Source organism: Megalops cyprinoides, chromosome 14, assembly GCF_013368585.1.
Source record: "Megalops cyprinoides isolate fMegCyp1 chromosome 14, fMegCyp1.pri, whole genome shotgun sequence".
NCBI lineage: Eukaryota > Metazoa > Chordata > Actinopteri > Elopiformes > Megalopidae > Megalops > Megalops cyprinoides.
The window spans coordinates 5928097-6049992 of NC_050596.1; the positions used below are offsets into that span (position 1 = coordinate 5928097).

Sequence of the window (121896 nt, forward strand, 5' to 3'; positions counted from 1 at the left end):
GAATGTGACACTCAGCTGTGACGCAGCATACTAACACATTTCTTTGTCACAGCAAAGCAACTGCGGCAAAAGTAAAGGACACAGACCTGGATTCAAACATTTTTTTTTTTACCTTTTTTTATATATTTATAACCGTTGCTTAATCTGTGATAACCCTTTGCATGTAGCAAGAATTTAGTGTTCATATCTCTGTTAATTCATCTTGGAACTAACCTGTCACGGGAAACCACACTCCACCACCACCTCCGGTGTCATTCACTTATTGCGCCACATGCCTTCTTGCCTCAAAGATTTGAAATAAAACACCAGATGACTGCCTCACAGCAGAGAACATTCACAGAGATCACTTTAAATCACTTTAAGATGCATTACACTCTGTCATCATTCTTTTTTTCTCATAGTGCATGACAAGGATACGTTCTTCAGTGTGTTAAACACTGAAAAACACGCTGAAAAAAAAATGTAATGGTTTGGTTGTAATGGTTTAATGCACTCGTTAGCTTTACCTGCTAGTTTGATCCTTGCCTCGCCAACCTTTGGAACTTTGTCATGCAGTACTTCTAATATTGTTGACTCTGTATGGTTTTTCGCTTGTGTTGTATTGTACCTCACTTGTAAGTCGCTTTGGAGAAAAGCATCTCCCAAATGATAAATGTAAATGTAAACTACTTGTCTCTGTGAAGCGTGATGTTTCCTCTAATCAAACAGATGCTCTCGTAGCGCTCAAAGGTAACTATTATTTCTGCCTTTCTCCCCTTTTTAACTGTTGTATCACTTCATTACAAAAGTATCTCTACACCTGTTCAGGAGGGTGGAAACATGATAAACACAATACTCTACCGTATGCATTCATATGCAACCAACGGCTGTTTTTACACTACCAGTCCCACAATGCCCCACAGCAGGGCAAATGCTAGTGCAGCCCTCACTGACCTCGCCTGAGCAACACAGAATCAGGAGTGCCTAATGAGTTGTTAGAATCTTTAATGAGCAGAGTGACGAGGGGACCCTAGCTGACATAATCCCTCCAACCCCCCACAGAACAAAGTCAACTGAAAGAGGCTTTTGTCTAAATATGGCCTACCACACCAGCTGCACACTCCTTGTGTATATATCCTTCTCTGACTCTTTCTCCATGTTTCTCATTGTCATTACATTGCATTATGGTCATTTGGCAGGGTAAACACTGTTATCTAGAGTGACACAATGCATCTAATAAAAGTTTCTGAAAAAGTTGACATTCAAAAAAAGTTGCATAAACAGGACACCACTAACCACATATGAAGAAGTGCCAGTGCAAAACATAGTGCTGAGACCACAAATGTGTCCCTAGATGGCCATGTAAGTCCAAATCAATATGTGCAACTAAAGAACTGTATCATTACAAATATTATGCTAACTCATACTACATGCATGCAAGTAAACCTCCACAAAGCCATTTGCATACCACTCTGAAATACACTTCTATATACAGTACCATTCAAAAGCTTGGACATGCCTTTTTCTTTATTTTTACTATTTTTCCCATTTTAGAATAATAGTAAAGACATCAAAACTATGAATTATCACAAATGGTGATATCACCAAACAGTGTTAAAAAATGAAAACTATCTTTCATTTTAGATTCTTCAAAATGGCCAAAAAATGTAACTTTAATTTTATTTTTAAATTTAAATGCTTTTTGGAAAGAGATTCATACAAAGGCATCAATTTTACTGTTTATATTTGTCTAAGAAGCACATTTCTAGCATTTAAGCAAAAGCTTTTAGATCAAAACGTCTCCGAATGCATGTTTGCATTGCATGCTTGCAAACTATAAAATAAAATTATATAAAAAAATGTAATCTAATGGTTTATCACACTCATTAGCGTTATCTGCTAGTTTGTACCTTGCCTGGCCAACCATTGAAACCTGTTCAAGCAGTGCTTCTAATATTGTTGACTCTGTATGGTTTTTTTGCTTGTGTTGTATCGTACCTCATTTGTAAGTCACTTGCCAAATGAAAAAGTTTCCCATTATCGTAATCAGGTGTGTCCAGCCTACTGTATATAACACACAAGAGACAAAAGATCACACTTGGGTTGGGGGATTGAGGTTTGGCCTGAAGAGGTGGGTCTTCATTCCCATTCTCTGTCACTTTCCCTAACTCCTCAGGATGTAGGCCTCAGCATGTCTCCATATAGGTGAGCTCTGTATATGTTGCTGCAGATCACTCTGGCAGATGTGACATACTTGCTACTTATATGAGCTGTGTTTGGCATCATTAATTACACCACATCTGAACTTAAGTTTCTCTACTGATGGCATCTGAACAGCACAATGGCTTTTGTGCAATGCCACTACTTATGTGTCAAGTCAGTGCCAGCACCTGCCATTTTGAAAGAGAAACGGTGCAATAACAGTAGCATTAAGTAAGTGTCTTTGCACTCACAGTCCCCCTGAACTATGTCTCTGTAGTGCATGGTTTCTGAAGTCTCTCACTGTTTGCATCGTCCTCATAAGCATACTGGGGCAACGAGGATCACACCTTTCGCTTTTATTTTGGCACCTGTTTTGCTTCTGTGTTTTTGTAAAACATTCCACTAATTTCACGCAGCCCCCAGCTCTCTTCCACACTGCTTCTTCACTGAGTGAGCGCTTCATCGCCATTTTATGACCTATTTGCTATCCTCGTTTGAACCTTGGGCATCCGTGAAATCTCGTTGGTGAACATGATACCCGCGACCAATGCATTCTCTATCCCTGTTCAACCAGCGCTGGACACATCTGATGCAAACTGCTTGTTTTGCTCACATGTGGTACGTCCACCACTCTGTGAACCGCGAGCTGTTTTTTTCCACCTGCATTTTTGCACGTTATTTCAGCAAGGGAGACCGTTTTTGCAATGCATCGCACTGTTGCTGTGAATGCAGGCAGAAAGCCAATTTGTTTGTGTTTTGTTATCCTCATGGTCATGGCGATTGAGCAAGGCGTTCTCAACCCTGCAGTGCAATACACTGATAAACTAAGTCACCTTGGTTTACTGCGCTTGGCTACGGCACACAGCACTTTGCTGTGAATTCCCTGTTCAGGTTTCTTATGTCTCACTGCTATCTACATAACTTACACAAGGATCAGGGACAACACTAAATAACAGATGTGTCACCTCATTTAGCAGCTCCCTGGGCACCATTTGCTCATTAGAGGACACGTTGTTGATTCATGACAGTGTATGACAATGAATAAATAATGGCACAGTGAGATGGGTTCCCAGGGGCCTTGAAGATGTCTGTAAAATGTGAATGTGTTCACTGTAGTTTTTTTCCTCATGCTGAATTATTGAATTTCATTGTCCATGTGCTGTGACTGCAACAGAGAAGAAAAGGTGGTATTTGTGCTGCAGTGACCCACTGAAAACCAAATCTTTGTATACAAACCATTGCCTTTAAACATCATGTTGAGGAATTAGAACACCTGCTGTACAGTGAAATGCATTAAATTTACCAATTGCATTTTTTCCTGTTGTTTTCTTTTCATTAAGTAACGATTCACTCAAAGGATTAGGGGATAGTTCCAGGAAATGGATTCATAAATGGAAGCAAAATAAAATGCATTGCAGTGTTTGTTCTACTTTTTACCTGTGACATGCTGAAAGATGACTGGCTGTCTTCTTGTGCCATCTGTAATTAGGAGTTTTATCAGAGTGGCACATGTTTGGAACGTTCGTGTTCGGCCAGGGGGCCGGATTAGGGACGGGAGTCACCAGAGGGCAGAGCGTGAATGGCTGTGCTGGACAGCTTGCCCGTGGCTTTAAAAGCTTACCTTGCAAGACCTCTCTGCCGGCCTGCTCTTGTTGTCTGTGTCATCCCCCTCTCTCTGTGTGCATGCCTCCTGAGTCCTCACAGGAGAGGTCAGAAATCAGACACCTCCCACACAGTTCGGGCGTGCTCTGTTTGTCTCTCTCCCTCCCTCTCTCTATCTCTCTCTCTCTCTCCCCCTCTCTCTCTCTCTCTATCTCCCTTGCCCCCCCTCTCTCTCTCTATCCCCCTCTCCCTCTCTCTCTCCCCCCCCCCCTCTCTCTCTCTCCCCCCCCCCCTCTCTCTCTCTCTCTCTGTCCCTTTTTGCAGGCAAATTTGGTTTCTCTGTGCATGCTGGCTCCTTCGCAGCCTGCCTCCCAGGACGCATCGCTCAGTCCTAATTAAACGCTGACAGATCAGTAGATCCCTCCATGGAGGAGAGCTGTGCTCACGTCTGACCTGGAATTGGAGGCTGAGCTATTCGGCATGGCCTAACTGGCAGAACGCCTCACCTGAGAAAACACGCCTGCTCGTCCTCCGTCTCCATGAACCAGCACTGCCCTGTCCAATCTTCCAAAAATACATTTAAATTTACATATGAATACTTCTTATGAGAGAAACCTGCAGACTGTTACCCTACAGGCAAGTACTAACATTTCCTCTGAGAAACTAGCACAGAGAGGGCAGCATTCTCTGGGCGGCAGTGTAGCATAGTGGCTAAGGAGCAGGACTTGTAACTGAAAGGTTGCTGGTTCAATCCCTGCTGGGACACTATTGCTGTACCCTTGGGCAAAGTGCTTAACCCACAATTGCCTCAGTAAATATCCAGGTGATTAAATGGATAACATTATAAAGTACTGTAACCTATGTAAGTTCCTTTGGATAAAAGTGTCTGCCAAATGAATAAATGTTCTGCATGATTTAAGTGAAAGCATCTTTTCAAAGAACATATCGTGAATTTTAGTTAACCTCATCACACTATTGCAAGTCAAGAAGATGAAGGTATGTGTTAATTATTTTTCCTATGTTTGGTGTTTCCTATGTTTCATCACCCAATGAACTCATGAACAGCACAGCACTGTAGTCCATAGTAAATGATATGTCAGTGTAGTAGTCTGTGTTCTGCTCCCATGGGTGGCTTCAGCTTCATCAGTGAAAAGTGCAAATGGGGGGAGACAGATAACAGCATGGTCTGGGCACACAGCCACAACACAGTCTGTTAGAGCTGACCGGCTACTGGTCACACTGCAGTTCCCACCCTAACACACGCTGTCTGTTAGAGGTGACCATCTATCAGCCTCACCGGTGCCCAGCCAAAGCACTACCATTGAAAATCAGATGAGAAGCAGTCAGGTAGCACGTGATAAAGCATGGAGTCAGTCGTTCTGCAGATTAAGAGCGTGATAGACATAAGAGCCATTCCTCATTGAAATGAGACACAGGATGTATATAAATAGGCGGCAGCATACGCTTTACAAATTAAAACTATAGTTTGAGAATTACGCCCTTGTGTGGCCTCGTTGCCTCTGCGTGTTCTGCCTTGCATGAGGTAACAGCTCATACACTAGTGTTGGGCTGTGCATTAGGATCAGACTGACCTACCCCTGATCTGCTCCGAGCATTGTACATATTCCAGCAGCAAGCCCAGCATTTTCAGCACTGCACTTTTAATGAGTTCTTGAAATGGCCACCAGATGGAGCTGTTGGAAGAGAGAGCTCTGTTTGTTTGGAATGGAAGCACCTAGTACAGATCCTGCCCAGTGGGCAGATATGTAGAATAGAATGCTTGGTTCTCAGTTAAGAAAAGGTTGGCCTATTTCAGGTTGGCCAACTACTTCTTAAATTAGATATTTATTAATCGTTCAGCATTGGGGTGCAGCTTACCCATGAGCTTTCTGAGATACAGTCGAAGCACCTAGTTATAAAAAATATCCCAGAACGTTTCTGGGTTTTTCGCCCTGCCTTTATCCAGAGATATTTGTAACTGTCAGGACAATAACAAACACCTTATGAAAATAATAATAATAATAATAATAATAATAATAATAACAATAATAATAATAATAATAATAACAGGGGGCAGAATTCCAAGCATTAACAGGAAGAGCCTTTCCAGACAAAGATCTCTTGATGTGATCATGAGGACAGGCTACGTCAGTACAATGCATTTCAACATGTGTAATACCACGTTTAATGTAAATATCATGTTCTCAGTTGATTTATTAATTTTAAATAACCTGGAAGAAGTCCATAAATATTTGAAGACACGCATGGCAAAATGCTTACTAGAGCACTAATAGTACGTTGTATGTCTTATTGCTAACGTCTTTGTAAAAAGTTTACATTCATGGCTTTCTGTCTCTGCTTAAAGCTTCGTCGTCGTATGAATTCATAAATGAAATCTAAAATTGGTGCGCAGGACATCCTTGTAGATTGTAGAGAGTGACGTAAGACTATATGAAACACGATGAACAATTTTCGATGTGGTAAAAATGATTGTACGGCTGTTTGATCACATGACGTGCCCATACTTAAAAAATAAATTAATTAAACTTTTCAAATAGGGATAACTACATCGTGGAAATGGGAAAAAGCGACAGCCTCCATCCGCTGTGGACTCATTTGAAAAAGGGGGAGCAGTCAGTCTTGCGCTGAGAAATGACCTGATTTATCCCTGTAAAATTGAACTGCATTTCATTTTGTCACGTTTATAGCCCGCGACTAGTTCCCCAGCTGGTGGCCGGGCGCTAGGAGCTTCGAGGGCCCTGTTTTGAAAGATGAGCTGGAACCCGTCCTTCGAATATTTATGGGCGCGCTGTGAGCATGGCCGCGGCATCGGTGATTATTTGAGTTATGCGTGTCTTTGGCTTGTGATGCTCTTCTACCCTAAGTGCAAAGTGCTACAATGCCCTCTGCACAGAAGACGTCGGTCTGCACCAGCAGAAAAAAACCTGCCGAGATGTTGGCAGCGTTTTTCTTTCTCACATCTGTTTTAAATAAAGTTATAACAATAGTTTGAAGTTGCGTTAATGCTACATGTATGGAGGCCGTCCAATCCCATCAACTCCTGTCTCATGGAGAATCAAAGGGATTCCGACGCCCATTACACTAGAGACATTGGATCAGCATGTGCGAACGACAAGGTCATTATTCTTAAGCATCGTTTCATTTTTAATGTATTATTTTTGTAAACTGAGACTACAGTTAAATCCGCAAATAATATCGAACTTATGGGATATTTTATGAGAAAATTTCAGTCCAGTTTTTACAGAACAAATTTTTATAAAATTAATCGGGGAACTAATGACCAGAGGGCTTGTCTCATGAGACTCTGTACACACAGAGACATGTGGAACCATCAAAAGCTTGTTGTTCACAAACAGATTTTCTGGCCTCATATCCAGACGGGCAGAGAGGAAATCCAGCACAGAGATACCAAAGATTCTCCTGACATTGACCAGATAGTCAGCTAAGTGCACTTCACTTTAATAATTCTCTAGGCCTATGTGCTATTGTTGAGGCTAATAGTGTTCTGATTTGTTGACTCATTATGAACATTCTTGAAGGTGCGTGGTCTAGAACAGAACATCTCTTGTCATCGAACAAATACCGAAAGCCTCAGATCCTCCTGATATCAACCCAAGCCCCTTAGATTTAGGACGTAAGGGACACATGAGCTGAATATCTGGTCATCTATAGCAATGTACTGCTGTCTGCTGGAGAGAGAAATGGTTTACCTGGCATGACTGCACCTCTGAGGCTGGAGGCATGTCCCTGCCATCCCCACGCTGTGACCATGCCTGTGGTCTGACCAACTGGGCCTGGTGGAATTGGCAGTGAGTGAATGTTGTGGTTGTGAAGTGTATGTTCATCTCACTGGGTGAAGAGCACTAATTGGAGCCACACCTGAGGGTGTATGTGGTGTATGTCCCTCTGATATCCCTGTGTGCTGATTTTGCATTACAAGAGGTGGGGATCACCCTGCCCCAATGGGAAACAGTCACTGGGACGCACCACCCCTGAGAACCACAACCCTGCCCCTGGCTGTGGGCCCTTCTTCTCTATCCATCCCCTTCACCACCCTCCATCAATTGCAACAAATGCGACCAGGGGTTTGAAGAGACAGTGTATAGAGCTGTTGGACACATGACTTAAAAGCAATATCAGGTCAAATCATCTGAACAATATGATGATTCTGCTGATTACAGTATTTTCTGCTCTAAATATATGGTTTAGTTTTCAGTTGGTTCTAGATTGGTCTAGATTGAAGGCATATCATTTCAGATCTATTTAATTCTGCATGACAGCATGCATCATATTTGCAATATAATAACCCCAGGTTGTTCTTTGATAATCTTATGCTTGAAACAGCTGGACGCTGTCTTTAGCAACAGCACATTTGTGCTGAAGAAGCGCCTCTGATTCGGCTGCATATTTCAGATGGTTGCTCTTGAAAAGCATTTGAAGCTGGTGGTGGGCAAACCCGATCCGATACACTGACAGAGTGTGTAAATGTTGACACAACCTTGATGACTTCCACACATGTTGCTCTAGACAGGCGAAACCCGAAACCTGGGGGGGGGGGGGGGGGGGGGGTCGATCAGCAGAAATGACCACAACAGCCACTGTCCACTGCTGAATAATGTAGAATATACTGCCATTTCTTGTGCCCCGCATAAACATCATTGTTACTCTGCCTCCTCATCTTATTAGCCTGACTCATGCTCCATTAGTCCATACAGCCTCTGTAGGAGTAATGTAGCCACAGACCTATGTGGGTCTGCCTGCGTCAGTGATGGGTGCTGTTGCAATGCAAGTGTTCCCAGCGGTTCACTGAGGACACACCTGATGCGCTTCCCTTCTGAAACTGAAATAATGAAGTCATGATGAGGCTGCCCTCACATGACTTTTAATGTCTTGCTTAATACCATGAACTAGGCAACAGTTTCAGTGTACAAACTGCAATACAAAATGGAAAATGCAAGATATGATATATTTTAATACAGTTTTTCTTCCTCTCTGAAAGAAGAAGTTTCATTGCTATGACTTATGCCATCAGATTTATGGTTTGAATAGTGACTCACTGTACATTGTGTGTAATTATGTTATTCACATTTACATACTGGTATCTGCAAAGGGGAATGTGTGGATGTATGTGAACAGGAAAGTGGCACTGTGTTCCTCAACGCTCTGGAGAGACATGCTGCCTCCTTGAAATAACCACCTTGGTCTGTGGCTCTCACAGCTGCCCTGGGTGTAGCAGAGCCCCCTGCAGGAGGAAAGGTGTCCTAAATGTGTGAGACAAATGTGGCTAGGAGCTCCCTCAGAGCAGCGATCTAAAGTGCTTCATACAAGAAATTCATTTTCCAGCATTCTTCAGCTTGTCTGTATGAGGCAGTGAGATGCTTATGCACAGGTAGTTGTAATGAGCAGGACCTATTTCCTCCTCACTTCATGGCACATGAGTCCTGTCTGCATAATATTTGTAGCATGCAAACAAGCCATTTTGATGTGTTCGTCTTACTGTGAATATGATGTACATTTACATTTATTCATTTGGCAGATGCTTTTATCCAAAGCGACTCACATAGGTTACAGTTCTTTACAATGTTATCCATTTATACACCTGGATATTTACTGGGGCAATTGTGGGTTAAGTACCTTGCCCAAGAGTACAGCAGCAGTGTCCAGTGAACCAGTAACCTTTCGGTTAAGAGTCCTGCTCCTTAACCACTATGCTACACTGCTGCTCATTGTACGCTTGGATTCAATATTGCTGCATTTGGTTTGCCCTTGCATAATATTATGCATAATATTATGGGTTTGGTGGTTATAGTAACTGATGAAAAAAAGTGTAGCAAAACACTTTTTGCAATATTTCATACAAAGTTCTTTACAAGCTGCAATGCAACAATGATCCAGGCCAGAATGATTCCCCAGTGTAGGAAAATTGATGAACATTTTTCATGAAGTGTGCTACATAAGAACTCCTTAACACTGTCATAAGAACTGCATAACACCGTAATAAGCACTGAACAAAACTATGAACTTTTATACCATTTGACACAGACTTTTATGCTTTGTCACTGTTAATGTCAAATATGAAATTAGAATAACATACTACATAAGAATGTCATGGTAGAATAATCTATGAAGTGGGTTATGACATACTACAACATATGACAATCTATGTCATATCTATTGTCATAAATTTTTTATGAACGCTTAAGTAGTGCTTATGGAGCCTTTATGTAATTCTTATGTGGGACTCCTTATAGCAAATGTTACAGAGAATTGTAATTCAGAATAGTTGACTTTGTCAAAACTATACCCTCAGATCATGTTGTATGTTTGTAAATTTGTCTTGGCTTCATCTTTTTTATTTGAAACTGTATGCATGTCAAAGATCAAATGTAACCCATTTAATGAAAACATATGTGAGAATATCCCCTTTCAGATTTTTAGGAAAACAGCCGCTGAACAAAATAGCACTTTTAAATTTTAATACATAAAAGCAGTCTGAAGACAAACTTGAATAGTGTTACAACTGAAAGAAATAGTATTTATTTAATTTATATTTCACGTATTTCTGGTTTGTATTTTGCTATAACTGATACTTTCACAAGGGTTTAATTGTGATCTGAGGTTTTGTGAATTCAAAACCAGCTCCCTGGGAAAGGTAATTTGATACTACGTTTTTTATACATGCCCAGCAGTATTGAGGAGGTTTGACTTAACCTTACCACCCCGTATTATTATTTCAGAAATGTGGATTTGCAGACCACCTGAGGAATCCATTGGCAGTGATAAATTCGCCATTCCAAAGTGTAAATATCATCCGTCCATGAAACAGAGCAAAATATTTGCAGCAGTGATATAACTTTTGTCCAACAGCCATTTCGAACGATCATTTGCTGTCTATTTAAAGAGGAACTCTTACCAAAAAGGTGCTTGTGCGGATACATTTTCCCGGGAAACGAGATAAAGCTGAAATTCCCAAGAAAGTTTCGTGCTACGGATTGATTGTATCTTAGCGCAGTATCTTTCTCTGTATCAGAAGACCTGCGGAGCCGGAATGGAGTCCCGGCATTACCCGGCAGGCAGGGTTCGTCCTCAGGACAGCGAGCCGTCACTCACACTGTCTCCTCTGTAACAAGCAATGACACTTCTGCCACGCGATTGATGCAAGTACAAGACAGTGTAATGAAAACATTCAGCAAACAAAATGTGACGTTATTTCAGGAAGGAAATAAATAAAATACGATTTTACTACAGTACGGTTGTCTGATTGACTATAACGGAACTGGGGCGGGTGAAAAAAGATTGATGGCGTCACACTCTCCCTCCCAGACTGATTCCAACAGCCAACAAATCCTACCACCAGAGAGATTGTTTCCTTAAAAATAGCTAGCATTAAACCAGGTGAGTCAGCGGTCGAAAAAAGAATGTCAATGTGACAATGTGGGTGGGAATGCAATCAGAAAATTCCAAATTTCAAATGATTGAAAACATTACAGCACAACTGCAACCAGCGACCAGTGGGGAAAATTCCTTATTTCCACGACTTCCCATTATTGTAAAAACTACTAAATAAAATAAATGAAATACGACAAATAATAATGTTACCGTTTTCACAAGGTTTGTTGCGGATGTTATTTTACATGTGAAATCGGTGTTATTTTCTTGGGATTTCTTGGGATACAGAATAGCTGTAGGGTGATGTGTAACTCAGATTCTACGTGACGCGCTCGGGGCTTCCTCCAATTACGACTGTGGCTGGGCGTGTTCCATGCGGTCGGATTCAGCGATTGGTCCATCTTCCGGGTGATTATGCTTTGAAACGTGCATTTGCGGACAGTTGCAGGTGTGGCTGTAATTATCTCGCTGCTGCATCGTTGCCATGACCAGAACTGCTCCTTTTATTTCGGCGCGACGAGCGGCGTCCTCTTGCAACTGAGAAGAGGAGGATGAGGAAGAGAGAAACAGCTGCGCAGGGTCACAGAAGCTGTAAGACGGTACTTAACCCACAATTGCCTCAGTAAATATCCAGCTGTATAAATGGATAACATTGTAAAGAACTGTAACCTATGTAAGTCGCTTTGGATAAAAGCGTCTGCCAAATGAATAAATGTAAATGTAAAATGTTTCCGTGCCCGAGGAGACGGATGCTACGGCAGGGCGACTTGCTGGAAGAACTGGAGCACGCACGGCCCTCAGAGCGGCTCGGAGTGTGCCGTTCCCTTATGATCAGCACCCGGCTGGCTCACCCACACTGGTTTCCTTTAATAGAATTCATCAGAGCGGAGATCAAAGAGTGACGTCACACAATGTGTCTCGAGTGCCCCTAAGATGAATTAGGCTATTTATATTTAATAACAGCCCCCCACCCCCCCGGCAGCTAAGTATACCTCACCCAGTCCCCTACTCCCTCGGTTGCAGGAGGATTTGTAAGGAAGGGCTGTTTGTCACGTGGGCGAGCGCACAGGCTCTTTTCTGCCAGCACAGGGGTAAACAGGCATCTATATCCTGCTAGCCCATTCCCCAGGTTCAGGCTCAGCTCGGCCTGTTTCTAGTAGACTCGACTGTTCCAAATGAGCTTTTCACATTTATCATGAACAAAAGAGGCCAAGTATAACACGTTGCCTGTTTGTGCATTTTCTTAAAATAAAAATAGCTGATTATTTTCTCACTGCCTCCACCATAGGTAGGTCAATGCTATTTGTGACGTTAAGGTAAATGTAAGATCTGAAAAGAGATTTTCCTCTGGACAATTTTGTCTTGCTGGTGTTAGATTATGCTTATATATATATATATATATATATATATATATATATATATATTTCGAGGAGAGCTGAGCAGAGGTTCATTCTCAGAAACAGTCTGGCCCTCTCCCAAAATAAGAAACAGGGTGCAGACAGCATCCTGCAACTACCACACATGCACGGGAACATAAAGCAGAGAAGACTCGCACAGCCTCACTCAGCTTGACATCCTTCAGACTGCACTGCCTGCACAGCCACTATCACCTACTGCAGTCACCTGGCCCAAATCCGCCTGCATCCAGTCCTGCTCCCGCACCGGCCTCTGGGACACTTCACCGACTGTAATCAGACTTCCACGGTAACTTATAAGAAAACAAAACTGAGAGAAGTGAAAACAGAAAGAAGTTTAAGGTGCGGTTCTTGTTTAATTTCTGATCATGTTGTTCAGGCTAAAGCAACGGTTGATATGCGATACAGAAGTGATGTCATGTTCAGTTGGAGCGCAGCGTTTGCTGTTTTCACCAGCACTGGTGGTTGCTATGCGATACATATGTAGCGGTGACCCATAACTATGAAAACCTGTTCACACCTGACTGAGTCTTTCCGGCTGTTGTGCACATGCTGGTGTAATGTTTTTGTAGGATGTTTTTGTAGCACAGATACACAGATTATCTTGCCACTGCATTCCGAATTCTTAGTGTTGATCAGGTTAACTGTGACACACACAGGGAATCTGTGGAGGACGTGATCATAGCGTGTGTTTTTTTCTGAGTTTTCAGACTTCATCAATCCCTCCCTTTGATTACTATACGTGCCTCCAGCCTATAACTACAAACAGATTAATCAAGCGGTATGTCTGCACTGTGGTCCTGATCCCCCCAGCTGTCTCACTGAAGGAGGGCGTGCTAGGGTTCGAGTGGGTTCCAGCAGACAGGCACCTCTGTTCCAGGTTGAGCTCCTGGCACAGAGCAGGCCCAGGCCTGCATCCTCACTGTGTCTACTCCAGCAGTAATCGCCACCTCACTGTCTGAGTCTAATTACCATCCAAACTCGCCCAGGCTCACATCTCTGAGCTCTGACTTTGAATAGATAACAAGGTAGGGTTGTGTATTTATAAAATTAGATGGTTTAGAGAGGGGAGCCCTGATTGAAATATAAGTACCCCTGAACACGGTGTGTTTTGGTTTCTTGGCGACAGATGCACTTGGCGGGCGACAGTGTGTCTCAGACATGCTTTCTTTAAAGACATGCAGGTTTTTTTCATCTTTTACACTAAGGAGTGTAAAGTTACTGACAGCACAGTGGTAGATATTAGCATGTTATCATCTATATTTTCAGCAGAATGAACACTCTCAAAGTAGACAAAATCTACTTCAGTCTGCCCATTGGAAAACATGGCAGACACTAATCTTATTACAAGGAAAACTGGAGGCAGTTGTATACTTTCCTCCTGTTGAAGCTTTTGTCAGTCCGTTGACTTGCTGAGAGTACAGGTCGTGTCAGGATTGTTAATTGAAGTTAGTAAATTTACCACCAGAGGGAGCTAGAGAGTGTTTCTATAGAGTTTTTGAGTATGAAGGTTACACTTGGTGAAACGTATTTACTTTAAACAAAAAAGGCAAAATTTCACAACCACTCAAAGTATGACAAATAAAGCTGGTTCTGATTCAAAACTGCATTAGCATCACAAGTGGATACATCAAGCAGACCATACCAAATAATGATCCTCACACTAACAAATACATTTCCAGTAAGATGAGATGTAGGCTAGGAGCAATTTGAGACATAAATCTGAGTCCCCTTCATGTCTGTGTACTACAGAGCATGTTACACTATAAACAGACATTTAATACAGGGGTGCCATTATTTATAGACTGTGGCTTTAAATAGGTGCTTATGGCTACTTCAGTCTAATTGTGGAAGCTGTGAGATGTGGAAGTTGTCTTTTTTGCAATACTGAGATATTATACTTGCAAGCTAAGGTGTCTGTATCTTGAAGGAGCACTCCACCCAAACCTGTTATGTGATGAGCTATTTCTTAATGAAAAAAAAACCCAATATCCTCCTCCAGTTTTGAAGCAACAGATGTCATCATAATTATGTAACTGAGAATCAATTGTACATTACATCCACCAGCATCAGGTTGTTACTTGGCAGTTGATCAATTTTATTGAGCCAAAAAAAATGTTATTGGTTATGGGTACCATGCATAAAGCATTAGAACTCCTCTCTAGACAGCTTTATGTACCTGGGCATGCCTTTGTCTGGATTGGAAACATAAAAAACATAATTGATGATTTCTGAGACAAGGAACGTTTTCTGTGTGGTTATTATTATACCAATATATACTACCAGAGGTTCAGATAATTTCCTCATATCACCATAAATAAGTATAAATTTGTGAAGCCAAGTAACTTTTAAATACATTTGATAATTGAATTGAAGTCTGAGTTGTGACAGACAATAGATTGTGCCAGCTAAGTGAATTGTGTTACAGTGGAGTGTAATGAATGAGTGAAGTCATGGCCCCTGGCACTACAGGCGTAACAAAACCCTTTATCCCAAAAAGCAAGCGCCCCGCTCTAGCGCAGTCTACACAAACCTGCTGCATGACAAGATAGGACTTTTCCCTCGCCTCAAAGCTTCGTCGTGCAACTGTTGCAGTTCTGCCGCAGACGTTGGCAGCCCCCACAGCCAGGAAGCGCTTAAAGCTGTCACCTCTGCGGATTCTGTCCCCGTCAGCCGGGATTTAGCCAAACCCCCATTCAGCGAATGTGAAAGGAGCTCAGGCCAGCAGACGGGCTCCGGCGGGGAAGTGAAAGCATGACAAAAGCATGAGGTAAAGCAGCGTAGGAATGTTAAAGACTGGGGAAACTACCGACAGGCCCACAGACAAAACGCTCAGTCGGCTCTAACCTCTTACTGCGGGTTTAGGGCGTATGAGCAGGGGATGGGGAGCGCGAGGATGAATACTTGCAGCCGTCTCCCTTTACCATATATTTGGCTATGCGTTTGTTTCGCTATTTATGTATTTATTCGTTCATATTGTCGTATGACGTTGTTACGGTGATGGTGATAGTATGTCGATGACTATGACACTGATTCTACTTAAATATATAGCTATATCGCTATTTCTTTCTATGTATAAACGTCCCCGTTCTATTTTTGAGTGACAGCAATTATCGTTATTTCAAAGGAAAAATACAATCATTTGATGCCACACAAGTTATCTGTGATGTGTAAACAAAAACGTAATGCATATACCGGTAATAATAATACCATAAACACGGTTTAAAATTCCTGTTGAACCAGTTTCATGTCTGTGAACTGCTTCATTTCGGTAAGGATACATTGTAACTTCAGTGCCACTTAAAGCCACGTTGAATGACATAGTAGGCCTATATTACATACATTAAGCGGAAATATATTCCTAAATTCAGGGTTTTCTAGATATTTCTATATTGCGCTGCCACTTGTTGCCGTTGACAACCACACGAGAAACTGGCGTTTCACTGACTCCGTGCGGTCACATGTATGAATCAATGCCATTCCAGATCCGGAAAAAATGCATGGACCGCCTCTCCGGGTTTTCGCGAGATCTCTTTTTTAAATGCACCTCAACTTGGAAGCGCTGGAAAAACAGCACCGATAGACAACTGATGATCAGAGGACCAGCGAAGATCCAAGTCTGAAGGAAGGCTGCGTTACTCTCGAGCTGTGTGTGATCATAACCGCAAGGGAGTGAAAGGATGGAGGACTGCAAGCTGTATTTGGGAATTTTGGATTGAGGGGGACGAGAACCTGAACGACTGTCTTCTCGGATCTGATTATTTTTGGAGGGGGATTTATTTTTACGTGCAAAATGCCATTTGCCAAAAGGATCGTTGAACCTCAGTTACTGTGCAGGCATGCGATTCCGAATGACGAGGGCTTGCTTTTTGAGGATCTGTGCTCAATCAACAATGTGGCTCTTTCTCGGACGCTGCGGCAGCTCTCCGACCTGGCCAAGCACGCCTGTTCCCTGTTTCAGGAGCTGGAAAACGAGATCATCTCTACGAACCAGCGGGTTTGGGTACTGCAAAACAAAATTGGCAGAATTCAGCAGACCGCCAGCGGACTAGATCCGAAACAGGAGGCAGTGCGTGAGTACCCTTTTTTGCAGAATAGCCTACGTCGTTTCTGACCAGTTCGTTAAATCCAGTAGGGACACCAGTTTCACGGGTGATATGGTTCAGTGATTTGAAGAAATTTCAGTCACCCTTGAAGAGCGTTTTTGGGTTAGCCCTTGCCACTGAAAGACATTATGAGTCACACGTCTGAATTTGTCTTCCTGCACAATATGTTCGATCACAATTACCTAGTCACTATGTCACCCAGAGCCCTGTTGTACGATATCGTACTAACTCAGCATCTAAAAATACGGCGATAAAATATGGTGGTGCATTACAGTAGCTGTATTTGGAACGAACCGAGAGGGGAGCAGAGGGGCGTGTAGTCTGCATGTGCGGCGACGAAGGCACCGGTGTCTTCATTAGCATCACTCAGTGGTTATCAATATGGGCAAGCCAGCTATCGCTGCAGGTGAAGGTATCGGCTGAGCACTACGTATTTTTCGACCTCATCTGAATTGAAGGCGATATCAGTCAACGGATGTCGCCGTTTTTATAACTGAGATGGCGCAACATACTTAGTCAAAAACACAGATTATTGTTATTATTATCATTATTATTATTATTGTTGTTGTGCTCCATTTGGCGTTGTATATTGTCATATAAATATCGCTTATATTTATAAAAAGGAAGGAAGTTTTAAAATGGTTAATAAAATGTAGGTCTCATTCATTCATAGTTTGATCAAAGGAAACGGGCTGTCTGTATGACACGGAAACGGGCTATCTGCACATTTCTTACAGGCCAGTCCTGAAATTTGGATATGGTCATACCTGTGCGACCCTCCCAGATAGTTGGCCAACAAAAGCTGGTTGACACACGATGACGCTGTTGAAAAAAGGGCATAGTGCCGAGAAACACTCACCGCTTTAATTACGCGCTTTCCGAAACCTACCTAAACAAGTAGCCCCCCCCCCCCCCCCCCCCCAAAAAAAAGTCTAAAATGGTGTGTTCGTTGAATGAATGTCGTTCAAGTATAAAACGACTTGAAAAGCACAATTAAACTATTGAGGTCGTTTAAAAAATACTGGAGATTTTGTATATGTGATTGTTTTGACGACACTAAATGGAAATGTATGGAGTGTAGACAGCCATTTCACCACGACTGAGAATTACCATGCAGCGACGTTGAACTGGGTTTGACTGCAGAGCAAAACCATTCTGGGGAAAAAGGGAAACCTTCCACAATTCATATTTGCCAAACACTGCTGTTATAGCTGGGCATAGTCTGACATTAAATAGATAATACTGCAATGGAAAACCCACTGTACTAGGTGCCAGAGAGAAGGAAAACAGGCACCATCTTTAAAAGTGATTTCAAGCATCCACCCTTCTCTCCCTTTCCTCCTCACACACAGAGTAATCATGTCGGTGTATGCAAGCCCTGGCTTTTTTCTCGTGAAAAAAAATGATGTTGTAGCGTGCCTGTGTTTCTTCCGACCTTGGTGTTGTGGAGACCAGAGCTTGTGCAGGTCTCGGTGTGCTGCGAGGCGCGGGATCCACTGCAGTCTGGGCTGAGCTGCTCTGGAATATGCAGCAGCAGTGCGTGGCAGCCAGTGAGGAAAAGGTGATGAATGGATTTGGAGGGAGCGTTTTTATTTTCTAAATGAAATTGAGAGGAAGCTTCAAGATTAAGCGAGCACTCGGGAGATGTAATTCAAGGGGGTGGCCCTAGTGGTTATGACATAACACTTTTACTGATTTGAGCACATAAATATTACACTGTCCAACATCTGGGCTGTGGGCCCATGCGCATGTCTGATATAATCAACCTAAAATATTCTGCCATGCCGTTCGGCCTACTACATGTTTAAATAAGCTCTTTGGTTATTATGGATTATTTGCATCTTATATAACTGTTTTCTACAAATGCACTTAATTATCTTCTCTTCTGTCCAGCTCAGATACAGTCTGGGGAGGGGTGAGCAATGATTGGGCCAATCAGTAAACCCCGCCTCAGTGGCTGTTAGCTATCCTGTGGTTTCCATTGGCTGCCTGCCTCCCTGACATGGCTCATTGGCTGTTTTTCTTCTTGCCTCCCGCTGCTTCTAATTGGGCGTGTCTTGCCATCGACTGTGCATCTCCTTGAAGTCTCTCTCTTGATGTGTTTATCCCCAACTGCACAACTTTTAATCAGCTGTGTCTCACACTGTCCCGACTGGCTGTGTCTCACCACTGGCTGTGTATCTCTCTCTTCTGATTGGCTGTGTCTCCCCACTGGCTGTGTGTCTCAGTCTCTCCTGATTGGCTGTGTCTCCCCACTGCCTGTGTGTCTCACTCTCTCCTGATTGACTGTTTCTCACCACTGGCTGAGTGTCTCACTCTTCTCATTGGCTGTGTCTCCCCAATGGCTGTGTGTCTCCCTGTCTCTTGAGTTGCTCTGTCTCCCCCAATAGCTCCCCACATTGCAGAGCCCCAGATAAAAGGGTCAGGATGGGGGATGAGTTTGTTCCTCCCCGGGCAGATAGGCAGGTAGGTGGGCCAGTCCCATGGAGCTCTCTGCAGGAGGTCCAGGGGAAGGGATCAGAGACTGATAAACAGTCTTCCTTCAGAAACAGTAACCCACTATTTGTAGGTGTTTTCAAATGGAATATGCCCTTCACTTGTCCCAAAATTGACATGTCTTCATCTTTCTCTGAGAGGGTCTAAGTGATCCCCAGTGATCTCAAAATGCCAATGGAGGGACAGCTCTCCTTCCCTTATTGGTCAGCGCTGTGATTTTTTTAAAAGGTGAGCCAGGTGAAGACATGCCCTAAGGGTCAGACTCTGCTATTTGTTGCACCAATAGTAAGAGGAGGGATGAGAGCAGATATCGTCAGAAGCAGATCCTTAGGGTTCTGCTGAACTTTTGAGAGGTCACTGTGACTTCATCAGCATTGTAAAGAGTCACCTCTCCCTCCATTGTCATATTAGGTGACAAGATGGGCAAGTTTCAGGTTACATTACTCTCTTGCACTTGCATATTTAGCCACATCTGCACTGTTGGTCGAAGGATGATATTCAGTGGTTTAGGATGCTTGATAGCAGGGAGAATGTACACCATTTCATCTATAATAAATACTTTTTTTGTTGTTTTTGTTATTGCCTATTTATTGAAAAGAAACATACACATAAACCAGGCAGAAGACATCTATAAATGGTTAGTGCACATTACAAGATGCATATAAGGAGCAGTGGCTGTGCCATTGTTGCACATTTATAAATATTATTTATACCCTCAAAACTGGGTAATGGATGGATTTTAAGTGTTTTTTTTTTTTGCTTCACGTTTAACATCTAATTACTACATAGAATGAATTACTGCTGTTTCAAAATTAAGCAGTGAAATACAGTGAAATCACAGACTGAAAGCATATTCATTCATCCAGTGTGGCTCCTGAACAAAATCATCTGAAAAGTCGCTATGGAAATTATCCAGTCATCTGGTGGTTTGAATTCAGCAAAGATTCAGATCCCCTTTCAGGCAAATTCCTTTGTAAAGGCCCTTAATCTTTTAATTGTTCCTAATTGGTTCTTTCCATTATGAATAGTTTTTTAAGGGGTACCTAGAAAACAGCACAGAAATCTGAATGATAATTGCTGTAAATGTGTCTTTGGGGACCTCCCTGTATGTGCAGGGTCGGGGGCTGGGTGTCTTCTTTACGATGGGGTAGCAGGTCATCCTGAAGATGACGGTCACTGAGCCAGAGAGAGCTATTGACTTCCTGCTGAGAAACGCTTTGATGGGGCAGGATTAGAGCTGGTCAAGTTTCCATCTGAAAGGCTGGAGACAGGCAGGGGTGGCACATGTGTTCAGGCAAACCTATGGTTTTAATTCCCTCTCCACATCTTTATTTTAAGGGTTACGTTCTCATGCAGCAGGCCAGACTGCTCATGATCTGTAAACAAGGGAGTAAAATGTGTGCCTGTATGAATGAGGAAAATAGCAGCCACAGTCAGAATGGGTTTGTGAAAGTGGTCGATTCAGATTGAAACGCCTCCCCACCCCCAGACTCTCCCATTCTTGCTATGTCCCACTGTAATGCTGTAGTAGCCCACTTGATTTACAACCGCTCGCTTCCCGAGGGGGATCTGTTTATATTCTGAGTCTCACTCATGCCAGGCAGGACGCTGACATAATTAGGTCAGACATGGACTACTGAGTTACCCAGTCTCCCTGCACCGACGGAAAGAAGGCACGACATCTTTGATGGTCTCACTGCAGTTGTATTGTATGAAAGCCTTGTTGAGCTTCCTTTACCACAAGCAAGACAACCCGTGTCTTCACTGAGCATTTGCAAAGCAGTTACTTATGCATTATGGGTAAATAACCTACATCCATGATGACATGTTGCCGTGGTTCCTTCCCTGTGATGGCGTCACTGGCACGCTCTCCTGATTTTGATTGTCTCTCGCTTGATATGGTTCCAAACACTCTTTTCAGTGTTGTCTTTCCCTCAATTGATACTAATCTTTCGAAGTCTAAAGCAAGTCCCAGAACGTGGAACCTGGAATAGCCAATAAAAAGGTGAAGGAAGTCAGCCTATGTGGGATGGAATATCTGGGGCTTTCAAATGACTAGGAGGCAGTCAGGTGAAGTGTAGTCTTTTTTATTACCATCACAGTGAGAGTGTGGCAAGCAATCCAAAATCAAGAGATGCCAGCTCGAGCCCCCATGCCGGGTCATTGGCTCACAAAGAAGGTCGTGGCTTAATTCCTCCCCAGTTTTATGCTGTTTAAAAGCCGCTGTATAAATCTTAGCAAAGCCAAGTGTCCTCCAAGCATTGTGAACATTCACTCCCAACCCAGCGTCAGACTTTCTTCATTAAAACAACATCAATTATTCATGTCTCTTGGAGAGAATGGAGGCTGTTGCCGCTGCTTCTCTTCTGAAGCATTCTGTGTTCTGATTGGATGTCGCACAGGAAAAACAGTGTGTTCCATTTATCTGCGATTGGTGGAGATGCGTAACGTTTGCTCAAACCAGCCCCAGATGTATTTAAACTGGGATCTGTTTCAGTAAAATCAAACACATGAAAACATTTCTTAATTTAGCATTTCATTTTACATTTAGCTTAACTTGAAATTGAGTAAATTCACTCATTAAATGTACTTGTTTGACTAATTGTGAAAATTATTTTATCTGATGGCAGTAAGCTGATGAATCCGCGTACATTGTTTTAAATAACGGATGACATATACCATGTCTGCTGTTCTGTTTAGGCCTTAAAACTTTAACAACCATGCCTGCCCGAAACGTAAGGCAGCCGTGGGTACTCCTTAAATGGAAATGAGTGCATCTCTGCCCCTCGTTCACCCTCCCGCAGCTGAGGGGTTCCCTGGATCCTGTCCTGCATCTCTCTCTCGATGTTTAGACTGATTCCTTCCTCTGACACGCTTTTACCCACCAGACCAGACCACCACTTGACCCGCTACACCCCACGGGGTCAGATGCTTGTATCAGTTTATTTTGGTAAGGCATGTACCCCTGGTTTGTGCTAATGAATCCGTAACCTTTTTGGCAAGGGGAGAAGCTAGAGTTACCCCCCCAGCCCCCCCGCATCCACTGATTGCTTAAGAAAAAAAAACATTTTGGAGGGTGTAACCCCCTTGCGCTTCTGACTCTGACCACACATGACTGGCAGTGTTCCACATGCCAGTTCCTGGCAGGCCGGGGTCAGAGGGGACGTGGGAGAAAGATGCAGAGTTTACAAGGCACACAAAGTCAAACGGGTTCTGAGTTTGAAAGCATAACCAATGCCTGTTCACTCTCAACCTGACATTGCAACATTTTTTTGTGCCTCCTGGCTCAGGGAAGATGTGTCCCTTACCTGCTGCAGTCGCTTTTGTTGACTGTCCTTTCTTGATCGCGTAAGATGTGGCGTTCTGGAGGCTGAAAGCATCGCTGCAGGCACCCCTCATTGCATGGCTCAGAATTGCATGGCTCAAATAATGCAGCCTCCACACCTCTGCAGCATCATCTCTCACCATACCACAGCCCTGCTTGTATGTGAACAGAGGTGTGTGAAGAACAGAGGATGGGTGTGTGTGGGGGGTGTCTGGTGTCTGGTGTCTGTAAGGAATGGGGCGTGGGGGGGGGTAACTCTAGCTTCTAGCAGTGTGCCAACTGTTAGAAGCTAGTTGGCCATGCCGAGCGTTTCCCTAACGATTGCATCCCAAAACGAGCGCTATTTACAGAGATGCGGTGAGCTTTGGAATCACGCCGTAATTAGTTCCTGGTCGTAGCCTATAAGCAGAGCAGCGCTGGCAGTGCCTGACCCCACCACGCCCAGCCTGCAAGAGAGTTCCTCACCACTGCTGCAACAGTGTTCTGGGCAGATCTGGAGAAATAGGACCTTTTCTCCTCATCACACACTATGCGTCTGTGTGCTGTACCCTGTATGCGTGTCTGAAAATCATTCCGCAAAAAAAAGCGAAATAAATATGCTTTAAAGCTCTCCAGGTCTTTGGTATGACTTCCCGGGATATATGACCCCAGGAGTCTTCGGAGAGCAAGGGGACCTCATTAGTTTGAAATAAAGTTTCAGCATGCCTGGTGAAAGACAGATGAGGTGGGATGAGAGTGGTGGAGCCATCGACAGTGTTTCAGGGCTGTATGGGGGAGACTTGGCCCGGTGTCATATTCCAGCATAGTGGCAGCGGTGTGTCTGTAACCATATGGATGGTGGGGGAGGAAGCACATTCTATACACAAAAGAGAGGAGCCCCTTTCTCTTTGCAGTTGACTGCTGCACATTTATAGCATCAAAGCTGGCAAAACAGGTCCATCAAAGTGCATGATGGGAGAGCTGGATCACATTGGATCATTCATGATGGGAGAGCTGGATCACACTGGATCATCATCATTTCTGTATTTATATTCAGCGTCCCTAGTGTGTTGCTGCATGTTAACACCTTTTAGTCATTCTCAAACTGGCCTCTCCTCCCCTTTTAACCTCAGCCTTCACGCTGTATAACGTGATCCTGAAGGCGTATAGGACAAGCAGGCGCTAATGGCGGAGGCCCTGTCCCTGGGAAGGTGGTCATTGGTGTCCCTTATTGTGGAGGCTACTGTAGAGTTCAGTGGCGCTGATAGTTATTGTACAGAACACATAAGCGCAGATATCCCAGACGCGGCATGTCAGAGTGGCTTGTGTCCCACAGACACAATCACATTTCAATAAAGACAGGAAATCCAGGCCCTAAAAAAGAGGGCTATGGAGGTAAAACAGAGGGGATATATGACTGAATTGCAATACTTGAATTCTCTGTGCTGCCTTGGTAGAAGGTCACAGGAGGTTTGTTTGCTGTCCGAGTTGCTAATACAGCTCTGGGTCTTCTGTTTTAGACCAGGCCCGCAAATCACTTGTAGCTTCAACAATGCCAGAGACAGAACATTAGTGTGAAGCACACAGAGCTGAATGTCTGGACCATATATAAAATATCTGTGGTAGTGTACTGTACCTGAGTGTTCAAGTGACTTTTGACTCCATGCACTGATTAGCTGGCCTCCCAAAGAGATTAGTGGACTGCCAACGGTCCTCTTTAATTAGGGGAGGTCCCCTAGCACATCTTAGGTTTCACAGAAATCTAATTAAGAGGAAATAATTGATATATATTTTGTATTACAGAGCAGGTATAAAGACTTGGTTCCTAAGCCTTTTGTTAAAATCACCCCTCTGAAAGTGTGATACTTTTCATCTGAGAACCCTTGGTTATGCAGGAGAGAAAATCAGACAGTGTAGATATTATTTCTCCAAGCTTAAAAAATAAGACATTTATACTAAATTTATGTGCTTTTAGGAACAATAAAGTAACAAAAAAGTTTACCTGCAAATAACTCACCTTCATCAGAGTTCTTAACTGAGCTTTGTGAGTAAATGCACAGTTTTACAAATGCATGACAGATATGTTGCAGTGGAGAACGGTATCCGCTAAGCAATAATGTTAAGTAATGTAACACCTCTGTTGTGCATGTGGATATACATTCATGGTATGTTTTCCATTCGCTTTTCCCAGTTCCTGGGAACTAGTGATGGAATGATGTTCAAAAGAAGCAAAGCTTGTTCACAGTTAACATTACATTTTAGAGTGACTTTATATTTTGTTGATTGCAGTCCTAAAATGATGACCACATTGATTTAATCATATCCTATTTGTGTCTGCACCTTTTTCCACCATAATGTTCATCCCATTCGTGTTACATCTCTCTTTAGAACCTCCATCCTCTAAAAGTGAAATTCATGTTTTTTAATTCACTCCTTAAGGCTGCTTTGTTACTTGATGTTGTTGCCTGGAATAAGCTTGGTAAATGCATCTCTCAAATACAACAATGATTATGTTTTTACTGTGGAATAATGAATAATTTATAGTAAGTCAAATTAATTCAGCGGTACTGTTATTAAACTGTTTTGTATGTAACTCAAGATTCTAAATGCATAATGTATAAAGTGCATTTAATTTTGAAATTCTAAATGCCTTTTTCTGAGGGTCATGCATGCCTTTGTTTGCATGGACTTTGTGATTTAAATGAAATGGAAATGGAATTTTGCCAGATTCTCACTCTCTCTTTGCTGTGATTTAAATTTTTACAAACTGCTTGTAACCACTTTTTTAAAAAAAATTGCTGCCAATAAATTCTTCTTGAGAGAGATAAAGAAGATCACTGCCTTTCCATGCATTTCTCGGCTAATGTGTTAATCAGAGAATGTTTTTTTTTTTTTTCATTCTCTCACAAATTTGTCACGCAACGCTGAGGATAAACCAGGGTTGGAGGTTAAGGTCTCCAACCTCATGGTGCTGTCTCATGGTAACAGCAGCCAGAGGATACACGGCCAAACTTTTTGCGCGTTTCCACAACACTGGGTTTTCCATCCCATCGGAAATGGCCATCAGTGTACAACTCCATGTCCTGGGAGTCTCGTTTCCCCCTCCTCTCTCCTTTTGGGTGCTGGTGGTGCTGTAGGTGGAGGAGGAGGAGAGAAAGTGTTGCTGGTCATCCTGTTGTGATGCACTTATCAGAGGAGGCTTCTCTGTCACTGTGCAGGGCTTCCTCTGGAGTGATGGGTGCTCTCCTTCCAGCAGTATGCTGGTGTGTAGGGAATAGGAGCAGGAGTCAAGTAAATTCTCTGTGTGACACACACACAGAGATCCATAACTGTGTGTGTGTGAGTTCAGGCTTGTGTATTTGTGTGTATGTGTGTGCCTGTATGTATGCTTGTGCATGTGTTTTTCTGTATGTGTGTGTATGTGTGAGCACATGTTTGTATGTGCTTTTGTGTGTGTGTGTCATGTGTGCATTCATGTATGTATAATCTCGCTCAGTAATATATCAATCAGATGAACTTCTGGTTCATTTATTTGAATTTGGTTGTTCCCTATTGTCTACTCTTGGGGTCACAGAGGCTGTGTTCTGTTGGGATTTAATGCTTGTTCTAAATAGATGCATATTCTTGATCAAATGAGCACTTGTAGTGAATAAACATTTAGCTTCAATGTTTGTTATTTGTCTGGTTGAGGAATACTAGGTCCTTTTCCACCTCCATTCTCCAGCATGCATGTCCAACCAACAATGTGTCCAGTACTTGCATCCATTAATTGTCATTGTTTGAAGTTTGGTGGACTGGGGGGGGGGGGTTGTCCTGTGTCATGGATTGTCATGTGTACATGGCTTTCTGTTCATTTGTTAAAAAGGTAACCTTTTTAATACGTTTGAATAGCAAATATCCTATAGTGCAATATGCTACTGTCATTGTTTAACTGTTGTTTGAAGATTTATATTAAATATTGGCTGGGCCAGCTACATCCTATTTAGCTGAGCATGTGTGACAGTATACCAAGTTAATCCAACTCTAAGCGGAGAGCTGAGATGCCAGATAAATCAATCTAACACAATTTCCTCTGAAAGGGTTTTTAGGTATTGCTCTAATTGTTTTTGATTGATCAATCCTATCAGTTTTGGGTAGATACATACAAAGAACTATTGTACTGTTGATCCCATGTGGCCTCATGATCTCCTCACTGATGCCCAGAAACGAGGGGCTTAAATTTGGTAGCCTAAATGATAAGCCTATATTTTATATGGTGCCAATGCATGTCTCTATTGTCATGCAACGGCAGCATTGTGTTGGGGATGTGTAAATGTCAGCTAAAGGATGCGCATTTTGAATGGGCCAATCAGAGGTGTGGCTTGTGGGCAGTCCACTAGGCAGACACATGCATATGGTGTGCACCAGTCCTGAAACGGCTGTCTGATGCTACATGCAGAGATTAACCCAATTTCAGGACTCACTTTTGTTTCCAGTCCATTTCAGTCCTTCTCTCTCTCTCTCTCTCTCTCTTACTCGCTCTCCTCTTTCACTGTCTCTGTTGCTCTCTTCCTCTTTCTCTCTCTCCCCCCTCCTCAATTTGAGTTCATTGATAGTAAGAATTCAATGAAATTACCACAGACCGCAAATGAAATAACTGTGAATAACTTTTGTTGTCCAAATCATTCCATAGCCAGACACAGAGTCTCTCTCTGTCACACACAGAGTACAGAGGAGTGTCTGAAAGCCTTTCTGTCGGTCTCGTTCCCTTTCTACCTCACAAAAGGCTCATCCTTCAGCAAGGAGTCTGTATTTGTGCAGGTCTGGCCAGCCTGGCACTGATGAAGCACTGTCCCTAATTATAGAACTATTTCAAAGGCTGTCTGACTCCCTCCAGCCCCCACACCTACCCTGCCTTGCAAAAATAATACTTATAAGATAAAGGCAATCGTGGTCTCAGACAGCTCTGATGATCAGTTTTTTTTTTTTTTAGTGTGGATCATGGTAGGGGGGACCATACAATCATCAGCCTCCAGTATTCCTCACAGCACCTTTTGTTGCCAGAATTCCAGCTTTCTTCCACTACGAATAAATATGGGCTATGTATAAAACTATAAAACAAGTATGCTCAGATGTCAGATGCATGGAATTAATTCTTACAAGGCAAATACTAGATACACAGTATTTTTTATATTTGTCATACATTTAGAGTGTTGTTTTCTTAAATATTTTCAGAATTGTTGCATGCATATAATGAATGGGGAAATGTAGCATATAAAATTGCATTGTTTGGTTGTTGCTCCAGTGACTAATCAGGTGAGATGATGTACTGGAATGTTGTAGTTTGTTTGGCAGTTTTGTAGTTTGTGAAGGGGAGGGTCAGATTTTCGCCGTTCACTGGCAAACCCTATTAACTCTGTGGATTCCACAACACCTTTAGCTTGGCTGGTTTCCCTCTGATTGAAGTGGTTTTCAGTGAGCTGCTCGTTCAAATTGAGCATCCTATAAAGCCGAGGAGGAACAGCACATGGAAAACCGCAAAAAAAGTCTTCACCCCTACAAGCGCTCTGAGCTGCTCCGAGCACGTGCCTCCCAGATGGAACAGGGAGGCAGAATAATGAGAGAGGGGAAAAATGTGTGTGTGTGTGTGTGTGTGTGTGTGTGTGTGGATGTGTGTATGTGTATGTGTGTGTGTATGTGTGTGGCTGTGTGTGTGTGCGCGCATGTGTGGGTGTGTGTGTATGCGCGTACGTGTGTGTGTGTGTGTGTGTGCATGTGTGTATGCGTGTGTGCGTGTATGTGTCAGCACAGGGGGTGGGGGCAGGGCAAGGCAGAGGAAAAGTTTGGCTTGAATTATCAGCAGACTGTATGTGTGAGCTGTTTACGTTCCTGTGGGAATTTAGGACTTTCCAGTCAAGCAAGTGCATCCAAGTGCATTTTGGGAAGGTCAAGTCCAGGAGACTACGTATGGTTATGCAACCCTTGAACCTATGGCTACAGTAATTTGAGATTTTTTGTACATACAGGTGGAATTTCAGCTTATTTTATACACTCCATATTAGTGGTGTAACGGACTGTAGTTGATCCGTGATCCGTATGGATCCCCCCCAAGGTTCAGCACGCATGTGAACCGTGGATTAATTTTAACATGTTTAATTTTAACAAATTTAAACATTATTTTAAAGTTTAACCATAATAGTGTGAAATACAGTTTTACTGGCGCTGTTTTTGGCCACTTTTTAAAGTAATAATTCCCTAAATCTCGATGTAGAGTTGCAGTGAAAATTTTGAAAATCATTTTAAAAACCAGCAACTTTACTTAGCAGAAGCGTTGTGCTGACAAAGGTTGCGTCCAAAATCACTCAGTCGTTCACTCACTCACTATTCACAGTCATACAATAAATTAATAATTTTCTGGATATAGTTTTATGTTTGCAAGATAATTTGAACATTTGCATGAACATCTTTGTGTCTAAATGTGCCAGCTAGCTAGCTAAGTGACTAGTTGCAACTGACATTAACCTGCTAGCTAGATAATACCGCTACCTATCTAGCTATCACTAGCTTACTTAATGAAAGAACCTGCACCCAGCTTCATCTATTCAAATCAGTTGAAACTATTGTTAGCTAGCTAGCTGGTAGTTAAGTCCAACGATCAAGTGTAAAATGAACATATATATAAATATATGTTCATTTTACACATATATAGTATATAAATTTTTTACACATATATAGTATATAAATATGTACCAAATGTAATATATATATATATATATATACTAAATGGACGGAAGTATTTGGCCACGCCTGTTTTTCAGGGTTTAGGCTAGGCCCCTTATCTCCAGTGAAGGGCAATCTTAATACTTCAGCATACCAAGACATTTTGGACAATGCTATGCTTCCAACTTTGTGGCAACAGTTTGGGGAAGGCCTTTTTCTATTCCAACATGACTGTGCCCCAGTGCACAAAGCAAGGACTATAAAGACATGGTTTGATGAGTTCGGTGTGGAAGAACTTGACTGGCCCGCACAGAGCCCTGACCTCAACCCCATCCAGCACCTTTGGGATGAACTGGAACGGACATTGTGAGCCAGGCCTTCTCGTCCAACATCAGCGCCTGACCTCATAAATTCTCTACAGAATGAATGGGCACAAATTCCCACAGAAATACTCCAAAATCTTGTGCAAAGCCTTCCAAGAAGAGTGGAAGCTGTTATAGCTGCAAAAGGGGCACCAAGTCCATATTAAAGTATATGTATTTATATATATGTATATGTATAAGTATATGTATTTATGTATTTATATTTGTACAATGTCATTACAATGTAATGGACAGGCATCCGAATACTTTTGTCCATATATATATAGTGAATAGGGAGCCATTTCGGAGACAGCCAAAGAACAGAATAAGCTCTCATATTGCACTTTAATTTAACAATTGAGTATTGAATATTTTATTTTAAGATTTTATTTAAACATTGGACATATTGAATGTTGTTTTCATTTAAGACCATGGGCAAAAGTTGCTTTAAGTGTTCTTTAAGTAACGAATGGAAAGCAAAGCTATGTCTCCCTTTTTTTTTTTTTTGCTGATGCGGTAAATGATCCGATCCATGACTCAAAAATCGTGATACAATCCGAACCATGAGATTTGTGATCCGTTGCACCCCTACTCCATATTCATCTCAAACCAAAATGTTAGAACCACAGAACATATTTCTCATTTGTGTTTTTGTTCTACTGTGATATGATACATACCTGTACTTAAATCTGTGATGGAAGTTCTCAACTCACATACACGGTTTTCAAAGTTGAAACACACAGTTAAAAACATATGCGCTCTCCATGAGAAACAGACCTTGTTATAAGTATAGATTTACTTCTCTTTAATCTTTATTTCCTGGTTGTAATCAATCAATGCTGTGCTTAAGACTTAAACTTAAGACATGCTTACATGCAGTTTTAGGACCTATCCACCTCCAATCTTTTGTTTGTTTAAAGATTACTTTTTGAGGTAACTGAACACTGGTTTGTTGATGCAAAGGCTAAGTTGTGTTTGCCCAATACAACTGAGAGCCTTCGGCTGAGCTGGATGAATGGGCTGGAGGGTGTGATGAGACGTTTCTCCTCCAGTGGGCGAGACTTGCCCTGAGGTGTGTAATTCACAGCACCAGGTTGAGCACAATGTAATGGTGAGTAAGGTTAAGCAAATTCCCCCACGAGTCATTAATTCTAAGGAGCCAGGGCCTAGGCTGACATCCGAGGAGGAGAAGACACCAAAGGAACATAACACTGGCAGGGGGGTGTTGGTCTCAGACGACCACGACCTCTGACCTCAAAATCCCCACATTCTTTCCCTCCAAAAAAAGAAAGAACAAACAAATCGGAACCCCCTCCTGTGAAGATCACTCAGCCTCAAAGAATGAAGCAGGTCAATGAAGGTGAAATTAATAATTGACCTTAAGTGCAATAAGAGTTTTAAGCTTCCTGAAAGCTAGTCCCAGATCAGCTATAATGCGGATTCCTGGCGGTTGCCTGGAGAAGGCAATAAAACGATCCATTAGCCTTTCAACTCTGTCTAGTCTCAAGGAGACCTTTATGAGACTATCCCAAGACTGGTTTTATTGACTGACTACAGTATACAGTGGGAGGTGTACGTTTCCAACCAAAAAAAAACCTCTGAGATCAGATGTTTCCTGGATTAGCAGTATGCCTGGAAAAACCTGATTGCTCACCTTTTTTACAGTTCTGTTTTAAAGTTTGTGGCTGGCTGTGTTTCACAGCACTTCTAAAATAGCATGTTTTCTTTGTGTTTCTCGTATCCTGTTGCCGTATCGCTGTATTTACTGGGTTACCTGCTACTTCCCTTTTGGCTCCACCCATGCTGAGGAATTTTAAACCCCAAACCCTGATTTGATATAAATGCTTGTTATTAAGAAGGCCACAAGCAGGACTACTGTGTAATTTCCTCTTTAAAAAAATATTGTTGTGGCTGTACATCAAAGGCATTCTTCCTGCTTGGTGCCAGTCGACACAGTCTGGGCTCACGGACCTTTTGACTCCCGCTGAATCCTGCACTATGATAGGGAGCATAGGCAGAAAACATGTGATTACCAGCTCTCTTCTTCTTACTGTTATATTAGCAGCTCTCTTCTTCTTACTGTTATATTAGCAGCTCTCTTCTTCTTACTGTTATTAAACGTTTACCACCCCTTACAGTAGCTACTGAAAGCAGAACACGCCCCCCCCCCCCCCCCCCCCCCCCCACTCCTCTTTTTCATGATTTGCTCAGCGGGTAAGTACCACCCTCACCTCTGTCTCCCTCACTGACCTAGAAGTTCAGTTAGATTCATGGCAGTGGTCAGACATGTATAACTGAGTTCAGAGCTTGTTATTCTCTGTACCCCCTTGCCCCACCCACCTGTAGCCCAGTCCATCTGTGCCTGTCACAGAGCCCTAACCCATTAGGTCTTTAAAGAACAGTATCAATGCACCTTTCCTAAAACCATGTTCCTGGACTTAGGAGATATGAAACAAGTTTTTCACTGATAATATGCCATATGAGTACTTGTGAAGGAAGGAGGGGTGACAGAAGCTCTGATTCTACGCATTCACAAACTTCTTAGGGAAGAATTTCCTTCTCTGTTTCAGAGGAGGGATGTTGAACTTCATAGAGGCTGTCATTAACTGGAATCGGAGAGGGGTAGTTTAAAAACTCAGTGAGGAGTTCACATTTCAGACTGATTGAAACACTGGAGGCACAGCAGTACAGGAGATCTGGCCTCCCATGCAGCTGGCAGAAGACCATCATTTTAAGTGAGTGTAATCACTCCAGCATTTATGGAAGCCGAGAGATAGGGGTCTCAGTCTGTCTGGAAGGCATTGAAAAACAAAAACTAATCGTGAGTGTAGTGACTACAGTTACATACCTGCACGAGAGAGGAAACCTTTCCACCCAAGAGTGAACAAAACAATAGAAGAAAGAAGCAGAGAAGAAAAGAGGAAAAATAAACAAAGGAGAAAGTAATGTTTGTGGAGAGGAAGTCTGATGCAGTGGTGCTTTGACAAGATGTGAAAAAAACTTAAAATAACTTAAAATCTCCTGTAACAGGGTGTATTACTCCATCTCTCCCCTACTGAGATGGGTCTCCAGATAAGCCATGCCTCCTCTTTAATTTGAAAGTAATTACTCTGAATCAGTTCACTCCCCCACACCCCCATCCAGACAGGGAGCACCTGTGTATACAGTCTGAAGATGGGTTTCAGGTGTAGCGATACTGGCAGGCTATGCTGGGTGGCAGCTCCACCTACATCCTGTGCATGGTTGTGCCTCCTGTGTGATATGATGTACTAATTTGTCCATGATACAGAGTGAGTGGAGGCTTGGTGCAGCTTGCAGTCTTTGGGCCCATATCTGTTGCTTGCTGCCTGCTGGAAACTCCTACCATGCACAGCCAGAGAGGCAAAAACACGCACAGCAAGGCTACACCATCCCCCTGGTACACACTCACCCAGCTGTCAAAACTGTGTTATATCTGTTGAATAATAGGGAGTGCTGCTGTGTTTCTCTGATAAATCAAGAGAATAACCCTGCAGTGGCCCATTTGCTGTGACCCGCTTCATTAAGGTGCAATAAACTGGATCTTGCACTGGGGAAGGGTCAGAGAGGGAGAGGAACTGTGAGATCTTTAAAGAAAGGTATCACTGCACCTCTCCTGATTTCTAAAACCTTTGTAAGTCGCTTTTGTAAGTCGCTTTGGATAAAAGCGTCTGCTAAATAAATAAATGTAAATGTAAATGTAAAACCTGGACTCCAGAGTTATAAAATTGGTTTTTCACCGTATAGCCTGATAATGTGCCGTATGAAGGACGGCTGACAGGAATTCTGACTCACAAGCTTCTTAGTGAAGACTTTGTCTGTCTGTTTCCAAGGAAGGGTGTTGAACTTCAGACGGTGCAGTTAACTGGAATCGGATGTTGACCCGAAACTTATTGAAGGCTATTAAATCATATCTCTGACATTAAACAAACAGCTCAAGTCATGAGTGATTCTCGCAGGGGGCCATTGCCCTCTGAAACGAGCCTCCGTCACCCTCCCTGTTAGCGCTCCGCCGTACCACTTTGCCCCCCGTCAAGCTGGTGTGTGTGAGTCAGTACTACACGAGCGTGAACTGCTGCAAAAAAATGGCACATTTAAGGCAGTGGGGTTTTGGAAAATAAGCCGCGCTGTAAAAAACGTAATTTGCCTAAGCCCGACGAGCTGCCAGCTTCCTGCTTCTCACCGCCCTGCCCTACTTTTCCCCTTGCAGTCGATCTACTTCCTCTGGGTTTTGACAGCACTTTTAATGTTTAATGCACTTTGATTTCCACCGCAGACACATCAAGGCTCTCCACGAGACACATCCAAGTAATGTGCAGCGTGATGGAATGGGACTAGAGACCACTCCTTACCGCCGCATTAAAACAGGGTAACACACGGTGGAGGAGGCGACGGCACTTTTGGACAGTCGGATATACGCTATCAGCCACACTGAACCAAAACGGCCGCCATTTTGTGTAACCCCTGGAGATATGCTTCTTTTTAATGGCTTTTCTACTTGATTGCCCATAGGTCTGTGTGGGGCGGGGCTTACGTAATTACCATACATGACAACTGTAACTGCCCGTTTTCCAGCCAGAAGACCAGAAACAATGGTACATTTACACTCTTGACCAAGAAAGAGAGGGACTAGGTAAGAGAAGGTCCTGTGTGTTCCCTTTGGCCTAATCACAGTGACTTCTATTTGTTAGGATCAGACCAGCTCTGGCCTTGTTGCATCTCCAAACCGATGTACAGCTATGAATACTCTTTAGTACTGTTGTTGATGACTGGGTTAAAAAACACATCTCCATAACTCTCACTGGTTTTCAAATCCATCACCAGGTTTGGAATTCCAATTTAAACAGCCACTTACTTGGCATGCCAAGCAATATGCCCTGTATGTGATTTTGAGCATCGACATGCACTGAACTTGTCACAAGCATCCATGCAAACAAACAGGGACTGTAAAGGAGAAGAGGAGAGCCGCTGAAGGCAGCTTTCTGACGTCCACGCGGCCACTGCTCTGTCAGGCCAGCCCGCAGCAGCACAGCATCAGGAAACAGGATCCCAGCAGTGCTCCTGGATCCTCTCCAGTGTGAACAGCCAGGCTCCCACCACAATGGCTGCCGCCAGACAGGATCTGAGCTCCCCTTGCACGGTGAAACGGGGGGCCCTGCCTTTGTTGCGTTTGCTGGCGCCGGAAAGGGGTGCGTGAGATGCCGGGGCCCGTCCCGTAGCTGGATCGCTGCTCTTTTACGCGTCTGCAAGATGACATTTAACGATCCCCTGGGGATAACCACGATGACGCATCTGAGAAAAGGCTGCCACAGGCTGCCAAACCCACACTCGGTCCTCTGGATGCTTCTCATGAGCATCCTGTGGAGAGGGACCTATGAGAGGACAGAAGAACGTGATTTCCAGGCCCTGATTGGCTGAAAGAACGAAGGAAGGGCAATCTACATTTGTAATTTAAGGTCACCATAAAAAACAGACTGAGAATTAACCCAAGCTATAAGCGATCTTAGTCATTGTCACTCTGACTGAGCACTGCAATTCTATATCGAGCAAATGCTCAGTTCTTAAAACACGAAACTTATTCTACTTTTGAATGACCAAAAGGATCTCAAAAAGGTCTCACTGTGTGCAGTCTTACTGTATGGTATGCTGAGTTCCTTTTTTGTGTGCTTTATTTTTCTGACTTTCTGACACAGTAACAACAGGGAGAAGGTGACTTCATCACAGACAACGCCTCCCTGCACCTCCCCACGCCCCTCACACCCCCCATACCGGCTGCGGTGTGGATCCCGATTATGTCATGCACTAGTTATGCAGGGATGGCTGTAGGGGCTGGATCGGTGGAGACAGGGGTCTTTTTGTTGTCCCGCTGGTTCCCGACGGGGCGTGTCCCTCATCTGGGCGGGTCGGCTCCAGCCCCCGGGTGGGAGGGGCTACCTGGGAATGCCGGTGGTCTGTGTGAGCCTCATCTATGGAAGCGAGCGTAACTGGCTGCCTGCAGAGGGTAGAGGGTCCTCTCAGAGTTTTGGCGACTGTGTGGTGTGTCTCTTGCAAGGCTCTCTCAAATGCTCAGGCCCTTGAACCCTCTACACATTCATAACACGCGGTGCAAAGGCAAGCACGTGTAAAAACAGAAGACATTGTTTATCTGGCTGTTAGACACATGTGCTCATTTCCTCACCTTAAGATCACGCAGCCTTAAGCACAGGCTTAATTTCTGCCAGTAGCTTTGTATATGTTCAGTTTCTGCTCTCCAAGTGGGAGATCGGAGATGAAAGTCTTGCCCTGGCTGTGTGATGTCAGTGTGATCAAAGCATTGCAGCTAACTATGCCGTCAAGTACTGTACATAAATCAACCAATGTATGTTTGATTTCTCTAGCTGTTCTCTGAAAAAGACATGGGTAGTTTGCCATGCAGTTATCATGTAGTGTGTATAGTAACTGGAGCTAAAAGTGAATCTAGAAAGGGCTCTGGTGTGGCTCAGTCAGCTAAGGTGCTCATTGTGTATCTCAGTGGAGATACAACTGTCATCTAACTTGCCAGTTTGCCTCAATAAGACACACTGTGGGGCTAATGTGAAAAATGGTCGTTGAAGGCATGTGTGTTGTGTGTTAGTATTTTAGAGGATAGCATTCCTTACCCCTTTTTCAAAGGTTGATGTGGCCTAAGGAAATATTTGGAAATTTCCAGAAAGGGGAGATGTATAAAGGAGCAAAAAAAAACAAAATGTAATAAAAATACCAACTTCCAAATTAACACTTTCTGTAGATTCTGTTTTCTCATAGTAATCCCTGGGTACATTTTAAAATGCATTTTTGTATGAGCATTAAAAAAATCAGCAAGGGTTTGTGCAAACGAGCAGGGCTGTGTATTGGCATTGCACAGTTTGTTACTGGAAAAGCAATATCTGGGTTAAATAGAGCCCTTCTCTGCAGTATGTTAAAATGAAGCATAATTCCTGCGTGGAGGCACATTTTTTTCTAGCCTGATGTGATTTTAATGCTCCAAATAGCATCAGACACCTCCATCGCAGCTGATATCCCCAGGCCTCTGCAGGCAGAAATGCCAAGGTCAGTGTGTAAGCAGCAGCTGAAGCTCTGCCGCTGTCTCCCTCTGTCTCACACAAATCCCACATTCACCTCCCCTTATTGTGCGTTCGGCTTACCTCGCCCACAGCCATGGTTTTGGGGGAGCAAGGCCACGCCTCGACGGCAGGAAAAATGCGAAGCACGCCGCCTGCTACTCCGCAGCGCTTCTCTGTTGCACCCTGGCCGTCGCCGTGTTCATTCTTTTCAGCCTGTTTTGCTAATCGTTCAGCCGGTTTCTGCGTTCTGTGATGTGCTGTAGGCCCAGCTTGAGTACGTGTGTGTATGTGAATGTATGTGTGCGTGTGCGTGTGTGTGTGTGCGTGTGTGTGTGTGTGTGTGTGTGTATGTGTGTGTGAATGTGAGTGTATGTGTGTGACCATGTGACACGGACATAATGAGTGCTGGTTGACTCTGTGGGCTGGTATTGGACCTGATGCAGTGGTCCTCACAATGTGGCCTATTCCTGCCATATGGGAGATGAAGCCCAACTAATATGTTTAAGTACAGTTTATTGTACACACATACACACTCACACACACTCACTTTGAGTGACACCTACATACTGTACCCGATTTAACCTTGATTTTACCTGATGTTTACTTAAAAAATTAGGAGCAAATTTTTGTTTGTAATTTTGGAGTTCTGCTTAAGCTTTCATCAAGTAATTCCATTATGCGATATGTGTATAGATCAGAGTGATTTTACTTGAGGGGGAAACTTCCCCTGAAGAAATAGTAAGGAGCAGGGATAGTAATTCCAAGGTTTCGGTGAGATTCTCTTGTGCGGTCCTGCTGTCATACCCATGTGAAGGGGACTGAACCTGTAAATATTCAACTGTATAACTGGGCTGTGTGCAAAAGTCAACTCAGATAACTGTCTGCCAAGGAAGCAAATGTAAGGGTGGGAAATTTTGATCAGCATCTTGCAGCCATTGGGAAAAAAATGAATAGTACCCAGGGTTTTTCCTGAACATTAGTGTTAGTCAGTCATTACAGCGCCTTTACACAGTTAAAAACCATGCCCTACCCAGCATTCATATCTACATCCTTAAGGTTGAAAGTTCGGCTTTCTTGCCACATTAACCACACTAAGGCCAATAAATACATCTTGAGAAAAACCTGCTGGGGACAATCAGATCAGTCAACAAACAGAATGCTTGATTCAGCATAGATGCATGTCTTGGCAGGTAAAAACACTGAAACCCTGTTGTTTGCACAGTAAATCACCGTGCCGAAACGCTATCAAAAACCGGACGCAGCTATCTTTTAGCTGAGTGCAGCACATGCACTTTTTTTGCTAGACAGGGTTGTTTTCAGCCCGTTTGGTGCCGTGACATCTATGGATGCTATTTGCTCAGTTACGCTGCCTCGTTAGGTTGTCACATGTGTCCCTTTCAGTTGTTTATGCCTCTCAGCCTCAGACAGCGAGAGAGTTAATGATGAGTAAGCCCCCGTAATCGACTGTACCTTTTTAAAGAGATTACTCTCCAATGAGATGGGAGTCTTAAACGAGGAGGTACACAGGCTGGTGCAGCAGTCCCACGGGCTGTTTCCCACAGTAGCCTCACCTTTTTTCCCAGGCAACCAACCAGAGTGGAAAAAAAACACTTACTTTTACATCCACATTTACATTTTTGTTATTTGGCAGAAGATCTAATCCAGAAAAACTCACAAAGAATGAATAGAAAGTGCATTGAATAAAGTTGCAATGATGAAAAGTGGTGAGGGTGGGAGTGTGGTTTGTGTGTGCACATGCGTGTGTGTGTGTGTGTGTCTGTCTGTCTGTCTGCGTGTGTGTTTATATGTGTGTGTGTGTGTGTGTGTGTGTGGTAGGGAGGGCCTTTTGCCAGATCCAGATTCTAAAATGAACTCTACATCAGCGTATCATCATATGTGGTTTGTAGATTTGCGATGCAAGCTGTCCCAAAGAAAGCTTTTCTTTCCAGAAAGGCTCTCATTTCCCATGAACAAAATGGGAAGGGAATTTCTTTTCTCATGGAAATTGCGTTTGATTGCAAATGTCATAATGTTCCAAAAAGGAAGAAGGAAAACGAGGCAGTGTAACTGGCACAGAGGGACTGCCACTTGGCAAAACAATGGAGTTCAGCGCTTACTATTCAGCACGGACATGTTGATTTGATTTTCTTTAGGAAAGGCCCAAAACGACAGAGCTTTGTCTCTCGTATCTAATTGGGTCTTGATGCTTTCAAGTATCGCCCTCAATAGGAATCACCTGCAGCTCGCATCGTAACCCAATATAAAATGGAGAATTCCTTTCCCTCAGATTACCAGTGTGGAAGGAAGATGGACTGCAGCATAGCAGCTAAATTGCAGACAATAATATCCTCATCTTTGTGTGACTGTCAGCATAATGACTGCAGATCCCAGGAATTAAACACGTTTTCTTGGGTTAGAGCATGTATGCCAGACACACCAAAAAACAGTTCCTCTGAACTGCCCCCTCTAAACTCTCAAATGCCTCACAGTGATATGGGGAGAGAGGGAATTGTAGCCTTAGGATAGTTATCCATTGAGATCAAGCCTGCATCCATCATCCAACATCCATCTTTCAGTAGCTATTCCTGAAAAAGGTAAATAAATACACAAAATTCACACCGGCCATAAAAACAACTGAATGGCCACCTGTAGGGATACATAGTTTTTCTGAGGTTAGCGCTCTTTCCATCTGACCAGCGTAATTGTTTTGGAGCATTTTGTAAGATTAGCGTGGGTCGCGTAGGCATCGGATTACGGGATAACACAGCTTGTCACTGAGCCAGCTGGGCGAAGGTCTGCTGAAGAAGGAATTGAGGTCAGGGTTCAGCCACCACAGTGACCAGTCCTGAGTCCTCTTCTTTGGGTCCAAACCGCCACCTGGGTACGTGAGCAGAAAGTTGGGAAGCTGTCAGAGCTACGAGCTGCTGTGATCACAGTTAGAGCAGGAAGGCCTCCAGACTGCATCTTACAGCCATGCCAGGAGGGATGAGAAGCACTCATTAAGATAAAGGGGAGATTTCCAAAACGTTAATCTAATGGTTCACTCTAGGTGTAGTATCATACCTGGCATCGCAGTCAAGGTTTCTGTGAACCAGAAATGATCTTTCAGGTGTAGTATTTTGTGACTGCTGTTGTAGACTGCTGGCATGTAGTGTGTTGCAGGTATCAGGTTCGATCCCCAGGTGTGGCATGGCTGTTGTTGTTTGAGTGAAGCAGTTAAACTGAATTGCTACCTTAATTGTTCTGCTTTATCATCTCAAATAGTGATATATGAAATACAAACATACTGGATAAAATAACCTGCTAAGCAAATAAATAAGTATAATACTTTATAATGCAGGGCGGAAAAGAACAAAGCTGTGAGTTTTACAGTGAGGTGGTAAAATCCTGCCTGCTCTTATCTCCTTTGATGCCATAGCCAGGAATGCATTCCAGAAACACAGAGCAAAATGAGAACCTGCCTCTTTTTGGCAAAGGCATTTTCACTCTTACGATTTCCAGCTAACTGACAATATTTATGCCACAGTTAGACTTTACCTTTTACAAAGCACAGTGCTTTATTGCTAGAGTGAACGGAATTTAAACAGGAACATAAAATAAAGGGCCCTTAACTGGCTGTATTCGCATGTGTAAAATTATGTTTCACACTGAAGATTTGGTACTGGGTATGACAGATCAGTGTTGTGTACGTGTTGTGTATGTGTCTATGCATATCTTGCTGGTGCTGAAAATGGTAATGAAGGATATTTCACAGAATAGCATTTAATTCCTTGGGAAACTGAGACTGTTTCCCTCACTGCACTCAGCAGTGATGATTTGGAGGGTAATTTGCCCATGCAGAAAGAACTACCTCTGAAATGAGAAACGGTACAATTGTATATAACTGTGGTGTAATGCAGTAATAAATGGTTCCATCTGTGAACATAGAGCTCACATGATGCATTAGCTATCAGCGGGGATTAATATAGTAGAGTCTTGCTCAGAAATCTGGCTGCTTGGAAGCTATTTCTGAGACTGCTTCAGTCACGGAGGATTAAGTCATTTTTACATTATAGGCCAATCACTTGTCAGGACTGAACCGGAAATATCTTGGTGAGGAATTGTGGAGGAATACTGTATTTCAGTTTATTTGATGGGATGCACATCCATGTAAGTGCTATAATTATTCAGTATAAAATGATTATAGAAAGAGCAGCATTGCTTTTGCTTGGAGCTGTTGAATAGTACACTAATGCAGCTCTACAGCAGATGCATTGCACCTCAGTGCAATACTATGCTACTCTCACCCACAAACGATCACTTCAGTGAAATATACTTCACAGCAAATTAGATTACTTCCTTGTAATAGTTAGACTCGGTTACACCAATACATTCCAAGCCGTATATTTTAAAGCCATCATTTCAACTCTGAATGTGTCTTGAAACACTATGGCACAAACAGGATATGAATGGCTGACCTCTTTTTAGTAGAAACCATGTTTTCTTCATACTTAAGTATGCAAATAAAGGTAAAGAACTTGTGACTACATCTGCACCTCAGGGCTAATGAGGGTGAGGTTTGATTGACAATCTGCAAAACCTGTGCAAACCTCTACATCTGGGGGTCCTGAGGGTTTTTGTGACACACAGTTGAGTTAGAGCTCAGCTGTAGAATGAAGGAGGATATTTGCGTGTGTGTGTGCGCGCGCGCGCTCGTGTGTGTACACGCGCACTGGCTGCTATCACTGTGCCTGGAAAACAGCAGCATCTCATCTGTGAACTTTCGGCTTGTGCCAGACGTCCGACGCTGGATTGGCCAGACGTCCCCGCATTATTTTGTAACTGATACAGTGCACATATGCAGCCACCCAGCCTCCAGAGGGCAAGGGCTAAGACTGCATTGAGCTGCACAGCGTCTCTGTGTCTGTCTCTGAACTGAGACCTTCCACTGACTTCATTCTAGCACATTTTTTGTCATTTTCAGCTATTCCTTTGTGCGCTATACATATTATTCCTTAATTATATCATGTGTTTACAGTACATTATGTTATGTTATATTACATTATGCTGGTTTGGGGAGCTTTATGTAATGGATTTCCAGATATTTTATAAACGGGATCTGCTTCAATACATAGCAGTTTTGTTCAACTAGATTTCAGAAATGCGTTCCCTGCTTCTCATTGCTCAGTCAACACACGTTGCTGCTTGTTGGCTTTTATTTAAATGTGCTTGTATCCTGATATCCTGATGATTACCATAGAGCTGATGGTGAGTTTCCCCAGCTATGAATCCTGCAATGCTCATCCTTGCTAAGAGCTGAACACCCAATTAATGGTGAGGATTGGAGGCCAGACAAACTGTCTTTCCTTTCGGTGAGTTTTGCCAGGGGACTCCAGCTAACTTTGCCAAGAGAAAAGATGTGCTTGGTTGTGTGCAGGTCAGTGTCCAGTTCTTAGGAAGGATGATTCTGTAAGGGTCTTAGCTTGGGAATGTCAGTCTGAAGAAGAAGGACAAATGACAGCTTACTCTACCATCAACATTGTGATCATTGTTTGGGCATCAGGACATACAAACATTACAACACATACTCCTCAATCCTCAAACGCAGGTCTCCAAATTCCTGTCAGTTTGTGCTCCATACTAATTATTCTTTCTTGTGAAACATTATAGGATCATTGTATCATTAAAACAAACCATATTAACCATACAGCTTAAACCAAAAAATTTAAATGTGGCCTGTGATGACACAAATCCATGTTTGACTGTGCTGCCATAATAAATGTGGTTGTCTAGAAACTGCATAAGATTATATCTGTAACAGCCATGAAAAAAAAAAAAAACCTGACACCATACAGTATCTGTGACTGCGGCACAACACATTCACACTCGTGACGCATGGTGTTCATCGCTACTTCACAGCATCATGGGAAACCCCATGCTGGCAGGGCAACGGTGCTGTCTCTGTTTGTGTTTGGCTGTGGAGTGATTTTCTACAAGTGTCCGGGAGTGTGTGTGTGTGTGTGGGGGGGGGGGGGGGGGCATCATACGCAGAGAAAGGGAAAAGACTTGGCCCACTCCAGACATGATAGTGGATGGCTGTTGTGCAAGTTCAATTGAGAGCAGGCAGCAAGCTTTAATTCTGAATGCTGGGGCTCATGTTTGCTCCCACTGACTGGAGAAAGGGGCCCACCAGCTGACTGCTGATAGGTCAAATGCTAATCGTTTCGTTGTAACAAAAAACACAATGTGGGTGCATGTTGTCCAGAGAGCTCCCCTCTTTCGTTGATAACCTCTGACTGAACACGGCTACCATCTGATGAATTGACCGTATCCCCCATCATGCACTGGGGGTTACTCAGACAAAAAAATATGTTGAGAATATATTTTAGAGAATATATTAAGCTCAGTCAATATATTTAAAGTATGTACATTACTACTGCTTTGTTATATTACAGTATATTTTTGCTGTGCATTAATATACGGTATTTGAAATGTATGTGCAATATATTATTGGGCTGAATAACATATTTTTCAATATTCAACATTGGACTAGTAGAATTTGTGGAATATTTTGGTTGAATGGTAGAATATTTTGCCAAGAAGTGCAAGCGAGGTTGAATCATTTGTGTGCAATCCGTTATTACAAGAATATTTATAAGATATCGCATTGTCTTATAAGATCTGCTTATTTTATTTTATTTTTTGATTGTTTGTTTTCTACATTTCTTCATTTAGTAAGGGATTAATGAGTTTCAATCAGACTGGGATGACATTTTGTTGTATGTAAACATTGCCATTGCAATATACTGTAGTATTATTATTGAAAATGTTAGCTTTTGTCTGCTTAGCTTGTGCTTTGCATGCTGGTACCATTAAACTAAACCACCCATGTTAAATCCATATACAATGTGGGTTGAATTTAACATATAAAGTTTACAACAGTTACACGTTTGTGCTGCCTGAGTTATTGCATTGTGTTATGCTTAAGTGGCTTGACAGAGCCAAATGCTCCGAATCAATGTGTAAACAAAAATATAAACAGTGTCAGGTTTTATACCAACCTTTAATTGTAAACAAACATTTCATTTTAGACCTTAGCAACAGGCATGTTGCCAAATACTACTAAGACTGTGGACTTGGATAAGCGTGTAGTCTTACGCAATACTTTTCTCCCAGGGATAGTTTTCCCATCATTAGCTGGCCCCATGCCTCGAACACACAGGTTTTTTGAAGGAACTGAAAACATGCATGACTACCCCAGCGCAGGGCTCGAGGCCACGCTCACCAACACTAGTGGCAAACTTCAGTGGAATTACATCACTGACAAAGGCAGGTCAGAGCAGGCGGCTTGACAGATTTGCGTGCAGATTTCTGAATTGACAACAAGCAGCATAACACGCGTCAGTCCTTCAGACAACAGACATGTTCTACAGTAATCAAAACAATATACAAAGGCATAGAGCTTGTTTCTCGGTTACTCTGCTCCCCTGTGGAGGAGGTTTCTGGTGAAAGTGGACAAGCAGACGGAGACATAGAGAGGGGGGGATCACAATGGGGAAATCAACTCAAGTGCCATTCAGGCCACCAGCATCCCATTGTCAGAGACCGCTGATGTGGAAGGAGTCTGTAGCTTCCAGTGTGTCTCCCGTTCCGCCGAGCACGCTTCACGGTTGCATTACACATGCGTAGGACTCATTGCACTGACAAATTCCAAACGAGGAATTCTTGTCCTGCCTTCCATTAGGCTCCGTGACTGCACGGTACAGGATCTGAGATCAGCGCTGCTCTTAGGGTTTTCTGTTAAGTTTTACTAGATCATATCAAGTTAACCCTGCAATTGAAAGTGCACCCAAGCTCTCCACTCAAGGACCTCCACCCCCCCCAGGCCATCTGTAGAGCTGCAGATGGCTTGGCCCGGGCAAGCAAGCCGTGGAGAATGCATCGCCTTTCAGGACGGCGAGATACAGATTATATGTGTCTGATCTTTTGGAGACACTGTTCTAGGATCCTACAGGGAATACAGCAGCTGCTGATTTATGAAATTGACCAGAGCATGATGGACATGGCCCTTTTAGATCAATAGATGATAATGTGTGCAAAAGATCAAAATTTCAATACTTTGCAGGTGGATCATATTCTGATTCAGATCAAACGAATATTAGTTTGGCTCTGTGGCTGATTTGTTCTTAGCATTTCCACATTCTGTGGTGAAGCTATACAGTGACAGTGCATTCATGATAGATTGTCACACTTTGTAGGCATATGTAGAACAAGATATTTCAAGGTGGGTTGTTGAGTTAGCTCCTCGATTGAAGATGGATTTCTACCACAGTGTAGGTCAAGTAATGTGAGAAAAATTAGCCACAGGTGGGTGTGGCAAAAGGGAGGGCAGTGTGGGAGGTTGGGAGGTTTGAGGGACAGTGCAGAATATAATGTAATGGAGTATTTAAAAAAGAAAAATCACCTGTTGTTGAAGGCCTGTAACTTTGATGTTTAGAACCAATATCAAAGATGAAGTGAAATGTTGCATTGCACTAGCTGTCTTACCCTGGGTAAGTAAAACTATTGGAAAAGGACAATATTCACTGGTATGTTTAAACATTAAGCTGAGAGTTTTTGAAAAGACCGTGACTCAATTGATGCATTTAATAGGGTATATTTTGGATTTTTTAACACTGCTTGAACATACAAGCAAAAACCTTCCACACATATATAGTTTAAGCAAACCTCCTTAAGGTTGTTCTGTGCAAAAGGATGTTTCCACTGAATGAACACTGTCTTTGTCCATACTGATTTCAATATGTTTGGGTTGACACTGGTGCTGTGCCAAAAAAAAAAAAAAAAAAATAGCTGGAGCGCAACCTCAAATAAGAAGGTAAAAGAAGTGAGGAGAAACAGATGGAGGAGTCTGGAGAGGTGTGCTGTCTGTGGCGTAGCGGAGGATTGAAAATGATTAAGGAACTCCCGTATCGAGACAGATTACCTTAATAAGCACCTTACAGTGCAGCAAAGAAGGTCCGCAAACTAATTGGACTACCAGTCCCCGAAGGGGCTGACCCACTTAGCACGTGGTGCCAGAGAGGGCATGGAGCTCAAAACCGACTGGGGAGTCATCCTACAGCACAACTGCCAGGTTTGAGAAAGCAGTGTGGAATGCTGGCATCTGAGGGTGCTTTGTTGGTGCACTCATGCATCACATGTTCCAGGTTTCAAACCCCTGTGTCTCCGGTGTTGTCAGATCCCCGAGGTACAGAGCACCATTCCCCTCTGCTCTTCTTTGCATGTCAGTTCACATCAGCTGTTTTTCTGTAACTTCTTGAATAAATGACTGAACATGAATACATTTTCCTTATGCTGGCTATGTTGGGGCATGACACCGGTTGTTGCGAGAAGATGCCTTTTTTATTTTCTGATGGCATGCACTGAGCGGGAGCATACATGAAGCACGGCACGCGTCTCGCTCAGAGAGGGGCGCAGGTCGGCCAGTTGTGGCCTGCAGCTCTTGCTGCCGATTCGCCACACATAACACTGTTAAACGGCAGCGCTGGAAAAGTTGCAGAGGACATCAAGGCAGGCAGAATGTGCAGTATCAGACACATCATGAAGTGAATGCACACTTCGTTCACACCCACAAGTATTGCCAGTAACGTCTGCCAAGTGTGAAATTGCCCTTGGGGGCTGGCAGGTTGCGCACGCAGGTTGCAGTTGTTCATGCTTAATCCTCACATTTCCTCAGAGGAGTTAAACTTGTTTTCATAGCCTTACGCCAGACTCATTGTTCCAGTAAGACTTAGGCTGATGTTGCGCACTGTTGCCATTTCATCAGTAGGTCACAAAGGCCCTAGATCATATGCATTGTTTCTTCCTCCGTCTACTTTCAAATCAGTTACATTAACAGTAACACACTGCATCAGCATGTACTTTTAGCAAGAGCTGTTTATGAAGGTAGTGTGACTTTTGATGGATGTAAAATATAAGGACCAATCTGAATGAGTGCCTTCTTGGGGATGTAATATGTTTTAGTGTTTACAGCACTGGGACATGGCTTTGAGCACGGTGCTTAAAATGACTGGAGAAATATCTCAGCTGTGTAAATGGGGAAAAAAACTGAAGAATTGTATGCATTGTAAGCAAGCCTGTAAAAGTGTGTTGACTGTAAATAACGTGGTAAATAATGTAAAATAACAATAAGAATATCCAGCATCTAGCAGAGACTAACCAAGGAGCACTGAGTCAATAATCATGCTCATTAGAGCAGATCTTCAGCATTTTTATTTAATTACGACAACTTAAATGCGATGCAAATTAGACCAATTTCATTTTGGGTCTGTGAGAGCCAAGGCAGGCCTGGTGATGCTCTGTAATTAGCTTTCTCTGTCAGTATCGATCCTTTCATTCTGTAGGTCTTTTTCCCCTCCTCCCCCTCCTCCTCCTCTGACTCCTACTCAGGACGTACCATTAAGGGAGCGATGATGGTGTGTGTGTGTGTGTGTGTGTGTGTGTGTGTGTGTGCGCGCCCGCGTGTGCAGTGCATTTTCCTTGGGTTGATGAGCACACTGACGTACTGTGCACTGACAGCTCGGAGATGCACTCCCGAGGCCCATGTGAGTGCAGCTGCTCCACTGGACATCGCTACAGTAACGGGGGGAGGGCAGGTGGGAGGGGGGCTCCAACTGCATCAAACCCATGCTGGGCCCAGCTTGGCTGGCCAGTCACGCCCTGCCTCACCTCCCATGGTGGGGTTTGTGGCAGAGGGAGGTTTTTCTGGGGAGGAACAGGTTGGAATGTTCCATGGCAGTTCCAGATGTGGAGCAGTCTTTCAGTGCATAAGGAGCGTCTCTCACCTCACCCTGGTTATCATTCACGTTTCAGCTCGCAGCAGCCCAGTGAATTATGTAGGTCATTCACTGAAAACAAACAAAAGGAAAAACCTCACTGGAGTACAGAGAAATCCTACATGTAAAATTACATACGGCTCAACTCAAAAAACACATTTTTTACATAAAAAACATGTTATACAGTACCTGTGTCCTGTTTTAGAGAAAGCGAACGAAAATCAAACCAGATTTATTAAAAATTATCTGACGATTAATTACAGTTGTGAATTACAGCAATGAATAAACCATGTAGAACATATTCAATAAGATGACATAATTACTACAGCACTAGTGATGTGAAATCAGCCATAACCCATATAGCCAGAAGGATCCATGTATTTGTAATTTGCCAGTGTGGAAGTTCTAGAGGTTGATGTAAATTGTTAAGACCGCCCCGCTGGGTGTGGTTATTTCACTGAATGACTCTGTACCTGGACACCAGGGCCAGTTCCATACAATGCACCATGTGTTCTACTGATGAATACCTTCCAATGAAGTCCTATCGTAAGATTTAAATCCATCGTCATTAATTGTAGATTAGATATTTGATGTGCTAAGAGCCCCGCAGCTCTGTATACTGTATATGCAGTTACTGTTGTAGAGTTAGCACTTCATTAAAGTATTAAAGACATTTCATAGTGTGTCACTCTGGTGACTCATTCCCGATAAGCAGCAAAACTTGTTAAATGTTTCAGGAAATTTCTCCAGGATTAACAGAATCATTAATACAGAATCCGTTAGATTGTTGCAGTGAGTTACTTCTGCCTGAAACCCACGTGATGAAGCAGATTTGTGTTCTATAGAAGTGTTTGCCGTGCCATCTGTGTCACTGATGGGAGCTTCTGCTGAGCCGGGTTTGTTTTAGTCCTGGACCAGTCAGGCTATAATTAAATATTTTCCTTATTGGCCCAACTTGTCAGCCGCTCTGTCATTGCCTCCCGTCTGTGGGCCCAAACCACAGATATTAGCCTCCTACAGACAGCAGTCTGGAGCTCTCCGCGTGGCGGTGACTGAGGAAAGCGCGGTGGACTTGGCACTCCAACGCACCCATCTCCCGTGCCTGGGCACGCTCGCTGCAGTCAACACATTCTGCGTGTGAGCGCTCGAACCGGATAATTACCAGACTCCGGGTCATTAGGAAATATGGTCAGATTAAACGAAGCCAGCAAATCGAGAGCTGCTAAGTCTCTCTGATAAATACAGTTGTGTATGGTTTTCACACAAACACACTTTTCCTTTAGCTGTTTCCCTCACCGCAGAGCAAAAAATCACTTCACAGCACACGTCCATGTGGGCCACTCTCAAACACCTTAGATTTATGTTTCATTTAAAGACTATTGTTACTTGTTTATTGGACACTGGAAGATTTTTTTTGGGTTTCATATTTTGCTAAACACATAGGTGGAAATTTTTTTAATACTGTCTCAGTGCAGCCTTTCTGTTCTGATTGTTTCACATTCTCAAGGGTTGCATGGCCTTCCGCCAAAGGCTATAACACATAACGAGCTTCAGGCAACGCCCTTTCCTCATAATGTAACGTGTGTAGCAGACCTCATAGCTAATAACTTCTTCCCTCTTCCTCCTCACAATGACCATAGTAGCCCATTTTGGATCAGAGGAGGTGGACCCTATGTGGAATAAACGGGAAGGATGTTGAGGTTGGTGGTGGTGGTGGTGGGGAGCACTGTGGTCGCACACTTTGGAAATCTTACAAGTGAACCTTCTGTTGAGCTCGCCGTCCCCGCTGCTGGGGGTGGCTTGTGGAGCAGCTTGCCGCAGGCGCGAAATATGTTGTACGGCCTATTTAGTTACCCCACTGACGACCGTCCGTCTTCATACAGATTTGCCGTGTCAGGGTGAGAAGCTTGGAGACCTTGGGTTGGATCATCCCAAAGGATCTCACAGGCAAAGTCCTGGATGTGTGCATGTCACTAGTACATGCACATCACCATTAGAATGTGGATATTAGAAAATTATTTTAAGTCTGAAAATGTTTAAGCCAAAGTGTGAGGCTAAGCAAGCCCATGTCCTGAAAGCAAGAAAACAAATATGATTTGGAAAAAAAGATTAGAGAGAAATTACCAGCCCAAACTGGTGGTTGTTTATAAAGTGTAGAAAGTGTTGGCCTTGTTGTCATCATCTTTATATTTAGGTGAATATTAGTGAATGCCGTAAAATCACTTCTAGAGGAGTAGGCCTTTATGCCCATGCACTGGTGAATGGAATGCAGAGAATTACCTTGATTTTGTAAGAAACTGCATAAGTAAAGCAAGGGAAAAGTGTTATGACTGTCCTGAATAAAGTACAGCATATCCTCTCACATGTGCAGTCATTACGGCTATTTTACATATGAGTGTAACTGTGAATATGGCTTCACTGAAGTTGTAAACCATTCATTGTTTTGTCATAACAGCGTTCCTTTTTTATTCAGGTCCACCTATGGTGTAGCTGCCAATTAGACAGTGCATGATTACGGGGTGCTGCTCATTAAAAAATGATGGTGCGTTTGGTCTTAAGAGGCTAACAAGGATCTCTGCGGAGCCCACCTCAGTGATCCATCAATAATTTACAATGAAACAAACAGCTTGCTGTTTGAGAGAGGTGGAGATCAGCTGGAGGACAAGACATCACTGCCTCAAGTATTCTCAGATCAGCCTGAATGTTCTGTCAGCCCTGGCTGGCAAGTTAAAAATAGAGCATCACAGCATCATAAAATTGTATTACATTTTTGGCTGCAAAATATGCAGTGAAAGTAAAATCTGTAATGGAGTCTGCAGATATTTTTGAGTTTGTATGTTCTGAGTTTTGAAAGGAAGTAGTTTTCCACTATCGTCAATGGTATTTTCCAATGGTATTTTCTGCACAAGGCTTGCTGAAATGTATCACCGCTCATAGACCAAACTATGGCTCTGCTCCACAAGTGCTTGCCTCATGCGATTCAGGTAGTATGGAGGCACAATGCAACCATATGCACTTTTGGAGGTGAACTTTAGTTTTGTGTGTGGACACTTTACTTGGAGTGATGAGGAAGGAAAGAACGTATGTAAAAGGGAGGAGGGAAGGTTGTCATTGGTACATGTGGCGGATTGTGGTGACATTGAGCCCATTAAGGCCTTGTGCTGATGGGGTCTGATGTTTGTAAATCACAAGATCAGAGGGCCTTGATTGAGTGTTCGAGTGTAAACGGACTGTTTATGACCTGTCTGTGGTGCTGTAAGAATGTGTCCCTGGTCCATGTCACGGAGCAATTAGCCCTAACTTATGTCAACCCCTTTCTTCCTATTCAGCACCAGCACTGCTGCTGCAACACAGATTTATTGAGGTGTTGAAGGAAAATCATTATTCTGTTAAGTGGACCACGCTAATGGTTTTATTGCCGATTTTACTGCTACAATGCTTGTTTACTTCCAGTATTTGTTGAAAAGGAGGTACCAGAATTGTGTACTTTAGGCGTATGACACAGTAAATCTTGGGGCTAGATGATTTAAGCACTTTGAATCCTGCTCTTTAAATATTTCTAATGTTAATGTTGCTAGCCACCCAGGACTTTGCTTTTTGATGACGTAAAATCTATGGTGTAGCAGGGAGGGGGAGGGAAGATGGTATTGTGTGTCAGTTTGGGAAAGACTTCATTGCTCAGTTACAGATTTGTTGTGGTGAATGACCAACATTTACTTTTACGAGAGAACAGCCACTGAAGTCTTTACTTACAGTAATTACAGTCTGAGCCATTTACAGTACTGTCACTGAGCTCTCGTTAACAATATATTTACAGAGAGACTCTGTTCATGCAAAGTTCTTTGGTTTGATGTGGTATCTTTGTGTACTTGCATGGTTTTTATTGTATTGGTTTATTGTGTGATTGTGTATTATAGGTTATTGCATCTTTGTTGTGTTTTCTTTAAATACCGAGGGTATACATAAAGCAAGGAGATGAATAATTCAGAACTGAGATGGTTGTAAAGATAAGTTTGGTTTTGAGATCTTTCCAAAAGTAAAAGAAATATGCTAACAGACATCATATCAGGATCTGAGAATGAGCTTTTGAATGGGCCTTCAGCTGCCATAGGAGTTGTGGACTAACAACCACCTCTGTTTTTTAATAAAACTAAAATGTTCTCAATGTCCCTGAAGTGGGAGGACTATAGAGGTAGAAAATCCATACTGAATTCCTCCTTTTACCACACGTGATAAACCTCAGATGTCATAAAAATGGGAATCCTTGCTTCCTTGTAGTAGTTAGTGCTGTCACTCGAGCTGTGACTGCACAGAGGTGAGAACTGATAGGCATCAGCACATGGTGACATTATGTGTTTCATGTGTCCCATGTGATTTTGGGGCGTGATCTGTTTGCCCTTTTGAATTATGCATTTTGATCTGCCCTTGGTGTGTTGTGACTTGGTGGTGCCATTGAATTCACCCATTTGGAAGCCGAACAGCCAGTGTGGTCTTTGTGGTCAGGGTGAAGGCATTTTTGGGGCTTGTGTGTACAGCCCAGTCTTTGTGGTTGGAGCAAGGGCATGTGACTGTGTTGGCAGGGGGACCCATGTCCCTCTCCTGAGGCAAATGGCTTGTGTTGGCTCCAGGACCCAGTGCGGGGTGTGTCGGGAGGGGTCCCGGGAGTGCTGGGGGTTCTCTCAGGCTGAAGGATGACTGGAGAAGGTGGGTCAGGGGTCAGGGTTTGGATAGGTGAGTGGGGGGGAGGGCCTAGGTGACTCACACAGCTCCAGAACTCTGTGAGAAAAGCCAGACCCTCAGCTCCATGCCACCGCGAAGGGGAGACCTAAACAACGTCTGTGGGTTCAGTTTTCACGGGGTCACTGCCATGACAAGTGTGTCTAATTAATACTGCAAGGGCAATCAGATCGCTGTTTCCTGTCCTCCATTTGTCTCTGTCTCAAAAGGCTTTGAAGCCAGATTGTACTTCTGTTTCTCCTCTTTGGAGAGGTGCCTATCAAAAGCCCTAATTCTTTAAGGTTTGCTTCCTTTTGAAAACACACTGCTTCCAGCCCCCAGGGTGTGGCTGAGTCCCGATTACTCATAACCACCAACAGCCAGGCACGTGTGGCTAACACCGCTACACAAACCACTAGAAATTAGTCAATGATTGGCTTGTTTCCAGCCTGCCCGTGGTAAGCAGAGCACTGGAGTTTGCACCCCGGATAGTGACATCTTAAGCTGTATGACTGGTCCTGAGGTGATAAACATTTTCAAGATAATTTATCTTGAAGAGAGATCTGCAAGGCGCCACAGTGGGGGGAAGATTTGATAGGCGGTATGCAGTGTAAGAGACAGTCAGGAGTCAGTCGAGAAACACACAGCTGCCATTCTATGGAGTTCCTGTGTTTGAAAAGCAGTCCACCAGCATGAAATATGTATCCACAGGTACTACACAAGCAGAACTGATAACAATGTGAATCTGAAAAAATATTATTCGTCAGTAATTATCACCTTTGTTTTGGTTTTTCCTCTGTGCCAGCTCTGCCTGTTCTCTCTGTCTGTGCCATGCAGCGATTCCACTCTGGAATTGGAACTGAAGTGCTGATGCCAGATTGGACGAGCCCCCCTTGGAGACAGTGTCTCCAAGGAAACAAATGAGTGGCCTGTGTGTTCTCCTGGTATGTGACGGAGGAGCGTTGTACCTCCCCCTTACACAGAGGGCCTGCCCAGATAACTCTCTCCTTTCCTCCTCTGATCTACCCGCCTGAGGAGACCTCTGTCTCCTCCCACCCATGCTGTCCTCTTGTTACCGTCTGCAGCTCTCTCTCTCTGGATGCCACCCGCGGTATACGAAGAGCAGGCGCTCGGCTTTCTGAGATATTCCCTCACAGCGTGACCCCTCGCAGATAAAGCCCCACCACCCCTCGGATCTCTGCCCCCGCCACACCCTGAGCTTAGGAGTACCTGCTGTGCTTTCAGGGTGGTGCATCTGACTTGGCTGACCGTGCTAGAAGCCAAACATAGCAATTAAAAACATCATGAGAGTGAGTGAAAGTATGCATCAAAATGACATGTTAATGTCATTTAAGCAATCCTTAAATATGATTGGATGAAATAACCAATGTTGAAAGAAGAGGGCACCTCCATAGCCACTCATGATCCCAGTTATCTCCCGGTCTCAAGTCTCTTCAGACTGAAAGGATTAGATTTAATATCACTTCCTGGCACTACTTTTAATTTGATGGAATCTGCGCAGTATTATATTTGCAATGAAATCCTTAAACATGTAATTATGTCAGACAGTCTTAAAAGGTTGTGGGGAAAACTCTGCCCCTGGTGAGTGTCTAGCATACTATGTTCTTACACCCATGTACTGCCAAACACCTTCAGGTAAAACCCTCTACACTAGATTAGTAGTGTTTTTTTAAGCCGGATATTAGGTAAGATATAATTATACTCAACATGTCATTTTATAGTAAGCTGTGTATCTTTCTCAGATGTTCGGAAAGATACTGTTCCATATTAATTTCCTAGGAATTACTCTTCAGAATATTTGTACTGTTCATTCATCTTTTTTTAAATGAGATAATTGATGTAAGAATGAAAACATAAGTTACAAAAAGTTCCGGTTCCTTCAGCAGTGCTTATGTGTGTCTTTTTGTATCGAGCTGTAAGCAGTCCATAGTTTATTATCCTCAACTTCTCATTTCTTACTCTGAATCCTTGGCTGCTTGATTACAGGTCCCACACGGCCATAACGCAGAGGTCCACATCTTAATCGGTGCCATTTGATTTCTGTTATGGGCTCGTGGCGCGTGATAAATGAACTGTTCAGAGTGATGTCACCAGCGCTGCAACAAACATGGTGCCATGACAGAAATCACTGTCAGAGCTCAGCCCCCTCCTCTCTCTCTGTCCCAGTCTCCTTCTCTGCTGTCTTCCTCTCTCTCTCCATCTCCATCCCTCACTCTGTCTCTCTCCCTCTTCTCTTTCTTTCTTGTCATGTCACTCTCTCCCTCCCTCTCTCTCTCTTCCCCGCCCCCCCTGGCTTTGCCCCCCCCCCCCAAGCTGCCCTTGTCGTGATGTCATGCCTCGCGGATTGGGGCTAACCACACTCCATTTACAGCACCCGTTCCCACGACATTTTTGGTTGTGGTTTTGGCCTTCCGCAAAGAAAGCAAAACATGGCACAGAGTGCAAGAAGAAACCCGAGCTTGGCAGAGAGCAGTGTAGCAAACCCACCCACGGTCATGATCATGGTACATTTCACCAGGTCCGGCAAACTGCCATCGTTTATGTGTCTTGTGCAGACCGTACCTTAACTGCACCTCCAAACGGGGTACGACTGGTTACCTAACAGGCTTTGGCTCGCGAGGGGATAGGAAAGAGTTCCGGTACACTTTAGTGTAAGTAAGACTTATCTTGTTTTGTGCCCTCAATAGAAGATTGCTGTTTCAGTTAGGTACGTGACTCAAACAGTACACAGAGGATGTTTCCCTTTTTAAAAGCATTGTTGGCTTCAGTGAGTACACACACTCTCTAAGCATTCCCATTCCAGAACTCTGGGCAGACCTGGAACATGCTGACAGGGCCTCAACAAGCGATAGAGAATTCATCAAATATTTACTGCACAAAGATCAGCTGATAAGGAAAGTATTTGTCAGTCTTGGCAATGATGCGGTGAACGGGAAAGGCTATCAGCGAGAAGAGGAATCGCGTCATTCCTGTGAATGCTCTGGGTGAGCGCTCATCTAATGCAGGAGAAAGGAAGCTGGTCTCTGAGTTATTGACTGTGGCTTTAGATGTCAGTCAGTCTGTGCTCTGTGCCCATGTGGCAGTCAGGTGTGCTCAGGTGTGCAAGTACAGGGACATCTTAAATCCCAATGCATGTAGGAAAGCAATAGTATGCATCTCAGAGTTCTAGATGTTTGCCTGGGTATGTCCTCTCCATCACTCTCTCTATTTCAATATTTTTGTAAATGTGCACATAGACCACAGCACTGTGTTTTTGTGATACAGAAAATATCACACATGTGCTGTCAACAATGTAAATGCTTCATAGCTCCGTATTTCACATGTGATTATTGTCGAAATAGAAAATGTTCACTGCACGATCAAAATCAAGGCATGCAGTAAAAAAGTGACCAGTTTGAAATATATTGATGTGCATTTTGAGCAACGTGATCTCAGCTGATTTGAAATGTTGCTGTTGCTGATTTTACCACCATTCCAGATGTTGCGAAGATGTGGCAGGCCTTCCTTGCTTTCTCTTTGACGTTTTGCCTTCTGGTTTTGTTCCGGACTACAACCAGCGGCCTTTCAGGCCAGAGCATCGGCTGATGGTTGTAAGATGTGCTTGGTCCAAGCACAGGTTCCTTGCGTCTCCATGGCAATAAACTAGGCAGCAGCAGAAAGCTCCACAAAGCTGGGCTTACACAGTCATTATCTCTTTCAGTCTGACTGTGGAGTAGTGTATGAACTCCTGATGTTAAGAACCATAACCTCAGTGGTGCATATTGCCATTTTACAAACCCAACAATTTGCTTGGTCTGTCAGTGCAATATGTGGTATTCAACAGGATTAAATTAGCAAAAAGCAAGTCTAGGATTGTATCAACAGGACATCTGTGTTCTGTTTGGCTGTAGATTATTAATGTCCTTCTGTGTTAATATAATAGCTTGCTTGTTAAGTTTAACCAGGCGTATTCCAGATACTAACAGTATACTGTAGGTAGTGTAGATATTACTAAGCATTAGATTGTGTTTTATTTCTTTTTTGCCTTGGGTCTCTGTCAACAAAACATAGAAAAATAGATTTTTGAGCCTTTGAATTACAGCCATATATTATGAGAAGTTTGGTGATGAGTGTGTCTGATCTCAAAACTGATACAGAAATATCAATTCATATGATTTCCCATCAAAAAAGTCTCATTTTATAAAAAGGTTCATTTTGAATACATTTCCTTGGAACTGTACCTGGATTCTGTCTCCCAACTACAACCTGCTACAGTTCATTCTGCATGGACCTTCATTTCAGCCAATCAGTAACGTCTAAAATGAGGGAGGGCGGACCACAAACTGTGGTCCGGATTTCATTGGTGTCTGGACTGAACTTATCCTACAGAGGTCGACCGCTTAAGCCGTGTTGCCAGGCAAGTTGGTGCTCTGCTGCCAACTCAGATTTAAATTGCTGCGGAGTGCCTGTTGGTGGGAAGGTGCATAAAAGATTTACCATCTGTAAACGGTCTACCACATGAGAATTCTCAGTAGATGCAGGGCATAGGGAGCTGCCCTGCTTTCTTTTGAATTTACAAGCCCTTCTTATAGGTGAGATCTTTACTGCAAGTGCTAGAAGGGAGATACATATATTTCGACTGAAGCTAGGAAAACAGTGTGATTAAGCAATCATAATATTCTTGGGTTGGCACACCAGGGACTAAAAATACTGGCTGTGATCCTAGCCGAGAGCAGAGAGAAGGGCAGGGCGCTTAAAGCTATGAGGGGGATCGGAGATTTGGGGGGAGTATATTCTGGGGTGGGGCGGGGATGTGTATGTTTGGGAGGTGGGGGGTAGTGGGGTTAGTGGTGATAAGCGCATTGTTCCCCGGGTTAATTTGGACGCTGCTATGGAGATTGATTGGTTAATAAGTAGGGGAGCTGCAATGTCTAATGGCCTGACAGAAGTGCGGGGAAACAATGAAATCATCTTGCTTGGCTTCACCGTGGCGTTCGAACGCTTGAGTGCCCCTGGTGGGGCCTGCCATTCCCAGCCTCCTGCCCAGACGGAGCCAGCCGCAGAGAGGAGAGCGCAGGGAGAGGAGTGAGGAGAGCAGTAAAAGCCAGCTCTTGCGGCCTGCGCTGTCTGGAGGAGTCTGTGGAGAGCACTAACACGCGCAAACAATGCGGAGCCAGCTGATTGGCTGGAGAGCTGCACACTTACATCCTATCACAGAATGCTGTGTCCAGGCAGTATCTGAATGAGAGAGAGACAGAGGGAGACTGTGCAATCTAGTCCAGACTGACAGCATTTTCAGTCTCTGCTCAGTGTACTCTGTTCGTTAAACATTTAGACAGATAGGACATTACGCATCATTTCTATGTTTTTTTGATCATGTAAGTGTATTATTGCACAAGATTAAATTAAACACACATGAGAATGCGTTTTGCTTTTTTAACAAATTTTAAAGCAGACGGCAAAACACTATTGAGAAATTTGAAGTGTCCCTCCAGCCAAATCCAGTTCACCAAAACAGCCAAAACAGCTGGGGTGCGAAGTGGACGCTCAGAAGCAGGCAGAAACAGAAGGTCACACTCTGACACACTGGCCTCCCGCAGCGGTGAGGTTTCCCAGCATTCCGAGCAGACAATGGAGTAACAGCTGTGAGGGTGAGGGAGTGGCAGGCCGCAGCCTGCGGAGGCAGAGGAGACCGGCTGCCAATGGCGATGGTGGGTGCGGCTGTGTGCAGGACATCCTGGGGCTGACAGGCTTGTGAAGGAAATAGTGGAGGGGTGTACTTCGTGCTGATCAGGGACGGACACACTTCCAGCCCGTCTACCTCCTGACTCAACTTTCTCGATGTGGGCCGAAACTCTGGTCCTATGTACTGTGTATGCACGCATATGTGTGTCAGTGGGTATGTGTGTTTACATCTGTACGGTTGTGTGTATGCATGTGTGTAAATGCATTTGTGTGTGTTTGTGCGTGTGTGTGTGTGTCTTTGTGTGTGTGCACCATATATCACTGTAGACTGTACAGTAGGCAGAAATACCCGAGGATCCCTCTCTAGGACCTTACTACTGGACTGTGCTCCGAGGAAAGAATGCAGTTATTTCCTGGCCCAGCGTTCCCTCTCTATGGCTCTTCCCTCCCGGCTTGGTCGTGTCTCTTTTCTCCAGTCCAGAGAGAGCTGAAACATTCAGCAACTGCTCCCCATCCAAACGCTGCGGGCCTGCAGCCGACGCCCACCTGTTCTTGGGGAACACGACAACACGACGGAAGTTGGCCGGAACAGAATAGCTGATGGTGCGGAGTGCCAGTTGAGCACCCTCTCCCCTGGAGAGGTGTTCAGACCCGATAGACTTCTAATGAGGGTGAAGAGCATCCTCACGCTCTCACTACTACAGTTTAAAAAAACACCGTGATTTTCTCCTCCCACACAGATCGCTCCACAGGAAGCGTGGAACCCTCTCCACTGTGATCGAGCCATCCTGCATTCCTAGTGGGAGAGGGGTGTGCCCAGGTCCTCTGGGACAGGCCAGAAGGCTGTCTGTTGGATGACACGTAATTTAGTGGACTAGCGATTAGTAATTTTGTGATCGTAAGAGGTTATTAGCTGGCCCTTCTTATGTAGAAATGTTTGAATGTTAATGCATTACACTGAGCACCAGTTCCTGAAGTACACATGTATGCAGACACACACACACACGCGCACCCACATGCGCACGCACACATGCACACATGCACACACACTAATGTGCACATTAGGCAGCCAGTCTCCTGCTGTCCTGTCCATTGATTTCGACATCACTAACATGGGCTCCAAACCAAGACCAATCTGTGATGAAGCATTTATAACAACCATGTTTTCCCTCACTGCATGTCTGCAGCCAGGGTCCCATTAGATTTCAGAGCAGGTCCATGGATTGGTGTGTAAGCTGTGCTGAGTAGTGTATTTACCACTAGATTGTTTTTTTGTGAGAACTGGAATGGTTTACTTTTTTATCTACCATCTAGTTTGGGAGAAGGAAGTTGGGTAGGCTAGGTCAATGCTGGGGCATGATCAAGGGTCAAATTAGCCAAATGGTGATTGGAACAAATGGGTAATTGTGTAACAAAGAAAGTTTCCCAGGTCAACAGAGAGGGGCATGTTGAACATGCCAGTGACTCGGGTGCATGTGCCTTTTTTGTTTTGCAATTCAGGAAATATTGCCCTGTGGTGTGGAAATCTGAATGATGCTCAGAGCACCAGCTGAAATGTTAAAGAAATGTTAGATGTAAACATCAACAGATTTAGCTGGCTTTTGGTATCCTCCAGGAAGTTTTTGTAAGTTAGTAATTCTGTTTGCCCGAAAATGTTCTACCCACAAAGTATGATGTCATTGGGGTCAGGTGCTGGTTCTCCCACACATTTAGGAGTGATGCCATTGAGTCAGTCTCTGGGCTCTGTGTGTCTGCTCCCCAGGTGTCTTCTGCATTTAAAGGAAACATGAAACTGAATGGGAGGAAGGGCTAATTATTACAGGGAAAATAGCTGAAGGCCCAGTCCTGCCTTTGATTTATTGTGGATGGAGATCAACACAGGATTCAAAGTTCAAGTTTCCTAGATTTTAAAAAAATGTTGTGTAAATGTGTATTCATTTACTTTTTCAAAATTCTTACATGAGTAAATGTAGACTCATGCTTTATGTACTCTAGCTGGTAAATGCACACAAATCAAGTGTTTAACATGAAAGTTGTGCTGGGTGCATTCTGTTGATTCCAGTCCAAGTGTGTAAATCAAGAGGTAGCCACACATTTAAGGGTTAAAGCTTGTCAGAATGTCAGAATGAAAATAACAAATTGAAGGCGAGCGCACCGCCCTGCCTTTGGTGTAGGAGCCTGCTTTTCTTCTTAGGGGTTTTTTATGACCCTCATCATGTCAAAACCAGATGGGGTGGGTGGGACATCAAAGGGCCTTTTCTGGAAGGTGTGGGGTGGTGCCAGGTAAACTTAGAAAAGCGCCGTATAAGGATTTATTTCATTCCACCCCTGCTCCCCCAACCAGCATTTGCGGACCGACCCACTATCCTACCCCCAAGCTAACCCACGTCATCTTTCAGTAATCCAGCCCTCCTGGCTAATGTCGGGCGGTGAACTGTTACCCCATCTCCACTTTAGAACTGTAACCAGGGTAACATAAATTGCAGCCAAAGGTGGCTAACCTGGTAATGCACGATTCCTGTGCCAGCACAGTGCATACCATCACACTGAAACAACTACATGGGCTTTATTTTCAGGTCAAGGCTGAGGTTTTTTTCTTTTTTTATAACAGACCCCATATTACATCTCATTTTTGCTTCGGTCGGCAACGATGGAAACGATAATAAAATGTGACTATTGACAAAGGACTTGTACTATGTAATGTCTTTGTTGTTTGAAACCCCAGCAGCCAGTCAAGGGCCAGAGTGAGCAGAGTGTACATCATAGCACGCGTGGGTTCTTCATGTACTGTATGTGCACATTCAGTAAGCACGAGGCTCAAGATACTTTTTCACTGTGACCACGAGTGAAAGTCAAAAGGTATCTGTAAAGAGCTCTGCTTCAAAAAAATGCTTTTGTTGTTTTAATAACAAGTGGTGTGAGAAATTTAAAAATTAGGTTGAAAAGGTAGGTCCGGTGTCCACAGGACGTGTCCTGGCCCGACGCACGTACAGTAGTTGGAATCTCCCAGAATGCTGTTGGTGGGAGCTGGCAACCCCACCTGGAAGGCTTGGTTGTGCTGGCATGGCTATAAGCAGGCAACACTGGGGTGGGTGTGCGTGGTGGCAGTGAATCTGGGGAGAGGGGCATGATTATGGCTATGCTGCTTTTAGAGGGGAGACAAAAGCAGAAGCGATCCTGCTGCCAGCCCGTCTGTGTGAAAGGAGAGGAAGGAGGCAGAGCAGCCTGCAGGAGAGTCATTCCCACTGTCACATTGATCAGACAGCAACATCACACCCACGGCGGAGAGGACTGCCGCTCTACCTCCCTCTCTCTCTCTCTCTCTCTCTTTCTTTCTCTGTCTCCTCGCTCTTCCCTTCCCTCACTCTATTGCCTCTCTCCCTCTCTCATTCTTTCTTCTCTCTTTCCACCCCCTTTTCTCTTTCTTTCTCCCTCCTCCCCCCCTCTCTTTGTATTGGCTTCTAACGGTGTGTCTTATAGGGCATTTTCAACATTTACAACATTTTCTTCAGACATACATACTGCAAGTCTGCATTTTTTGTGTTACACAGGCTTCTCTATCTAAAAAAAGTGAAAAGGAGTAGTTTATTGTGTGAGTTGAGGTATCTTTAGTGCTGAAAGCCATGGTCGCTGTTCTCGTTGTTAATATGGTAAAAAAATAGTTAATAGAATATTATTTACATACCAATACCAAAAATTCATGGGATTATCCCATGTTCATTACATAAATATGGGATGGGCCTGATAGGTAAACCCAGGAATGGTTTTCCTGTTACCTTCATTCTGCAGTGGCACACTCAGCCTTGTAGAAGCTGTGTTGCTGGAAGACCTGGGCAGACAGGGAGATCATGTCCTGCCATGGTAGTGTTGTATGCCTATGGATACCCTCAGCTCAGTAGGCTGGGAAGTTTCATTTGCAGACCTTCCTGCTTGCTATGGCTGTCATTGTGACCATTAAATCGCTTAGTATGCACTTCATATGACAGCTGCTCGGTGCTGTGCAGTTGTGTGAAAACTAGTGTGTAGAGGTTGCTTTTTACCAAATGAAATATGTTGGATTTAACCCACTTCTACACCCCCTAAAACCCATAAGCCCATTACATTTCCAATAACCCTTTGGCTGGATATACAATAAATGTAATGAGAGGAGATTATGACATTTTGTTTTGCTATTTTTTCTCTGTTGTTGACATTGACAGTGACTAAATCCCAACTTCGGGATTAAAGATTTGTAGCCGTGATTGTGAACTCATGCATCGTGCAGGTGTGCGTGTTGATTTCAGCGAGGCTCATTGAGAATTGGAGAGAGAAATGATCAGGATTCAGAAACAGTAATGCTCAAATCTTGGTGACAGTGCTGGCCTGTCAGAGGCAGAGATGGAAAGAGGTTAGCCATGTGGGGCCTGGGATTTGGGAATCGGGGGGGAGAGGGGTCAGCAGTGGGAGCAGGCCCATACCCATCAGCCTAAAAGCTCAGTGTGGAAGACCCACCTCACACATCCTGCAGGACATGCATTTGATTGACTGGCCACAGAGTGGCATTGTGCAAAGAGATGTAAAGCTCTCCTAGGTGAGGTCATCTTATGGGCGTGGAAGGGATGGTAGGAACAGAGGCAGACTTGTCTGTCCCTGTCTGTCCTTTTATTATACAGCCATTTTACTACAGAGGTGGCCTTGTATTTGCTTTAACAGGATCTTTACGGGCGGGCCTGTGCATGAAGGCCAGTGCACGCATAAATAAAGTGTGAGAGAAAGGGGCTTGTGGCAGGCAGGTGGATGACAGTCATCTCTGCAGTGTTCCTTCCTGGCCTGAGGGGCCCACTCTGAATAGTTCCACAGATGATTTCCCATAAATGACTTTTTTTTTGGGAGGGGAGGGAAGGTTGGAAGGGGAGGGAAGGGGAGGGCCCCCCTCTTATCCTATGTGGCATGATGGGTCTTGTTTCCCTCCCTTTTGTGTCCATCAGAAAGTCACTCTGCAGCAGTGACCTCGGGCACTGTCATTAAGCAGAGTGGGGGTGGGGGGCTTCAGGGTTTTTGCATCTTCGTGCTTGTTGTGTAGTTGCATTAGAGAGCCTGTCCCAGAGGGGCTCGCTGATCACTGGAGCTCTGGTCAGAAAGATGGGGATGGAAGCATTTGGCCGCGAATGAATATTGTGCGGTGACTGCGGTGAATATGTTGCTTCTGAATGTCGGTGAATTTTTACTGCAGACAACTGTAAACAAGCCCGTGTTTTGACCATTCCTGTCTTTGTCACCCTGAATGAGACCGTAATGTGTATTTTTAAAGAAGAAGACTCAAAACTGACTTATGTTCACTTTCAGGGCTTTAAGATTTGTTCATGAATAATAAATAAGATTTATAGGGCAGGCTTGGTTTCAAAGATCAGGTGGATGGAATGTGAGTGCCTGAAAAGAAATGAGCAGAAAGTGAAATGGAGGAAGGAAGGGGGAAAAGAGAAACAGAAGGGTCTTTCCCTTTCTCCTTCCCTCTCTCTCTCTCCCTCTCACTCCCTCTCTTCCTTGTTCTCTGCCTGTCTCATTCCCTCTCTCCCTTTCTTTCTCTCTCCTGTTTCTGTGCCTGCTGGATGGCCCCAGTCTCTGGTTTATGTTGTGCCCTGTATGGAAGGACAGGGGGCTCTCGGTGCTGGGAGGGACCTCCTCCAAGTTTCCGCCAAACTGAGTAACAGCTCAGAGTGAGAGAGGGAGCTTTATCTATATAAGGTAAAGAGTCTCCAATTGGGCCAGCAGGCCAATGATGATAAAAGAAAACAGAGTAACAGGGAGAGGGAACACTGCTGCCGAAGCTTTGATGCGCGCACTCCCAGCCCTCTGCCATCTCTGCCATCACACAGCGTACGCGGTAACTGCCTTCTGCATCACGACACGATGGGGGAGTGGCGGGCCACTCCAAATTCTCGATCCCTTCTCCTCCGCTTCCTCTTTCACCCGCTGCTCTTTTATTGGTCCCTGTGAAGTCCAGCTATCCAATCAAATCAAATTGTGCTTTTGCTCTGTCTCTGAAGTAAAGACACACATCTCCCTGGACGGCACTGACAGTCCCGCTTGTCCCGTAACGATTCCCATGAATAGCTGCAGTTTTATGCCTTTGTTTACACTTGCTGTCTGCAGCTCCCCCTGTGAGCGATGCCATTTACTTGGAAATTTATTTTGGCAATTAAACATCTGCCACGCATACGTTTTGATGCCAGGTTTACGGATGCTTTGTGGATAGTCAAACAATAAAAAAAAAAAAACGAAAAGATACTGAGTTGCGACGTGACATTTATGGTAAGGTCCACAGCAATACATATTGCTGCCACAACAAACTGCAGATAATGTAAATAGGTCACTGTGTGATAACCGTGGCAGCTCAGGGACGCAGAAGCGATTCTGCCTGTCCTGCAGGAGTCTGTGAATTAGCCCATTGCATGACAAGTAATGGCTTCCAGCGTGTTACACAGCTAAATATCTGTCGATACTAGAGACGTTACTTCCACAGAACAGTCCTGATCGTTGAGAACGCAGCCTATGGCATAGGATGTCGACATTCTAAACCAAGGAGGGGTAATGTCAAACTCTCAGTGCAACACAATTCCAATGGGAATAATGGGTTTAGGATATTCCATACACTTGCCCTATAAAACACAATACATCTCCACAGAAAGCTCGTAATGCGAAAGTATCGTTCACAAGTGTCGTTTTTATGTGCACACAAGCAAGATGTCAGAGATGACTGGGGTCATAATAGGGAGAGGTAGCTCTAGGTCACAGTGATCAGATTCACCCCCACGTCCCCGAAGGAGCAACCGACATGACAATTAGACAGCTTTTGGGCTGCTCTGGCAGCTCTCCCAACTTGCTGGAATGGCGGCGCTCTCTCTGGCGTACGCCGCAGTGCCAAATAGTGAGCTTTTAAAATTCCTCTGAGTTTAATGTTGAATCTGAACGAGGACTTAACAAGCTCCATATGCGAGCGCTGTGTTTCTTACGGTGTACTGCGTATGCAGTGTGGCTTGTCCCGAACCAGCAAAACCATGTAAAATTATGAAAAGGAAACAAGATAAGGTTTACATCTAATCAGAAACAGATTTACTCGTGAGGCCCTCATTCCAAAACCATCATCCAATCTCTGCGCTAGAGCGGAGGCTCCAAATTCTGCCTCAGTGAGCAACTTAAATACTTGAGGTGGGGAGAGCCAGACAGGTGCCGTCTTTACTGGCCAGAGGGGCCACTTCAGGGGGATGGGGCGTAGTGCAGTGCGTACTCCCCGAAAACGGCAGTGGGTTCCACTCTCCATGTTTGTTTCGGTATGAGCAGCACCCCTGATGGGTGAGCTGGAGTACAGGTAGAATTGAGGTGCACGCCCACATCACTCTCTGCAGCTGACCTGCGACCTTTTAAAGTCACATTGCAGAACGTGCGCTCTTTGTTCAGGTTTAGATTTCGTTTCAGGTTAGGTTTGAACAAATGGGCCTCCCTGGATGACCTTGAACTGATGAGTTCGCCTGAGCAGGAAAGGTCATTCTGCCCCAAGCTGGGAGAGAAATGTTTTCTTTCTCTCTCGTGTCCCAGGGTGAGATGGGGCGGCAGAGGTGATGCGTGCAGATTCTGAAGCTCGGTCTGTCGGTCTGTTTTTATTACTTGGTTGTGGGAGCCTCAGGTGTTTCAGGAAAGGAGAGCTCTGCTGCGTGTTGTGATTTTCCTTCTTAAACATCCTGAAAATGAGCTTTTGTTTTTTTTTGTGTGTTTTTTTTTGTGAAGCCAACGCCCATATGAAATGATAGGAAACGGCCTCAATGTTTTTCCACTCCACAGCTGGACATCGAGAGCTGTCTGTCATTCCTGCTAGTAAGTTGTGTTTATTTAATAATTAAGAAAATAATTCAGGCCCTCTCATTCTCGAGTCCTTTGGACTCGCGGGAGGTCTGAACTGAAATTCAGCCCTGAAACAATGCTGTTGTTTTTCTGTGTCTGTTTTCACAGTTGAGGTGAGCCATCTGTTCTAAGTCGATCAAAACTCACAGAGGAACCACAGAAGCACCTGAATGCAATGAGCAATTCAGAGCATGCTCTTTCCCATGCATTGCTGTGCAAAGCAGCCTGGCCTATCTCAAGAGACAGCCACATTTTGTGTGCATGCCATAACAACAGCTTCCATTACCATCGCCGATGTTTCTAAGCATCAATTTGCTGACGACGTTCCATTCATGACATGTGTTTCAATACATGTTCTGAAACTGAGAAAAGACTGCAACTGAACTGAGCACATAGTATCACCTGCAGTGGTTTTACAGCCAGGAGAACTGGTGAAAGTCAGGAACACTTGACAAGACTTGTACAAGGAGTGATTGGAGGGGCAGGTTGTAATTTTGTAGTTTAAGCCTTTATAAAGAGACTTGGAGTCTAGGGATTTTTCATTTGTTTTTTTTTTCTTTCTAATGCAGTCACAGGGAGTTTTTTGCCGTGGTATTTTTGGCTGGTTTTATTTTGATAGGGAAGGTCAAGAAAGAACCATCTGTTTGAAGTTGGGGAATATCAGAAACAGGTTTTCAGGCAGAAAGATAACATTTTTTCCTTGCACCTTGCAAACACACAGTTCATTTCCAAAGGCCTTTTACGACATGGATGGGTAGCCAGCCCCACTTAGCTCCGCTACTGTTTCACATGTGCCCCAAAACTTAAAAACCCAACCAGACAAAAGAAAGCAATAGGAGAACCCCACAGCAGTGGCTTCTCAAAGCACTAAGGAATGTTGTGGGAACTGGATTTCACCGAGGCCTCTTGGTCCGTATGAATGAATGTTGAATACTCCTTACTGTGTTTGTCACAGGTATTTAAAGTAATCCTCTTTCCATTCTTTGAAATGAGCCCTTGTGCAAAATCCCAGACCAGTTCACCAAACCCTGCTGTTTTCGGTCCGATTTTTTTCCATAACCTGATCTTACAGTGTCAGTTCACCTGACAGTAGCTGTCACTCTATAATACGGTACTGTATATTGATTCAAAATGGCAGCATGATGCTATGCTTTGTATTCCATGGTTGTATATTCTTGTGGCTTTCCTTTTGTGGATTTATGCAAGGACCATGATCTGATTTTTAAACCCCATGTGCTCCAGCAAGTAGTAATGTTCAACATATAAAATAGTGAGCAGGGTTTGATGGAAGAATGGCTTGAAGTGCATTCCCCTTCAAGAGTGGTCCATGCCATAAAAATTCACAGCCATAGTTTCCATAAGATTCAAAGGTCATCAGAAACATGTGATTGCTCCTTAGTGCTTTTACCCCCAGCCTATCCCTGCTAGGGGGGAAATGTGCTCCTTTTGTGGGAAGAGTAGTGGCCTGCATTCACTGGGGCCATGAAATGGTGTCAGGACTGTTCTGTACCACATCCAGCCGTGCATCACCCACCATGGCCCCATTGGCTAATTCTCAGACATGGGGTTTGAACAGGACCTGTTGTTACCTACACTCTGCAGCTGTGCTCCAGTGGCTGCAGGGAGAAGGATAGAGATATTATAATGTTGCTTTGGCAGTACTGTACATCTGTGTGGTTGTGCCAATAAAGCTTGGTTGAATTTGAATTTGAATTTAGAGAGAGCAAGATGGAGAGAAAGAGCAACACAGAGATGGAGAGAAAGAGAAGGAGAGAGAGACAGCATTAGGGACATGTAGTGCGTGATATGTATCGTAGGAATTGGATATGCTGAATATTTATCATTGTTATGGCGTTTTATTGTTATATCAATGACCAGTATTTTTTGTCTTTAACACATTATATTGTCCTGTGCTTCCATATACAGTGTCTGTGCCTGTGCACATACATGCGTATTGCTGCACTATAGCTGTTACTGCTTTGGTTTGTAGTGCCCAAAAAAGAACAAAAAACAGTGAAGCTGACATTGAGAGCAACGGAGAGAGAGAGAGGGGGGGGAGAGAGAGGGAGAGAGAGAGAGAGGGAGAGAGAGAGAGAGAGAGAGAGAGAGAGAGATTGCTCCCTCCCTTCCTTGTTCAGCAGTCAACATCTCTGTAGCCCAATTAGAAAGAGCGATGGATTTAAGAGGCGTGTCCACGGTGCAAAGGGCTTGATATTTCCAGCCATGTGCCTCGTTGCTGGGAAAAGAGGATTTGTGCAACTGCAAATAACAGTCTCACTTAAAAAATGAAATCTCTTCGCAGAAGTCATTGCCAATAATGACATTACTGTTTGATGTTTTAATCTTTAAGTCGTTACCATGGAAATCCCCTGACGGCAGAGGAGAATTAATGACTGGCACATTGTTTTTCCCCCCCGCCTAAAATTTTGCGGTGATGTCTGAATTATGAGTGACTTGAATGAAATCTACAGCTGAGTTTTTCTATGAAATCATGTATCTTGATAGAACATCTAGTATATCTAAAGATGTCAATTTTTAACATTTTGCATTTGACAGCTTAAATACAATGAAATTTAGTGGAAATTATGAAATAGTCTTGTGTCAGTGTTTGGTTAGACAGTGTTTGGCTAAGATATTTCCGACAAATGTTGGATGTGAGTCTGTCCATGGGGATTATGGCTTTAGAGTATACGCCAGGTTGCAGATGTGAGGGCAAATAGGTATTCTTCCAGCTGCTCTGTCTGTGAGTGGGAGATGAAGCTTGTTAAGCAATAATAGGCTAATAAAACAACTAAAAAGCTAGTAATGTGTGGAATCTTTAAAACATCATGTTTGCCCAGAAAGTGCCTTGAATTTTGGAAATTATCTTGGTTATGAATTTGAGTATTGAATTATAGCAGCCTGGTCTAGCTTACTTGGCTTTCCCTCTCCCCTCTCTTGCTCTCCTTCTATTTCTCTCTCTCTGTCTGTCGATCAGATGAGGGGATCATGGATCAAGGATCGTGCTCTCCAAATATGCATTGTATATAGTTACCTTGTATTTTAATGTGTGTACTGTTTGAAACTATATGTACTGTAATTATTTGATACTGCCTGTTAGCCATGACTGCCTCACAAAAAGGTAAAATAAAGGCCAAGTAGAACAAAAGCACACAAAATTCTCCTTTTTGTAGGCATGACATTGGTTTGTTCACCCTACATTTTGAGTACATTTTTTATCTTTTATCATTCTTTGGCTAGGGTCTCTTTAGGGTGGTGAGTCTAAACGTCTAAAACGTCTAAAGGTTGTGTTTTAAACACATGGAGTGGGCAGTAGTTGTGGTCGGTTTACATGTACTGTGCATGCACTGTGTTAATGGTCCTAACAGTGCATCAAATAGACAGGGGGGGAAGAACAGCTCTTCTGCCACACCATTGTGTGAAGCCGTGAGTGTATTTATGGCTTTATGGCACAGTTTTGTAATGCGTTGTATTCTGTAATGCATTGCCGTGTCTGGGTGGCTGGGGCTGCAGCTAAGAGAAGGAAATTTGTTTCTCTGCACGCCCCAGAGCTCCTCCTTACACATGCCGCTTACAGCACAGAGCATAGCGTGAGATTTGGAGTTCATCAGTGCCCCCCCTCACCTCACACCCCCCCTAAAATTACAAACACTGCCTTCTAATCCCATTTTGTCTGATATTTTCAGGGCTTCTGAATACTAACTTAATCTTCATATGGTATAGTATATATCCTCAGTGTGATATGTCTGTGTTCTTGCACTACACACATACTGCGTATATTGACATACTGTATATGATGTTGAGTGTCTTCTAACTGTTGGCAGGTCAAGGATGGAGTTCATGCATTTTTTTTTTATCTCTGAGGAGAAAAGGCTTGTACGATAATAATGTTGACAATGCAGAACTTCTGACATTACAATGTCACCAGTAACTAACAATTCCATTTTCATTTCTTTTTCATGTCTTCACATGGATCCTCCTGTGTCTGTATGTGGACCCACAACATGTTCCCCGATCTACAGGTAAGTACATGAAATACTCACTGTTCCAGCATTGATCTGTATGTTGCTCCCAGTCTTTATGTAAAGATGTTATCTGGTGTGTAGTGAGAACACATTTCTCGCCCCGTTACGTCTGTACAATCATTCATTTACATTTACAACTTGTCATTTAGCAGAATGAGTATCCAAAGAGTGAGTGCAAAGGACGCCTAGTAAAAAAGACACAAAAAATAGTACAAACAGAACGTGACAGGCAACCCTTAAAAATGTGTCAGCCCCTTTCATTGTTATGATGACATGTACATACATACCTGTAAGTCCACTTGATATCTAAGTTCAATACAGTATAGCCTACAGTGAAGCTACACAAATAAGGGAGGTGGCTTATGTTTGGGTAGGCAAGCCGAGGTGCAGTCTGAAGAGGTGGGTCTTTAGTCTGCAGTAGAAGATAACCAATGGCTCCTCTGTATTGATTGGGAATCAATACAGAATTGGTTCCGCCACATTGGGGTGGGAACAGATGGAGAAGGAGACCTGGTCCATGTGACTACAGGGAAGGGAATGGCCAGGACTCGTGGAGGTGTCTAATGATGGATTGGAGATGGGGGGGTACTGTTACCCTCACGTCCTGGTAGACCAACACCAGTGTTGGAGGGAGATCAGCAGGGGTGAGATGTGTGACAACGTGGGGAGGTGATGGTCCATCTGAGAGGCAGTGCTCTGGATGAGCTGCAGCGGCCTGTTTCACACATGTGGTGAGACTAGCGAGGAGGAAGTTGCATTGGTCCTGGCAGTTATGCAGGTTATTCAAGGCTAGCATTGGCTTTGAGCACCTATATGCGGTTTTCATGTGAATGAGTGTTTCTGTGGGATAGGACCTCTTACCGTGGGGGAAGTATTGGGTTCTACCTCACTCAGCAATGTGAGGCCCCAACTGGTGTCACAGCTGGAAACTAAGACAAGAGATACAGCAGCCCACATGTTGTATTTGTGAATAAATGTAATGAATAAAATTTGTTTTTCCTTCAGCAGGATGCAATGCTTTTTATTGGCAATGTTATTTTTAGATACAGCAGTTAAACAATCTCCCCCTTTTTACTGAAAACATAATGATTGGGTACCATGAATTTATGCAGGTGCAGTTCTTTACAAATGCAGAATTCTACCTTGAGATCCACATTGGGTTTGTCTCTGTCAGAATGTAGCCCCGGGCTTTGACCTCTATGGTGCAGACCTGTAGCTTGAGGGCCTGCGATCTTACGTAATTTGCCACATACCACTGTTGTCATTGTTAGCCGTGGCTAAGTTGTATAGTTGCTGATTTCATATTGACAGTGTTGCCTTGTGAATCATGGCAGTGGCTGTGGCTCATTCGGTTGGCTACAGTGGTGAACCTGCATTCAACTCCATGTGCGTAGTGTTTCAGGAGAAGGCAACTCCCTGTTCCCACAGAGCTGAGCTTGGACTGGGTCATGTGTGAGTGCCGTGGCTTTCCTCATTTCTGGGAAATGTTCGGTGTTTGGCTGCTGTGACACTACGTCTGCCCCCCCCCCCCCGATCCCTCTGCTCCGAAACGCAGGGAGACTGCGGCACGCATCCGTCTCTAGAGCGTGAGCCGTGAGATCCCCCCACCCTCCCCCAGACAGAGGGAAGGGAGGATGAGTCCCTGCACCCACACCCCGCGCTCGCTAGGGCACAGCTCCGAGCACACGGCCCAGTTTCCATGGAGACACCGAGTTAAAAATAACAGCGGCGATGGCTTTCTTCTGCTATTCCCTAACAGGTCTGACATGAAATGTCAGGATGCGCTGAGTGTATACGTCACCTGCTCTGTACACACACACACATACTCTAATACGCACGCTCGTATACACTAATACACACGTATGCTAATAGACACACTCATACACACACATGCATACACTAATACACACGCTCATATACACTATTACACACACGTATGCTAATACACACACTCATACACACACATGCATACAGGAATACACACACACACATACACATATTTACACCTATATGCTCATACCATGCACTCATACACACATGTGCACACACATGTATACAGATACACACACATGCACATTACAGACACTCACACACACATGTCCATACATACTCCTACACATACATACTTACACAAACACAGCCATACACACGCACACTCGCGCACATATAGACACACATGCACACGCATGCACATACACACACACACAAACAGCCTCATGATGTGATGCCATGTGGCATGTCTGGGTACAGTAATCAGACAAGAACACCAGGTAGTCTCTCGCCTCCTGGTCCTGTGGAGCATGCAGTCTCTGTCTGCACTCCTCCCCGGCCACAGCACCACAGGCCCAGGGACAAGCACACCGGCGCGGCCCTGCATCACGCCGCTTAAGCTAATAAACCAGCATTGCGTTGCTGTGTGCCATCTGCTCCCATTTAAGAGATTTATGTGCCCCTGGTTTGGCCTGCAGGGCATTTAAGCCCACCTGAGATTTAACTTCGGGAGCGTCTCTTTCATTTTCGCCACAGAGCCGTCCTGAACCACCAGGAAGGAAGGGGGTTTCAGCACAGCCTGCAGATGTCTTCAAACATATCGTGTTTGGGGATTATGTTTGCTGAGATGTAGCCATCCCTGATTTCTTCCTCAAACACTTCATGTGTACCATGAAACCACGCTCCTGTGCAGGCTTACGCAGTCGGCTGCAGCCAGCCTCAACAGGGTCGTGGGAGGAGATTCGGCCGACTGACTTGCGTGCACGCTGGCTGTGGATGGCACCTTGTTGGGGGGAAGGGGGGTGGGGGGGGGGGGGGGTTCAGTAGGAAAGCAGAGACTGATCTTCCTTTTTCATTCTTGTGGGTGAGTTATATGTGGCCCGCTTCGGCAGGTGACTTTTGGCACAGCTCACTTTTCACTGGAACATCCTACTGGAGATCACTAGAGTTAGACTGGGATTTGCAATTCCAGCAGTACTTGGCACATATCCCATTATTATTAGTAGTAGTAGTGGTTGTAGTACTGTATGTGGACCATGTAACTTCACCTTATGTCCCATTGTGAAATTGTAAGGAAATGGGCAGGACTGTTTTTCCACAATTTGTCAAATTCCCCTCTGCCCAAGAAATGGGAGCAAGTGAGAGCAAATCATTCATGTGGCTATCTTCCTAGCAGCTACATCTCTTAAGTTAGGTGAAGGGGTAGAGAGTCTGAGTCTCAGACACACCTCTACCATGGCCTTAAAAGTATCCGTTCCGTACTGCACAAATAAATGTCACATGGTCCAGAAGTGCCAAATCTCCACAGTATCACGAAACGTAAGCAACAAGATGAAATTATATGGTGCTCTACTCAGAAAAATATGGGACATGGATAATTCATACAGACTAAGAAGAAAGCATTAGAGGGAGTGATGCATTCGGTCAGTATGTGCAGCAGAGAGAATCTTCTGCTGATAGGAACACATGCAAGACACGGAGGCGTGGCTAGAGCTGTCCATCTGCATGGGATCCCTGGAGCATTGTGTCTGTTTATGGCTCTGGACCTGCTTGTGTAAGCAGGCCTCTCACGAGCCTCTGGCTCTGTCTCATCTCAGCTTAATAAACTACTTCAGACACATCATTGACTGACGACGTGTCAGAATGCCAATCAAACTGAGGTCTGTCAGGCTGATGTGAGGTCTGTGATATTTAACTTAAATAAGGCTGGGATGGTAACCTTTTTGTTATTGATTATATCATGTAATGTTATTCATACAAAGATCACAATTTTACTAAATGTAAATGGTGTTTGCAAAGGACATGACATGAAAACACGAAAATATAAGCGCAACCAAGGTAAACGATTAACTTTTTTAAGCATTAAAATATTTGAAGAAAGTCCATCATAATCAAACTACAATCATCAAGAAATTTATGAGCACATTTTGTCATAATTCCTGAAAAGTTGTTGATAATTATTAATAATTTGATATGATGCTCTAGCCTTAACCTTTATCTGTGTGTTACATGGTATATTCACATCTTAGCCGCCAAAGGCTGTGGTCACCAGAGTGTTAAATGACGTAAGATCCATGGCCGAATGGCTGGTGTAAATACGAAAAACTGTGTGTTGTATTGTGTACTGTGATTTGTATCTGTTAGAAATGAGCAATGACAATGATTCCATCTGGAAAAAAAACATGCAAAAAGTAAAAATAGTTTGGAAGTTGGCACACCCTGTCTTTCTACCTCCCTCTGATGTTGACCCCTCTGATGTTTGGCCTTTTCATGGACATGTCATTTCCGAATATAAACTCGGGGATCGTAAAAGCCTGTCACATCTGGAGCGAATCAAAACAGTGTTCTTCACACGAGTTTGCTGATTGTTGCATGTTTAACAGGCCATTTACACTCAATGTCAAGCATGGCTGCCATGGCTTGCTTCTGGAGCAATACTCTAGTATTGCTGTTCACAAACCAAGCTGAAAAAAACAACATCTGTGTGAGTGCATGTGGTGTTGATGTTGTGCCACCGGACGACTAACTTTTCCTAAAGGGCCCGGCTGCCGGCCCCCATCAGAGGTCCTGATTGGACGAGGTGTGCGGTGCATTGTGCGCTGTGCTGTAGATGTACGGGAAGCCCCGTGGTGCCCTCTACGCGGCTGATCCCTCTATTGTGCACGCTGAATGACTGGTGGGCTGCCTGCCTGACGGCGCGTCCTGCCAGCGCCAGTTCCTGTTGAGCCAGCTGGATGGGAGATAGGGTGCTTTTGTCTTCTGTTTATTTGCATTGCGTCACCTCCACTCGCAGGGATACACTGAGAGGTAAACCCCCTTCCCCATCACCCAAAGCCTGCCCACTCACTGCCTGGCAGGCCTTGAAAGAGGCCAGCAGAGGGCGCTCACTGTGCTGCAAATGTCCCCACTTCACCCTGGAAACTCTTGACACTGTGTTTGAGTCTTTTACTTTAACCAGCTGTTACATCATTCCATCTGGCTCCTCAAAGCATTCTGTGACCAAAGCCCTTCATAGTCTTCTGAAGATATTTTGGTCTGCACCAGAAAAGGGCCTGCATGTTTGGAAACTATGATTGTCTTTTGTGACCATTGAACACATGTATGATGTTTTGAAAGAAAAGTCCTAAATTATTTTCATGCCCTCTGATAAATCTGTTTAGTCACATACATAATGACTTTCACTTGGAGGAAAAGGAGCTGGGGAAAGATGTGGTTGTGGTACAAGTATCGGAAGCTGACATTTCCTCAGCAAATTTCAAGAAAACGACAAGGCTTGGCTTTGTCCGTGCATTATTATATGATGCTCGATCCCCTCCGTATTCACATTCATTCCAGTGAATGAAACGCATATTGTGACAAGAATGAGAGACGAGAGCCCCGCCGAATTGGAAGAAGGTATCCTGTATCTTCGGCCTTTGATACAGGAAGCGGTGAAGAAAAACCCTGCAATTACCCTGCGGAGACAGTTACGTAACTGCCACCTCGTTATTAGTTGACTTTGGCTGCGGCTTAAGACACGGAGCAGGTCAAAGGAGTTCTCTGCAGTCTGCGTTAGCCCCGCGATCCTTGTAACGCTCCGTCATCAACCGTAGGCCGCCGACAGAAAACTCTGCTCCGGTGTTTACGTGTTGTATTTGCCCTGTTGTTTTCCGTGTTAAAAATCTTACAGGTCATAAGTCTTAATGGGGTGTAAATAAGACGTCTCCATGCCGACTCCCCCCAGTGACTGACTCGGCCAATTAAACGGATCTGTTTACGCGATCCGGTCAAAGTAGGGGTCGTAAAAGAGACTGGGGATTTACTGCGCAGCTTGATTTTATTTGCCTTGGAGGACGAGCTCCGTGAACGCTTCAGTGCGGATCTGAGCCGAGACCGGCGCGGACAGGGAGGAGTGTAAAATGACTTAATCTGTGAGAACTGAAACGTCGAAAATTTTGCACAGAACATTATGCTCACAATATATATATACGCGGAACCCTTATAAATTTGCATGAGCTTCCAGTCATATCTGTATATTGTTGTTCATCATAACTAATAATAATTCGTTATCACAATGAGCCAGCGTTTTCGTGGTTGGTTAAGAGTGGGTTACGTCTCACTGTAAACTGAGTAGTAAATCCACTTCTGAGTACACTAGTAAGATGGAGAAATATTTGTTTCTAAAATTATATGTCAAAATAATAAACAGTCAGAGAAATTACTTGTTTTACCTCATTGGTTTAGGTTCTTATATAGTAGTAAAACACAAAATTACAGTATGAGTAGAACCGCATAAACGTACGCAATAGAAGTTCCAAACCTGCAGCCAAATGGGGAATTTAAAATATTCTTGGTATTAACAGAAACACCTCCATGGCTGTGACGGGAATTGCGTTTGCAGGAAGGACGTTTTGTATGGAAACTGAGGGATTGGCTGACCTATATTTGGGTGAGCAGTAAATCTGTCTCCATAGCTAATGTTTGTTGTTGTGGAGGATCCCATGTGGAAGTGACTTATGTGTATGTGTGTGTGTGTGTGTGTGTGTGTGTGTGGGGGGGGGGTGGGGGGGGGGGGGGGGGGGGGGCTGCGATGCTACAGTGCGGCCACAGAGGGGGCTGTGGGAGCAGCGTTCTCTCGTGCGGTGGACCAGATCCACGCTCTGACACCGTCGCGTCACCGCTTGGCTTCTGCGTACCGCTGAGTCTCAGTGCGTCAATTCGGCTTTTTTCCCCTCGCGAAAGGAGCGAGACGCACGAACGCGAAGCGCGGCGTAAATATCATGTTACTGGCTTCCACAGTGTGATTAATTGACTCTGTTTGTTTTTACTCCTCCCATTAAAAATAAACCGAGGGAAGGAAATGTTTTATCCAAACATCAGCATTTATAATCTTAAAATGTGCCATTCATCTCAGAGTCAATCTCTGGAGAGTGTGGCCGTGATTATATATTCAACAAAGAGACTTTATGTCCTTCACCATGATGTCCCCTAAGAGCATTAAGCCTCTAACTGGGTTTCAGCAGCTGTATTGTGAGTTAGTGGCAATGACCGGTGGGAAGTGTGCTGGGGCCTGAGAGTGCATAATATACTGTTCATTTGTTGTTGGTTCGTTGTCTGATTTTATGCTGTTGAAAGGCACACGGTGAGGGCAGTTCATGTCTCTCTCCCTCCATTGCTCGCAAGTGGCAGCATCACATTTGTCAGGACATTTGACAGCTATTGTTCTTGAACCAGAGCATACATTTAAAAGCAGAGCGTGTGTCCCAGTGCTCTATAAGCGGCATACTGTGAGTGTGCGTGTGTCTGTGTGTGCATTCGTGTGTGTATTTGCAGCTTGTGAAGCAGACAGTTTCTACATTCCAGCCTATAGCTAAGTTGTAGTTGACCTTAAGATTTATGAACTCAAAGGGCATGACCTGGAGTTGTCATCATTGCACACGCCATTAATACGAGAGGTCTTCACCTCTTCCTCTGACACCCTGACACTCAGAACCCAGTGATTAATGAATGACTGGAAGAAGCAACACAAATAGCCCTTGCTCGCTCTCTCACTCACTCACTCACTTTCTCACTCACTCACTCACTAACTCCCTTTCTCAGTCACTAACTTACTTGCTCAGTCAGTCACTAGCTCACTCATTCATTCACTTACTCACTCACTCATTCACTAAGTGGGTCCCCCAAAGACACAGTAGTATCGTGGTGAAAAGCCTGTCTCAGTACCTGTGCCTGTTCACTTCTCTTTGACCATAGCCTGCATTACAGAAACAAAGGCCTGCAGGAACAGCATTGTTCACAGTGCTTCCACACCCACCTGTATACAGTTAACCTCAGATTTATGCCGCACTTTCATAATAAACGTGGGGTCAAGTGAGGCCGAACGTCTTTTCCGCTTTGAGCTGTGAAGACTGGCAGTGGGTGCATTATTTTTTAATGACTGCTTACACAGAAACAGTGTTGCAGTATTTATTATCTCTTAGTGACATCAGAGGGAAAAAGTTCTGGGGAAAAAAAAAAAAACAAGCATAGCGGACTTAAGAGAACAATGCGAGATTCATCTCTTTCACTGCTCTTTTCTTGTTGTCCTTGGCCCTGTATTCATACAGGCAGAAGCATGTCATTTTTGCGAAATTCTTCTCAAGCAACGTCGTAAACAAATTTCGTGGACCTTTTACACGTGACTCACTGTGTGTACACCCTGTTGTTTTTTCATGGAGCAAAACGGGGTCTCTCCGGCTTTATTCGTGAGGGCCTGTGTTTCCAGACTGGCAGAAACTAACCCAGGCGTGCAAAGATGAATTTTTCATGCAGCTGTATTTTTAGCCATTGCCCTTTTTTGCACTGCGTCTCATTTGGGACTGAGTTGTTGCTTTGTTTATTTTTTTTTATTTCATTTCATTTTGAGTGCATGGTTTCTTCTTGTTTAGTGAGGGGATACCTTGGCTCTCTGCTAGGCTCTATGCTTAAATTCTTTTCTGTAACCCTGTTTTATCAGCCGTGTATACCTCTGATTTACCAATGGTATAATACAATTGATAGATAAGCAACAAACAATATACCGGAATATATCAAAGAAGTCACATCGGTACGATTCATTGTGATACATTTTGATACAGTACAATTCAATTTAACCTTAAAATTATTCTATGCTTTTAAATAAAGAGCATTTGAGCATTACTTCACTATATATGATTATGCTTTAACTTAATCCAAATTGCTGCGTTAATATGAATGAAAATAAGTAAATGAAAGGTATGAATCGATTCTCACATGCAGCATTGATGCAGCTATATCACTGCTTTTGTATTGCTGCATCGATATGTGTCAGTGTATTGTTACACTCCTGGATTTCACCACCCTTCTGAGGGGCCCCACCTTGTGAGTGCCTCTCAGAACCCCCTGAGGCCCAGAGTCATGAGGAGAGCAAAGGCAAAGGGTCAAAGGGCACAGAGTCTTGTTTGTGAAACGAATAGCCCAGGTGTACCTGAGAAGTGTGAGACCTGTGGTCCGGCCAGTGGGTGCCACTCCAGTCGTGGCTCATTCTGATGGGTCCCGTTCTCCAGGATGCCTCAGGGCTCCAAAGACTCGCGTGAATGGAGGACCTGAGCCAAGCTCCGCTGTGTTCTCCGACCAGGAGGATGCACGGTGTTGTCAGCTCACAGAGGGTTTCTGAAGTTGGCCTGACTGCACACATTATGAAAGTGATACCCCGTGCTAGTATAAGAGATGTGAGGGGATTTTAATATCGTCGGTTAGAGCTGGATGTGTGCTTTTGCTTTTCGGCATTGTTTGGTGAGAAGATCCCCTTGATTATTTGGCTGTTTTGCTCTGCTTTAAAGATTAAGGGTTGGCATTCTGCAGTTGACTTTTTGTAGTCAGTCATCAGTTGGGAAACAGGGCAATGATTCATGTGTCAAATGCTTAAAGAAGTACATATAAGTTGTGGACTGCATGGATTTGAAGGGTCAGTTATCTGTTTTATGTCAAATGAATCATGGCATTCAAGTTGTTTATCAGAACAGTCTGTGTTTAGTTTGCTCTTTCTTGTTGATAATTAATAGCAACAGACTAGAATTGTCTTTGAATGGTCGGTTTCTTCTTATGCATCATCTTAGATTTGTCCTGCATTTAGTAAATGTTGTGGAATACATTGAATTATACACACTGTGAGACCAAAGTACTCACTGATGTTTAAGTGTAGAATTTGACTCCCATGCCCTCTAGACCCTGTGCCTTTAAAAAAAGGCCTTGTATTTTGACAGGACGAAATGTCTTCTCTACCACTGCCAGGCCTCTCTGATAGCTGCTCTGATAGACTGCCGTGACAGTGAGTTTAGCGTGACGGTGGCTCAGGGAGGAGTGGCACAGCCAGCTCCAGGCCCCGCTGGGGGAAATGAGAGCGCTCGACATGGTTTTTCTAAGCACCGTGGTGCAAAGTGGTGAGACGGGGTCTAGGACACATCCCTCTGGTGTGGCGCGTGTGGGTGAGTGTGAACTCTCAGACTGCTGCAAAACCAGAAGTCCACAAATGCAGTGCATTTGGCAATGCAAGGCTTTGCCGACCTTGTCCTGTGTCGGAGAGGCTGACCTGCAGACCCACACAGACGGCCTGTACAGTACAGCGGGTTCGACTGAAGTGAAGAATGCAGATCCATTGCAGGGACCCATTGCCAGAATCAATTTTGGGGTGGATCCGTAGGTTGGTCCACAAGGCTGCAGATGGATTCTTGCCCTGGTGGAGTAAAAGGCGGCAAGAAATGCAACAGAAATCAAATCAATCAAATCAGAGCAAATGTGCAGCAGGGAGAAACTCATTTGGTAACAGTAGGATCGTGGGGAACGTACCATCCACTATACTGGAATTTAGCTTTATTTAATACATGGGAAATTGCCTGTTGGTGTGGAGGGCATGCACCGGCAGTCCCCATTCATTGCACTATGAAGGATTTCCTATTACAATGATTCTGCTGGAACTTGTAACATGAAGCAAAGCTCAAACAGTCAGGCTTCTGGATGGATTTTTCAGCCCAGTAAATAGTGCTGAATTGCACCGTCATTGTGATTTAATTTTTGAAACAAAACTGAATGAAAGACAGATGTGTTTTCTCATGGAACCAGAGAACTCAAATAATGTATTTGTTTTCACAGACTGATTAGACAATAATTCAGTTGGTGTTGTCCAATCAGCAACAGTCCTGAAATGCAGGTCCCCTCAATCCCATATTTCCATATTAATAATTATACAATTTGAAACCACTGGAGGATGTGTAGACCAAAGCATTCTGCTCCTTGTGGGACAGAGGTCCAATTTGCTGTGGTGGTGGGAAGGTGTGAGGTCTGTGTTAACCAGATCCTGATTCATTGTTAGGATTTATTGAGTGTTCAGCCTGGTTCATTGTCAGAATTTGCTGAGTGTTCAGCCTAATTCATTGTCAGGATAGACTGAGTGGTCTGCGTGGTTCATTGTCAGGATCGTTCAGTTACTATTGCTGGGTAAGATGGAAAGCCTCGGGTGTCCACGGGCTGATGGAGGGGGTCGTCACCAGGGGACACACTCAGGGGAGCCCTGGGCAGAGAGTAAATAAAAGCCCACAGCTCCTGCACCTCATCACCCTCACACTGACACACTTCTGGGAACCCTCCAGAAACACGGAGTTCCTTGGGAACAGGCTAGGGGCGAGGGCACAGGACTGACAAACCCCTTATTCCTCAGGAAAAGTCATGTGATTTCCAAGACGCTGCTCTTTGGCTTTGGGGTGTAACTGTTTCTTCTTCTTCTTAATCATGTGGACTAAGGGGAATAGTGATGGGTTTTTTTTTAATTGTTGCTGTTCATTGCCGTGTGAATAGGCAAATATTCTCTCGCTTTCTCGCTTTCTTTCTCTCTGTTGATGTATATGTGATATAATACTTCAGTAACTCAGGGAAATTTGATCATAATGCTCTTAATATTCAGCAGCATTCTGCAGATGCATGGCTCTTAAAAAAAAATGTTCATCTCTCCCTAGCTGTGTAACACCAGGGGGCAGTGTTTGGAAGATTTGAGAGAAATGATGGAACCAAGTGCGTTTGGAAAAGAGACAGGTGTTTGCTTCATTTAATCCTGTCCTCTCAGAGATTTTCAGACTGCACTGGAGGAGGGAGGTTTGACTCATGTGACTTATGCAAGAGGCTGCTATGTGTTTAGTGTTTCCTGTGCGCCAGACGGCGGTGAGTTCATATTTTCCTGAACAGGCCGATTCGTTTCCTGTGTTAAGTGGAGACACAGCGCTTCCCGGAAAAGGCCGTGTTTGTGCCACGCACTTGAACCTTGTAAGTGGAAAATATTCTGAAAATCAACTGCCAGCCCGCCGCTGGGACCCTGCACCAGCGATCTGCAGCAGCTGAGAAAACAAGCTTCCCTCCGAGTCCACCGCAGAGCTGGGCTCCGCCGCTCAGCCTTCCCGCCAAGCCGCGGCGTGATTACCAGCAGGCCTGCGGTCGCGGTGGGCGGCCACATGTGCGGGGAGTAAAGCCATGTGAGCTTTAGGCCTCTGCCTTTTTTAGTCGGAGCATAACATTGGGCGCAGCTCTTCTGAACAGATGTGTAGTGCTGGACGCAGCTCTTTTAAGTAGATCAATAGATTATAATTTATAGGGGTCACTGAATCTTCCTGAAGCCTTGCGTTTTGGTGTTTCTCTCACAGGTTTGTTAAGCAAAGGGGCCGCTGTGTTTCAAGGAGCTCTTATTAACCCTTAACCTTCCAGCCAACAGGCCTGCAGAGGGAGGAGGGAGAGGTGGAGATGCGGCTTGCGGAGGGGGTCTTATGCCTTTATGTTTTACTGTGGATGCGCAGAACAGCTCCTGAAGGGGTACCTCTGAAAGCCCCTGCGCCCTTCCTTGGTCCAATCCACCTGGTTAAGAGAGGAGATGTGGCTCCTCCTCCTCCTGCTCCACCCTCTCCCTCTGTCTCTCTGTAATGTAAACGGAGATTAGCAGGTTTCGCCCCCACAGCACTCCACCACATGCAAGGCAGTTTTGCAGGTCTAGGTTGCGCTCCAGAGTGCGACAGGAAGCTATCAGTGTGTCACCGCTGCGATTATTTCATTCAGTAACACAAACAAGCCTTGCGTGGGTGGGCTCACGGTTCAGCCTCTGTGTGCAGAGACTGGGGGGGTTGCCTGGAAACAGGGCGTGACCAGGCAACAAACAGCCTGCCAGTCAATGGTCTTCGAAAGGCCAAGACCTCCCATTCTGCAGGCCAGGGGCCAGCATGGCAGTTTGGCTGGTTCATAGACTTTGCAGGACTGTAAGCAAATACAGACACACCCATACAAAAGAAAATATGTCCCTGTTCTCAGTCCATTCATTGTACAAGAAGGGACAGAGTCACCTGTATTTCCCCAGATGGCTCCACTCCTTTAATGTCTGCAGGAAAGTGATGCAGATATTCTACCAGACTGTGGTGGCCAGTGCCATCTTTTATGCTGTGATGTGCTGGGGAAATAGCGTGAGGACAGGTGTGATGTCAGCAGAATCAGCAAGCTTCTAAGGAGGGCTGGCGCCACCCTGGCAGCAGGGCTGGATTCTCTTGTGGAGGTCCTGGAGAGGAAGATGCTCCACAAGCTGCTGAGCATCGTGGACAGTCCTGATCACTCCCTCCATGGCACGCTGGCTCTATGAAGGAGCACTTTCAGCAATAGACTTACCCCTCCAAAGTGCAGTTATTTCAATGGTGCAGCTTCATTTTTGGATTAATAAAGTACTGTTTTATCTTAATGATAATCTCTTAATGTGCACCTGTCCAGTGTGTGGCCTACCTTGAGCGCTGTGCCTGCTGGGTTGGGCTCTGAAGGGTGGGGTTGCTGAAGCCATCTTTCAGCTTTAGCGGTGCTACTTGGAGAGCAGTATCCTCACAGACAGATAGGATGCATTTGGTTCACTTTTCCGATCCTTTTGCAGTGCTCCTGTCTCAGAGTCAGGTATGAATCATAAGGGCTTTATTGGATTCTGTTCATTTTTGGGTTCTTTTCTCTCCTCACTTCTTAAGATAGCATAAATCCTCTATCAGTGTAAAGCGGTGCAAACACGATGTCTGAATCAATATGGACCAGTCCCAGAAAATCAACCCCCTGTCCCAGTCTCTCCCTTCCCACGGAATGGAGTCTATTGTTAGCTGATGAGTCAGTTTTGGTGGAAGCATGGGATGGCAGTGCCTGTCGTGAATAAATAATGGCAGGTGATTAAACGCGCAGAGGAAGTAGCCTAAATGCTTAATTATAGCGCGCGGGGCCTTTATGCTGGTACCCAGAGGGTGCAGAAACAGCGGTGCCAGCAATAAGGGCTCATTTCTCAGGTAGACACCTCCCACCTGCTCCTTCCAGATGGGCCCCTGGGCCAGCCCCGCCCCTCGCGAGATTACAGGGCCCTGCTGGGAAACTTGCCCTGTCCCAGGTGAGGGGAGGGTGCAGTAGAACCAGAACTGCAGATAGGCTGGGTGGAGAATGGGTAACACCGTAGATATTGTATGTATGGACCATATATTCAGCTCTACATGCTTCACTTCACTTAAAGCTGTCTCGCTGCCACTGTAAATGAAGCCATAAATGCTCTGATTCACCAGCTCATTAAGAATATGAATGAAGGGCTGTGGTCAAAGATAGAACATCAGTAGAAACGCAGATGGCAGCGGAACTGCCTGTTACCACCCAGAACCTTCTCGACGAATGATATACATGATGGAATGCAGGTGCCACATAAATTGTCATGATTTAGAGTGTCTGTGATTATGTCCTAGCAATTTTATAGTCATTCTGCATTGGCTCATTTGTGCCAATTTGAAGACTGAGTTTTGAAGTGTAGTCAAAACAGTGTCACCAACTTTAAGTTTGTTCAAATGGAGTAATTTGCTGTTTGATTCCTTTTTCCAACATTTTCCCTTTCACCCTGCCACAAGCTGTTGTCTCAGTATACAAAAGTATAAAATCACAGTTACCACATTGTGGAACTGTCTCACCACTGCTGGGCCATCCTGTTTTCGGCCATGTAATTTGTTTCCCATGATTCCTCTGTTTTTTTTAAATTTAATATTATTGCCCTGAAGCCTTCAGCGTTCTGCAGGTAGAAGCTGTTAGTGAAGAGGTGGAATTTGTGCATTTGGATTAAGTGTAAATCAAGTGGAAAGTGACGTGGTTTTGTTCCTCCAATGGCATTAGGTGATTAGCTAGGAGACAGGGCTTGTTGTAGAAGCATGCTGTAAAGGGCTATGGCAGATGCATGTTCCAAACAGGGATAGCCAGCTCAAGACTCCAGCATATGGGGAAAAAAATAATTGTTAACATCATAACATCAGCAGGCAGGTTGGTGGCTATCCGTCTGGGATAGGGATGCTGTTGTCACACTCTCCTGTGTGTCTCCCGGAAACGTCCCTTATTCAGTCCTCCTCCACATGTGCCTGTAGACGAGGGGGTGCAGACACCGCTGTCCTCAGGACATTTTTAGCAACACGCCGAGGCACAGCACAGCGCCGGCAGAAGATGAATCATTTATGTGTGTACTGCAGGCACTGCTGGGAGAGCGAGAGAGAGAGGAAGCTGTGAAGAGCATGAGAGAGTATCAGTGCTGGTGAACATTCCATTTTGTGTTAACTGTCGAGCTCCGCTGTTGTCTGGGTGCTTGAAATGACACACACCCACCCATCCCCCCTTCCCCTGGTGAAACCAGACATCTGCAGGTGTGTACCACCCCCCACACACACACACGCACGCGCACACACACACACACACACACACACACACACACACGCAAACACACACACACCTCCAGCTTCCAGAAAGAGTGAGTCTGTTCTTAAAGCCGGAGTCATACTTTTACGCTATTCATTCCCCTATAGTGTAAGAATTTCCATTTCCAGCTCTGGCTGAGAACAAGTGCATGTTTAGGGAAGACCAAAGGTCGTTTAAGGACATACACAGCACAGATCAGTGAGCAGGAAGCACCCACTCCTGTCTGACAAACCAGCAACATCTTTGCTGTTTGGATTTTGTTGCTGCATGGAAGGCCTTCAGTGAAACACAAATTTATTGTGACAGTAGTATTCCAGAAGATAATGGTCCGAAGTGAACTCAAAATTCAGGATGCAAAAGATATACACTCTTCTCCACCGTGCTTGTTAGCTGACTTCTGCTTTTTTCCCAGAAGTGTTTAAATCCTTTCGTTTAATTTATTGGTAATTCTGCTCCGCTGGAAAGCCAGCAGGAAGCTGTGTTCACATAAATCGTACTGAGGTCACACACACAAGTGCACGCTCGCTCCTCCTTGCTTTAAACGGGGTGACCGTTGTCATCAGATACATCTTGGCTGCACCCCAAGAGCAGCCCCTGACTTGTTAATGGGCGTCTCGCGGCGCTTCAGACCGGCAGTGCAGCTGCCCCCGTTCGAACGTGTACTCCAGCCAGGCTTTTTTGTGGCCTAGTTAAAAGTTCACCTACTGGAGAGTGGCGATGGCACCAAGGTCAGTGACTGAGAGAGCAGCAGATTAGAGGGATTAAGAGGAAGCATGGGTATTATTCTATTCTCACAGGCACCAGGGCTCGCTGCATTGTGTTTTACTAATCACACCTCCAAAAGGGCACGTTTTTTTTCCCATCTGTGACGACGTGCTGTAAAAGCACTCTTTTTTTGACAGTGAAAGAATCCCTCTCCACCCCTGTGGATGTGAACTCTGGCAGTCCTGATCCCCTGCAGTGAAGACTGTATTTAAAAGTGTATATGTCAAAGGAGACTACACTGTGGTTTTTTAATGGGATTCAGTGGTAACTTGCTCAAGTAAATGCTTTTTTTAAAAAAAAACATCCCAAGTGCTGTTTTTGTTGTATTCCCAAATCAGATATTCCCATCCAATCCACACCGAAAATAGTTTACCATATTGTCCTGGATGTAAGATCGCCACTGCAATTTTCAAGAGGCCACAACTGGTTTTGGAATTTTCAAAATATGCTGAAAATTTTAAAACACCCTTCGCACCATTTCTGTGGTGTCTCACGTCACATGCACTCTGGAGTCACAGTGGGGACATTACCACTCTCCGGCTACTGTCTGGCATCCCGGGGTGCTCTGCAGGGGGTGCTGGTATAGGCTGGATTTTGGGGGAATTATTTCCATTGCTATCTCAGGGAGGCAGAGCCCTGCTCACGATTTTCACTTGCGGGGATGGGGGTGGTGGCGGTTGGTTAGGGGGTGGGGGTGGGGGGTGTTGGGTGAAGCTGACCCACATCTCCACCCAATACCAGCTCGTCATGTGGCACGGAGGGGGCAGGCAGAGTGCCTTCATTCTAATGTATAAACACGCTGACCTGGCTCCAGCAGACATACAGAGCCTTATCTGTGGACGCTGTAAGTGCATTTCTGAATGTCTGTCATATATAGTCTTCCCAGCTAAGAGATTTTATTAAAAATGTATTGCATAGACTTCCATTTGCCATGCATCTTTTTTATCCCACTTTATGTGGGAAACCCACAAATTGGCTCCTTAAACAGAGACATGAGAGTAATTCCCTAGGCCCAGAGGTCAAAGCCTTTATGACACTCTTTTACAGCGGACATTGTTTCCCATAATCTGATAACGTATGCACTGTATACCATGAGTGAATCGCTGCTTTCCCATTAGCGTAAAGCAAAGCTGCTGCAGCTCCACAGTATGTGCATCCATCTGTCTTTGTCTGTGGGAATCCTGCTTTGCTGCCTTTAATCCGATCCCCGCCTGGCCCTGGGGTGGGTAATGCTGGGTATAACTGATGCTAACTGACGTTTTCCTAAAGGTACTGACTTTTCAAAGGGGAGCGTAACTGATGACCCGAAAATCGGGCAGGTACACCCCAGTTCAGTTGTCTTCACCTGGAAGGCCAATTAACAGTGTCATACAGTAAAAACTGTACCCTAGTTGTGCCTTCGTTCTGTCACCCTCTGTAGGTCTTCGGATGCTGGTTTATGGCCCACGATAACATTTTTTCTATTTTATTCAAAGTACAATGTTTTCTGCAGGCTTACTTTCGGGCTACAGCTAAATAGGGGAATAGAGAACTACCTATTATTTAATGTTACAAACCAAAGAATCCTGGGGAACACTAATAACTGACAAGTCAGGATTTTTACATCTGGCTGGGTTTTTAACCAGGTGCTATTTTCTTTGGGTGGTGCTATGTATTATTGGGGGTGGACACTGAGTAAAGCCATGGCAGTGTCCTTGATGTATCTTTCACCAGTCTTAGGACGTCTGTGAAACTGAGTAGCTTAGTCACTGGCTATCATCTGCTCTGTTGTAGCAAGGAAAACATGCATTGGCTCCATGTGAGTGTATCAGAGGATTGCACTTGTGCTCCATTGCGAGCTTAATGTGTACAACTGACAATCCCGAAGTTAGGGTGCATGCATAAACGTGAGTCTAAGGGGGGAGAAAGGGACTGGTGAGTCTACCAAGATGGAAAGTGTTGTTTTCTCCACTCAGGGCTGGGTTCGCGAGGAAGAGAACATGGAGGGGGCTCAGGGAATTTCTTTCTCTTTTGTGCAATGCTAGACAACTAACTCTGGGAGCTTTGATTGAAATCAATAAGCCAAGTCACACTACACAAATCATTCCACCTCGGCACAGAGACGTCCCGTTGTGGGCATGTTATGTAATCTTCTTGAGAACCATGCCACTGTCCTGATATCACACAGTGCTCAGCTTCTTCTGGCATTTTCCCTGGGTAATTGGACCTCTCGCAAAAGTAGCAAGCTGACCTCATTGTCTTTATGTTTTTTGTGTGTACTGCTGTTAATTACGACATACTGAATGGCAGATATCAGATGGGTCCTGTCAACACTTAGCCATTGTAATGTGATGTAGCAAATGCAAAACATGGCAATGCTTCACATGAATTGCTGACTGTAAAAGCATGTTTTGCTGTTTCACTGGTGTGGCATGGATTTTAGCTCTTAAGGTGCAGGTTCACTTTTAAAAAGTAGAATTTTAAAATAATTACTCCAGGCAGATTTGATGGGCTTGTTTTGTTATGTGCTCATATTTGTGGCTCGTTTGCATTTATTTAGCCAGTCGAGCATTGCTTTAGGGTGTTTCCTATCAACAGGCATGACAGAAATGCCAATCTGTGTAATAAATTAAGCCAGTGGCCACAGTGTGTGGAAGCGGTCTCTCTCTCTCTCTCTCTCTCTCTCTAGACACACACACTCTTTTTCTGACACACACACACACCACACACACACACGCACACACACACACAGTCTCTCTCTCTCACACACACACACACACTCTTTCTCTAAGACACACACACACACACTCTTTTTCTGACACACACACACACCACACACACACACGCACACACACACACACACACACACACACACACAGTCTCTCTCTCTCACACACAAGCCCAGGCAAACAATGAGCAGGGTTAAGAACACTCATTGGGTTCCCAGCAGCAGGGATTAGCACTTCTCCACTCTGTGGGCTCCTCCACCGAGCCATAAAGAGATTAGCGGCGGCCCAAGTCAGACCAGGACTGAACCATCTGCGGCCAGCCTCTGGGGGGGGAGGAGGGGTGGGGTGGTGTGAGGTGAGGGGGGCGGGAGCGCAGGCCTACTCGGTGTAGCTGCAGAGGTCCCGGGCTCAGTCAGGCTGGCTGCAGAGCAGAGGGGAGGTGAGGGAGAGAGTGCTGTGGAGGAGAGGCCCAGACTGCTGCCTGAGGTGCAGATGAGTGGAGCCTGAGAGAGAGAGAGAGAGAAAGAGAGAGAACAGGGCAACACAGGCTGCCTCCCTCACATCCGCCAACCCCCGCCAGCGGGACCTTCCGAAAAACCATGGCCCTCGGGTGCTGTGTCCCACGACGGTCGCGAGGTATGGACCCCATTTCCCCACGGGCTGATGAGGCAGAGATTCCTAATTTTCTTTCCTGTGTGCTTCTCAGTGATTGGATTAACTGCTTTTCCTTTTGCATGCACATTGCAAAGAATCTATGAAGGCATGTATGGAAACATTTGCGTCTGAGTTGTCCTCGTGTTCTCCTAACAACCAAATATGGGTGAGGTGCATTAGGTAAAACATGGCTCAATACCTGCTTAGCCTCGTTTTTTGCATTTATTTCACGGCAGGCCTTCAGTAAATGGATTACTGGAGTGGTCATTATCTGGCCATAGGGTTTGACTCTCTGTGCTGATTACACAGACCAGCAGTGAGGACTGAAGGAGTCTGGGAAGGGGCTGGGTTTACAGAGAGAGTCCCCTCACCTGTCCCCTGTGGAGTCCTTCATCAGTCACCTGCATAAAATGATTCAGCAGTGCATTGCAGTGGTGTTGTGGTGCACATGGCATCCTGTGTCCGACAGTGGTTTTTGGATTTGCTCGTTTTACACTTGGGTACATCTGGGTGTCATTTGTTTATGACATTGTATTTGGTAGACAGTTGCTAATAAGACACAGCAAATGGTACAGTGCTTTCTCACTTTCTTGTTATATAATTGACATATCTGTGGTCTCGGTGCTGTTTTGCTGGAGTGATAAGCAATGGGGTGTGTGAAAGAGGCTGTGCTCTGTCTGTGATTTTTTTTTTTGAAACTCATCTGAAGCATTGGCCAACTTTTTGTAATTTTATCTTATCAGACGTCTCCCCAAATGTGATAGAAACGACAGGGGCGTGTCTGAGCTCTGCGCCGCAGCAGCACTGAGTAATTACTGAAGGATGACTTTCATCTCATCCTCCGGGGTTTGAGGGAGAGGGCAGCTCTGGGAAAGTTGATCCGTCTTTGGTGAGTGTCCTCTAGATGAACCGTCTTGTCTTTTTTTCTCTCTTTTTTTTGATCAGTTTTGCGGGAGATAAGGAGTAATCTGTCTGAGGAGAGAGACGATTCGGAGGTCGGGCTGGAGGCGAGATACGTCGCCGAGGTTTTAACGCTTTTTTGGGGGGGGGGGGCTGTCCCCGCCCCATTTTATCTCCTCCCCGTAAATGTGTCGCTCATGCGGGGAACCGGGGACACCTCGGTGCTGATTTGTTGCTTTCTGTCGCTTCGTTTTTCTAAGCGGGGGAGGGGCGTGTTAAATGACCATGGCTCAGGCGCTGATGCGCTGCATCTGCTCTGAGCGGTGACACTGTCGGAGCAGGCTTCACTGCAGTTATAAAATCCCTCACATTATCTGCATGGGAGACTGTGCGTGTGCAGACTGCGGAGAGGAGAATGCAGCTTGCTCTCTGGGTCTCCTGCTCCTCTGTGCCCCGTCCAAGGTGCGCTGGGCTGACCCCTCCGGCCAAGCCATTGTGCAGAGTCCTGGCAGCTCTGTGGAACATGACGAAACTCCACTCCACAGTTGTAACGCTGTGTTCCAAAAACACGGAACCACTGCATTGGCAGGAACCTAGTTGTCGTGAACCTGAAGCTGCCTTCATATTTGGCCATGAGATCAGTAGCTGCTTGCTTGGATCAGTGTTCAGATGCTTGTGAATAATAATAAAATGACCAAACAAATGCATCTGTATTCATGAAGGAAAACCTAAGAACGCTGCATAAAATAACAGATAGTTCATTTATATTTAATATTTTTTATGTCAAGACAATGAGCGAATGCAGACATAGTTGCAGGGAGTTTTATGCATAAAGAGCTGAAGCTTCATATAGTGATCAGGACAAAATGTGGCTCAGTGATTCAAATACTCTTAGGAACCATAGATTATCCAAATATCAAATTAACTAAAATGTGCACATCTAGACTGGTGGTGTCACAGTGATTGTACATGACAAATCACGTTTGGCAGTGAAAGGTCTCTCTGATGTGGTCCATCCCTAGAATCCATCAGGATTGAGTTTCAGTGCGGCTCACATTAAGGTTGAAGTCACCAAGTTCTGTTGCTTGGCCATCCCGTAGCTACCTTTGCTGGACCCAATTTCTAGGATTTATAATATGTAAAATTACAAAAATAAAAAAAATGATCAAAAAACAATGTCACTGTCATATGAAATATTAGATGAGTCATATGACCACAGTTTTTTTTAAAACAGTTTTAAAAAGCACAGGTACCAAGGGTAGCTCCTCCCATCTCTCTCAGATTTGCAGGGTATATTATTAGAGTCACTGTTGATGCCCCATGAATAAGTTAAGCACATAACTAGATTTGCATGCTGTATGTGTCACTTAAAATTTCACAGACCCCCCCCACCACCCCTGAAAAAATAACCCAAAATTGAAGGAATGCTTTGAAAAAGCATTGGCCCTCTAGTGACTAGCTGTGTTGTTGCTAAGCAGCAGGATTGGCAGGGGGTTTGCTGCTGATTGGTTCTACAGGGGGCTGTCCCTGATCTAACCTCTGTGTTCTTGAGTGGGCTGTAAGCGGGCCCTGTGTAGCTTCACTGAGGCTGGTGTGATTGGGTGGGTCTGTGTGGTGGTGGTGGGGGTGGGGGGTGTATCTTCACTGAATCAATGGAGGTGGGGATGTGTGTTGGTATGTGGGGTGTGTATATATGTGTGCGCTTCCTCACTGAGGCTGGTGTGATTGGGTGTATCTGTGGAGTAGTTGTGGGGTTGGGGGTGGTGGGTGGGAGTGTCTGCATAAGGGTCGTTGGCCTGCAGCTCTGAGCTGAGGTAGCAACAGTTCAAATCCCAGCAGGGGGGCTCTGCCAGTCTGAGCCGACACCCCAGACCCCCAAACCCCTTCTCTGCCCCCAGGGTCATCTCTTTATGGACGGAGTGCCAGCCCTCCCTCAACCCCCCTCCCAAGAAAACACCCTGGCTTTCTCATAAGTGTCATCTTACTGGTGATGAGTTTTCAGAGATACCAGACGGACTCTGCAGAATGGTGGCCTTCTCTCTAAATCAAAGCCAATGCTCCTCCACCTTAAAGCGCTCTCTCTGTCGCAGGGCTAGCTTGCCTCAGATCAGGAGGCTGCCAAAGCAAAAAGCGACAGTAGGGCACCTTGCAGATTATCGTCCTGTTTAATGGGATCCTGCTGCCACTTGTTTCCTGGTCACTAATAAGCGCCTTCCAGAAATCAGCTCAGGTCTGAGGATCACTGCACTGCCGTTTGATGGATGTAGGTTAGTCCTGTGTTCCTCTGACAGAGCTAACATGTTTGTGCCATGATGATGTTCAGTGAAAAACGGTCATATCGCAATCAATAAACATGCAGAACACTGTAGCATGCAACACACGTGCATTTGCATAAACAAGGAGGGCCCTGCAGTCAGTGTTCACCCCTCCTTTCCTCCACTGCCTCTTTGTTGGGGGAATATAAAAAGAAGACTGTTAGCCCTGAGCTACCTAATTCCCCACACAGACAGTCTCACTCTGCAGTCTGTGTCTTCTGTCTGCTCTAAATGGAGCTGACGTGAGTCCAAGTTGACCTTTGGCTGTTGCCTGAAAGAATGGGACCATCGCCCCCACCCCCCGAGCCCATGCCACTCCACTCACGTGGCGGAGGGCGTTAACTGTCACGGTCTGCTTCCTCAGCGGCCGCTGTGATCGGTCTCATCATACAGCCTCCGGCCCGTCTAAGGCCTCCCCTCAGCCCTGCCTGCTTTCCTCAGGGGTGCGTAGTCTGTTTCGGGCCAGTGCACCTATGTGGCATGTGGTAGCAGTATGGTCAGTGAAACACACCTGATTTTGTGGCAGGTTCACCATCGGTTTTGGCTTGTGTAGATCTTATTTGGCCTGGTTATTTGTAAGCAGGTATCCATCGAGTGCTCTCCATAAAAGATGTAGTGGCAGATGTGGGTATTCAAAGCCAGTTATCAATCACATTGAAAACAAGCTGTAGTTTAGCAAGTTATAGTAGTAGTTGTAGTGGTAATAATAATAACAATAATGATAATAATAATAGCATTATTATTATTATTATTATTATGCATTCCTGTAAATGCATGCATGATGTGATGTGAATGAGACAGGAGACAGAATGAGCTCCTGCCGTGGCTCCCTCGGGCTGTTTTGATTGGTCCATTCCTTGTCTATTTACATTATGTCATCAGGCAGTCTCTGAGAGGCTTCTGGAGCTCCACACAGTGATGGAAAATTGTCAGTCATCATAAGGTAGTCATGGAGATGACGGTGGCATTTTTAGCAGAATGAAGGCAGATGTTATATATGAAGTATAGGTATGTTTACTACTCTCGGGATATATGTAATGTTCCCAGGAATGATACATGACATGCTTTCATAATCCAACAAGGTTATCAGACTGTAACTTTTTGTTTGAAGTGTTTTATTTGCCTTGATACTTATGTTCAATATGCTTAATGTTTAATAGTTTCATGCAAAAAGTACTCTCTCCAAACCTGTTGGAACCTGAGAGGCTGACACCTGATTCACACCAGGCCTCATTTCTGGCAAGAAGTTGAATCAAAGTATCTCTAATTTTCTTTGCAGCTGCCTCAGAAATGAATGTGAACATTCAGATGAATGTTATCTGTCATGCCATGAGGAATGACTGTATGTGGCATGCTGTCCTAAACTAAGATTAGGATTATGTTTCAAATCAGAGCCGTCGTAGGATTTGCTGAGGGAAATTACATGTAATTACTTTGAATTGAAGTTTGATGTTTTAAGAGGAAGGCCCTTGTCAGTTGAAATGTAATCAGGTTGTGAGCCTTCATAATGATTGGGTTTAACTGCAATACACCCAAAAAATACATTTTTATGAGTTTGCACCCATAAAAGGGGGAGTAGGGCATTCCTTTTGGATAAAATAAGCATGTCTGATGGGTACTCTGTGTGTGTGTGTGTGTGTGTGTGTGTGTGTGTGTGTGCGTGCGTGTGTGTGTTGTAAGAGGTGTTGTAAGTGATGTAAGAAATCTTGGGCGGGCGCTGGCGAAGCGTTGCGGTTGCCCGTTCTCACGCATGGGGTTTAGATGGACGGGAGTCAGGTAGAGAAAACAGCCAGAGGGCAAGCAGACTGGCGCTAGCCGTACCAGCCTGGATTTCACAACGAGATCCCTCCTCCAGCGCCCGGGGTTCAGGAGTTCATTCCCAAGTTCTTAATGCGCTCGAATGCAGATAGCACCCCCGATCGCAGCCCAGGAGCGCGTCTCTGGCGCATGGCTGGCTGTCGGTTTCAGAGACGGATAACGCCAGGTGAGCCGCGCCGCTGTTATCCCTCTGATCTGGCCTTTGATCTCCCTGCAGCCCGTGTTGAGACACCTGTACTCACAGCTGGTATCTTCATTTCCATGGAGCCGCCTGCTAATTGATTGGCTCAGGGGTTGAAGGGCCCCCGGCTGCGTGGTAAGGCCATTGCAGACCAGATCCAGGGCACGTCTGTGGGAGTGTGGAAGACAGGAACGAGGCAACCAATCTCATTGGACGCCGAGGGTGATCGTGGTTCTGTGTCGTGACATCTTCATTAACAGTCACTAGACTGTCACTATAGACACTATAGAGTGTGTTTCCAGGATGTTACATTCGACAAGGCTTAGGATAACTGCCCAATAAATAACCATGATTTTTATAACATCAGTATTGCCCTGTAAAGTTTTGCCAGAACTACTGACATTGCACTGGCTCAGAGCTTAAATTAAACTGACCTGAAACAAAAGGTGACAGTGCAGGCACTCATATCCTAAAACTGAGCAGCCACATTCTGCAGAAAAGTCTTGTCTTTGGGGAGTGTAAAAGGTGTTGGTTCAGCAGATGGGCCGCTGTGGCTCTGGCCTCTGCAGGTTCCTGCGGCTGAAAGCCTTTGATCAGCAGGGGTCGATGCAGAGTTGAGCAGGGCAGCGGGAACAGGCCAAAGGGGGAAAGGTCACAGCCGCGCGGTCGCCCTGAACCTCGGCAGTATGCAGACGCGAACTGCCTCAGAAAGAAAGAGCAACCCGGATCCACAGCGGAGGAACGTCACGCCCTCCAAGCAAGCCAGACCTGGTGCTTACACCTCCAGGAGACAGGGGTTTTAGCTCGCCACCACCCCTTCCTCCTGCCAGCTCTCTGCTCTCGGCTCAGCACTCTGCTCTGTCTGCAGTTCAGTGCACACTTTCACCCCACACAATTGGATCTGATTTGCTTTGACTGCTCTTGGAAGACTGTTCTCTAGATTTGTGAGCTGGTTCTGAGGACTGGGGATAACTTACAGAAGATAAGGGTCATGGTGTACTAATTATTTGATAATATATTCAGTCTAACCATTTCCTTTCTTGACTGTGGAATGTGAACTTGGGTATCCCACAGCTGAGTTTTGGAATTTTGTCCAAAATGGCATCTGCTGTGCAGTTTTTGCTTCTGTTCTAATCTACAAAGAGCCAATACTTAAATTAATGCCTTGTCTTGTCTTGTTTTCACAGAATAGCATGCCATTTTAAAAACAACACACTTAAAGGTTTGGTTATATATCTTAGAATCAGACAGCCTTCACATTATGTGCCTAAAATGATTAGAAGTGCCAGATCACACATTGTCAGTGTTTAACTCAAAGGAGGGGAACGGCAGGTGAGGTTAGGGTCAGGGCTGGGTGTGTGTGTGTATGTGTGTGTATGCTGGATATACACCAGCTAACGAGCAAAACAGACACATTCTTAAAATACACACAGACACATTCTTGAAAACAAACCTTTTGCTTTCAGATTGACATATCGCAGATTAAATTTTATCTTAGTTGGTTTCTAGTGCTTAGCAGCTTGCCATATGGGGTCATATTCATAGTTTACTTACTGTAGCCTATCTTAATGGTAAAATAATAAATAACAGTGGCTAATATGTGTAAAAAAATCCCTCCTATCCATTATCTGTATCCCACACCAAAGTGTCTCTGAAAGAAAAGCCATATGCGGAATGGAATGTTGTAATATGTGACTAGGGAACTAATGTTTAATGCCATGCATTTAGTACGGAACTGTAAGGCTAGACCAAAAACACATTACATGTTGTTTTGTGTAGAATAAAATGAATTAGTAGGCACTTTGACATTCCTCTTTACTACTGCATTTTACTTTGTCTACAGTCCAAACCCTGAGAGAGACAGCTGTCAGCTATAAGGGGTATGGTATTTGAGTGTTGAGTGAATGAGTGTTTTGGTGAAACTGTTCAGGATCTTAACTTTAAACTGGGAGATCACAGATTCTAATCTAGGTCAGGCACTACTGGTATACCTGTAAGCAGGGTGTGTATCCTGAAGTGCTTCAGTAAAGATCCATCTGCATTAATGGAAATGAATGTGAGCCATGCTAAGCAAATAAATAGTGTTAGCGTAAGCAAGGTCTGCACAGGGAGCCAGCCCACATTTTCACAGCTCTGTGTACTGCAGGAGAAGATCAGAACCACGACACTCTTTTGAAACCCTGACCCAGTTTTCCCAACCCTAATACATTTGACTGCTAATGACTTGTGGATCTGTAATAGTGGGGGAATAGTGACTGCATTAGTTGCCTGCTTTAGCACTCTGTGGGCCTGTAGTATCAGAGCAAGACAGACGGTGTGTGTGTTTGTGTGTATGTGTGTGCGCACATGCATGTTTGTGTTTGTGTGTGCATGCATGTGTGCGTGTTTGTGTGTCATTGTGTGTGTATCTGTGTTTGTCTATGTATGTGTGTATGTGCGTCTGTGGGGATGTGTGTGTGCCTGTGGGGATGTGTGTGTGTGTGTGTGTGTGTGTGTGTGTGCATGCCCACACGCACGAACAGAGGTGCTAGTGGATTAGAGGGGAGGGGAGGGGATGAGCAGGCATCACTAGATGAATACCAATCATTGTTTTCTGCAGCGGAGAGGGAGAGAACTCTGCTGATTGTGCCAGCCAGAATGGCAGAGATTTTTCCAGGCTGCAGGCTGTTACATAGAATCATCAAGCTTGAGTGTGAGTTAATGTGTAGTTTGGATTTTTTATTCATCTTTCAGTCACTGTTACTGTTATCAGGTATTACTTGAGAGGGGCCATTATAATGTGGGGGTTGAGCTGCTTGCAAAGTCACCTTTCAACATAAAGAAACCAATACCAGAATGTTAGCCATGCCCACACCATGAGACATGCCACAAAACAAATACATAACATTACAGTGTGACCAAAAACACCACAATACATTTTCGGTACCTAAAAGAACCAGACAGGTTCAACAGAAACTTACGAAGCTCACTAGGACGTGGTCAAAAAAGAAAAATTCCTTGTAGTAGTTCATACTTTCAATTTATCAATCCATACCCATGGTTTAGTAATTCATGCACTCAGTTCATCAAGCCAAACACATGGCTTATTAATTCAGGCCCTCGTTTTACTAATCCAATCCAGCAATTTAGTTATTTAACAGGAATTCTGGGTAACATAGACCCAGCGCAACATAGTTGGCAACAGAGTTGCATCACATGACCGCCTGGCAAAACAGAAAGTCAGGACGGTCCAGTGAAGGCACATGTTTTTGGCTATGGTGGGGTGGACCTCACTGGAGGAGGAAGTTGGTGTGAATTGAACCAGATCAGAGACTGGTACTCTGAGTTTAGGGGACAATGCACACCTCCATGGCCCTGTAGCCTCAAAATTCTATGACAACATGAAGTGAAATTATATACCTCGTTTATAGACACATGAAAAGAATCTCAGTTTTCTTCATTGATAAAAAATAGTAGAATGATTCTGCATGTACCCACTGTACCTACCATGTTGATGTTATTTCTTACAGTTTCATATTCAAGCTATTTATGTATTATATACATAGATGAAACATTATAAATCTATAATATATGGAATAATGTATAAAATATATTTTATATTTTGTCATGGAAAACTTTGCCAAGCAGTGTAAATGCCATGTATGATTTTACTGCAATATATGTAAACTTAGTGGGGAAAGGAAACAACTGAATTATTTTCAGAAGAAAACAGAGAATTTGCTTTGATTGAGGCTCAAGTTTATATTCTGACTTTTCTCCTAATGATGGGAGTAATCTGTAGAAATATTTTTATGCAGAGTAATTTAGGATTTTCAAAAGCTGCTCTCACAAATCTGATTACCTGCTGTAATGTGAACCTACATGTTGGGGGGGGGGGGGGGGGAGCATAAATCCACCCTATTGCAGGGGTCTCAGCCTGCGTCCACTGCAGAGGTGTCAATCAAACTGACAGGCTGGGGAGGTGGGGGGGAGGGTCCATTAAGGGCCTGACATGGTATCTAGAGTGAGGTAATGATTCCTGATTCCGGAGACTCTCCTCCTCTTCCCCTTGATGACAGGATCACACCTTGTTGTGGTACAAACTCAAGGTGATGAATGGCCCAGGTGTCAGGTGTCCCTAAACCCATTGTTTCACCTGGCTATAGCATGCTGGCCTTAGCATTGTCTCGCTTAATGTTGTGTGGTATCTGATCAGGAGTGTTTGGTTTTCACAGGGCAAGCTCTGCTCTCCAGCTCTCAGATGTTTAAGCCCAAAGGCAATTATACGCTGAAAAGACTGAATGGACTGGTAGACATTACGAGAGTCATAAAGATAACAGTTATGCCTTTACCAGCCCCAGACATTACATTATGTTTGCTTGACAGTTGCTTTTTCGCAGACACACCAGAGCAACTTATGAACCTTACAGTTTTTACACATTTTTCAATTATACAGCTGGGTATTTACTGAGGAAATTTAGCAAAGAGTCCCACCTGGGAGTCAAGCTGGCAACCTTTTGGTTACATCCCTGTTTCTTAGTGCTACACCACACTGCTGCCCAATATGAATTTTTGTATCAGTACATTCATTTAACACAACACTTCCTAGATGGAAGTTATTATTGTAAGCAGCCATCACTTTATAGAGTAGGTGGGAAAATGAACACAGTCAATAGGATTTTGGTATGCCAATCCAGAAATATGCCTATTTTCCCTTGGCTTTTTGGACAACTTTATTCTCATCTACAATCCACCCCTACTGGCAAAAACTCAATAATATTTTTTGCTCAGGCTTCATTAACCCCCCTGAAAAAGGACACTGGGAACCTGTTGGATGACCTCATTGAAAAGCCTCCCATCCTTACACATACAAGTTGCAAGTGGTAAAAAAAAAAAATGTATCTTTCACATTAGGCTGGTAATTATGGTTTGATAAAGATCTGGCAATTCACTGTAAATTAAATTTGAAGGGTTGCCTGGATACAGATGACTTTGGGTTATTGAAGGGAAGCACTGCACACTGAATGCTAATGGACAGATGCTGGTTAGGCAAAGAGAAGGGGAGTGAGGCCGAGAGCAGAGAAAGAGAAGGAAAAAATGCTTCTTTCCTTATCCCCTGGCCTTCTGCACAGCCATGTAATAAAGGCATCACACCTCTTGTTTACTTGCAATTAAATGGTTATAAAGCTGTGAACAATGTTAGCTGCCCTCTGCTAGAAACATGTAAGAAATATGTTGAAACCAGAGTGGGTGTGAGAGGGAGAGATCAGAACTGATAAGAGCACCTGAATGATTATTTAAGAAGCCCACTGTGCCCTTAAGCAGTCGTAAATGGTGAACAATAAAAAGGATATGATGCCATTGCCTTTTCAAAATATCCCTTTTTCTTACCATCTTTCTTCCCCAGGGATGTTTTGTTTGTGTAGAAAGATTAATCTTTCGAGTCCTCCTTTTGTTCCAAATATGTACCCATTCTGTACCCTTAATCCTATTTTTATAAAGACTACTGTCAGGAAGGATAAAAACAGGAAATTGCATATTAGCATTTTTTGGGAGTGTCTTTTATGATGTTGTTGTTTTTTGTTTTGTTGATCGACTAACGTGTTTCCTCATATCCTCCGAGCTGTGTGAGTGGAATCCCAGGTCGTATGTTCCGGAATGATCAGCTTTTTGCGTGTAGCTATGAGCAATAACACGGTAAACAAGCTCTCTGAACCCGAGCGCGACAGCACGAGCTTGCCCGCCGTAGGGGCTCGGTTGTTTTCCCCCCTCTGAAAGTCACGTGTTCAGCTCGTGTTCTGAGCTGTTTGTTTTCCAGGCGGGTATTTATGCATAATTTCATCGTCACATTGGCTGTATCATCAGTTTGCATTCCTCTGCCCAGATACAAGAGCCGATAAAGAAAGGCTTTACAAGCTTAACATGCACCATTATCTGATGCACCATCACACAGTATTGCCTTGGTCTTCACATGCACTGCACAGTTGTTAGATGGGAATTTGAATTATTGTAAATGTAAGCACCAATCAGTTCTGCCAAGATCAGGTGGTGATCAGCCGTTTTAGCCCGAATGTGATGGTGAAGAATATTCCATGATCTTTTTCACTCTGATACATATCTCAGGCCTGAAAGGCAAAGGTGAGAATCAAGGATAAATGCACAGAATACTGAGCAACACAGCTGTAATCATGTATATAAGTGTGCGGGTAATGTCCCAGACACATAAAACTGCAAGTCCTCTCATATCTGCTGGTGGCCATCTTGGATGGAGTTCAAATTTGTCTCCTCCACACCCTAACATAGCTGTAGGGTTTCTTTCTCTGTAGACTACACCATCATAGAGCTATAGGTTTCTGTCTGCATAGTAAACAGTTTTGCAGCTGGAGGTGCATAAAAAAACCCTTGTTGTAGAGCTGTAGGTTTCTCTGCTCTGCACAGTAAACCATTACTCAGTTCTAGGTTTTTCTCTGCATAATAATTCCTTACAGTGCAGCTGTAAGTTTCTGTCCTGTGCATATTAAAACCTTGTGCAGCTGTAGGTTTCTGTGTATGTATAGTGGTAAACTTATGAAGCTGCAGGTTTGTTTCTGTATTGTATTGTAAATGATGTATTGTAAATGCTTGCACACCAGTATGTTTCTCTCTGTGTAGTAAATCATTGCACAGCTGTAGGTTTCTCTCTGTATTGCAAACCCTCGTACAGCTGTAGGTTTCTCTACTCTGCATTGTAGATCTTTGTGCAGCTGTAGGGATCTCTTCTCTGCATAGAAAACTCAGCTGTAGATTGCTCTCTGCCTGGGTTAACAGACAGCCCATTGCTGGGGAAATAGAGCAGAAGGCTTTTTTTTCAGTGGTCTCTGTCAGGAGTCAGAGCAGAGACAGGGGCGGCTCAGCTCGCCTTGTCAGGGCACTCCAGAGACGTGGCTCAGGCTGAGCCTACACTCTGTACCAGAGACACTCTGTAAAGAGCCAGGTCTTCCCCTTGCCATTAAACCACCTTTAATAGCCTATAACATCAAGTGCTGATTTAAACTTAGTTCACCGTAACCCCTGGGGAAATGTTCTAACCCAACACTACTCTCAGGCTTTAAGACACATGAGGGAATATGTTTTATCTGCCAGATATATAGTTTACTGACATGTTTATGACCGCCAATAGTCTGTGATTGCCAAGGGCTCACTCAATGCAATAAACAGCGTACAGTACAGAGAGACATCATTAGAATGATCGCTTTTCAATCACATAAATAAGGGTCAGGTTCTCTAGCTTCACTTAGAAATGTGAAATGTAATTTGACAGGGGCTAATTTTTAGCCAATAAGGATATGTGTTGTTATTCTAATAAATTTAAGTTGCCTGGAGACTTCTGATGATGCTAAATTACTTATTTCTAACCCTTAGGGCATGAAATCCATCTCTCTCTCTGATTGACTGGGTGCTTAAAGGATGCTTAATCACATCACTGTCCTTAGTGGTAACATCCCGTCGTTACCTACTCTTTTGTTGATCTTTGCCAATAAGACAGCCCAGTTTGCTGAAGCAGTATGTGGGGGGCAGTGAATTGGTAGTTGGATGGTTGGTTTTCCTGTTGTTTTTCAAAACGAGAATAGCCAGATGAGATAGCTACCTAATGTGCTTGTGCTGTCAGATGTTGTGTCAGTGATGTCATGGAAGCTAAGACAAAACATTCTGGGTTGGTTATACATCTTATCCACAAATACCTAAGGTGTAATAGTATCATTCAACTATAATGATGTGGTATGATGTACATGTGAAAGATGATAGAGATGTTCACAGATGACCATAGATCAGATCAAGACAGCATGTGGGTTATATTGAGCTAGCCTAAATAGAAATTTATATTATATATTTGTAATATAATAAATGTATGGTACTTTACCTATACGCACACATGATACACACAGGTAGTGGATGCAGAATTAACATAGCTACCTTACTGATAGAACAGTATATCTTCCATGGTATTGTGTTGCTTTCTGCCAGTATTTAGCCAGTAAGTGGCTAATGGTGTTGCATTGCTTTCTGCCGATATGTAGCCAGTTTGTGGCTAACAGTTTAACATGGTGCTCCCCTCTTCTCCAGCTGTGTCTAACTTGGATGTGGAGAGCAAGCTGACGGTGCACTATCAGGCCCCATGGCACCAGCAGCGGAATGTGTTCCACCCCTCCACCCGGCCGCCGTGCGTGGAGGAGCTGCACCGAAATGCCAAGCAGAACCTGCGAGCATTGCACCGAGGTGGGGCCTATGTCAACAATACATCCCACTGTCACAGCATCCAACACCCTGCAACATCCCACTGCTCACACCACCATCACAATCCCCAACACCTGCAACATCCCGCCATTCACACCACTGTCCCAGCTTCCAACACCCTGCAACATCCCACTGCTCACACCGCAGTCACAGCCTCCAGCACCCTGCAACATCCCACTACTCACACCACTGTCCCAGCTTCTAACACCTTGCAACATCCCACATCCCACTGCTCACACCACTGTCACAGCTTCCAGGACCTTGCAACATCCCACTACTCACACCATTGTTACAGCCTCCAACACCCTGCAACATCCCACTACTCACACCACTGTTACAGCCTCCAACACCCTGCAACATCCCACTACTCACACCACCATCACAACCCCCAACACCCTGCAACATCCTGCCATTCACACCACTGTCCCAGCTTCCAACACCTTGCAACATCCCACTGCTCACACCACAGTCACAGCCTCCAGCACCCTGCAACATCCCACTACTCACACCACTGTTACAGCCTCCAACACCCTGCAACATCCCACTACTCACACCACTGTCACCATGTCCAACACCCCATCACACACACAATACTCTAACTTCCATCTACTCATACACTGACACCTACTGCACACGTCATTGATGCCTTCTCCAAAACCCTGCAACACCCCATTACACATGACACCTGCCCCATGCTCCAAGCCTTTATCTTTTCCCAGTATGGGAATACTCTTCAGTACCCTTGTGGAAAGACACACACAGATGACACGCACAGACACAAACAGATACACATACACATGCAGCAGCAGCCTGAGGCAACATTTCAGTATTAAGACACAGTTCATCCACAGCTATGAAAATCTGTCTCTGTTTTTATCAAAACATTGCACTATTATTGTATAATGGCTATACCAGTAACTGCATTGCCATGACAGATGTTTAATTACTATAGCCTCAGCCAGGGAATTGTTTGAGTGCTATCTTAGAAAATGTTTGAAGATATCAGACAAGAATCAGATCTTCTTCATCTGACTTTGATATCAGTATAGACATTCCAGTAATTGAACAAATCTGAAAAAAGGTAACCATATTTCTTGTGCTTACAGGTTTCAGTTATCGCACTGCAGTGGGAAACATCTCACATCCTCTGTCAGATGCCTGCTTGCATGATATGTTTTTGAACTGGCGAAATTAAAACATTTCTTGACCCCTAGTGTTACACAGTGACATGTAGGAAACTTCATCTTCTCCTTCAAGTGGTCCCCTTACATGACACATGAGCTTTTTGACTGGTGGAACTGAAGCAGACACTGACCCCTAGTGGACACAGTTCCAAATTGCTTCAGCCAGGGGGCCACAATGCAGGAGTGTTCGAGTACTGAGAGCTAACAGCTAACAGCCACACATGCAGTCTCTGGATGATGAGCCCTCGGCTGTGCTTTGACCCTCAGACGTGCGCTTGTGCTCTTTCACGACAGATCGACAGCAGCGACAGCGGGCGAGCAGCCGAGAGCGCAGGGTCACCATCTCCATCTCGGTGGCGCCCCCTATGCCCACCTTCCCTTCGCCTCGCACACTCAGGCGGCGCGAGCAGAGAGGCAGGCACCTCCGAACGGTAAGCACACCTCTATCACCCCTGCAATGCAGACACAAAGGAGGGAATACCACATTGTACAATAACACAGTACATTTTAAAAAAATTATATGTGGTCTCTGATGTATGGCTGTTTTACATGAGAATTTATGTTTATATGCTAACTGTCTAGCAAACAGCTGTTTAACAATTCTAGAAATCTGAGGACCAGTAGAAAACAGCTCAACAACAGACATTTCTCCAAGAATACCTATGTATTCATCTGCTAATATTACTGCTATATTGTATACTTGTCACATCTGATTGGCTGGGCTTGATGGTAGGTAGGAGTGGTTCTATTTGAGGAGATTTAATGGAAACAAAAACCTGCCAGCTTTTTGGTTCCTTTTTGTTTGTGGCTCTGTTTCTGCCTAGTTCCAGTGATGGCAGTGGAAAAGGGGGTTATCTCTCTAGAAAATGTTTTCCTGTGTGTTCTGCTTATTTATTGGTTTGTGTGTTTGCTAATATACAGCAGGAGAGACCAGGGAGAGATGTAGAGTATCAGCAAATGCAAAGAAAGGTAATTTATTTGAATTTTTGTGTTCTGTTTTGTGTACTTGCGGTTGTCCTGCCTCCTCACCAAAGAAAAATGGGCGTGAAGTGAATCTGTTTGCTAGGATAGACACTTTTGTAGACTCCTCTTGTCCGACAGAGGTAAGCTTTGCGGAATGCTAACCATGCAGAACTCTCCATAAAATGATCAAAATCAAAGGACCGTCCAGCGCGGCTTTGAATGGTTGTAATGGCTGAGAAAGGTCGAGAGCTGGATCTGACCGTCTCTCTCTTTTCATCTGCAGTATCTCAGCAGAAAACACTGTTTCCTGTTGTCCAAACGCAGGGTCATTGCACGGCTGCGTCAGTGTTTAACCGCGCGGACCGACCGACCTGCAATCGTGCAGCTCCAAAATGCATTTTGTCAAACAAAATACCTGATCAGGCTGAAAACAGTAATGATAGTCAGCAAAGAGACGATTGCCTTTTCCATGGTTTGCTGGATCTGTCCTTTGTGTTCTTGCTATTTTGGGCAATACCCCATTGTATTTAATTTGACCTGCTACACTGTCCACAGGGATTTCTGTTGCACATTTTTTTTACACAAACACAGACATGCAAACTTTTTTTTCATCAAACGCATCGAACATTTTCATCAAAACATTTCAGAGTTACTCATTTTGTCCTGATTAATTAACACATTCCTGTAGATCTCCAGGTGTACAATTTTACAACACTTAACTACAGTTGGAACTGAAACCTAAAACACTAAACATTGAGCTGTTGATTGGTTAACATTGCATGGCATCATATCTAATATTACTTTGGGGTCAAGTTTTTCAACTTGTGACATTTTTTTATATTATTTTTTAATTGCCTCAATAAGGAGAGGCCCATGAGAGAGTCAGAAATCCAGCAAGCACAGAGGAAGGTAACTGCTGGAGTCTTCCAGTCACCCTGTGTAATTACATGTTGCATCATTGCATCATTAAATCATTGTTGCATGATGTGGGAAAAAAATGATGGCGCTGTGTATGTGGAAGGATGAAGTGTCACATTATAGTCTGTCGTTGTAGAGAGCATGGCACATGTAGTTTATTTCTCCCTGAACTATACCCCACCACCTACCAAAAAGACATTTTCTAGCTTATTCCTTTATTACTTTACATTTTGTATGGTGTTCTTCTCCCTCTCAGTTGTTAACTGGCTGCCATTAATGGAGAGGATGTGTCAGATTGGGTTACAGATCTCTGTGTATTAATGGGGAATGTGCATGCAGACCACTCTAGGTTGCAAGGTAAATAAAGTAGTGCTGCCTCTTTTCCATCACCAACCCGCCACATATTTTCATTTCAAGGTTTGTTTTAGGTGTTTATCTTCCGGTTGACTGTGGTCGTGACCCAAAGTCCTCCCTCTTTTTCTCTGACGGTGTGCATTTTCCCCCCACCATGCTGCAGGAGAGATCTGTAAGGGAAACCGAGTTCCAGCAAATGCAGAGGAAGGTAAATGGGGTGACCAGTTGGCTGCTTGGGGATCCCCCAGTGCTGTTTTGTCAAGCCATTGCCTCTGCATTTTTGCTTCATTTGTTGTCTTTTTGGTGGCTTTTTTGTGAGCATGCTGCTTCAGCTTGGTGACGTCAGTTCAGTTATGGTCAGGGACCCATGTTTCCCCATGCTGTCATCGGCTGCACGTGCACAATAAAATGCAGCACACTCAGATCCGAGCAAGGGGAGGGAAAACACTCTTCCAAACAGGAAAGCTCTGGAAGAAGGTCCAACAACCATGTGCACTCAAGAGGGGATATGCACAGGTTATGGTGTAATTTCCTTATTTTCCTCTATGCTCTGCCCCATATAGCTTTGCTCTGAGAAAATAAACCTTGTGTGTGCTTTTAACTTTGCTGTGATTTTGTTTTGTGTTTCTTTTTTTTAATAACTGCAGATGAACATGGTCAGTCACAGTATTAATAAATACAGGACAAGAGATGCAGAGTGAATCCAGATGAAAGTGGACAGAGGGTTCACACCCACCTCCTCTGTCCCTCTAACTCCATGTTTGTTCCCAGTCTTTCCAGCTCACCATCCCGAAAGGTGGCCCATGGTGTCATCTGTGCAAAGCACTGACGAATCACTGTTTTTTTCCAGGACACATGAAGACATCCTGAGGGAGAGGTTATTAGCAGGGTATAATTTAAGAGCTATATCTGGATGAGGTGTAATTCACAAGGTCTGGTCAAAACCTCCTGCCCAGCGAAATTTCCTCTGCCATGTCACTCACTCTCTTTCACTTCCTCTTCTTTACTCCCCTCAAGATGATGGGCTGTTTGGAGCCGCCGTCCTTTTGAAGACGTTTGAGTTTTGAGTTTTGAGTTTGAGCCATGGTTCGTGCTTTCATTTCCACGCTGTTAAAATCATCATTTTGTTTTTGCCCCTCTGTGTTTGTAGTTTGAGAGAGCCCGCTCCTCCTCCCCCACTGAATGTTGTCGCTTTACCCCATGGAGCAGAAAGGTATTTGCCTCGAGGTGGCTGGTCCTGCAGAGGGACTTTTCACCTCCTCCCTCTGTGGCCTGGCCCCTTTCCTCTGCGCCTCTTTCCAGCACTGTGCTCTGCATCTCTTTCAGCAGCAACAGCAAACAGCAAGCATGCCCCATCTCTGTCTTCCTCTCCTCTTCCTCCTTTTGGAACTACGCTAGCCACATCAGTCATGTTACTAATATGCTGCTTGACAATTGAAAGTGTTTGTGTGTGTGTGTGTGTGTGTGTGCGTGCGTGCGTGTGCATATACAGCACCAAGTTTAAGGGTACAACAGCAGTGTTCCAGCAGTGTGGTCTAATGGTAAGGAGCAAGACCTGTAACCCAAAGGTTGCCCGTTCAGTTCCCTGCTGAGGCACTGCTAGTGTAGCCTTGGGCTGGGTACTTAACCCGGAATTGCTTCAGTAAATACCCAGCTGTATAAATGGATATCATATAAAAAACTGTAACCTACGTAAGTCGCTCTGGATAAGAGCATCTGCTTGGTAACTAAAATGTAATAATATGCCAACCAGAACCAGTTCTCTAACCATAGCCAATATGTCAAATAGACTGTGAGCTCATACATGTAGACATTCAGTGCAGCCACTCCAGATACAGAAATGTATACAGAGCTATTATTGTGTTTCCTTTTTTGCCTCAGATAAGAGCAGTTCAAAGGCATGTCAAGCATAGTATTTTAATGTCATTTTTGCAATCCCTTGCTAATCAACTCTCTCTTTAAAACACTAACCAAAGACTCCAGATGATTGTGGCTGCATGTAATTGACTTTCACTCTTTAAGATGTGTGGAGCGCAGCAGGAAGCACAAGGTCGTCCTGTTTGTCCATTGGTTTAGGACTTCCTCGTGTCTTTATTGTGCCCCCCATCTGTCAGCAATTGCTATGTTCTTTGTCGTGTTCTTTGTCCAAACCTTTCCTTTGTTTGTCTCAGTTAGCACATTTTCTCCAGCCTTTTTCTCTCACAAGTGCTCAGTGATTTTAAATGAAAAAAAAAAAAAACATTTTGGGATGTCAACAAACCCCAGCAGAGAACCATAGCATTTCCCCATCTGCTAACTGTTGAGAAAGTAGACCTTCAAAGAGCAAACTAAAGCTATTAAGAGTTCAGGTCATCAGGATCATTTTAAAGCAGCTATGCGCAGTACTTCTGGGGTATGTGATAAATATATTTGCAGAGGCGTAGAATAACATGATAATGTTGTAATAAGCAGGCGTCCTGCGTGAGTGCAGAGCGTTTGACGGCTAGCCATGAACTCTCTGCGTGTCTCTCCCTTTCTGACATTGGGCAGCCGCTGTGGGTTCCCCCCCTAGATTTTCCAATCAAGGCTCTTATTACCCAAGAGAGTGTTCGGCCTCTCCGGGCTCCTCAGCAGCTCTGCCGACTTCATGAATGGCATTCTTTTACACTTGGTACTGAGACGGCTCTCCTTTTTCTAATGAAAATAAGTTCTGGCAGGAAGCCAGTGACGAAATCCAAAATGCCAGCTTTGCCTCTCTCATGAGCTACCCTTTACTCTCTCTCTCTCTCTCTCTCTCTCTCTCCCTCCCTCTCTCTCTCCCTCTCTCTCACTCTCTCTCCCTCCCTCCCCCTCTCCCCTTTCCCCTCTCCTTAAACCAAAGTGCCATTATTATTCTAAAGACAGATCAGCTGAAAATGCAGCCCCTCTGATTTTTTTTGCATCAGTAAAACTTTTTTTTTCCATTTGGAAAGTTTCCTAGGAAACAGGATCCTTTTGTGGGCAGTGTTTTGTCAGGGCTTCAGTCGTCTGCTGGGAAACAACACAAAGACTTTAGGGCCAGCTGTAAATCAGAGCTCAGTTCAAGGGGAGTTCTAGGGGAGGCACTTGCGCCGCAGTCTGAGGTTTACATGCATTTCTTTATAAGCATAAAGAAGGTAAGTGCACCTTTTGGGTTTGAAAATTAATTAGTGAACGGAGTCCAGGATGCAGCGATGAGACAGTTTTGCTTTTGCTGTGTGTGAAAAGAGAGAGGCTAGAAAGGTGCTTGGACCATTTAGATTACAGGCTGTAGGCGATGAGAAGCGAATTCTGAATGTGATCAGCATGCAGTCTTATGGGAAAGTGTGCATTCTGGTGCTCTCTGCACTAATTTGTCATGCTAAAGGATGGCAGTGTAAAAGGTTTTTTTGCTCCTGAATGTTGCACACTTTGATTACCTAAAGACTTGCATACTGCACACTGATACTGCTGTGGCATTTCTTTTGATGGGGGTGTATGAGATTTGTAAAAGTGTTTACTTGCTTAAATATCCCAGTTTCTTATGTGAGTAATGACTGCCATTTTGCATATTTGTGTGATCAGTGATTTTGTTTCTGGCTGATGCATGCACTGAATAAGGCTACAGTGGAAGTTAGACCATATTAGCTTCAGTAGAGGAGTGATGTGATGTGAGAGCAGAGCAGCTCCCTGTAAACACGCAGAAAGTGGTTGGTGCATCCAGGTGCTGTTTTCAGCCTGTCCCCTTTAAAGGAATCCTTATTTGTTTAAACAGAACACAGTGCTGGCAATCAGGATGCCAGTCATGGACTCTTCCTGGCTATTAGTTGTGTGAAATATGTGCGCGATCACCCAAATTCCTTCCGTTGCAGGACGGCAACACAACGTTGCAGTGGAAGCAGATTCAGTGGCACGCACCATTGGATCTATAATTGCTTTCAATTGTAACCTAAGGGGGTTTGGCACCCACTGCTGTGATTGTGGTCGAAGGCAGTGGGATGTGATGTGGAGGTGAAAAATGCAAGATCCACGGCAGTAGGCGCGTTGAAAAGGGTGGAGAGGGGGGAGGCTGCTCAACAAGTGGCAAAAAGTTCAAATCGTTTAGAAACAGATGCGCTACCCTTGTGTAAATGATCATGGATATTTGTTTATTCGTAAATGGCGCAAAGCGTAACAATAAGGCATAACCAGTGCTCAAAGCATGCACATAAACAAAAACAGGTCCGTTACTTGCACTCAGGTGGCTGAAGAAGACCTGCCAGATCTGCAGTGGATTCCATTGTATTTGTTCATAGAAAGAATAGAATGGAATAAGGTGCATGCTGGCATAAACTAACTGTGAGCTTTTGGATTCAGGGTGGACATTACGTGTGCAGCAGAGAATCCTCTCTCCTTAATTCCTCCTTTCTAAACTTGTCTATTTCTATGTTTGTCACTTCTCATTCTCTAAACCATTTTTTATCCCTCAAAGCCTCTTAACTTCTCTGAAGTGCTGTCATTTGCTGTGTGAGAATGTTACAAAATTTTTAAGGTGTGCCGTTCATTTGTGGTATAAAAAATCCTATTCCAAATAGTACATCCCTGTTGTTAGCAATCTGAGGAAGTATCATTTTTAAACTGGGGTCATTTAATAGTCACAATAAGAACAAATAGAAACACACGCTTATTGGTTCATGTGCTTTACTAACGCCTTCATTAACATCCTAAAAGAATAGATTGTTACATCATTGTAAAGTATTCTGCTGTTTAATTTAATGCTAAAGTTTTCATCACGGGTGTAATGTTTAAGTTAACATCTGTAGTTATCTGCTGCCCGTTTCCCCTGATGCTGTTTTTAATGCACATCAGCACGTAACCCCATTAACCGCATCGCTTTAACGGCATTAATGTCCGTGTGTTCCAGGCACCCCCTCTCCCTGACTCTCACATGGACGTGGTGGCGCTGGGTCACAGGCCCAAGTGCCCTGTGCCCAACGTCCCCTCCACCCTGGACAAGCAGACCAACTGGTCTAAAGCGCTGCCTCTCCCTACCCCAGAGGAGAGGATGAAATCCGAGTCCCAAGTGATCTCTTCATGCATTATTCCCATTAATGTCACTGGTAACTTGGCCCGCCTGACAACTTCTGTCTCATTTGTGTGTTTGTTTGTCTTGCTATGATAAATATTAAAGGAAAACCCCACCCCACCCCACCCCACCCCATCAAGTAAGCACAATAAAGCTTATGCAGATATGATACTCACAATTCATGACTAAATGGTGCTTCTCATGTGCTGATAAGCTCCAGGAAGGAATTATACATAATCTTTAAACATCTGAAAAGATAACTGGTAAAACGGGCATTCTCAGTAAAAAGGTTTTCCCACTTTGCCTCAATGTAACTGCGCAGAAGCATATAATGTCATTACATTATTGGCATTTAGCAGACACACTTATCCAGAGCAACTTACACAGGTTACAGGTATTTACAATGTTATCAGTTTATACAGTTGGATATTTACTAAGGCAATTGTGGATTAAGTACCTTGCTCAAGGGTACCGTAGCAGTGCCCCAGTGGGGATCGAACCGGCAACCTTTTGATTACAAGTCCTGCACCTTAACCACTATGCTACACTGCCACCCCGTTATCCTTATGTATACCCATATAAACATATAAACAGTATGTGAACATTTTGCAGGACAAGTTACAATTCTTGCTTTTTTGTCAATTAATTTGCTTCACATATTTCCCTACATTAGCTTGGATTGTGTGTTTCATATGAATATTAGTCCTTGCCATTTTGGGGTGAGATTTGACTCTTGTGCTAACAGCACATGAGAACTGCCTATCACTGGATTTTGAGTATCTGGTTTGCAATACACCACCTTGGTGCTGACTGGGGTTCTCCTTTAAGAAAAAAGAAAAACGCGAGCTTTCCTTGTAAGTGTGTTGAACTTGCTATGTATTGTTTTCAGAGGAGGTCGCCGTCTCTGCCTCCCCTCCAGCGATTTCAGCTTTCCTCAGTGAGCCATCTTTTACATGTCCATTTCCTGTGCCCCGCGTCCTTCGTGTCACCACGTTTCACCGTTTCTTTCTTTTACAAAGTTGTGTTTGTGAGGAGGATGGAGCAAGGTGACTCTAACTTACTCAACCCCCCGCCCCCGCAGAGTCCATTTATTTAAGCATAACTCCTCTGACAGACAGTGGCAGTGCTGACCTCCTACAATGGCAGTCACTGTGTTAATATCCAGGCTTTATTAATCAGTCATTGTTAACAACACATACACTGACAGTAAAGTACAACGCTTTCTGCGCTTACAGTCTAACCGCCCTCAGTAGTATATGTGTAGTTGGCACTAGTTAAACCCATGTTAGATGCAAACAAATTATTGGGGTCTTGGGGTGGGGGGGGTGTCAATAGAAACTACATACTATAATGCATAGTATGACACGTTGAAATGACACATTTCTCCAAGAACATCTCGCAAAAATGTGCAAGTCATTGTTTGGGAACCAGTGACGAGCTGATTGTCCAAAACGCTTGTTTGTGCCAGGGAGCTCGGAATGGAAAGCCAGTGGAGACAGAATGCCAATTAGTCCCTTTTAGATGTAAAAAAAAAAACAGGGCTGCCCGATTTTATTTACTCTCAGCTGCACTGAGTCAAGGGGGAGCTTGCTTTTGCGTCTGTCAATGGAGGCTGAGTCAGAGACAGTTTCGACAAAATTGCACATTGTAAGCAAACTACGGTAATTGCCAGGGTGCTGAAAAGACCGGTCTGTAATCACATGATAGTCATGAAGCATAGAGAGAGGGAAAAACACCGTGGCAGGAAAACACAAACTGGAGCTATAGCGTGAGCAGTCAGCCCGGGCTACTACACAGCCGAAGCTCAGCAACTTAGGCTGTTATCAGGTAGGATTATACAGATATGCTTTTGGATACATTCTCTATCCCAGTTTGATGTCTTATTGACTTGCATGACATTGACTGCATATGTCCAGTATGTTTCCTGTTCCTGTGTTTAGTTTCTTTTTTTATTCATTTTAATAGTATATTTAAGATTATACTTCTTCCTATGTGTCTGTATTATCAGTCTGTTGTTTCCTCACGATAGAAATTTTTGTACAGTTGTGTTGTTGGAGATGCGAATGATGCCCCTTATTGAATCATTAGCGCATTCAGACAACAAACCATTGGAATGCTCTTTTTTCCCTTTTTGGCAGCTTTAAGCCTTGAAATGTTTTTGAAAGGAATGAAAAGAGAGAAAAAAATAGTTTGAGCACAACCTAGAAAGTCAAGTCTTTTCAACTGTTGGATGCCAAGTTTTGGCAAAGGGAAATAACGTGCGATCCAAATAAAATTAAAGCATCCCCCACCCCCAGCAGACGTGTGAATGTGTTGAGAGAGAGAGAGAGTGAGGATGACTTCCCAGGCACACAAGGATCTCTCACATGGTGCTGTCTGCTTCGCAGGGGTTGGCTTTGACAGAGAGGCTAGTGTCCGTTGCTCCCTTGTTCATTCTCAGTCGGTGCTTCAGAGGAGGAGGAAACTGAGAAGGCGGAAAACCATATCAGGCATTCCCAGACGGGTGCAGCAAGACTTAGGTACGTTGTCTTTGTATCCTTCTTGCTCAGATATTACATTTGGAAGTGCACTGGCAATACATATACTGTATATTACTTTTATGCTTTAAGCAAATTAGCAACTGAAAATGTAATGATCAATGTTAAAGGTGTAACCTTTCGTAGCTTGGTTGCATGGAAGTATTATTTAAGAGAGATATGTGAGAATTTAAGAGAGAATGTATTAATAGACTTACAAAGTTCTATTTAAGTATGATTTGTTAGACTGCTGATGACAGCATATGATGTCTATTGTTCTCTGAGCTGTTGATGGGTAATGATGAATATTTAAACAAAATGATTTAAACAAAAAGAGCAGAGTACATACATGAGTATTCAGTAATTTACAGCTCTATCTAACCATTCCCTAGCTTCCACTATCTTGCATTAGCCTGCTACAGATCTCTAAAATTAGTTACATTTACTTCTTTGTTCCTTGCACTCTGTAAGATCATCAAATTGTCTTGACTGATTGGGTTTTGAGTCGCAAATGTTGTACCAGGAAGAGTAATAGGGACATATGTCATGTGGTGGGGGCAGCATGAAGCTACTGCTGATTGACTGGGCAAGGCAAACTTGTCAGAACTAAAAAATACTGAAATTTTTTGCATTAAAATGGATTGGGACAGTGATGAAAACTACAGCATATTTATTAAAAAAGATGCATTCACTATGAATTTCTACTGTCTGACGTGGATGGGTTAACCTGTCCTTCCTTTGTTCCTCCAGATTCTGACGAATCTCCAGTAGCAAGAGAGAGGACTGTGATCGTACATGCCAACCCTGACTTCTCCTTGGGCCGCGAAGAGCTGTCCCTCAGTGGCCGCTTGAACACTAAGGACTCGGGCTGCCAGACAGAGGACTTCCTGTTCACCGCGCCCTCACGAAGGCGGATCCGAGCCCAGCGAGGACAGGGCATCCCGGCCACACTTTCCCACTCCACCGGCAACATCACCTCCCTGCCGGACAGCTCCGACGCCATGTTTACAGCGGCGGTGGGTGGCCGTCTGCGCTCCCGCAGCCTGCCCCGGGAGGGCGGCCGACTCGTCGACGAGGACCACGACGACAGCGACGACGACGAAGAGCTCTCCCCCTACGAGGCGGAGGAGTTCCTGCCAGGACCCGGGGAGCTGATCCTTAAGGATGAGGAGGAGAGCACGGATGACCAGGCCGTGCCAGAGCACCAGCTGATCGGCCTGAAGTGCAAGCAGACCGCAGACCACACCTGGATAGAGAGGGGGAGGTCCCGGCTTCCTCGGAAAGTTGACATGGGGAGCTGTGAGATTTCTTCCAGTTCCGACACCTTCAGTAGCCCCATCCACTCCGTCTCCACCACGGGAGTGCTGGGCACCCAGATAGACCACAAGGAAGACCACCAGTCCTCCAGTGGTAACTGGAGTGGGAGCAGCTCCACGTGCCCCTCGCAGACGTCAGAGACGATCCCTCCAGCTGCCTCCCCTCCCCTGACTGGATCTTCACACTGTGATTCGGAGTTGTCGCTCAACACGGCTCCTCATGCCAATGACGACACCGCTGGCTTTATAATTGACCCCTACCAGATTGACAGGCCGCAGGTTCGAGGCCACAGGGCGAGCTCCTTCACCTCCACTGCCACCGACCTGCTGGACGACCCAAGCAACAGCACCGCGAGCGACGGTGAATGGAACTACCTGCACCACGAGCATGACAAGTCCTGCCACCAGGACTTCAGCCCCCCGCGCTCCAGAGAGGACGAGGGCAGTCTGGAGTGCCCCAGTTTCACAAGTATGGCCACTTACGAGAGCTTCACAGACAAGCCACCATCTGAAAAGGCAGACTCCAGCTCACATTATTCCGTAGACACAGAAGGCTATTATACCTCCATGCACTTTGATAGTGGTCTTAAAGGTAGCAGAAGCTACATTTGTAACTATGCAACCATGGGCTCTGACAGTAGCCAGAGTATAAACGTTGCACCTAGCATGGGTGGATACCATCAGCCAGACTACAGAGATCACAGGACACTGGGAAGACACTGTCTTTCCTTGAAAAAACCAAAGGTGAAGCCAGATCCACCAAAACGCAGTTCTTCATTGAAGAAAACTAGCAGTGGTGCAAATGTTCCTGACAAGAACGAACCAAAGATAAATAGCGGGCAGCACCTGCCATTGTCTTCCAGGGAAGGTAAGCTGCAGCTGGACTTAGCCAGTTCCCCAGGTCAGTTGGAGAACCCTTCTTTAGGGGAGGAGCCAGCGGAGGCCTGGGGCATGGAGGGTGCTGGTGAGATGACTGACTCCACTCTTTTTGGTTCCACAGACACACACTCCTTTAAAGACGAAGGTGCAGTACAGTCTGACTATGCAGATCTATGGCTTCTCAATGACTTGAAGTCCAATGATCCATACAGGTCATTGTCCAACTCCAGCACTGCTACGGGTACAACAGTCATTGAATGCATCAAGTCACCGGAGAGCTCAGAATCGCAGACCTCCCAGTCAGGGTCTAGGGCCACCACGCCTTCCCTTCCCTCTGTGGAAAACGAGTTCAAGCTGGCCTCCCCCGAGAAGCTAGCAGGCTTAGCATCGCCCTCCAGCGGCTACTCCAGCCAGTCAGAGACGCCAACATCTTCCTTCCCCTCCGCTTTCTTCCCCGGGCCCTTATCCCCTACTAGTGGCAAGAGAAAGCCCAAAGTCCCGGAGAGAAAGTCCTCTCTCTCTTCCCTACAGCAGCAGCAGTACTCCTCCAGAGATGGAGGCACCTCATCCAAGAGAGACCTTGAGCTACCGATTATACCTCCAACCCATCTCGACCTAAGTGCTCTTCACAATGTTATCAACAAGCCTTCAGCCCACAGAAACCAGATGCACATTCTCCACCAGAACAAGCAGAAGGCGGCTGCTGCAGCTGCTGCCGCAGCAGAGGCCCGGGCAGTGGCCGCTGCTGCCGCCAATGCCGCAAATGCAGAAGTGTCTGGGTCAGCACCCATAGCAATCACGCCCACTGTGCTTCGCTCAGTCCAGCTGCGGTCCATCAGCAAGCCCAGCGAAGGAACCCAGGACCGGCCCAACGCCAACATCGCCACCAGGCCCAAGTGTCCCACCGTGACAATCGTCACCACACCTTCTGACCCCAGGTCGCCCGAGTTGAAGAAACCCGCAGCCCACAAACCCTCCGATCGCCCTTCTCAGGAGTATCGTGAAACACTGTTTACCCCGGGTGACGGACCCGCCGCAAGGGATGTAGCATATCACGAGAATATGAGGTACAGGCAGGAGAGACATGGCCCTGGGCCCCTGTGGTCTATGACTGCATTTAGGAACCCCTCAGAATCGATGTGCACAGAGGACGATCCCACACCAAGACCACCGTACCACCCGAGGAGTGAGCTCCAAAGCGGCCAGAATAGCAGGGGAATGTCGGACAGCACAGCACGCCCCAGAGAGGATGTGGGACAGGAGCAAAGCATTTCAAAGGTTCTGTTTCCAAGTGACACACAAGAGACAGAGCAGAGTCAACCACAAAGTTCCGAGCCAGCTGGTGAAATCGCTTCGTTGTGTCTGACCAAGACAGGTTCCCCGCCTGCTCAAAATAACCTAGTAAAGAAGCCTGACTTTGATCCGAGCAGCAGTCTTGACAAAGTGCCTGTAATTATGTGTCAATCAGAAACATCGCAAGCTTACACAATCAGCGATGCAGGTAGCAGAGAGGAGGAATATGAAACATCAGGTGTTCCTACCAGAAGTGCCTCACAGGACAGCAGGGAAGAGGGATCAACACCAGACACAGAGGATTACTTCAGTAAAGGTGAAGGTTGAACCTTCTCATTTCAGTTTGTACATGTAGCATTTCTAGCAGAGCTACTTGTTGGTTAAAACTGTTCAAATGTACAAATTCCCATGAAGAAAATGCAACAGTGACTCCTGCTGGTCAAAATGTGCAAATGACGCCAATGTTAGTTAGCTGTCAGTGTTCCATGTAAATATTCCAGCAGCAGTAGTAAGATGTCGTCTGCCACCTAGTTCCGGAACTTAGGAAGATATATTTTATAAGCGGTTGTATTGTTAACAGAGCTTTAAAACTCATCTGTGCACACGCACATCATGGGGAGGTGGATGTAATAGAATGAACTACTTAGTGCTGCCCACTGCAGAGTCTTTTGAGACACTTTAAAATCATTTGTTAATTTCAAATGGAATTTTTACATTTCAAAATTAACTGACAGACTCAAAATCATCAACACACCAAGCGAAACATTAGATGTTTCCCAATAAAGCAGTAGAGAATTTCGAAAAATAATTAAATGGGTGCAACTTTTCATTTAGCAGCTGTATAGAGTACAGGTCAGGAATCTAGACCCAAGTCAAGATAAGTAGGGAGCCATTCCTGAGCCATCTGGCATGATGCTGCTGAAACACAAGTACACCCTCTAGAGTCAGTCTGTTGTTCACAATCCATCTCATGTAATGCTGGCTGCCATGGAGGGAGGCAATGGTTTTTTTAAGTGCTTGGTCCACTGGGAGATTGAACCCACTGCTTTCCACAACCAGGGTCTTAGTCTGATACTGAACCTGAATTACTTGCAAGCAATTCAAGCAAGCATTAAACTGTACATATGGCTAACCCAAGAACAAGAGAACTAGCAAATCAATAGTGCAGTCTAATGCAATATAACCTTACCTGTTTTCTAGAGTCTACACCCAGTGACAATTCACTCTCTCCCCTGAATGATGAGACAAAAACAGAAGACGACAGTGTTTTCCTATCACCCAATAAACTACGCACAACTGAGGATCTGTTTGCCATGATTCACAGGTGAGTTTGCTCCTCTTCAGTGTCTTGGCTGTCACACTCGGGCATTCTCTTCAAGCATTTGTTACCCATGAAAAAAACAACAACAGAGGCAAGAAACTATTCCCGAGTTTATATGTAACTGTGGCTAATGTAGCATTACAGTACTTTTGTACACTTTATGTGAAATTATATTAATAATAACACAAAGGTTTCATTGCATCATTCTGATTATAGTAAACAGAAGATGGTTTTAAATTAAAAGTAAGGTTTTCCTTTACAAGTGAAGTGTAAAGGAAAGCAGAGGGGAAGATGAAGTGCAAAAAGGTAATGATACCAGAGATGTAAAGAAGTAAAGAGATTCAGCTGCTAATCAGAGATCTTCATGTAAACTGTCATATCAGAGTAGCCACGTATTCTGTCCCCTTAATGTAGCTCATCAGCTGTCACTGTCTCCCAATGAACGTCAGAAATATAATGAAAGACATTCACAGCACTAATACAGACTACATTCCTGTAGATCAAAAAGAAAAGTCCTTGGCAGGAAAGATTCAGGAGAGTTGAGTGTGAGAAACCGTCTGAGCGCTGCATCAGGAAGCACCCCCGCGAGCACCCCAGCGACCTCTCCGAGTGCCCCCGTGACCCCAGGCACCCCTACCGGCTCCCAGCGGGCCTCAGGGCCCATTTACAGAAGCGCCAAGAAGTCCAGCACCTCCAACGAGGAGTTCAAGCTGCTGCTGCTGAAGAAGGGGAGCCGCACCGACTCCAGCTACCGTATGTCAGCCACGGAGATCCTGAAGAGCCCCATCACGCCCAAGTCGCTGGGGGACCAGTTGGCCGAGGCGGCCCGTCAGTCGGAGGACCTGCCCTCCCCGCTGCAGCAGCAGGTCCCCTCGGGGGCCGAGCAGCTCCCCAGCCCCTTCCCCAAGGCCAACACAGAGGGCTTCTCCCCGAAATCCTTCTCCATGTCAGCCTCCTCACGGCAGGGGCGCTCCAGGATCCCGCCGGCGGCCAACAGCAGCCGCTACAGCATGCGGAGCCGCCTCTACACCGCCCCCATGCAGGCCATCTCGGAGGGGGAGACGGAGAATTCGGACGGCAGCCCACACGACGACAGGTCCTCACAGAGCTCTTCCTAGACCCACAACCTGGACTTCATTCAAAAACAAACCCACACACACTTGCACACTTTACGAGCTCTTGGAGGTGTGTTGCTGGAACCGGGATGACCAATTTTGAAGTATCTGACTGGAGGAAAAACAAGAAACATCAGAAAATCCCATCGTGGTTAATTTGTGTACTTTTTTCTAACTGGGAAAATGAGTGAATCTTTGACACAAAGGAAAGAAAATAAGTGAAAGATAAGATAACCCATCTCACTACATTAGTTATAGGAAATTACAGTTTTCCTTTGTGGATGTTTTTTTTTCTGTAGTCCTGTTCTGCAAAGGAAACATTGCATTTATCAACGTCTCATGTCTGCACCATGAAATGAACAAGTTTTAAAGAGTGTCAGATGGGCCATCATATTCACAAGAAATGTTTGCACGTTTAATTCAAACTGTATAAGCTATATATATTTTGGGTGTCATTACAGCAATCACAGGGGTCCATGTTATTTCAACAGTACCTTGTGGTGGGACCTTGTAGAGACAGAGAGATATGCATACACATCCAGCATTGACACACATCTACTGTTATTAAGCATAATACACACAGTGTACTGTAGTAAATTCTCCTGCAGTGTGTGGGAGACAAGGCAGTGACGCAAGAAGGGAAACGTTTTGTGAAATCTTACACAGGAATCTGTCTGTGGCAGGCGTACTTAGGACAATCTAACTGTGGCCTTTCTGTACAGGAGGTCTTAGCATACAGGGGATCTGATCATCTAAACAGGTAAACAGGTATTTTTTGGATCTTGTCACTGAAGACCCATGCCCCTCCTATATAAGAGGGTCTTTAGAACGTTTGGTCGGGAAGTTTAAAAGGGTAGCTTTTCCAAAACCTACAAGCCCTTTGCACTTAAACTTAATCCTTCAAGACTATCCCTTGACAAGATCTCAAAAAGATAAACATTGTTATATAGAGTGAATATTAAGATATATGTATATGGTATATTATGTGTATATATTATATATACACACATTCTAAATGACATATGCTCACACGTTAGAAAGAATAACTGTTCTTGGCACAAGACGATGAAGCCTTTCGAAGCCTTATGGGGCTGCAGTCTCTCAGTAGCTTAGTGATTTTACTGTTGTAGAATGGGACTTGTCACAGAACTGCAACAAATGTAGTCATTCTACTTTTACAGACAAGGAAAGTCTGTTTCAGTGAAAAGGAAAATTAATAGCTAAGAATTAATTAATAAAAGAATATGCAGCTTATTATTTTAATATTTCCACCATTTTCAAGGGTCAGTAGACAAGCCTGTCTACCTTCTTACCAAGATCAATTTAGAGTTTGCCCTCTGCTGTGGAGGCCTACAATTCTGATTAATGTTACTTGGCTAGAAGTAACATCTGTTCTTGGAGGAAACTATAGAGCAATTAAGTGACCCAGTGTATTCTATGAATACTTCTGTGATCATGTACGTTATTAATTTGGAACTAGTGGTTTTCACTTTTATGTGAATACTAACCTGAATGGCTGGAGATTTATGAATTTAAAAGAATAAACACTCAGAGAACTCTAAAATGATTTTTGCAGAACTGACACTGTGCATGCTTGGAGAGGAAAAAAACTGTGAAGCCACTAGATTTTACATTCATTGTGTCCATTGCTGGACAGCAACTACAGTCTGACCAGCATGTGTGGAGTGTGTTCATCTTCCATTTTGTTTTTTCAAGCTTTTTCATCAACAGCATGCAATAAACAAACTATGGAGTTTTGAAAAGGAAATATCAGATATAAAGAGATACTATTATAAGAAAGGATATCATGTTTTCAAATCACTTGAATATGTATTGTCAGTATGTTCAATAGCTGTATAAAATGTTTGAACTTTTTTTTTAAATAACTGTAAAATAAAGAGTGGGGTTATCTGTTTAGTGAATTAACTGGACAATCTTTTATGGAATATTATTGGAACATGAGGGAAACAGAATGTGCAGGCAGAGAAATGAGATAGAAAAGGACAGGTTTAAAATAATGGTAAGAGCAAGGTCTAGAAAAGAGGTGTTGCTGAGGGTGAGAAGAAAAGAGACTTGGGCAGGACAGGCTTGGAAAAAATATATATTTTCTAGATTGTTTTGATTTTGGTGTGAATCTGGAGTGTGAAAAGAGGAAAGTGGAAAGTGCAGTAGTGGAGCAAAAGATAAGTCTCAGCCTGAAGAGACTCCTATCCTGACATCAGCAGTTACTGCCGTTCAGTATCCTTGGCAACAGCAGTGTTCAGAATCTATTTTCAGTTAAATTCTGAGAACAGAGTCTAGCAACTAGTATTTCACGTCTATTCTTGGGACTAATGCATGATGTTCTTTAGGAGTATTTTACAGCGAAGAGTTTG

At 44.4% G+C, this 121896-nt stretch overlaps 1 protein-coding gene across 3 annotated transcripts; it reads left to right on the forward strand.

Annotated features, from left to right (window-relative positions):
• Positions 1-16180: 16180 nt before the first annotated feature.
• LOC118788882 (Nance-Horan syndrome protein-like) lies at positions 16181-120461 on the forward strand. 3 transcript variants are annotated; one of them, XM_036545063.1, is made up of 10 exons: positions 16181-16681; positions 102451-102603; positions 104100-104236; positions 107191-107253; positions 110920-111115; positions 111971-112018; positions 113469-113600; positions 114348-117401; positions 118286-118409; positions 118906-120461. In XM_036545063.1, exons 1-10 carry the CDS (start codon positions 16402-16404, stop codon positions 119522-119524), a joined length of 4806 nt encoding a protein of 1601 aa, XP_036400956.1. In that variant the 5' UTR covers positions 16181-16401; the 3' UTR covers positions 119525-120461. The 3 variants fall into 3 exon arrangements, with proteins under 3 accessions (XP_036400956.1, XP_036400957.1, XP_036400958.1); XM_036545064.1 differs by lacking the exon at positions 111971-112018; XM_036545065.1 differs by lacking the exons at positions 16181-16681; positions 102451-102603; positions 104100-104236; positions 107191-107253 and adding exons at positions 105617-105677; positions 106204-106248.
• Positions 120462-121896: the final 1435 nt, after the last annotated feature.

Coding starts and splice junctions, on each gene's coding strand:
- LOC118788882 (XM_036545063.1), top strand. CDS start 16,402: ATGCCATTTGCCAAAAGGATCGTTGAACCTCAGTTACTGTGCAGGCAT. Junction 102,604..104,099: donor CCTGCGAGCATTGCACCGAG/GTGGGGCCTATG, acceptor CTTTCACGACAG/ATCGACAGCAGCGACAGCGG. Junction 113,601..114,347: donor ACGGGTGCAGCAAGACTTAG/GTACGTTGTCTT, acceptor TTGTTCCTCCAG/ATTCTGACGAATCTCCAGTA.